We start from the raw sequence: 144,179 nt of genomic DNA, 5'->3' as shown, positions 1-144,179 counted from the left end.
CTCCAAAGAAACTGCACCCTCTGCTCTCCCCGCACCATGCTGGTGGTCACTCAGGCCCCTGCCATGATGCACACTGCTGCCCCACCCAGACCCCATCCCTATTTCCCAACGACCTTTTCAAAGCAGGCTCAGTCCAGATCACCTCCAAAAAGCTCCACCTGTCATCTGGACTCTTCCTGTTCAAATTATGTGCACCATACAACGTGGGACTTAATTATACACCATCTTGAATGTTCACCTTTGTTTCTTGTGTTATAGGCAACTCAAAGCAACTCACAGAGCAGTTATCATGTTCCAGGGGCTGAGCTGAACAGGAGAGGCAAAGATGAACCAAGCAACGCCTCTGTCCTGAAGGGGCTGGTGGTGAACCCACACACACCACAGTCATGCTCCCAAGCAGGCTGTCACTCTCTTCAGAAGAGACCACCCCTCCAATGCCTGGCCTGAGAGGCAGTGTGGACAGTGAATGCCTCAGCTTGGGAGCCCAGTCCATCTAGGGTACACCCGTTGTCCTTCCACCTGCCAGCCTCAAACTACTCACTGTCCAGCAAGCGTTATACAGATCTGCACGCCAAAAGGCAGCCACTTCCTCCACCTATGGATAAACTCACAGCTGAACACAGAGATAAATAATAAATATACTATGGGCCAGGCACTACGTTGAGAGCATTAAATGTATTAGGACTCTTAATCTTCTTAATTCTCTGAACTAGGTACATCTATTATCCTCATCTTATACATAAGGAGACTGAGCCTTGGGAGGTATCAACTAGCCCAAGGCCACACAACCAATAAACAGAAGAGCCAAGAGCCAACCGACTCAAGTGGTCTTATTCCAGAGACTCAGCTCTCAATAATAATTATTATCATACTTAAATAGTAGCTAATGTTTCTAAACATATAATATATGTGAGCACTGTGCCAAGTGTACTATGTGGATTATTTCATTAATTCCCCCAAAACCCTATGAGATAGGATTACTAACCCATTTTACAGATGAGAAATTGAGTCTTAGAGAGGTTACCTGGCTCAAGGTCTCACCTATCCAGAAATCAGACGCTGGCATAGCTGCCTCTTTTAGCCAACTCACCAGTAACCCAAGGGTCATGACCAGTGGCTGGGTCTGAATTGGCTTCCAGCCTTGTCCACATGCACCTTCTGTGTTCACAGGAAATGACTACCTTGCTCTGATGACAGTCAATGTCTGTGGCTGGTGGGCCACCTGGCTACACAACCCCAGACAGAGCCAAAGGATGGTTGTCCACAAAGTCCTGTACTATAGCCTGAATGTCTGCCTGTGTCCTCCCAAAATGCATATGTGGAAAACCAATGCCCAGTGCGAAGGTATTAGGAGTGTATCTGGAATGTGGTGAATTCATGAGGGTGGAACCCTCATGAATGGGATTAGTGCCCTTATAAAAGAGGCTCCAGAGAGCTCCCTTGCCCCCTCCACCATGTGAGGACACACAGAAAAGGCTGCAGCCTGGAAGATGCTGCACCTGACCATGCTCCACTCTGATCTCAGACTTTCAGCCTCCAGAACTGTGAGAAATAGACGTCTGTTGTTTATGGACCACCCAGTCTGTGATATTCTGTTAAAGCAGCCCAAACAGACTAAGATACCCTGGCTGGGAATTTGCAGGCTGCCCCACACATCCCAGGGCCATAGGCTCAGCAAGACCTCAGGGCCAGACACTAAGGCATCAGACTTCAGTCACGCAAACCTAGACTTAAAGTTCCTTCCCAGACAGAAGTGCTGTTTTGAGAGGCTGGGAGACCTTGGGACAATCCCTTCCTTCCCTGGCCCCTGTTCCTCTGTCACTGAAATGAGGATTAAGTGAGAATGTCCACAAAGGGCTTGTCCTCTCTAGAAGCTCAGCCAACAGTGCTATAATTATTTTAAATTGATGTTATTGGCTAAGTGCCAGGCTACCTGGAAAATTCCTTCAGTTTCCTCTGGGGTCCAGGGAACTGACATCAGGGAGGACCTGGATGGATCCAGTCCCTTCCACCCAACACTCAGCCCTTCCACACTGCCCTCTTCTTCACCGCCTGCAACCTCAGACTGAATTTCCATCTCGAAAGAATGCTCTCAGCCTCAGCCTGCCCCTCCCCTTCATCTCTGGGGTGGGCTCTGAAGATCTCATCTGGACAGAATCAATTTGCTAAGTGCAGGCAGAGACTAATGCTCTGTTACAATTTTTCTACGTACCTCATTTATCCTAATGAAAATATCCTAAATTTTAAATATCCTAATACGATATTTTTTAAAATTTATTTACTTTTTAAATTTATTTATTTATTTATTTGGCTGCATTGGGTCTTTGCTGCTGTGCGCGGGCTTTCTCTAGTTGCAGCGAGTGGGGGCTACTCTTTGTTGCAGTGTGCGGGCTTCTCATTATGGTGGCTTCTCTTGTTGCAGAGCACGGGCTCTAGGCACGCGGGCTTCAGTAGTTGTGGCATGCGGGCTCAGTAGTTGTGGCCCACGGGCTTAGTTGCTCCACTGCATGTGGGATCTTCCTGGAGCAGGGCTCAAACCTGTGTCCCCTGCATTGACAGGTGGATTCTTAACCACTGCACCACCAAGGAAGTCCCCTAAATAACGATATTTTAAAAGTTAATATTGTAATATGTATCTCAACTAGCTTAGCGCAGCCCCTCTCGAGCAGAGGCTGCAGGCTCCATGCCGAGGGACGGGACCCTGCAGACTTCATAGGAGGTGGGCCAGGGCCAGAAGGAAACCCAGCTCTGGCATGAAGTGTTGAGGAGAGCTGCTCGAGAACTTTCGCACTTAGAAGACCCCTGGGCTTCATTACGTTAACAACATGGCCTCAAGGTCCTTCCATCCATAGAAGAAATGCATTTCTCAGCAAATTATTCTACAGCCAGTATTTCTTGAAATTGCATTATAATATCAGAAATGTTGTGAACAGCACAGAGAACAGAGCGATGCATACTTGGGGTCCATGGTGGGTTCTGAGTGAGTTTCTGGTTTTGCATTAGGGAGATGGGAAAGGGAGCAGATTGCTTTGGGGGGGCATGAGGGTGTTTTTTGCCTCTTTAAATGCACACACATATTATTGGCTTTTCTTTTCCATCATCACTTTACTCTAAGCAAAGCCTCATTACTTTAAAAAAAAAAAAAAAAGCTGGAGCGTCCTAACAATAGTCCATAATTACTTTGCAAATGGTTCTGTGGAGTAATTATGCCATTAGTCCAAGTGCCTTCTACATCAAAGATTTCTCTCTCTCTGCAGTGCCTTATCTATTTGGGTTAGGGAATGAGAAGAAGCTCCCAGGAGCCTGAGTGATGGGGACCCAGGCTGTGGGCACGGGGATTTAGAGATGCCCATCTTAGCACGTCTATTGTCAAACCAACAAATCCTACAAATGACACCTCCCCGCGGGAAGGCAGGATGCTAAGGCAGAGTTCCCAAGGAAAAGAGATTAACAATCAGACTTCGGAGAAAGCGTATTCGGGCAGCTGCCTCTAAGGATTTCTGGTCACACTAGATAGAGAAGGGAACCTCAGAGCCATCTTTGGCTTTACTCACCAGTTTGTTACAACAGGCTGTGGCCATGTGAAGTTTGTCCATCCTGCAGTTAATAGATCCAAGTGGGAAAACCTTCTGTGGTTCCCATACATCCTAATGAGACAGGAAACAAAGCATAGACCACATTTAGTTGAGGTTCTGCTCCATGTCAGCTGCCGTACTTGGCATTTCATTCCTAGTATCTAGTCATTCACACTATATTTATTGCTTCTATTTTACAGATGAGAAACTGAAGCTCAAAAAAATCACCAATGCCCAGGCTTCTCCAATGTTTCTATCCCAGTATCCTAAGCGAAGTGGCTTTTATCCTCAAGGTCACTCCCATAGTCAGAAATGGCTGCAGGAGCTCCAGCCATCACATCCATATCTCAGACAGAAAGACAGAGAATGTGGGGTGGGGGAGAAGGCAACAGGGCACTTCAAGGATATTTTCCAAATCCCCACCCAATGGCTTCTGCTTCAATCTCATTGGTCATCCCATTGCAAAGGAGATTGAGAAAAAGAGTTTTTAGCCAAGCAAGAACTACCTTTAAAAATATAAGGCTCTGTTACTCAGAAAGCAGAAGAGATTGGGACAATGGGTAGGTAAGCCACAATCACTATTCTGCTTTACACACTTTATTTTGTTTAAACACTCACAGTAATCCTGCAAGGTGGATGCTGTTACACCCATTCTGTCAATGAGGCTCAAAATGTGTAAATCCCTTGCCCAGCACAGAGCAGTTAGTAAGTGGGCCTGACCCAAAGCAGGGTTCAACCACAGTGCCCACTGCCCATCACTGCAACTCCCTGGCAGAGGCCTGACAACAAAGGGCAGGGCAGCAAGTGGGACAAAGCAGGGCTGTACAGTGATGGGAAATGAATGCACACTGGTGGGGAGGCATCTCACCATGTGCACTGGTGCAGGTTCCTGTGGGGAAAGAGGGGACAGCATGGAGCTGGTGAGACACATGGAGAAGGGCAGGTGCTACACACCTTCTGCGCAGCCTACAGTCCTGGGAGCCCCACAGGAGTCACCTCCAAGAAGGGAAAGACTATAAGGGTCTGTCTGTTTCATTGCTCTATCCCTAGTTCTCAGTAGAATCATTAGATCAGTGAATGAAAGAACAAACAAATGATTAAATTAAGAAGATACTTTGCAGCCTACTGCCTTCTTCCGGTTTAGATGGATTTCAGAAAAAAAGCTATTCTGAAACAGACATTCCAGACTCAGATTCTGGTTGCCTCAGCACAGACCACACGTGTTATGATAAAATGTAGAGGCACACAGCAGATCTACCCACTCTGAACAACCAGTGATGCTTTTTGTAATTTTGGTAGCTATTTAAAACTGCATTGTGCCATACATAATTTTTTATTGATCTGTAATTATAAAGGTATCTGATCAATTAAATAAGATGAATCCATTCGCAGGCTTCTAAGGCAGGTGATTCATTTTGATTGATTGATGATTGATTGATTTTGGTTGGTTGCCCTCCCAGATTTGGGTAGGTAGGTAGGAGGTTCCCAAATGTCAGTAGAAAAGACCCCCTGAGTCTCCCAAAATCCTTGACCCTGGCTCCAAATATTCTACTTCCTTACGCCCTCCAACCACTACCGTTTTTTAGGAAGTCGCCAATTAAAGATTCACTTGACACAGACAGTCTGGGAAGGCTAACCCTTGAGCTCTCTGACATCCCCACCAAAGAGGAAGAATTCCTCAGATCTCCAGGGTCCTTTCCATCTTGTGAAAAGCCAGGGGCTCTCAAGCACTGAGGGACTGGGTGTTTCTGAGAGGGGCAGGAGGGGCGACCTCGGAGCCTGCAGGTCTCAAAGTAAAGCAACCTAAATGGTGAGCGACAAGTAGGACAGAGGGTGCCTAAGGGCACTAGGCAGGAGAGCAGCAATGCTTCCCTTTTTCCTCATCAATTACACCTTGACCTCGGGCTCAAATTCCAGGGTTAAACAACGCATCTGAATCAGCTCATTCATATTCAGATTTCTGTTACTCACCACCCCAGAGATTCTGATTCAGTGGGTCTGAAGGGTCCCCAATGTGCATTTTTAACAAGGAGGTGGTGACTCCATTGCAAATGAGAAAAACTGCCTTACTCTCTGGGCTACGCCTTGTGACTTGTTAACTTTTCAACGTTTCCACTACCTCTAAGAACAACTGAGTTCAAGGCCATTCAGAAAACATTTACTTATAGGAAGGCAGTGACATAGACATAGTCTGAGATTTACAGGCAGACGGAGGTAGGAGGTGGCATCACGGGCCCCCAGGACCCCAGCCCTAGAAGGAGGGGCAGGCCTGGAGCAAGTACCCCATGAGCACAGAGGAGGTGGCAGCCGCGCACTGCTGCCGAAGAAGGAAGTGCAGTTCCAGCGGGAAGAAGCAGGGGTGGCTTCACAGGAGACAGAATTTGAACTTGCGCCCGAAGGGTGCAGAGTTTTAAAATCAAGTGCAGGGGGGATGGGTCCTGGGGGAATTCCGCAGTGGCTGCTCTTGTGTTGAGTTGAAATCTACTTCTCTAAGTCCTTCCGACAGGTCCCAGCTCTACCCAGTTTTTCTCCTGCTGCAGCAACAGCTCTGCATCTCCACCCCAGGGCCACCCAGTCTGGCTTCCCTGCTCTACGCGAGGCTGGGAGCACAGCTGGAGAAACCCTCCCAGCTCCACGGACTGGGGCCCTTGGGGCTGCCCCCCACTGCTGGCTCTTGACCAGCTCCCTTTCCCCTTGGCAGCTGCTCAGCCTCCTGTCCTCTCTGCAACATCCCTACATCCATCCGGGTGCAGCCCCACCCGCAACTCCATATAGAAAGTGGGACGGCCACTTGGGCAGAGGGAACACCGGGGATTCACCTTCCAGCCTCGTTCCCACCTGCTTGTCCCCCAGCACCGGTACCCACAGCTCCACAGCTGGACTCTCACTTCTATTGGCGTCTGCAGGGCTAGGGAAGGCCTGGCTTATGATGGACATGGCAAACCAATAGGATTTAGTGAACTTCAATCAGAAAGAAGCCTCCATCACCCCCACCCCACCCCACCCCCAAGCCCACCTACCCTATCTGCACTCTTACCTGATCCCACTCATCACCATTTCCAGGGAAAACACAGTCCATTCCACATGGAAAATCCCTCCCTTCTGCCCTTGCCTCCCCAGCTCCCCTTCGTCCCCATGACCTGTCCCTGTGGATTTGTCTAAACCAGCAGCTGCCCTCACCTCCCATCTCCCAGAAAGAGGTGAGCAGCCTCCTTGGTAAAGCTCATCCCCACCCCAGGCTCCCTGCCTCTGGCTTTCCACCCTCTTATCCACCCTCCCTCCACACCGCTGCTTCTCAAAGTGTGGTCTGAGGACCGCCACACCTGAATCGGCAGGGATGCTTGTTAACCATGCAGATCCCAGGCCACCCACTAGATCTACTGAACTAAACTCTCTGCATCTGAGGTCCAGGAGTCTGGATTTTAACAAGCATCCCGGTAATATTTTTTCAAATCATAAACCTCCCCTCCATGACTCCCACACACATACACTTCCCATCCTCCTAGGGACAGCAGGGTAAAGACCAGCAATCGCAGCCTCATCACCGCCACGCCGCCACATCCCCCTGGAAGCCCTTAGAATCTGCGGTACTGAGCCCTGAGCGACCAGAGAGCTGCCAGCTTCCTAAACCCACACTGTTTGTCATACCCCGTGACTTCATCCCTCCTTTCCCCTCTCCAGAGCATTTTTCCCACCCACTCCCATACTCCAACTCGAAACTCCTGAGTCCCCAAACGTGCTAAGCCCCCATGCTTCCCACTTCAGTAAATGGCACCCCCATCCACCCAGTTGCTCAAGCCTCAAACCTAAAAGTCCTGTTTGGTTCCTCCCCGGCCCTACAGCCCAGTCTCAGCAAGTCATTTGGTCCTACCCTCGCGATGCAGCCCAAATCCACGCATCCTGGACCGCACCTACCATTACTCAGCTGGCCTGCGCTCAGCACATTCTAAGCCCACGACCTCCTCTTGACCAGTTCATCCCCATCTCTGGCAAAGAGCATCTCAGAGAGGCGTTCCCCAACCTCTTGTCCCAAAAGAACTATGTAAAATGAAATCACTTCCTCTTTCTGCACAGGAAGTAGCACTCCCTGAAGTTGTAAGAAATACCTGTGTTTACTTGTCCCTCTTCCAGCTCTTTCACTATAAGGTAAATAACACGAGGGCAGGGACCCACTTCAGGCAAGTCACCTCTCAGCCCAGCATCCCCTAAGTGCCCTACCATAGACACCCAGTAAATATTCATTGAATGTGAAATGAACTCTTTAAAGTCTTTACAAAAGTTAACTTAATCCACACAGGACCCGCATTATTGTTCCTTTTATTATAGAGGAAGAAACCAAAGTAAGGTGAATTGCAGAGACAGCACAGCAAGTGAAGGACATGGCTGGGATTCGAACCCAGGACAGCCAGAAGTCAGAGCCCAAGCTTCCTTAATCAAACTGCCTCTTCTCAAGGCGAGGACCTGGGGCTTAGGACAGTGTCCAGTCTACTCTACAGATGGTATCAGCTAGCTATGGCTGCATAACAAAATGCCCCACAGTGTATTAGCTTAAAACAACATTTATCATCTCAGTTTCTGTGAGTTAAGAATCCAGGCTGGTTCCTCTGGCTCTGGGTCCCTCAGAAGACTGTAGCCAAGCTGCCAGCTGGAAGGAATTTGCTTCCAAGCTCACTCCCATGGTTACTGGCAGAACTCAGTTCCTTAAAGGCTGTTGGGCGGAGGGCCTCAGTTTCTCCCTGGCTATTAGCCCAGAGGCCACCTGCAGGTCCTTGTCACATGAGCCCCACCGTGGCACAACTCACAACATGGCAGCTGGCTTCACTGGAGCAAGTGAGAAGGACCAGAAAGGGTGAGAGTGAGGCAGAAATCACAGTCTTTTTGTAACTAGATTAGACTGCTTGGGCTGCCAAAACAAATACCACAGACTTGGGGGAGACAACAGAAATGGACTGTCTCACAGTTCTGGAAGCTGGAAGGCCAAGTTCAAGGTGTTGGCAGGGTTGGTTTCTTCTGAGAGCAATGGGGGAGACTCTGTTCCATGCCTGTCCCCCGGCTTCTGGTGGTTTGCTGGTAATTTTTGGTATCCCTCAGCTCAGGGATACATCATCCTTCTCTTTGCCTTCCCCTTGGCATTCTCCCTGTGTGTGTGTCTGCCTCTGTGTTCATATTTCCCCTTTTTATAAGGACTCTAGTCACACTGGACTGGAGCTCACTTGACTGACCTCATCTTAACTTGACTGCATGTGCAAAGACCCTGTTTCCAAATGCAATCATATTCAGCAGTACTGGAGGTTAAGATATAATCTTTTGGGGGGAGGACATGATTCAACCCATCACAGTAACCTAATCTTAGATGTGACATCCTATCATTTTTCCAGAGCCTCTTGATTAGAAGTGAGTCTCCAGGTCCAGCCCACACCCAAGGGAGGGGATTATACATGAGCCTGGATGTCAGGAAGTAATCATCATTAGAGCCATTTTAGAAGCTGTCTCCCCTACATGTATCCATAAAAATTACTTGAATAAGTAATCTAGCATCTATCATACTTGTACTGTCATTGTTTATACATTTATTTCTCCCCCCACCTCGGGCTGTGGGCTTCCTGGAAGCAGGGACCATGTCAGATTCACCACTAGAACATTCCTGGCACCTAAAACTGGACCTGCCACATGACAAGATAGGTGCCCAGTCAATATTTATTGAATAAATGAATATATAAGTAAATGAATGAGAAACAGATAATGTTTCTCTCTGTCCAAGGGAGCAATTACTTCTAAACTCTATATTAGGAGAGCATCACAATAGAACATTGCCTTTATGTGTCTGGGATTAAACGGATTCTACTCCAGCCAGCCCAATCTTAACTATTGATCAGGAAACTAAACACTTGTTTATTTAAGGGGGAAAAGGCAGCATTGGCTGCCTACAAAGAATTTGTGAGACAAGTCAGATGTCTGATGAGTAATTTTCTCTGCCATTTTGATAAGACCCACGAGGTACATCTGTTTCATTCACTTTGATCAGAACTAAAAACAACCTCAAACATACTGCCTAATGCAGCATCTACCTGACAGGTGTGCAGGGAGTGATTATATTGTTTCTTTCCATCCCCGGAAGGTATTAATGAGAGCCAACATGACTGGCAGACACGAATTCTGGAAGGGGTGGGGAAAAGAGCCAATCAGAGCAAACAGACTCCACGGAGAAGCTATGAGGTGGAGAGCACAGAGCCCACATGGAGCTCTTGATAGGATGAGAAATGAGGGTCAAAGCCAGAGCCTTCACTGGAACCTTGTCCAAACCACAGGCCAGGTTCTCAGAACAGGAATCAGGCAGTTGGGTCTGCTCTTGACACTCACAGGAAATCTGGCGGATCAATTTTAGAGAGCCGATATGTCAAAATAAAATACATGCGTGGGAAGCGGTGTCGGTATTATTCTGGAAAGAAGTGGACCGGGACTCAGGAGGTGTGTGTTGGAACCCTGTCCCTGTCCCTTGCTAGCTCTGTGATCTGGAGAGATCTTCCTGAGCCTCAGTCTCTCCGGCTGTAAAATGGGGATAACAGTCCTCACAGAGTAAAGTATGTGAACGTTTGCATATTATAATATCTGTCAAACAGCCCAGATCCCAGGCGGTTCTCAGAACACACTTGGTCATCAGCTTCCTGTTACAGGACTCAAGCTTAGCATTGGTTTGGGAAGTAGCTCGGCAATGATTTCTAAAAACTAATTTTTTGGCTGAATGACTAGGGAGAAATCAGTGTGTCTGTTCTGCAGAGCTGTGTCACGAACCGTTGCTTCTGTGGCTTCTTGAGCTATGTCCTCTTGTCATGTGTGTGTGTGTGTGTGTGTGTGCATGTGAGTGTGTGTGTGTGTATATGCCTGTGTGCATGCATATGTGTCCGTGCACACACACCTGCACATATGCATGGATGTGCTCAGTTCCTGGGCCTCCAGAGATTTCTTGTGCTGTCAGACTTTGACAAAGTCCTAATAAAAGCAGGGTGATTGCTAATCAACTTCTAGGGGCTCCACTCAGTCCACTGGATGGAAAATCATCTATATTCATCCACCACCCTTGGGGGATATAGTGCAAGGCTTAGAAGCACAGACTGTTTCCAAATGGCCTGAGTTCTAATCTCTGCTCCGCCCCTCTCCTCGTATGACCTTGGGCAAGTTACTTGTCTGCTGTGCCTTCGTTTCCACATCTGCAAACTAGAGATAGTCGTGGGCCCACCTGATAGGGTTGTCATAAGGATTAAATGAATCAGGCTTTAGTGCAGAGTTACAGCCCGCAGGAGGCCTCCTGGTCCTAACACGGCCATGTTCTGCTTTGCTTGGATGACTCTGGGAGGTGGAACACTGTCAGTCCTTTCAACATGTCTTCCAGGGCAAGCAAATTCATCCAGCATCCAGTGCACAATCAATGCAAGCTTGGCAGATGAAAATGAATTCATGAGTAAATAATACGTGCTATAATAGAGTCCACTGAGAAAGAAAAACCAGTCTGTGTGTTCAATCTTTTAAAAGACACATGCTGGGCTTCCCTGGTGGCACAGTGGTTGAGAGACTGCCTGCCGATGCAGGGGACACAGGTTCGTGCCCCGGTCTGGGAAGATCCCACATGCCGTGGAGCCGCTGGGCCCATGAGCCATGGCCGCTGAGCCTGCGCGTCTGGAGCCTGTGCTCCACAACGGGAGAGGCCACAACAGTGAGAGGCCCGCGTACCGTAAAAAAAAAAAAAAAAAAAAGACACATGCCATCTAAGAGTATTTGGTATGGAGGAAACTACTGGAAATTAATCCCTTCTATCTTTTGGCTGGGGCTTTGGATGTTCTCATGCTGAGCAGGACTGAACATCGTATGGAGAAGGGAAAAGGGGTATCTTGGGCAGCCCCCCAGAAACCCAACCACAAGCCAGCTTCCCCATCACGGCCAAGACATGGCTACTCTCAACGGACACCGCAGGGCCCGAAGCCCTGGGGCAGCCATTCCCTTCTGGCCACCCCCAGCACAAAACTCTCTGAAAATGTCTCCTCTCTCATCTTGTCAAAATCCCCCTCCTGCATGACTGAGAAGCTGTCGGTGTGATCTACAACCCCCAGGCAGGCCTGGAAAATGAGCTAAATTACCTGAGTCACTAGCAATGACAGAATCATTCTACAGGAAATTGGAAATCAATTCTTGTCATCACTGTACGGAACTCCTTTATCAAGAGTTCCAGCTCACCCTGTAATGCAACCATGAAGGACTTGAAGGCCAATATGGTAACAACAGGAAGAGAAAGGGCCGTGTATGTGTGTGTGTGTGTGTGTGTGTGTGTGTGTGTGTGTGTGTTTATCCAAAAACACATCAACATCCAAAGACAGTGCCAAACTGCTCAGGCTGGCGGAAGACCTCGGCATCCAGCATATGGAGATATTGCATCCTAGGAAGCTGAGACCTGAGTTGTGCATCCGCTATGGAGTTTAATTGAAAATGAGATGCTCTTCCTGGAACCTGGTGCATGCCCTCCTCAGCAGAGCACCTCTGCCTGCGCTGGGCTAGTGCACAACGAAGAACAGTAATAGCCATGGTTCCCCCTTCACAGAGCACTTGGACATCCTCGAGGAATCTTCAGGTATGTTGTCCCAACCGACATCACAAAGAGTTTGGGTTTGCTTTTGATTTTCGATGGGCTTGGCTTGCATGGTTGGATTGTTTTGTATCTTGAGAAGCAGCAAAGGCATAAAAGTTATCCAAAAGATCTGTGTTCAAGTCCTGACTCTTTTACTTACATATACTGACATAGAGAGTATTAGAAAAAATGCCAAATTTCTCCAATCCCACTTTTCTACATTGTCCATAAAATATACAAAGTAGCACACATAGAGTTGTGATGAATGAAATAAATAAGTTTGTATATGGAGAAATGCCATGTAAATTTACAATGATACATAATGATGGGTTATAATACTGGTGTAGCCATTTACACATTAGGCCACTGGGCAAACTGAGACCCAAATACGTAGAATGACTTGCCTAAAACTCGTTCATATGAAAATAAGAGTAATCACTGGGACCTCCCTGGTGGTACAGCAGTTAAGACTCCAAGCTCCCGGTACAGGGCACCTGGATTCAATCCCTGGTCAGGGAACTAGATCCCACATGCATTCCGCAACTAAGAGTTCTCATGCCACAACTAAGGAGGCAATGAGCTGTAACTAAGGAACCTGCTGGCCACAACTAAGGAGCACACTGCCACAACAAAGAAGCAGGCCCACAACTAAGGATGCTGTGAGCCGCAACTAAGACCTGGCACAACCTAAATAAATAAATAAATAAATATTTTTTTTAAAGTGTAATCACCAAGATTTATGTTAGATTATAAAACGCTTGTTCATTGTGGATTTTGGAATAAGGATCTAATAGGGAGGATCATTCTCCTCCTTCTCGTAAGGAAGACACTTGAAGAGCATCAGGGAAGAGCTCACAGACTGAGGATTAGGGACCTTGGTTCTTTTCTCCACTGGACTCACTCTTGTTTTAGAGACCTCTGGGTACCCCAAACCTCACCCTTCTTAGTGGTTCTAATAAGCTCCCCCATAAGAATCATCATCCTAGAGAATTCTGAATATCATAGGCTCACACTATCAAATTCCCCTCAATGATCACTGACAGGAGAACATAGGTTGGAAGAGGGGCAGCAGATGGCCGCTCCCATACCTATGCTTATCACAGGCACCCTCCCATGGCTTGGCTCAAGTGCCCATCTCCCCCCGGAAGCCTCTCTGATTGCACCAACCCTCAATGAGCTCTTGAAATCATTGCCTCGTCTATCCCATTATTTGCACCTATTTCTTCTTTTTTCTTTCTTTCAATGTGTAAATCTTGCCTCCCAATCTGACTGCAAGTCCCTACAGGAAGGAGGCCACACCTCTATCCTTGAGTGTCCAAGTGCTATGCTATGGATTAGGGCCACCAGGAGATGCCCAAGAAATCTTTGATGAAGAGGAGGAGGATGAAGAATTTTCATTCCTCACTGGGTGCAAATAGTTATAGGTCTAGTGGAGAGGCCAGGGTTAAAAGTCACAAATTTGGCAGACTTCATGGCATGATTTTAGTAGGCCACATAGGTACTCACCCCAAAAGCTGTGACCACATGGTTCTGCGTAATACCTGGGTCTCAGCTGGCAGAAAAAGAGAAGAACCAAACCAACCAGCTGCAGACCAATTGGCCCTGGGAGGGTTAACCAGGGTCTAGTAGACGAAGTCCGGACTGTGGTGAACTAAAATGTGGCTCATGGGAATTCCCTGGCAGTCCACTGATTAGGACTCGGCGCTTTCACTGCTGAGGCCTGAGCTCAATCCCTGGTCAGGAGGCTAAGATCCCACAAGCTGAGTGGTGCGGCCAAAAAAAATTTTTAATAAATAAGTAAATAGAATGTGGATCAGGAGCACATGGAGATTCAAGGGAATGCATTCAGGGGGCAGGGTGCTGCTGAGGAAGTTCAGGCAGCAAGTGGTACCCAAAGTCAGGAGGAAGCATCTTCCCTGTCCCAGGCATCAGGTCACAGCCCAAGGACCATGTACATGAGGGAAGCCCAAGGGAGTCAATGTAATAAAGAATCTGACTCCATTTTGGATGTTTGACTGCTGCCAGCTTCCAAATCCCACCACTCTACTTCCTCACCTGCCCCACAGCTAGGCAAGATGATAGGAAAGCCAAGGCATAGGTAGAAAATCAAACCACATGTGCACGGGAACACTCACTTTGGCCCCACCCCCTGGCCACCTACTATGGACTGAATTGTTGTGTCCCCCCAAAATTCACATGCTAAAGCCCCAACCCCCAAAGTGATGGTATTGGGAGATGGGGCCTTAGGGAGGTGATTAGGTCATGAGGGTGGAGCCCTCAGGAATTAGATTAGTGCCCTTATAAAAGGGATCCCAGAGAGCTCCCTTGCCCCTTCTGCCATGTGAGGACACAGTGAAAAGATCACCACCTATGAACCAGGAAGCAGGTTCTCTCCAGACACTGAATCTGCCGGCACCTTGATCTTGGACTTCCCAGCCTCCAAAACCTTGAGAACAAATTTCTGTCGTTGAAGCCACCCAGTCTATGGTATTCTGTTATGGCTGCCCAAGCTCACTAAGACACCACCATAAAACCCCAAGCCAATCTCCTTTCCCTGTGTTCTCGTGTCATTGTCAGAGCAGCCTGGGGGCCTACCCTCCTCTCCTCAGAAAGCCTCATTATGTGAGTAATAAATCCTTTCCTATTCTCTTAGTGCATCTGTGGCATCATCAGCCTTGATATCTGAGCCACATTTTTTAGGAGGAGGGGTTGATCCCACCTTGGTGGGGTAACCGTAACATCCAGCAAGCCTCAGGGAGGATTTCCAACCCCCAACAGTCAAACAAGCTGGGGCTTGGGGCTTGGAGCAAGGAAACTGGAATTCAAGTCAGTGGTTCTAATTGGGCTGACATGGAGCAGACGTGAGGAAAGACTAAACTTGAGAAACCCTGGGATCCCACAAGACCAATGCCACACCCCACCCTCTGGTGCTGACTCGGGCAACTGCAGGGCTGAGCCTGCAAGTAGAGGCACGCACACTGCTACCCAGGCAGGACAAAGGAAAGCAAGGGCTGACTTGGCACAGCATGTTAATGTAAAGAAATTCTCACTCTAAGGAAAACATTGGCTCTGCCCCAGCCATGCCCACCAGTAACCTTTGGAGCAAAGCATTCAAGGTGTAAGCTGAGCAGAAACTATAGATTGGCTCCTTCTAACTACTCCCAGGCCTGTGTTTCTTGCCTTCCTTTATTTTAGAGGTGAGAAAGCTGAAATATTCCATCTTTAGTCTCCTTTTCAGCTAACGATGACACTGACATAGTTTTGGACAAGGAGATATAAAAGAAATTTTCTAAGGAAACCAGCTACCCCAAGTTAAAAAGATGAAACCCAACAAGGAAAAATCCTTTTGTCTCTTCCTACTTCCTTCTGCCTGGAATGCAGGTGTAAAGCAGCGAAGCGCAGCAGCCACACTGTGACCATGAGGGTGGAAGAGGCATGCGAAGGATGATGGGACAGAAAGATAGAAGGGCCTGAATCAGCCCTGAATTGCTCTCCTGTGAGCTTCTGATTATGTGGGGAAAATAAACTGTTGCTTGGTTAAGGCACTATAGTTGATTTTCTCCTACGCACAAGCAAACTGTGGGTAAAACAACTGGCACATCAGCAAAGCTAGAGGAGATACCCATTGATGGCTGATCAAGAGCATTTACTTTAGTGTCAGATCCGACAGACCTGAATCAGTGTCCCATCTCTGACTTCTTATAAGCTAGGTGAACTTGGGCAAGTTACTTAATCTCTCCAACCCTTAGTCTCTTCATCTGAAGAATGAATATGATAATAGTACCCACTTCAAAGAGTGACTTAAATGCAAACTTCAATGCAAAGCACTTAGCCCAGGGCCTGGCACAGAGTGAGTCCTCAGCAAATGCGGGTTATTTTGGTTAAACTGGTTCTTTCCACAAGGTCAATGCTCCATTTTCCTTGAAGGAACAATTATGAATAAGCTAATTATACCTTTTTTCTTTCTTTTACTTTTCAACCACTTAGGGGCATTTATACTGCCATGATATTCATGTTCGGAGGCCAGTGGGTCACATAAATGAGTCTCTAAAGACTCACTCAGAGAGACACTGGAGTTGTCGACTGTTGCCCCTTCCCTAACATGAAGAGTAGAGACAGGTCTTTAGAAGGGCTTTGAGTGTGTCCCAAGAGGAGTGTCAGGATCAAGCCCCTGTGTTCTTAGGGACAGTGGACTGGGCCAGTTTTCCAATTAGGAAGCAGAGAGGGAAATCTAGGGGGCAGAATATCAAAGAACCCCTTCCCTAACCCCTCTGTATGAAATCTTTCTAACAGATGATGGAAGCTTTCCTTCCATAACGAGCACTGATTCTCAAAAGCAAATCCACTGGGGACAGAGGACACATGAACCTCAATTCTCTTTAAAGTATGGATGACTGTCACTGGGGTCTTTCTGGAAAGCAGGGTTTCAATGCATTGAGGTCTTTGCAGAAATCAGTGGAGGAAGTGAGAAAACTCAAGTGCAGAAAGAGGAGGTCATTGCCCAGTGACGTACTTTGCAACGTTCACAGTTTTGCCAGAAGTCACTCTTCCCTGTTGGTCCAATAACAATCCCCGAGTAACGTGTTCTGTCCCTGTAGGGTTTTCCAGGCCTTAAACTCACCCCTTCCTCTCCTTCCAGAGATCCTCAGCCATTGGGAGCCAAACTAGCCGCTGGACTCATGCCGGGAAAGTGCCCAGTCACCACCAAAACATAGGGCACAGTGAAACTCCCACCTCCCACCTCAGGACCATCACAGTAAGGCTTGTCCAGGGATGTGCTATGACCTGCAGACCCTGCATCCAATGTTGCCCACAACCCGCTGAGTGATGAGGTCCACGGAGGCCAGCTGGCTCCATCAGGCCGTCAGGGCTGGAGCAGAACGGGCTTGCCGAGAACTTGGGGACTCAATAAACCTCAGCCAATGGATTCCAAATTCTGACCCATGAGACAAGCCTCTCCCCTCCCGTGGAAAAGGAGTAAAAACACAGGAAAAGCAGAAATCCTCTCTCTCAAGCAGGAATGGGGGTGTGTGCGCGCGCACACACATACACACACATTTAAACACAACCTCATTTGATCTTCTCAACAGGCCTGTGAAACAGTCTGGGCAGATATTATTATCTCAATTAATAGGTGATCAAATTGAGACTCAGCAAGTTTAAACGACTTGGCCAAACCCAATCCCACCAATAAACGCAGGCCCAGGCTCTGGGGCCGACCACTCTCTGCCTCTCTGCGTAATTGCCCTAAATAACTCCCATATGCTCCACAGGGAGGATCGGGAGGCCACCTTTCCCCTCAACGGCAGCGAGGAGGTTTTAAATTTTTATTTTTTGAAAGTGCAGAGATGTTTTCAATAGTTCCTGCCTCGGTAAGCCTTCTCCTCTGGATGAAAAAGAATCCGGTTGGCGAGCCTGCCCTACAGATGGCCGCAGCTAAATGCCTAACAGCTTGGGTCCTGCATCTGATTGCAAGCGATGAAGAAAAACAAAGGAGGTCTTAAACCGTGGCAAGGCCTGCCTGGCTTCGGCACATTCTTTTGCGGCGATATTCAAGATGTGTGCGATGGCCGCCTTTCAATAATTTTTAGTGTGTTATTCTCTCGAATCTTTGAAGTTTCTCTTATGGGGAAAACATTTTCTTTCTTGGCTTTTTTAAAAATGCAAAATATGGGAGCCTTACCATCTTAACTCTCACAGCTCATAAAGACTTGTGCAGAAGCGGTAGCCAGGCCCGTAAGGCCTATTTCCTGTTCTCCAGGAGAAATAAAATCCCTCTCCATGTGACCCAGCTACCACGGCCTCTTTGTCACAGGGAGAAGGAAACGCTTGCTGTCTACTGGCGCCTCCAGACCTCTCTTGGAGACAAGAAAGGGGCTGAGGATGAAGCCACTTTCCAGGAGGCAATAAAGTCTAGATTCATCTGAGAATCAAGGCAATGCACACAATTCCTCTTAACATGTCTCCCTAATTCCTCCTTTCCTTGAAATACTGCCTTGCACCCAATTACACCAACAATCTTTTTCAAATACCATTTCTGACCCCGCACTCCCTTTTCAGGAAACTTCTGAGGCTCTCTACGGCCCATTGTGTCAACACAAAACTCTCTGACCCCAGGCCCAAGCATCCTGCTATGTACGTGTCACCCACAGTGTCAGCTCTGCAAGGGTCCCTTCTCACGCAGCCTCTGCCCCTTTGCCTAAGCAGTCTCTGCCATCTGTTATCTGCTCTGTTACTGAATCCCCAGCCCACCTTGTCCCTGGGCCTTCAAGGGTTTCCTCCACCACTGTGTTTATCCAAATGACGCCTTTGGCCTGGGAGTCAGGCAAACCTGAGTTCAAATCCTCTGCCACTTAAAGACAGGTCATACCTTCTGGACAAGATTACGAGAGTTAAAACCAGTAGGATGATACAGGTATACCTTCATGCCTGGCACAGAAGAGGCATTTTACCACATCTGGGTGAAGACGCCCAAACAATTCCATCCATCCACGTGGAGAGAGGCATGGAAGTGTTGTATGGCATTTGTTGGCTCTTCTTTATAGTGAAGATGCTTCAATGCATATAATGTATGTAATTTTAAGATTCACAAGCAACGCTTTCCTCCAAGCAGCCTGTCCTAACTCACCTGACATTTGTCTACACCTCCTTCCTTTCTTCCTAATGAGACTAGCAACTTGGGGGTTGGGTATGCTTGCTAACCAGTCCTTCCCTAGGTAAGTCTTCACTCCTTTGCTTTGTGCTAATAACCCCTGCCCTACATCAGGGCAGTTCGACATCAGAGCGCATGGGACTGAGGCCACACTGATCAATGAGAGAAAGAGGAATGTTAGGGTGTGAGGAGGGGGCATTAGGGTGGGCCCCAGGTTCAGGAACCTCATCACAAAGGCTGGTCCCAGGGGTGGAGCAGCCCAGGAGCTAGGATCCAAAAGATCATGATGAAGTCTAGCATGTCCCCAGTGGGGACATGCCATCTGGCAGGCTGGTAGGGCCCATGGATAATCCCCACCTGGGAAAATAAATAAATGAATGAGAAAGAAATGGACTGCCAAAATCTGGATCTTCCAGATCAGAGTAGCCACTTTCTACTTCTAAGCAACACGGAGATATGTCCAACCAACCAGATATTACTCAGGTACCTGAAAATGTGAAGCCAAGTTCCTTCAACGACCTTCTCCCTAAGAATGTATGGCTGGAGGTGGTCTCACAGGGGATAGTGGGGTCTTGGGATGGCTACAGGGTGGAAGGAAGAGCCACTAAGGGCACCTTGAGGAGAAGCCAGGAAGCCAGAAGGTTAAGACACATGCCCCTGCCCCACCAGAAGCCAGCAGTCCATACGATCAGCTCTAAGGGGTACAGTGAGCTCAGATGCCACGGGTGAGGCAGGTGCTGGCATCCAGAGGATATATAATGTAGTTAGGAGGTTAAACGGGGAGCTGATATTCAAAAAAAACCATGCAGAATTGGAATAACACATACAGCAGCCTAATTCCAGGCCACTCAGTTAGCAGAGAAGGTGCCTTCAGTTTACGGTGTAGACCAAGTTAGCAGATGGCAGTAGTGGTAGGGTTTTTTTTTAATGCTTTCTCTGGTAACAGAATATATCCTACTTTCAAAGACACACACAGACAAGACAGATGCCATCTTCAGAAGTAGTTATAAGTCTCAGGTCTGTATAATTAGACTCCCGGATCCCCCTCACTGCAGTGATTGGTTAGTGAAGGGTCACATGACCAGAGCTGAACCAATGAGAGTCATCCCTGGAACTCTGGCTGGAGCTGTGGTTGGCGGGCGGTGCTTTCTTTTCACTGGGATTCCCCAGCTTTAAGGACAATGTGGATCTACAGCTGTTGAATGCCATCCTTGCCAGCACATGGGGAGAGCCTGCCTGAGAATGAAACTCGTCCAGAGAAAAAGAAGCAGGAAATGAAAAAGAGAGAGACTCCCAATGATTAATAGTTTAAAACCCTGGATCCAAATGTACCTGAAGACCATATTCTTCTCCCTTGAACACATCTTCCCTGGGACACAGCCAGTAACTCTCTTTTTTCTTTTAAGTCAGGTTTCTGTTACTTGTAACTAAAATCATTCTGACTTATACACCTGGCTCATTGGCTCAGGGCCAAGCTGATTCATTCTTCAGGTGTCTTGTCTTCACTCCTGGATGCTAAGAAAGATTGAGGCGGGCAAAAGCGGGACTGGGAGCTCATGGCACCTCTTAGGTTACCCCCCTTGGCACAATGAAAAGGACCCAGAATTTGGCATCAGGCCGACTGTATTCAAATCTTTATCCTTCCATTTACAAGCCGTGTGACCCAGGTTGGTTATTTAATCACTCTAGGCCTTCATTTTCCCAACTAAAAAATGGTAACAATAACATTTCCCTCGTAGGCTTTTTGTGAAGTTTTAATGAGATTGGGAATATAAAGGACTTGATCCCGCGTCTGGCTCACAGCGGGAGTTTGATAAATGGCAGCAATTTTATGTCACCGTGGTGGGTTTGTCCTAGCATGTTCAGCACTGGGAACAAGAACGGCAGAGATTATTGAAATTTATAAATAAGGTCCTCAAAATAGCATTGCCGCCAATGATTTCAATCTTCTCCCGTGTCTTTTTTTTCTCTCCTTTTTAACCAGAGCTGCTAAATACCAACCAAATTGCCCTGAGGGATATGAAAGAAGGAGAAAAATCACAGCGCTGTAGCCTCCGGGGGGTGACAACTGGAGCCAGGGGTGGCATCCCGAGCTGCCTCCTCTTTTCAGCTACAGAATGGAGCATGCGGGGCCCCATGTCACCCGCAGTCTGTGTCCCGGCCACTTTCCTCCTCCAGCTCGGGCACAGGGGCACATGGAGCAGAGGCACCCACTCTGGACTAAGAATCTGGAAACCTGGGTTCTATGCTTGGTGTCATGTGGCACCTTTCACAGCCAACTGTGCTTGGCTAGGCCTCAGTTTCCCCATCTGTAAACTGGGAGTGCAAATCAGATGATCTCTGAAGTCCCTCTCAGATAGGAACCTTTGAATTTGTAGAGGCCAGCCTTCACTAGGGATCCCCTCTGGGAGTTTCGAAAAAACACTCCCGCCTAAACTTCCCACAAGACCTCCCTCGATGGAATGCAGCTTGCATGCCATCAGGGGTAAGTTCAAATCAAATCATAACATTGGTGCGGCATATAGCCTTTTGTCCTACTGCAGGTGGCATCCAGAGGTGCTCAGGGATGGAGATTAGTGGGTGGCGTCATTCTCAGAGTGCTGTCCCCGACCCACAGCATCAGCATCATCTGGGAACCTGTGAGAGATGCAAATCCCGAGACCCCCAATCCACAGCAACAGCAGCGGGGGCGGGGGACAGCAATCTGTGCTCAAACAAGGCTTCTAGGGAATTCTGATACACACTACAGTACATTCTAGAGCTGTGCTGTCCAATATGATAGCCACTAACTATGTGCGCCTATTTAAATTTAAACTGGCAGAAATTAAATTTTATTTGAAAGTCAATTCCTCAATCACACTAGCCACATATCAAGAGCTCAAGAGCCACATGGCTAGTGGATACCATACTGGACAGTGCATAAATAGAATATCTCCATTATTGCAGGGAATTCTGTTGGATAGTGCTTCTCCGAGTGTGGTCTGTAGACCAGCAGCACTGCCTTTTGCTGGGAGCTTGTTAGATGCAGACTCTCTAGCCCTGCCCCAGATCTGCTGGATCAGAACCTGCTTCTTCACAAGTTCCCTGGGTAATTGGAAAGCACCTTAAAGTCTGAGAAGCACTGGGTTGAACCATCCAGAATAGAAGAACTGGGTGGCTGCCATACACTGCCAAGTAGAACAGCACAGAACCCACCAGCATTAGGACACGGCGACATCGCAGCCTCCGTGAACCAGCACGGCCATGACTGCACAGCCCAACAACACAGTGGCTTCCAAACAGCTCAACTTTGCAACTGACATGAGTCACAGTCATCGTGGCCTCCATAAATGACAACCACGATGCTGTTACTATACAAACAAGGTCATGGCTACATAAAATACCCCATCACAGCCAGAAGCTACATTATTGCCCTCTATATCATAGTATCCAATTGTCAGCTACCCCCCAATGGGGTTCCAAATTGGACTTGGGAAAGAGGGCTTCTCCAGAAACCTATGAGAGGCAGAGACCCTTCAGGACTTATTGCCACAAAGCTCTCAATGGCTGTGGGGTTTGCCAAGTCTGCCTGTGGTGTCTGATTCCCGCGGATGCTGAAGCTCACATTCAGCATCAAGCTTCCTGTGTTGCCATGGAAAGGCTCCTTATCAACAACCCCCAAGCCCAGAATGAGGCTTCGCTGCTCATCTCAGAGAAAGGAGCCCATCAGCTTGTTATCCAGACTCATTGATAGACTGTGGCCCCCCCACCAGGAAGAGCTGGTCATACCCAAATCTGGCTCTGATGAGAACATCCACTAACAAGACCATCTCAAGATTGCTTCACCACAAGATTATTAATTGATCTAAGGGAGATTCCTGAAAGGGGTGTTAATGGCCAAGACGAACGGATAGCAATTATGTCTTCATAGCGATGTTGTGGTTTGCTGGATTTTCCCTGCTCCCGTGGCCTCTTGGGTGCACCCTCAAATACGGCCCATTGTGCTAATAACATCAACTAACCCCTACATTGGAGTTGTGACTCTTCACGAGCCAACTGCTGATAGGTTTGCAGGGCTGTGTGGGCAGCAGCTTTTAAAGGGTCCCAACACTGGCCGATGTTCCTGAGGCCACTAGTCTCAAGACCAGTAACTGTAAGTTGCCCTGGACCAGAAACCCCAAACTGCAAGCTGCACTTTCATTCACTAGACCCCAGACAGATCTCAAACCCTGCATTCCCACTTTGCTGACCTATGAACAAGACCAAAGGCTTCCCCCAGCCTCAGGTGACCTTGAGCTGAGTCCATGACTCTTCTTCAGCTCCACCCTGGCCATGACAGCCGACATCAGGAAAGATGCTCTGGGGGCCAAGAGAGCAGGGTCCAAGTGCCAGCTCATCTGCTTGTTAGACTAAAGTTTTCTCGCCTGAAAAGGGAAGGAGGGTAGGAGACTGTTCTATCGCTATGGTTGTATTATGAATCAGTCCAAAACATTGCAGCATGAAACAGCCATTTGTTCCATTCATGGATTCAGTGGGTCAGGAATTAGGACAGAGTGTCATAGGATGCCTCATCTCTGCCCCATGGTGTCTGAGGCCTCAGCTGGAAGATTCAAACAGCTGGAGCTGGAACAGCTGAGGCTCCTCCAGCTGCTCTCTCTGTCTCTTTGTGTTCTCACCTTCTGATCTGTTCTGCGTGGAGGTTCCAGGGTAACTGGATTTCTTCCATGTCAGTTCAGGGTTCCCAAGACATGTCTTGATTGGTGGTGTGGTGGGAACCTTCCCCCTCCACACATTGGAATTGTGGGCAGAACCCCTTTTAATTGGTGTGGCCATCTTTAAAAATACAATCTGCCCCAATAATATCTTCCTTGAAGAGGTGATGAGAGGATTAAATGCCATGATGATCAAGATCGCCTGGAAAAAGTGCTTCACATGGGTTCATGCATCCCACAAACATTGACCAAGCACCTGCCTTGTCCTAGACACCACAGGATGCCCTCAAATACTTCCGTCCATTTGGGAGGTAGAGCATGTACCTCAATGGTTCTAAGTCAAGGGGGAATGACAGAGTGTTAGAGAGGAGACAGAAATAAGGAGCTAGAGGAAGCAGGATGGAGCAAGGGATGAACAGATGGACAGGCAGGTGGACAGATACGGATAACATGAGTGAAACCCCTCTGCAAAACCACAAAGGGCTGATATTTTGGTGGCAGCAGTAATGATGGCAGAAATCCTAGAAAGACTGGAAGATACTTGAAATCACTCTTTTTTTTTTTTTTTTGCTTGTTTCTCTCGAAGAGCCTTACTCTGTTCTTCCCCCAAGTCTAAGATTCATGCATTCAATCAGTCAATCATTTATTTCTAACAATCATATATGGTGTGTCTATTACATGCCAGGTATCATGGAAAACCCAAAGATGAAGGAGTCTTGGTCTGGGCCCACCAGGGGGACTGAACTCACACTTTGAATAACTGACACAAAATGGGCACGGAAGGAGGAAAGCAGGAAAGGCCCCACCACCACCCCTGCTGTCCCCTGCCATTTTTCTGCTGTTGAATCGGACTCTGGAAGACCAGATCCCACCCACTGGGGCTGCTGATGCCTGTCAAAAGCCCCGAAAAGCCCCGAAAAGCCCTGGGTCAGCAGAGCCCTCAGCCGCCAGCCAGGAGGACGCCAGCCCCCAGCAGCTTGGCCTTCTTGCAGCTCCCTTTCCTCACTCCATTCTGGTCCCTCTCCCGGCCCCTGCCTTCTTCCAGATCTGGTCTCCACTGTCAAGGTCCCCACGTCTACCTCCAGCCCAGCTTTCCCACCATTTGGGGGTTAACTTTTTCTGATGTTCCCTGCAGGGTTTGAAAGCACAGCTGTTATTGCCATTTGGAAATTGCTTTTTCAAATTGTTTGGCTCCCTCTTGGAAACAACCACAGTGCCATCCTCTGGCCAAAGTCTGGATTCTGCTTGCGGCGGGCTTCCCTATGTAGGTGGAGGATGGCTTTCAAATCACTCCTGGGGCTCCATCTGAAGAACACCCCTGCTCCCTGGGGGACATCCCTATCCTCCTGTAGCAGGAGTTCCTCAAGGAGAATTCTGGAATTGGAGAACAAGTCACCAGGAAAGTTGGGGTGACTCAAAGCAAAAAGAGAAAAAAAGAATTCTTGGGCAAGGGAATAAAACTCTGCGGCCACACTTTTGCTTGGCAGGAAACTTCCCTGCGGAGTGAAAGTGACATGGGCTGGAACTTCTCTCCTGAGACATGGGTTCACTGGCAGGGGAGCAATACTCGGAAGGGCAACAGGTAGTGTAGCCAGGGGTCCAGATTGGAAGCCAACAGTCTGCCCTCAAACTTCCTGCTGGGGAAAAAATTAAGATATCAACAGCTGTTTACCTATATATGTCACATATGTTTGTGTCTGGTATTTTGTCAACAAGTGAATGTTATTATTGTGTTAGACTATGAGGGTGATGAGTTTCTCGATTCATTTATTCATTTCTCTAGATTCATTCATCTGTTCATTCAATGCATCTTTTATAGTGCCGGGCACCGATCTAGGTGCTACAAATATAAAATCCACAAAAATTCCTGCCTTCGTGGGGTTTGCTTTCGAGCACGAAGAGACAGACAAATAAAATATGTAAGTAAAATGCATAGTGTATTAGAAGATGCTGAGGAAGATGATGACAGCCATGAAAGGTGATAAGGAGTGGTGGGGGCGATGTCATTGCAAAAAGGGGTTCAGGCAAGGCCTGAAGGTGATATATAAGGAAAGACCTAATGATGGAGAGAAAATAAACCACTGGCTTCTGGAGGAAGGGACTTCGAGGCAGAGGGAACAGCAAACGCTAAAGCCTGGAGATAAGAGTATGCCTCCCATGTTTAAGGACATTGAGGAGGCAATAGGGTGGGAAGAAAGCAAGTGAGGTGAAGCGAAGACAGAGAAGAAGAGGGGGTCAATGGGGCCCAAATTCTATAGCAACTTAAAGGCCATTGAGTAGCCCTTAGCTTTCACTCTGATGCAAGGAGAGGTCCTTGTAGGGCTTGAGGACGTGATCTCACTAATGTGAACCTCCGAGCACGTTCTGGATGCTTATTGAGGTTGGAAAGAAGGGGGACAATAGTAGAAAGAGGTGGAGTAGTTGGGAGGCTATTGCAATGATCTGAGCAAGAGAAGAACATGAATTGGAGCAAGGTGGTAGCAGGAAGGGGCATGGCCAGATTCAAGGTACAGAGGGGAGGGGTGGCCGAGCCACGTATTGATACTGCTGAGAGATTAGATATCATATGAAAAGAGAAAGAGCAAATAGGAGGACTCCAAGATGTTTAGACTGAGCAGTGACAAGGCTTGAGCCAGGTACCAATCAACTTCTTCCTCCCAAGAATCTGAACTAAGAGATAGAAACTTTTGACTATCAGTGGCAGGTGCTGGAATGGAAGGATTGGTCAAGCAGGGAGAGAGTGTGATGGGCAGTCATGTTGGGCCACAGGCAAGAGGAGTAAACAAAAGATAGATGAAAAAGAAGAATGAGGCAGACACATAAAGATGAGCAGGATTGAAAGGGATCACCTTAAACCTGATAGATGGAGAAAAAGGCCCCGCTCCCCGCTCAGATCTGCTCCAATGCAAGGCCACCATGTCATACAACTCCAAAGATTACCATGTACATCAGCGTCCATGCAAATCGTGCCTCTGGAATTGTGCAGTGCACAGCTTGTGCAACGCAACATGGTAGTCCTGCCCCCAGCTATATTTTATGCCTGTAAAAAGACATCCATGTCATTGCCTGTTGTACTGATATCGTCATCGTAATCCTTTCCCTTGAGCTAGCACAGTGAGTTTCTGTTTCTTTCCAGTAAAAGAGTTTGACAAAAAACAGGTTCAGGAGGCAAAGACCATTATGTTGACCCCTCACTCCCTTGACTCACTGACTCACTCCAAGCCCATCAGTATCTCTATGTTGCACGTCTCCAAGGAGCATCATTCATCCCGAGACGCTGGACCTAACTGTCTGAGGACCTGAAAAACAAATGCACATTATGTGCTGCTGTTGCGGGGACCGTTCATCCTCTTCTTCACTGGAATATATGATCATGGTCTGTCTCTTCTATATGTTTGCAGTGTTTTGGCGTTATAGACTTCTAAGGATAAGACCACGAAAGACAGTGCCCTAAGGCTCTCACTAGACAACTAGGAAACTGGTTTGGTTGGGGAGCTGAGTTCTCCCACACCAGGGATTTTGATTCAGCGCTGAGTGGCTGATGGGTTCCACACCTCGGATTATCTAAAGCCTGCATGAACTGCCCATCACTTTTCAGCAGACTCATCTGTATACATCTCACCATCTTTTCCCTGGTCCCTGCCATCTTTGCCTGGGAGAGGAGCAGTGTGACACAGAAGAAAAGCTATCACCAGGCAGTCATCTACAATTAGCACCTACACAGAGAGAGGTCGCTGGTCAAGGATATTGAAAAATCATTTCCCTTTTCCCATCCTCTTCCCTCTCCAGCTGCATAGAGCCTGAGGTCCCCCACATTTAAATCTCCAATTTATCTATGTTGAAGCTCATAAAAAAGGAATTTTTTAACAGCAATCTTACGTTTATTCACATTTTACGTACCTTCTGCATTTTGGATGAAATACATCCCCCCAGAGAAACCCCTCCATGTATTCTAAGCACATTGGAAAGCCCACTATTTGCATGCTTGCTGGTTTTCTGAACATCAGAGTGTCCTCCTCCTCTCTGGGCTGCCACTAACACATCAAATAATTTAATGCTGCTTTTAATAAATAGATCAGAGCACAATTCGAATGCCTGGTATTAGGCATTGGTTTGATCGAGGTACCATTTTTCACAACAAGACATTTCTCTTTCCTAGGGTTATTAAAAACAGAAATTGAGGGCTTCCCTGGTGGTGTGGTGGTTGAGAGTCCGCCTGCCGATGCAGGGGACAGGGGTTCGTGCCCCGGTCCGGGAAGATCCCACATGCCGCGGAGCGGCTGGGCCCGTGAGCCATGGCCGCTGAGCCTGTGCGTCCGGAGCCTGTGCTCCGCAACGGGAGAGGCCACAGCAGTGAGAGGCCCGCGTACCGCATTAAAAAAAAAAAAAAAAAAAAAAAACAGAAATTGAGCCATGCGTTGATGGAATCAAACTGCAGCACATACATTTTGTGTGGATTCTAAAAACAAAAGAAAAAATGAATACTCTCAAAGCCTGAGTGTTGCCCAGCTTCCTGGTACATGAAGTCTCAGGCAAAGGTTCTCAGGGAGGTCCCAGACCAGCCACAGCTACATCACCTGGAAACTTGTGGGAAATGAACATTCTCAAACCCTCTCCACGCCTCCTGACTCAGAAACACTGGGATCTGTGGTTCCACTAGCCCTCCATTCTGATGAACGCTCAAGTTGGAGAACCAAAGAGTTCTAGAGATTGGGACTCTTTAAAGAGTGGCAATAAATTATTACTTGAGGAAAGCATAACGAGTTGAGATTTTTAAAGTGTATAGTCACAGTCTCTGAAGAGAGGCGATGTCCCCAAGCAGGGGTATGTGATAGCAGGAAAATCCTAATTATATTGTGCTTTGGGGAGGGTCATTCATCTAAAAACATGGATGACGGTCCCACAGTGTGCCGGGAAGTGGGGATTTGGGCCAGAATGAGCAGTGGTCCCCATCGACAAGGGTGTCCAGTTTTGTGGGAGAACAAGAGCATCCTAAGGAGAGTTAGATGTTGTTTGTTAAGTGTTAACTCAAGAGATGTGGGCTAAACCATGGGGCCAGCACAGCAGGAGGCCTAGCTCTGGCTGGGGCAATACAAGAAGTATGCACAGGGAAGGGGACCCTTGGCTCAGCCTTGAAAGAGCAGGAGGGGTTGTCAAGGAAGAAGTGAGAATTACCTGTTACACAAGGAAAACTGAGACGTGATAAAAAGGACCTCCAGGACCTAAGGGAGCACTGAAAAGTTTGTGGTAGGTTTGGTTGCTTTAAAATCATGCTCTAGGCCCAGCAAAGGGTGCCATTTTATGTGGAAGAGGTATGTAGGGGGTTCAGAATCATGTCCCAGAAGCAGTACTCAGACCAGCTATAACCCTACTTTCTGCCCAGGCAGGATTTTAAAAAGTCACCTCCTCATCAGATGCCTGCACTTGCTTTTACAATATTCCTGCTAGTTATATGCCACCTTCAGGCTAACCCCTAGCACTTCTGAATTCAGAAGGCCAGATGCATGCTGAGCAGGACCCCTCGCAGGAGACAAAAGTACTAACACAAGGGAAAGAATGAAGATCAAAGACCATAGAGTCAACATGCTATACTGGTCAGGAAGTCTTCCTTGCACACCCACTAGATGGCCATCCAGCTCCACCATCTACTGGCTGATCAGCTTTGAGTCCATTATGTAACCTCTCTGCCTCAGTGTCTTCATCTGTAAAATGGGCCTAATAACAATCTCTACAGGATCATTAGGAGGATTAAATGGTTTAATATTATAAAGTACATAGGATAGTGCCACAAATAGTAAATGTTATACATGTGTCAGCTATTATCATCATCACCATCACCACCATCATGACCATCATCTTCATCATCATAATCATCACCATCACCACCACCATGATCATCATCACCATCATTATCACCACCATCATCATCATCACCATCACCATTAACACCATCATCACCATCATCATCACCATTACCATCATCAGCACACACATCATCAGCACTACTATCATCATCATCAAGTCTGCTCAATCCCAGAACCTGACGATGGGGCAGGGAACACCAGGCCAATAGTATGACAATAGCTGATCACACCAAACTGATAAATATAACTAAATATATTTCCTTCACCTAAACCCAATCCCATTCCTCAATGGCAGTTTGACTGCTCTCTACAACATCTCTCCAAAGCAGTTGCTGATCCATGTTTGAATTCCTCCCCTAGTAGAGAGCTGACTACCTTCCCAGGAAGCTCATCCAACTGCCAGATCCAGCAACCTGACTCTAGGGCTTTAATATTTCTGTAATTCCAAGAACGTCCATGCTATACCACTGTGGAATTACTTCTGCTGGTAGAATAAAACTAGAAAATAGGCCATTATTTGTGCCACCTCCATCCTTGTTTTTTTTTTAATTTTTATTGGAGTATAGTTGCTTTACAAGGTTTGTTAGTTTCTGCTGTACAGCAAAGTGAATCAGCTATGTGTATACATATAGCCCCTCTTTTTCCATACATTTTTATACCCAGGGAAAAATTTTTGGTACTCTCCCCAATGAGAGGTGGAGTCTAATTCCACCCCCACCTTTGGATCTGGGCTGGCCTTAATAACTTGCTTGATCAGTAAAATATAACAGAAGTGGCTTTCACCCAGGTCTCTTGAAACCTCCAGGAACCCAGCCATCACCTTGTGAGAAAGCCCAAGAGGCCACGTGGAGATGCCCATGTGGAAAGGAACTGAGGCCCCTGACCAACAGCACCAACTGAACTCTAGCTGGCAGCCAGCGCCAGCTTGCCAGCCATGTGAGTGCACCATCTTGGAAGTGAATCCTTCAGCTGGCCTACACAGTCCCTCCACCCAGCCAATGCCACTTGAAGCAGATGTAGCCATCTCCACCGAGTCCTGCTCAGATTTCAAATCAATGAGCCAAATGAATAATCATCGTTTTAAGCTTCTAAATCTGGAGGTGATCTGTTAAACTGCAATAAATAACTGAAACGTCCTGAAAGAACTGAAACATCTTATCCCTTACTGAGAAGCACCCTTAAACTCCTTCAGAATAAGTAAGGGAGCCACTTCCAGCTGATCTGAGTTGGCGCTGGGAATTAAATACCATAATCCTAGTACTGGGAGTAGCATTGACATATATACACTACCAAATGTAAAATAGATAGCTAGTGGGAAGCAGCTGCATAGCACAGGGAGATCAGCTTGGTGCTTTGTGACCACCTAGAGGGGTGGGATAGGGAGGGTGGGAGGGAGACGCAAGAGGGAGGGGATATGGGGATATATGTATACGTAGAGCTGATTCACTTTGTTGTACAGCAGAAACTAACACAACATTGTAAAGCAATTATACTCCAAAAAAAAAAAAGACTTCTTTATGATGAGGCACAAACGTGCTCTCCTTAACTTCATTCATCCATTCAAAAAACACTTATAAATACCCACCACCCACCAGGCACTATGCTCAAGACTATGGAAGAGAAGGATGGACCAGCCATTGTCTTAAGGACTTTATGCTCTAGTGGAGGAGGAGATCTGAACCCTCCCAAATGAGGCAATGTGTCAACTGAGAAGTATCACACAGTTCTAAGGAAACTCAGAGAAGGGAGAAATGTGTTCTGCCTGGTGGCGGATGACAGTGAACTGACTCCAGAGGGGTAAAAAGGATTTCCCAGATGGAGAAGAGAAGAAAGGGGTAGAAGGAATGAGGGTCCATGAAAGGACCTGGCACTTTCAGGGTCAGTTAGGAGGCTGAAGTGATGGGGGCAGCAAAGGGTGTGAAGCAAAAAATAGAAAGATGAGGCTGTGAAACTAGGCTGGGGTCACATCAAGGACTTTGTAAACGAAGAGTTTGGGTTTTATCTTGAACACAATAGAGAGCTATAGAGGGAGTTTAAGCAAGGGCACAGCAGACCCAGATTTGCATTTCCGAAAGAACAGTCTGGAAAGAGGGCAAGCTGGGAATCTTTCCAGGAGCCTGGTCGGGAGGTGAGGGGATCCTGAAATAGAGCAGTGGAGATGTGGAAGACAGTTCTTCGGAAAGTTTACAAAACCCAGCTGGAGATCAATTGGGTAGGGCAGAGAAATCTGCCAAGGATGATTTCAGATTTCTGGCTGGGGAGGTGCCACTCAACCAACTGCCAATGGCAGCAAGAGCAGCCATGATGGAGGGGCAGACAAAAGTCCCCTTTGGTTCTTTTTAGGCAGCTCTCACTTGGCCCTTGGGACATCCCAAGGCCTGATTCCATTTCAAATGCTTGAAGACAGTCATAACATCTCAAGCTTCTTGCGTGGGTATTTGCTTGAGCCTCTTCATTCCCATAATCCTCTGGTTTCCTCTTTTCCGATAGGATCAGAACGTACATCTGACCGATGGGGAGAGGCTGTTCTCCTAAACCCCATGCCAAGAAAAGATGGACCCTGTTAAGGTTTTTTCTATTTTTTAAATGTCTTCTTTAAGGATTACAACATCAGCATATCATGTACACATAAAAGTACAAAGAATAATACAGAATCACCCATAAGCCCATTTCTCAGAGAGATTATTAATATTTGGGGATATTCCTGTTCACTGTTTCTTCTATTTATACATATTTGTTTTATCTGATTAATTTGTAGCCTAAGTATTTGTCTAGGTCTCTCATATTTCCTGGAACATATGCTTTTTTAAGTGGCTGAAGAGAGCCCAACATGGGTACACCTAAATTAATTAATCTAATCCCTATCATTAGATATTTAAGCTGTTTTCATGCATGTGTATGTTTTGTTTTCTATTTGGTTGTGTTTCTGCTATTATAAAAACCTTATGTCAAGCATGTTTGTGTATACATCTTGGGTATTCTTTTATAATTATTTCTTTAAGACAAATTACTGGAATGGTCCAAGGATTAAAAGATTTGAACATGTCCAAGGTTTTTGGTGCTTATGACCAAGTTCCTCTCGAGAGAGAAAAGGGTGGTTTTGTCAGGTCCTCTTGCCGAATGTGGAGGAATACACGTGGCCACACTTTTTGGAGCCTAAAGTTTGTGGAAGACATTTACTGACTCTTTCTTGGTGGAAATTTGAAACTCTTTCCTCCCCCTACCCTGTGATTTACAACTGGCCTGAGCCAGCTCAGCTGCCATAAACACTGTCATCACACGCTGTCAACCAAATTGGAACAAAACCTCCAGGGTCATTGGACCTCTGAGCAAACACCGGGGAACAGTGGCTGGTCTCTTCTGCTTCCAAAGGAACATGATGTTTTAATAACGTCCGAGAATGCTTTTGTGGAGTCCTGCTCCCCAAAACTTTCCCATCAGACCCGGGGCCCATCCAGTTTATGGTCTGAGCCTGTCTTTCCTGAAATGTAATGACTGGCCAGCTAAGGCCCTGGCCACCTCCCCTGCAAGGCCCCCAAGCCCTGTGCAAGGACCATAGGGCATGCTAACCAACTGGCATCCAAGGAGCACTAAGAGCGTGCCTTGGCCCAGACCGTGGACTCCCTGTCCAAGGGCTGGATGAGTTTCAGCTGGCTGTGTGCAAACCAGCCCTTTCTAGTTCTTTCTACACAATGTATGGAATGTCCTCCTCGAAATCAGACTCACTGCTTAGTGGGGGCCCAGGAGGGAAGATGTAGGATGATTTCAATCCCAAGTGAGTACAAATCACAGCAGAAGAGTCTAGTCCAGACCTGGAGAGAAGGGCTCCACTCCAGGCATGCTCAGACTCTGCACCACGGCTCAGCCAGCAGGGGAAGGTGCTGGCATGGAGAGGGGCCACACATTCTCTGGAGAGGAACACCCACCACTTTTTAGAGGTAACCCCAGAAGGGGTGGCTGGTAGAAAATGGCACAACAAAGTGGAAGCAGGCAGTGCATTAGTAGCAGGCCACATGGCTGTGTTCAGGATAAAAGGAAAAAGACAAGGGAAAATACCTTCATCTCAAACTTCAGTCCAAGCCAGACAGACATAATAGTATTTGTTTTTAGGAAGATCACTCTGTGCACTGAGGAGACTTGCAGAAGGCAAAACCTTGAGGCTGTAGGATGTTAGGAAGATGCTGCAATTGTCAAGGAGAGAGATGCTGAAGGCCAAACGAGAGATGGGCGAGGAGGTGGAAGGAAAAAGAACTCAGGAGATATCAAGGGGACAAAACTTACAGAACTTGAATACTGTGGGACATTCTGGTGGGAGAGCTAATAGACTCCAATTTCCTCAACTGTCAGTGACAGTCACAGGACCTATTTCAAAGGGACTTTGTGGATCAAGCTAAATGACATGTGCAAAGCGCTTAGAAGAGTGTCTGGCTTAGTCTAATGCATTAAAGATTAGGTCCTAAATCACTATTCACAATAGCCACGAGATGGAAGCAACCTAAGTGCCCATCCACAGAGGAATGGATAAAGAAGATGTGGTACATATATATAATGGAATACTACTCAGCCATAAAAAAGAATGAAATAATGCCATTTGCAGCAACATGGATGGACCTAGAGATAATCATACTAAGCGCAGTAAATCAGACAGAGAAAGACAAATACTATATGATATCACTTGCATGTGGAATCTAAAAAAAATAGTGCAAATGAACTTATTTACAAAACAGAAACAGACTCACAGACATAGAAAACAAACTGATGGTTACAAAAGGAAAAGGCGGGGAGGGATAAATTGGGAGTATGGGATTAACAGATGCACACTAGTACTACATATAAAATAGATAAACGACAATGATTTACTGTGTAGCACAGGGAACTGTATTCAATACCTTGTAATAAACTATAATGGAAATGAATCAGAAAAAGAATATAGATACACACATATATATGTATAAGAGAATCCCTTTGCTGTACACCTAAAACTAACACAATATTGTAAATCAACTATACTTCGATTTAAAAGAAAAGATTAGGTCCTAAAAGAGGTATGATCTTGTAACAAGATCATTGTTTTATAAGTCTGCAGGTCAAGGCCAAACATACAGAGTCAGGAATCAACGTGTAGATGGCAGGTGAAGCCACAGGAATGGACAGACTACCCAAGGCAAACATACACAGGAAGGAAACAGAGGAACAGACACAAATGTTGGGGGCACCAATGCTAAGGAGCTGCTTGGGTGGTATTTGTGGAAAAAGAAGAGTGAGAAAGAGCAGCTCCAGTTGAACCAGGAGAGAATGTGTCACAGAGCCGAGTAGGAAAAAGCATGTTGAGAAGAAGTTGCCCAGTGCAGCTGATGGGTCAAGTAAGCCAAAGATGGATGAGGGTCCATTGGATTTGGCCACAAAGAGCTCACTGGGCAGGATGTTTTCAGTGGTGAAGGTGAGGTTTCAGTAAATGGAAAGAACAAGAGCGTGCATGGAAGATGTTCATCGCCATATTATATATCATGGAGAAAAGGGGGCACAACCTATGTGCCCAACAATAGGGGATTATGTATATCATGGTACATCTATTCTGTACTTTTCTTCCTAGCATTGTATAACAATCATAAAACAATTATTATTACCTAGCAAAGTTAATAGACACAGATTAACAGTGAACAAAAGAAGCCAAAAGACACAGGTGTCAAAGTAACACAGACTACATTTTTTTCAAAGTCCTATGATGATATAAGGAAAAAAACAGGCAAACAGAAAATGGTTACTTCATGCCCTAGCTTGAGAGACGTGTTGAGACTGGAGAGTTCAAGAAAGGCAACAAAGATGACTCAAGAACTGGCACATATAATGGAAAACAAGTATCAATAGAACATGGTCCAAAATATTACACGATGTAGAATGCAGTTTTGTGACTGTATCAAGGGTAATGGAAAAACCTAGGAAATGCAAAGTCTCATGAGGACTCTATACTATAAATGTGTGCAATTCTCCACTAGCCAGAAAGCTCCATGAGGACTGGGGCCTCACTCTCCTGTTCTCTTTGGGATTCCCGGTGCCTAGTACATTGCAGGGCAGACCTAAAGTAGGGTGTGAGAAATCATGGAAGATTATTACAACACAATGTGAAGTGAAAAAAATCAAGATACATAAATACAGCATCTAAGTTAGAACCACAATCATTAAAACATGTACACGAGGGAGAAAAAGACAAAAAATTTTTAAGTGTATTAGGGTGAGGGATTGTGAATGTGGACTTTTTTTCTTTTTATTTCCCTAATTTTCCATAGTGGGTTTATGCTACTTTTATAATGTTAAAGCATATGCAGTGAAAGAGAGAGAGAAGAAGGAGAAAGAAAGAAAGGAAGGAAGGAAGGAAAGAAGGAAGGAAGGAAGAAAGAGAAGAAAAAAGAAAGAAAGAAAGAAAGGGAAAGAAATAGAGAGAAAGAAAGAGAGAAGGAGAGAAGGAGCGAAGGAGAGAGGGAGGAAGGGAGGGAGGGCAGGAGGAGAGGACAGAGCCAGCAAGTGTGGACCTTGAAGCCAAAGACTTGGCTTAGACCCCAACCATGCCACCCACTAGCTGTATAACCTTGAGTGAGCTCCTTAACCACTCTGTGCCTCGGTTTCCTCGTCTACAAAATGGATATAAAATAGATCCACAGAGTTTTCTGAGGAAGAAAGCCAGCAAAATAGTGTTTTTCCATCCTTTCTCACTGTGGGTTCCTGGGCACCAGTCTGTGCCATCAGCACATTGATGCTGTGGGGGTCAAATGGTGCCAAACTCATCCTCAAGCTCTGAGAATGGGTTGGAGCTCTGCTTTTTTGTAGAAGTGTTCAGCCTGGGGAGTTTTTTTCCCCAAAGCTCCAGGAAGCCTTGCTCGGCTTCCTCAAGTCTGACCCAAAAGACCTGCTTTCTATATGTACAACTTCCCTATGGAATAAGAAAAGCCAGGGACAAACTGGGCCCCCAAGAGCAGCTCTTTTCTGGTAGAGGTTGGAGGTATGTAATCCTGCACCCGGCTGAGCTAGGTGTTCAGCTTTGACCTCCGGACGCTGTACACATTGGCAAACGGTGAACAGGTTTTTCTTCCTAACATCCCACAACAACACCGTTTTACTGCTAGAAAGCCTAAAAAATCCTGACAGAGTCAGCTCAGTTTTTCTCAGTCACCCCATAGAGAAAAGCATGACGGGATAATATGTCAAGGTCGAAAACAGCCCAAGAGGAAGTCTTATGGCATGATTCCCCTGCACCATGTGTGGGTATCAGAGGTCACCTCTTTCCCCTTTCGCAGTAGTGGGGATGCATGCTCCGTGACCCATGTTCCCCAGGCCCTCTAAAAGGGAGTGGATCCAGGCAGATTCTCCACCCCCGGACTCAATCCTGAATGCCTCTCCTCGACCCTCACACTTCACCCTGCTGAATCCCAAAAATCCCAGCCACCACCTCCAACTACTGCCCTTTCTTCTTGCTTCTCATCCTCCATCTACAGCACATGGGCTGCGCTCCCGGAGCCCTTGGCTCAAGTGATGTCTCTGCTCTTGTGGGATATGGGAACAGGCAGAGAGTTGATCCCACCCAGGCACCTTGTCCTTACAGAGCATGGAAACCCCCTGCTTGGGCACTACCAGCTCTGCCCCACCCCTGAGGCTTCCTTTTGCAGGGGTCTCTGCTGACCTTTCCCCCACTCCAGTCAGATCCCCCGGCTGACCTTCTCTCCGACTCTCCCTTTGGACTCCACTCCTACTGTACAGTGATCCCACATCACAGCCAGCAGCCTTGTTTCTGAATGTACAGTGGGACTTCCCATCAGATCCTCGCAACTCAGCGTCCTGGGTGCTCAGGTGTCCAAGGTACCAGGCTTTGCCTGTGGACTCTCTCTACGGGCTGCCTCAGACCAAGCCTCAGCTGGGAAGTAACAGTTGGTAATCTCCCTTATCTTCCATTTGGCTTTATCTTTAAAACTAACTTCTCACCTGACCTTGCTCCCCTTGGAGAGTCTATAAAAATAACCTGGGAAATGAGGTGCAGAGAATTTGATATATAATACCATGCCCTCTGGTCTCCAAACAAGTTTTTGAAACACTTTGACATCCATTTGGTCACTAAACCTTCAAAATCACCCTGTGAGGTGAGTATCATCCCCAGTTTTTGGATGAGGAAACTGAAACCCACAGAGGTGAAGTGTATTTCCCATAGGCACAGAGCCAGCACGTGGCAAAGTTGACATCCAGAGCTAAGTTTTCTGATTCAAAACTCAGTGTTTCTCTCCCACACCATACTCTCCCTTTGCAGGTAGCAGGGACCGAGCCCTGGGCTGTCCCCAAGACCTGAGGCCCCAACTTGGTGTTACTGGCTTCCAAGTGCAGATATCACAGGAGTGACAGTTCAGTGACCTTATTGTTTCTGTGGGGCACTGACTGCCCACCCTTCCAGACCTTCCTCCCCATCCTGGCATCTCACCTGGATGGAATGAATCATGTTGAGGCCCTACTGCCTGAAAACAGCTCCAAGGCCCTCCTTCTCGTGTTTGCATTTTACATGAGGGAGCTAGAAGACACCGTCTTAGCCTGGATCCCCGCAAAAGCAGAGTCTGAGACAAGGAGCTGGGTGCAGGGAGTTTGTCTGGAAGGTGATCCCAGGAAAAGAAGAAAAAGGCAGGGGGGAGAGTGAGAGCAGAAGGGAGGAAAAAATGATAAAGGATGAGTTACAGAGGTCACCACTATATATAGTACAGCAGTTAACACGTGTTCTGCTGTCCCTAGGAGAACTCAGTGATAAAACACAGCTGTCACCACACTCCAGCACAGCTGAAAACAGTCTGCCACATATAGACAGACTCTGTTCCACTCAACCTCTGATAGATATTTAGAATGTCCTCAGAATTACCGTTCAGGACAGGGGGCTGGGGCGTTTATCCACAAGTCCCTACATACCCCATTGGCCATATTACATCACCTAATCAAGAGAATGACATCCCATTATCTTTGCCACATGCTATTGGTTAGAAGCTAGTCACAGGTTTCATCTGCTCTCAGGGGAGGGGATGATACAGGGCATGACTCAAGCAGGTCACCTTAGGGTGTGTCTACCACACTAGGTCAGCAGTTCTCCACCTGACTGCACATTAGAATCACCTGGGAAGCATTTTCCAATAACCAGTATTTGGGCCATGCTCCAGAGATCCTGCTTTAATTGTCCTGAAATGGGCCTGGGCATCAGCATTTTTAAGGTCTCCAGATGATTCTAGTGGGCAGCCAGGGATGCACTGGCCTGGATGTGGGAGAGGAAATGGAATTCCCAGAAGTAAGCAGTCTCAGCCTTATCTAGGAGTCCCAGCCATGACCTTCACAGGTCAAAAGCAATCTATTATTCATCCCCAGTAAAACTAGCCACCCCCAACTGATTCTGCGCACAGTCTCTGCCTTTGCTGACAGAGCTGACTGCAGTCCAGCTCCTCACCTTTGTCCCTCCCAGTCCTTTTGCCCCTGCCCATACCTCTCAGTAGTTACACACCACCCTGGCTTCATACTCTTTTCTTCTACAATTATTCTCATTCCTGGCATTTTCTTTTCTTACTTTCTTTCCCTTTCACCTCCTGTATCAGTCAGGGTTTGCTCATAGAATCAGAACTACCAGGATAGTATATAGTATGGAATGTATTATGGGGATCTGACCTTGGGCACCTGTTGAAGCTGGTTTCACAGGCTATGTACGGCTGTTGTTTCCATATCTTGTGAAGGAGCCTGAAGTCCACAGGGTGAGTGGTGAGGAAGGAAAGATGGACGTGAAGCAAGGAAAAACAAAGACAACCTGCAAGCCGTAAGGATGGGCTGGAACTTGCACTGGTCTCTCACCACCTCTGAGCCTCCACCTTCGATGATGGGGCTGATCTGCAGGAAAAGCTGGTGGCCTTCCTTACAGAGCCAAACATACACCTGGCCCAGGAATCAGAGAAGCCGAAGCCAATTAGGTGAGCCAGAGACCAGCACATGGGAGCTGCAACAGGGCCCAGGGCCTACTCCCACCTCCCAAGTGAATAAAGAATGCGGCTGCTGTTCCACGCCCACCTTCCAAATATCATGCACTCTGTCCCTTGTGCCCTGGCTAACCCAGAACTAAGCAGGGAAGGGGACTGTGGGAAATGTAGTTCTGGCTCAGATAAGTTGATGTGGCACAAACCCACCATACTTCCCCTCTTTCTTTCTCTTTCTCATTCTCTCCTTCGCTCACTTGTCTTTTTTCCCTGCATGTATCCAAAGGCACTTTCAGTCATGAGAATTCACTCCTATGTGAACCTAAATATTTAATAAGAACCTATAGGGTTCAACTTTTTGCTAATACTATTGGCGGTGGTTATCTGGCAAAGGTAGCAGGAGAAACTATCTTCACCTTCTCACCCAGGCCAGAGGTGTTACAGGGACCCACACTGATCTAGCCCTGTTTGTTGCCTCCCTGGAACCCCTCAGGGTCAGGACCAGGGCCAGGACCCCTTACTTCCACTTATTATATCTAGGCCCATGCAGTTCCTTGGGTTTTGCAAAACTGAGACATTGTCCCTGGCCTGGGGCCTGAAGATATTTGCCACTGTATTTCTCTATGCTTATACCTTTTGCTAAAGAAGGTCAGGCTGGTGCCCACTGCTCTCAATCACTGAGAAAACTGTAAATTATGTATGCAATGAGCAGCAGACCTTGAAAAGATATGATCCTCAAAGGTTACAAAGGAGGAAACCTAAATGTCCATCGACAGAGGAATGGATAAAGAAGATGTGGTACATATATACAATGGAATACTACTCAGCCATAAAAAGGAACAAAATAGTGCCATTTGCAGAGATGTGGATGGACCTAGAGAATGCCATACAGAGTGAAGTAATTCAGAAAGAGAAAAAAATATATTGTATAATATCGCTTATATGTGGGATCTAGAAAAATGGTAGAACTGAACTTATTTGCAAAGCAGATGCAGAGTTACAGATGTAGAGAACAAACTTCTGGTTACCCAGGGGGTAAGTGGGGGTGGCATGAATTGGGAGATTGGGATGGACGTATATACACTACTATGTATACAATAGATAGCTAATGAGAACCTACTGTATAGCACAGGGAGCTCTATTCAGTGCTCTGTGGTGACCTAAATGGGAAGGAAATCTAAAAAAGGGTGGATATATGTATACATAGGACTGATTGACTTTGCTGTACAGCAAGAAACTAACACAACATTGTAAGGCAACTATACTCCAATAAAAATTAATTTTTAAAAAAAAGTTACAAAATGAGGAAATTGAGGTCTGGAGAATCAAATGAGTTGTCCAAGACCACTCAGCCAGGAAGCAATAGATTTCACGTTTCCAATTCAAGTGTCCCGACTCCTGGCCAGTGATCTTTCTCCTGTGCCAAGCTTCTCTGTGAAATAAAGACTCAGAGGTAATGCAGTTTGTTCCCCGAGGGGAGGGCCAAGCCAGGCAGCCCTCCTTCAGATCTAGGGCAGACATCTCTTTGAAATGAGGGTAACACCTCAGGGAATAAAAGTCTGTCTGCTCCGAAGCAATCATTTGGAACTTGGGGCCCTCCTGTAGCATCCGCTGGCCTCTTAGCTCAAGCAGTTAATACGTGCGCCGCTGTCTCTTAGAGGGCTCTGAAGTGAAACACAGACAGCTGCCACACTTCCCAGCACAGCTGAAAACAGTCTGCAGAGGCCTATCTGTAGCAAATCAGTCTCACTGGAGTGAAAAACAGCAGACGTCAGAGTTAGCCAGCAGCCCCGGGAAACCCAAGCCCGGCTGCCCTCAGCTCTGCCCTCAGAAATCATCCTCAGTCAAGTCGCTCACTCACACAAGGCAGCCTCTTGGCTCCCGCCTTCCCTTCTGCCCCCGAGGCCCATCTGTGGCTGCCAAACAAGTTGGAAAGCTGGAAAGGAGCCCTAGAATCTCCTCAGGGGGGCTGTAATCCAGGAGGTTTCCTGGCTCCAAGTCAAAGACTCATAGACTCATAGGACACTTAAGCTTGCAGGGACCATTGGGGGGCGTCTTACAGTTGAGGAGACTAAGACCCTGACTCAGGAAGTCAGCTCTGAGGCTTTGACAATGACCTTCACCAAAGCCAACCTTGGCAAAACTCAAACACCAGTGAGGTTTGTGTCAACTCTGAGTACTTTCTGCTAGGGCCAGGGATGCATGGATAGAAAGGATGGATGATGGCTGGATGGATGTTGTGATGGATGGATAGATGGATGAATGAATGGATAATTGGATGGGCAAATGGATGGGGGAGTGGATGGATGGATGGATGGATAGACCGACAGATGGATGGGCAGAAAGGGGGAGAGAGAGATAGAGGTAAACAGAGATAGATAGAAAGAAAGGAGGGAGAAAGGGACAGAGAAAGGAGGAGGAACAGACCAGGGCACTCACCTAGAATCTTTGACCCACGGGAGATAGCCTCAACTCCTGGGTGACCTCCACTGTGGGTCTTTTCACCTTGTCTCCCAGGCCAAATGTGTTACAGGGGCCTGGATTGACCTCTCCTCCTTGGTCGCCTCCCTGAGCCACCAATGTCAAAGCCCAGGACCCCTTACTACCTCTCACTGTCCCTAGGGATCGCCTAGGCAACAGCCCACACCAAAAAGTTTTCCTTGTGATTTCGCCTTGTCTTTGGAATTTGCCAGAGATTGCTTTCCAAACAGACGTACTCTTCTTCACTTACTTCCATGACAAATGACGCCAACTTGACGATGTCAGCCAAGGCCAGGCCTCTCTGAAGTTCTCCCCCAACCCCATTCACTGCCACCATCCCAGAGCATGGCTTATCAGAAAGCGCTCACTCCCAGTGCAGGTCAGAGTGGCAGCCTGCCAGCGGGACAGGTCCATGGGATCCCGCCCTGACTCTCTTATTCACCAGCAGGGTAATTTTAGGGGAGCCATGTGATTCCTCACCTATTAATGGGGGATATAACACCCAGTGTTTTGGGGAAGATAAAATGAGATTAAGCATTTAGCACAGAACTGGGCACATACAAAAAGGCCCATCAAACAGAAGACACTGTTACAAAAGCATCAGGCACAAAGCCCCACAGGGCAGATGCATGGCACCTATGAGTATTACGGGACACGGCAGACCCCTTCTGATGGATTGGCTATTGGCTGATTTGCTATTTTCTCCAGCAGGCACCAGCAAAGGAAAGGAAAAACTGGCTTTAATTTCTTTGCAGCAAAATGGCCAACTCTGCAAAGCCCATGGGCTATATATTTTTCCAAGGGGACATGGTATTTGTCTCAAGTCCAAATTCCTGCAAATCATTAAGTTCTCATCCACACTCCACTTCCTGTGACCCTTTAGCACAACTCCAAGAGCAGAATGTAGAGCAGGAGAAGCTGGGACATGTGACGTGGATGGCTGTGCCCTCTGCACTGGCGTCTGGGGCATGCGGGTAGTGGACACTTCATCAAAATGGTACCTAGGGTTGTGGTGGGCGGAGTAGTTTGTGTCCACCAAAATTTAGGTACTCCATCTTTAAGCCGGAGCTTTCAGGAATGGGGCGGGGAGAAGGCAATTGAGAAGAACTAAGAGAACCTCAAGTGGGAATGTGATTTCTTTCAACAAGTATGTCTTGAGCACCTACTGTATGCTGGGCCCAGTGACTCCCTGAAGGGTCCAGAGATACAGATGCGCCCAGATCATTTCTCTCTCTGGTCAGTTCTGAGAAAGGGGGCTGAGGAAGGAAAGGGAGGCAGGGGCACTTAGCACATCCTGGGATTCAGGTCCCTAAACAAATCACCTGGGCTGATGTGGAACCACCAGGTTAAGCCACAGGACACACAGGTGCAAGTAAGCACCAAGTACTTTTCCATAAGGAGCAGCCAAGTCTTCCAGCCAAAGTCTCTGTCCAGATTCTGGTCCCCGCATCCTCTTTGTAGCATCTTTTCCTCAGGGCCCCTGGACAACAAGGACCAGCACCTTCTCAAGGCAATCATGTCTCTGGAGGCAGAACCCCCAGATCCCCACACTCCCTTGGGCTCACTGTCTAAGGTGTAAGGGTTTCTGTGTGACCTGCTGCAGCTGCCCGTCACGGACACGTCTATGTCCACCTCTGCATTTTCACATCTGTGCTCTGCTTCAGGCTGCTGAGTGGGGGGTTATCCCTCATCAGGAAGTCCTGCTCTCCTTTTCTACTATTGCACTTGGCTTTGGGACCCCCTGTTATCTGTCCTTAGCTCCGTCTTCCTGGGATCCTTTAGATTCCACTTCTCAAAGCTACTCTTTTTCCATGGTCACCTGCCTTAAAGGGTAAATTTCAAAAAGATATCACGTAGACCTCAAGAGTGACCTCCCTGATGGCACCTGCCTGTAGACCCCCTCCATCCCTACTGGGGCCGTGTTGGTCCATGGTCAGTCCGGGGCTCACCCTGGCTGTCTCATCACTCTGAGTCCCCCAGCTCTGAGGTCTGCAGCAGGTTGGCCCTCAAGAAATTGTATCCCTATAGCCTTTCCTTGTTCACTTCATGCAGAAACACTCTCTTCCAGTCCCTCTGTTGCCCCAGTCATGTGAAGATTCTCTCTCTGCCTTTCTACTTCTCCTTCAAGAAGTGCTGAATTCTGACACGCCACTGAGGATAGGAACTTAGACACGAACATCCCAGATGGTCACCAAACCCATACCCGGCTTACTACCTACCTGCCTAGAGCTATGACTGGTCAGTTTCAGGCAGGTCAGGGAGGCAAGGGGCACAAGGGTGTGGGTGGTACCCATGAGGACTGGAAGGAGGCCACAGATTAACTTATTCAATAGCCATTTATTACACACTTTGTCTATACCAGGGGACCAGGCCAGACGCTGGGGGTTCCTGGTAATCAGGACAGATGGACTCTCTGCCATGGGAAATATTTTATTTAAGTAAAGGGAAACAAATATAAATAAATATAATTTCAGATCACAGCAAGGTTTATGAAGAAGAAACAGGATAGCAGACTGGAAAGTGATGGGGGCCAGGGAGATGTGCTACAAAGACAACATGACATAAGCCGAAGCCTAGGTGGTGAGAAGAAGGCAACTGGACAAAGATTTGAGGGCAGAGATTTCCTGGGGGTGGGAACAGCATGTGCAAAGGCCCTGGGGTTGAGGGGGTTCAGGGAGGAGAGATCAAGTTAAAGTGTAGCAGAAACAGAAATAAGGCCAGAGAACTGTAGCTAGAGAAGAGTAAAACAGGGAAAAGTGGAGAAAAGGCTTCAGTGGGAGGATGAGGGGCTCAGAGGGACTGGAATTGTATTGCCAGTGTTTGCACTTTGGGGTTGCTTCAGGCTCTGAGACGGATGCCTTGCAATCGGTGTGGTCCCTGGAGTGGGAGAACCTGCGTGGCTTCCTGTGGCCCTAATCGTTCACAAGTCAGTCCCACAGCTATAGATCTGCTCAGCCACCAAGGGGCCAGCCAGGTCAGATGGGAGTGCTGACCCCTGTAATGTCCCCTCCCAGGGGCTAGATGATGCTTAGCACTGACCCAAAACAAAAACAAACCAGCCTGCCAGGGCCCTGGGCATTCTTGTCACAGGCTCTGGTAGTAGATCCTTTGTCATATCCTTGGCAAGAGGGAAGGGGATCAGTGCACAGAGGCCTCACCCAAACACCCGCAACCTCAACCTGGCCAAGGTAATTAACGCATCTCATTGTGGAGGAACATTCTCCATTCCCATCCTCAGAAGAATTCCTATCTTATTTTGCCTTATTAGATGTTCTTGTTTCTGATATCACATCTAATATGCATTCATTGTAGAAGATGGAAACGTCAGAGAGTGTAACAAAGAAGATAGAAATTAGGCTCAAGTCTAATACCAAAAGAAGCCTCTAACCTTTAGCACAGTGGTCCTGAGTGTGGTCCTCCAACTGGCAGCATCAGCATAGCTTATCAGAAATGCAAATTCTCGGGCCCCCCCTCCACCCTAGTAACTCTGGGGTGACGCTCAGTCTCTCAGGTAATTCACACTCGAGTTTGAGAACCACTGCTTTAGAATACATCCTGTCTTTCTTCTATGCTTTTTTAACATAATTGAGTTCATTCTATGAATATAATTGCACATTCTGATTATTTTCTGCCACCATTATATCAAAGGATATAATGAACACTGAAAACTGTTCAAAAACTTTTAATGAACATCGTTCCCGATGTCTGTATGACAACGTGTCCCGTGGTTCTGCCATCACTGACTTCACAAGAATTCTTTTCTAAACACGTTCTAGGGAGTTTAATAAGTCCTACCTGTCCGGCTGGATCCTGGAAAGTCAGGACGATAAGGGACAGAAGTAGGAAAGAGCAGCTGCTGATGCTGAAGAGCCACACCTGGGTTTTGCTAGAGAGGAATCCTGACCAACACCAACACAGGTCCATGTGGTTCCAGAGAGGGTGCTGGCCAGGAGCTGGTAGGTGTGGGCTCCAGCAGGGCTCTGTGGCCTTGAACAAGCCCTGTGCCCTCCCTGAGCGCAGGTCTGACCGCCGAGAGGCTTGAGCTCCACACCACCAGAGTCTCCCAAAGGTCTCTTTCTATGGATTCTGGGCACTTCTAGCCGGCTGCCCTCCCAGACGGTCCCGTAGCTCTCAGCATCCCAGAAGCACAGCCACTGCTGGCAACAAGGCTATTGGGTGGTTCTCCCACCCAACCTCCCTCTGCTTTCCTGCCTACCTGCCACTTACTCTGGTCATCTCTGTCACCAACAAGACAGGTCTATGACCTGACTGTCAGACACCTATGACCTGTTCCAGGGTCTGCCCAAATCCCACCCACTACTGGCCGAGAGAGGATGATGACCAATGGCCAGGGCCACACCCTCAGGGTCAGCACTGGGTCGTGTTTCCTCCCCCCAAAAAGCCCAGCAGCGGTGGGGCAGTTGACTTTGTCTCAAAACGTTTGAACACTGAGACTCCATCCACACTTTACAATGCTGCCTAGTGGCCGTTGTCCACCAAACTGGGAAATAAGCTGCAGAGGCCCTGCTAGGCCTCTCCCAAAGGATAGTTTAGAAGAAGGTTGGATAATCCTTGCCCGATCCCCAGCCCCCCTCCTTCCATCTACAACCACCACCCTCCAGCCAGGACCCCTTCCCCCACTTCAACCTGTGCACCCAAGCTCTGACCCTTCCCTGACCCTCTCCCCCAGCAAGTCCCTTCAGCAGCCACTGCCCTTAATTAAGAAACTTCTTGGGACTTCCCTGGTGGTCCAGTGGTTAAGACTCCATGCTTCCACTGCAGGGGGCACGGGTTTGATCCTTGGCTGGGGAACTAAAGATCCCGCATGCCGCGCCACCAGAAAGATAAATAAATAAATAAAACTTCTTTATTTCCATAAACACTTCCTGGAATTCTCCCCCCCTCCTCAACTTCACTAAAACCCCAGATCCCACTTGCCTCAAGAGTCTTCCAAGTGGAGGCTACCCAACCTTCTGCCCTCCAGCCCCATGTATTTTGGGGCTATCAGCACATCACCAACTCACCAGTTCTGCATCAGGGCCACGGTTCCCACTCAACCCCTCGTACCAGCCGGCAACACCCACACCTCTCTATGGCCACAGACTCTGCATCCACCCCGGTCCTGCTCTCCTCCTGCACGAGGTCTACCAGGCCTTCTTCAGGTCAGTCACTGCCTTTTCTCTCTGCTCCCACCACCCACAGCCAAGGGCACTTTCCAAGCCTATCATTGGTCACCTCGGAAATCCTGAGCTCTGAAACTGCCTTCAGTCTGTCTTCTGTCCCTCCACCTCTGGCTGAATCCCCTCCTGTAACCTTCTCCTCGCCCAGTCTGACCGCCCCTCCAGGCTGGGCCTCCCCACATCACTCACTTCAGCTCTTCTTGAACCGACTCCACCAGTCTCCCCACCCCTGGTCTCCGGCTCCCCCCTAGTCACCCCTAACAGAGAATCAAACCCACTATCACCCATTCTCCGTGCACTCCGGGGCTGCAGTGCCTGGCCTAGGAGAAATGCCAAAAGTAGGCCAACTGGCTCCTTCAGACACTCGGATGTCCAGCTGCATCTGGAACATCAACCCCACCATTCTGAAAGCAGCTCTTTTGCCCCCTTTCCCGTTTGCCCATTTCTGTTCCCCTCTAACCTTAAAAGAACCTAATTACAGGAATGAGATCACTGAGCAATTGAAACTAACTCCTGACTCACGCTCCCTCTAATGCACACCATGTCTTGTCTAACCTGTTGATTCTTTTCCTAGAGAAAAAGGAGCAAGACTAGCTCTCTACCCCCAGTAGTCCCCTAAGCAATCCTGCAGGCAGAGCGCTGGGGCAAGATAACATCTGAAGAGACAGCCAGCCAGTCTGTGCGCAAGGAGAAGGATACAGAACCCAACCTCCTGCCTCGATGATTCACTGAGATTCTTCCCCACTCCATTCTTCCCTTTGAAAATGTCAGGGCTGAGCACAGTCTTTGGAGTTGGTCTCTGGACACGAGTCCACCATCTCCCCAGATTGCTGGCGTTTCTGATTAAAGAATCTCTCCTATCTACTGAAACTTGCCTCTCAAATTATTGGCTTATGAGTGGCTAGCAGCCGAACCTGGGTTCGGTTACAATTCCACAGGCTTTGTGAACCCTCATGAATTCCCTTGGCTCCATCCCTAATGCCACATCTGAAACTTCATTTCTCTACTAAATCCCAGCCCCATCCCAGCCCTCGCCTTCATGGAAGGGCCTGGCTCTGGTGGCCGTCCCTCCCCATCCCTCCCATTCAACTCCAGACACATCTATTTCCTCATCTGCTATCACCTCCTCTGTCCCCCTCGGGCAAGCAACCCTCCTTCTATGGGACAGAGACTCTCTCACCTGACCAGGAACCCACGCTGGCAGATCATATTTCCCAAAAGTGGCCACAATGATGTTTCTGCTCCACCACACTCTTCCAGACCTTTGCCAACCCCCCACTAGGAGGGAGCTCTACATAGCCCCCCCTTGAACTTGAGCAGGCCTGCATGACTCTCTCACTGCATGAGAGAACACAGAGGAATGTCCCTCAGTGACTTTTGAGGCGAGGCAGCTCTTGCCCGGCTCCCCGAGAGCATGCACTTTGGAGCCCGTGCTAATCCAGCTACCCTGAAGTCTCCAGGCTGAAGGGACCACGTGGAGACAGAGAGAGAGATGCCCAAGAAGCATGCCCAGCCCAGGGGTTAGATACAGGAGAGAGAAAGCCTTCGGGATGGCCTCAGCTCAGCTACTGCTGCTGATGATGAGAAATGCTGCGTGAGGACCACTGAGCTAAAGCCCATCCAGCCCCCAGGACTACAAGAGGAAACAGCAAAACGATTCTGGCATTTGGGGTAATTCGTTATGCAGCATTGCCAGCTGGACTCTCACCTGTGCATTCCCCACAGTCCCCATTTCGTCGCCAAATGTAGTGGCCCTTGTGGCTGCAGCCTCTCATTTTCCACTGGCTCCTGCCTCTCCCCAGCTTTCTAACGTTCTGTCCCCTGACCCCTCATGCCATCCAGCTGGGGCCCCTCCTCTCTTCTCACTGACATCACCAGGCACCTTGTAATGCACATCACAGCTTTTACATCTTCACTGCTTACTCAGTCTGACCTTGTGGTGTAAGTAGGACAGCATGCTGGGAGCTGGGCATTGGGGGTGGGGTGGGGGGGCATTAAAATGATGCTGCAATGGTCCAGGGGATAGAGGCGGGCATGTGGGGACAGAGAAGGGTGGAGGAGAGAAGTTCTATCAGAAGCCACTGATTACTGATAGGGATGGGGCCCAGGAGAGAGAGAGAGGAGCTCAGCATGGCTGCCAAGTCTGTGCCTCCAAGGATTAGTGTCATTTTTCAAGAGTATCAAGGAAGATGATCAGGCTCTGGGATGCAGAAGGAACATTCATTTGACCTTGCCGCAAGGCATCTGCCTCTTCTCGGACCCCTCCTTCAGGTCTGCTCCTGGTCTCCCCCCACCCTACCCCCAGCCACTCATTCTAGGGGTGCCTAGCTGACAACCAACACTTGCTCAGGGCTTCACATGCTCCTGCTCTACCAGGCTTCACAGAGGCCAATGAGGATTCAAGCACCCCGATTTTCAGGGTTGGGGACAGCTGGAAGAATGGGAAGGGGACAAGCCTTATGGAGCAGAGGCATGTGATCCAGGTAGCTCAGCTGCAGCCGCCGCCACTTTCCCTCCACACAAGAGGCCGGCTTCGGGGTCTGCATTTTAACCTGGAAGCTCCAGGACAGGACAGGAAGATGTAAGACACTGGTTCTCAAACTATAAAGGTGCACCAGCATCACCAGGAGGGCTCTTTTAACACAGATCGCCGCCCCCTCCTCAACCCCAGAGCTCCTGACTCAATAGGTCTGTGGGTGGAGCCTGAGAATTTGCATTTGTAACAAATTACAGCTGCTGCACTGCTCCCTGCACTTAAAGAAAGAGGGAGAGAAAGGATGGTTGCCCTGGGCAGGGAGTCCCTCTCCAATTTCAGGGAGAATGAATCCCATCTTGTTCATTGCTCTCTCCCCAGTGTCAGACGCAGAGTAAACCTTCAGTGAAGATCTGTTGAGCTGACAACCCTAAATCAGAAAATAATGGCCCCAAAGCCCAAGACCAACCTCCTCTCTTTTTGGGTGGAAAAGGCTGCTCTGAGACAGATGGCCAGTTCCTCCCTGCATCTGTACTGCTCAGCTCCCATCCCTGGTGATTCAGCTCAAAGAATATACATCCCCACCCCATCCCTTCCGCCTGCCTTTCCCCTGAGCTGGGAGCTGCCTCATTGACATGCAGCCCACACAACTGCAGGGCTCACTTCTGGATCACTGAGAAATGGGTCTGATTTGAAAATGTCAGGATCTCGTTAGCAATTCCAATGGCCACCGCGGTAATTATGCCCTTTCATGTTCCAGCGTGTTCCACCGCATCAGAACTGACACAAACACCTGGTTTTATAATATCACTGCCTGGAAATAAATGTCCAAAATGATATGAAAATGTACTAGGAAGAGATTAATAACTGTTCTTCCAGGAAGAAAGATAGCCCTTTTCAACCAGTATATTATATATTTTTTCCTCTTAAAAAAGCCTCTCTGATAGCATCTCCCCTTGAGGGAAACTGAATTATATTATCACTCACGGGCAGTAATCAGTTCTGTCAGCTGCAGGGCTGAGCTGCTGAAGGCAGGAGGGGGGCAGGAGACATAGGAGAGAGGCAGTTCCCAGGGGTGGGCCCTGGTAAGCGACACCCCAATGCCCTCACCCCCCTCCCAGTCCAGAGTTTTTCTTCTCAGAACAGATAGAACCTGGATCTGCTGATTGATGAGCATCTTGTTACAAAGCTGGGAGGCTGGGGCTTCCCTGGTGGTGCAGTGGTTGAGAGTCCGCCTGCCGATGCAGGGGACACGGGTTCGTGCCCGGGTCCGGGAAGATCCCACATGCCACGGTGCGGCTAGGCCCGTGAGCCATGGCCGCTGAGCCTGCACGTCCGGAGCCTGTGCTCCGCAACGGGAGAGGCCACAACAGTGAGAGGCCCGCGTGCCGGAAAAAAAAAAAAAGGCTGGGAGGGGCCTCCCTGGTGGCGCAAGTGGTTGAGAGTCCGCCTGCCGGTGCAGGGGATACGGGTTCGTGCCCTGGTCTGGGAGGATCCCATATGCCGCGGAGCGGCTGGGCCCGTGAGCCATGGCCGCTGAGCCTGCGCGTCCGGAGCCTGCGCGTCCGGAGCCTGTGCTCCGCAACGGGGGAGGCCACGACAGTGAGAGGCCCGCATACCGCAAAAAAAAAAAAAAAAAAAAAAAAAAAAAGGCTGGGAGGCTGGATAGGAGCAGAGTGGCATCTGTCCACCTAGAAAGACCCTGTCTGGCCACCTGGGAGAGCTTCCCTGTCCAGTCCCAGCAAGGACTGTCTCCTTTTTTTTTTGTGGCCTCTCCCGTTGTGGAGCACAGGCTCTGGATACGCAGGCTCAGCGGCCATGGCTCACGGGCCCAGTCGCTCCGCAGCACGTGGGATCTTCCCGGACCAGGGCACGAACCCATGTCTCCTGCATCGGCAGGTGGACTCTCAACAACTGCGCCACCAGGGAAGCCCAGGACTGTCTCCCTTAAGGCTCAGTTCACCAGCAGGAGCTAAGAGACACCCAAAGAGGAGCCCAAATACCATTTCCCGAGCCCCCTGCCAGAAGTTCTCACAGTCCAGCTGAGCAGTCAGAAAAGATGGGCCCACCACACGCCCAGGAGGGGCTGGGTGCTTTTTGTTTCAGGGGTCAGGCCAATTTTATTGGAATCCCCAAAAGATACTGAACCTCAGTTGACATCTGGGTTTCACAATAAATTCCACCTCCTTTGCCCCTCTCTTAAATTAGTAAGACTGACTTCTGTTTCAATAAAAGTAGGGTTTTGTCTAGAAGCGTAATTTGATTTTTTTTAATTGGAGTAAAATTGGTTTATAATGTTGTGTTAGTTTCTGCTGTACAACAAAGTGAATCAGCTATATGTATACATATAACCCCTCCCTCTTGGACCTCCCTCCCAGCCCCCATCCCACCCATCTAGGTCATCACAGATCTCCGAGCTGAGCTCCCTGTGCTATACAGCAGGTTCCCACTAGCTATTTTACACATGGTAGTGTATTTATGTCAAACCTAATCTCCCAATTCATCCCACCCTCCCCTTCACCCCCCCCCAACCACCTGTCCACATGTTTGTTCTCTACATCTGCATCTCTATTCCTGCCCTGGAACTAGGTTCATCTGTACCATTTTTCTAGATTCCACATATATGCATTAATATATGATATTTGCTTTTCTCCTTCTGGCTTACTTCATTGTGTATGACAGACTCTAGGTCCATCCACATCTCTACAGATGACCCAATTTCATTCCTTTTTATGGCTGAGTAATATTCCATTGTATATATGTACCACATCTTCTTTGAACAAATGGGACCTACTTAAACTTAGAAGTTTTTGCACAGCAAAGAAAACCATAAACAAGACGAAAAGATGACCCTCAGAATGAGAGAAAATATATGCAAATGAAACAACAGACAAAGGATTAAATACAAAATATAAAAACAGCTTGTGCAGCTTAATACCAAAAAAACAAACAACCCAACCAAAAAAAAAATGAGTGGAAGACCTAAATAGACATTTCTCCAAAGAAGACATACAGATGGCCAAGAGGCACATGAAAAGATGGTAAACATCACTAATTATTAGAGAAATGCAAATCAAAACTACAAATGAGGTATCACCTCACACTGGTCAGAATGGCCATCATCAAAAAATCTACAAACAATAAATGCAGGGGCTGGGTACTTTATGTGCATTTCCTCATTTAATTATCTCAATAGCCTTAGGAGGTTGGCATAATTATCCCCATTTTATTGATAAGGAAACTGAGGCACAGTGATGTAATAGTCACATTCCTAAGGCCACACAGGTAAAAGAGTTGCAGCACCTGGAATCTAAACAGGTCCCTCTGATTTTGAAGGCTTCTCTCTTCCAGTATTCCATGTTGCCTCCAAGACAGCAAATGCTAAAGGCCACACAGGGACCCAGACAGAGAGCTGATGTCTGAGCTGGAGGCGGCAAACTTCAAAGAGGCATCCCAGCTAGGGCTGGGCTAGGCAAAAGATCAAGATTAAAATGAAATGGGGGTGGGTGGGAGCTGGGGGTGGTTGTAAAAGGGCCACACGAGGGATCCTTGTGGTGATGGAACTCTTCTATATCTTAACTAAGGTGATGGATACTCGAACTTACCCATGATAACATTGCATAGAAGTAAACACACACACACCTGCACACACATGAGTACATGTAAAACTGGGAATAGTTAAATAAGGTCAATGTCAATTTCCTGGTTGGGAGACTGCACAACAGTTTTGTAAGATGTCACCTCTGGGGGAAATGTGGAAAAGGGTATACCAGATGTCCATGTTATTTCTTCCACTTGCATGTGAATCTACAATTATCTCCAAATAAAATGACTACTTTTTTAGAAATTAAATGAGGAAAGCATGCCAGGTAAGGGGTATCCCATGACCAAAAGGGCATGGGCTAGGAGTTGAGAATGGACACTGTCTGGATTGGGAACTGGTTTTTTTCTAATGGAAACAGAAACTTCACATGGTAATAGGTGATATGATTAGCCATCTGCGAAGGCAGGGACCATGCCTTCTTCCTATAACCCCTCCAGCTCCTGATACAAAGACAGGCAGGTTTGCTTATTTGTGGTTTACTTCCTGGTATATATCAGTGCCAAGCCAGCCATTTACTTGGTAGGTGGTATGACATAATGGAAAGGTAAAGCTTTAGTCACACAAACTTGGATTCAATTCTTGGCTCTGTCGGGACTTCCTTGGTGGTCCAGTGGTTAAGAATCCATCTTGCAGTGTAGGGGACATGTGTTCTATCCCTGGCCAGGGAACTAAGATCCCACATGTCTCCAGGCAACTGAACCCACACCACAACTAGAGAGTCCACGTGCTGCAACTACTGAGTCTGCTCGCTCTGGAGCCCACACGCCCACCACAACTAATGAGCCCACACACTCTGGAGCCCGCACGCCACAACTAGAGAGAAGCCTGCGTACCGCAACAAAAGATCCTGCGTGCCACAATTAAGACCTGACTCAGCCAAAAAATAAATAAATAAATAAAAAATTTTAATTCTTGCCTCTGTCACTTAATCGTGTTGGCCCTTAGATAAAATGTTTAACCTCTTTGAGACGTTACTCACCTGTAAAATGGAACTAGTACTGCCTACCCCATTGATTTGGAGGATTCAAGGAGAAAATATCTATAAAGTAAGATGCCCAGCACATGGTGGATACTCAGTAAATGGCAGCCATTGGTAGTACCACGTGGTGATTCACCTGTACAGGGGAAGGGAACACTGAAAGAAGCTTCTCACGCAACCCTTAGTGGGGACTTGGTCTGGAGCCCACCAGCAGCTGTCAAGACGGAACATCAAGAACTCACTTTGCATGAAGGGTTCTCAACCTCTTGAGATGGATCGTAAAAGAGATCTGAGACCAGGAGTTTATAACGTCAAATGGAAAAGGGGGAACGAAGGGGAGGCCCAACCTCTGCCAGGAGCAGCAAGGAGCTCTGCCTGGGACAATGGTTTGAGGTCCAGAAGGAAGGGTTGAGCACGATGATGACCAGTGTCAAATGTCAGCCCAGCCTCCGGGGAACATATTCTCGTGACAGCCTTGGATTTTTCACTGTCTCTGTGCATCTACCAGCCTCCACAGGAAAGAAACTCCAATGTTCCTTCACTCTTCCCAGCCCTGGTTCTGCACTCAGCTCTGTACAAATATATGCAAATGGGAATTCATATATATATATATATATATATATATATATATATACACATACAGACTCACACACATACACATGCAACCACTTACCCACATGCACATACATATGCACATGCATACATGCACACACATATGAATATACATAACACACATATACATGTGCAACCACATACACACACATGCCTCTGCATATACACATATACATACGTACATAAACATGCACACATTTACATACACATGTATGCATATATATACGCATACACACATGCTCACACACACTTCGTGCTGTTCCCAGTGTCCTTGCCCACACCATATTTCCAGTCTCAACTTATCCCACGGTGGACACTCAGCACCGAGTCTCCATCCATGACCGTAGCCTCCCTCATTTGTACACTGATTCTCACCCTCTCCTCTACGTTGCCTTAGTCTACCCTCAGTAAACACTACCCAAGTCATCCTGGTTCCAGGACTTGTTATCTTAGCACCTGAACCACATGGATGCACCCACTGGTCCCATTACCACAGACCCTATAGAGAGGAAGTCAAATCCTTGGAGCCCAAGTGGGAAGGAGATAGTGGACAGCTTGGAATCCCAGTTGCAAAATCCCCTAGTGGTTGGGAGAGCAGAGTGGAGAGAACACCCAACATTAAAGATTTCATTGATTGTACCTGCAGGGGCCTTGACTCTCTCCCTAGGTCGGGGGGAGACAAGATGCTCCAGGCAGACCTGGGTGACACCTTACGCCCCATCTTCATGTTCTGTGACCTCAGAGCGAGGCCTCCCAGCCACTCCCAGGGAGAGGCACCTGCCCCCACCCCAGACCTCGGATCAGGTGACAGGCACCAGGAGCGGGTGGGAGGTGCTGACGAGCTCCCAGGCGCTTGGCCGCATTTTCACTGCAGAACTGGGACAGGTGATGGAGAGGTGGGAAACAGCGCTGAACAGAGCATCGTTTCTAAAGCAAACCAGCAGTCTTCAAAAGATGGGAATCAGCAAGATTAATGAGGCCAATTACTGCCAGCTGCTTAAAGGAACTTGAAGGCTTTCGATGTCAGTACATTTATGATGACAGAGTAATTAGAGCTAATTAAGAAAAAATGAAGCTGAGAACACTGCAGTTGGTTCATACCGGCTGAGTCTCAAGGTGCCTCAGGCCCTCTCCCGAGTCTCCAGAAATGCTCTCAGGGGAGCAGCCTACAGCCAGTGGCCCCCTCTATTTGCCCTCTGGAAATACCAGGTCAACTGAGCAGGGACAGAGCTGTGGGTGAGGTCCCCTCAGGCTGGCTTGACCAACCCAACAAGTTTGACAGGACGCACTGAGGGGAAGGAGGTCCCGTTTAACCCAACATCAAGACTGTCTTGTCTAGGTGAAAACCAGTAACCATTTTAAAGAATGTCTCTTTCAACCAGACGTGTTGAGGACATACAAGGTTAGCTAAGAAAGAGAGCCCTCAGTCAGATTTTGTCCCACAAAGATTGACAGAAAAGTTGCATCCCCTTTGGACAGTGTATCCCAAGGCAAAAATGGATGCAGCAGCCTGCTACCGATTATGGTCACATGACAAGCAGCTTTTCTAATGGGAGGGTGGGCCGTCCCAAGCCACCAGCACCCCTTCACTCCAGCTTCCATCTCCAACCACAGACACAGATTTGAAAGGAGGCCAGTGGGACTGGGCTGAGCTGGGGGTCTGGACTGCTCTACCCCAAAATTCAAAATGCAGAAAAGCAGATGGATTGACAGCTCAGTGAGGCTCATGACCCTTGGTTTGTCTGATCTTCCCAGGGTCATTCGAGAAAGCTAGTCCCTCGCCCTTTTTCATAGACTGACATAGGGAACATTGACGTAAGAAGATCAGGGGAGCCCTGGAGAGCTCCCAGACACCCCGCCACCATTGGCTTTGTGATCCCCAAAACTTGCTACCAAGAACTGAACCCCTTACCCCAGCAGGGGAAACCCAGCCTCAATGCAAATCCCCCCAGGTATGGGGCATGAGAACCAAAATTCTAATTCAATTGGCTGCTACACCCCATCCAGCCAACGTGCAGTAAACCCAGTCCCTGGGTCCTGTCATGGCCTTCACCTCCCCACCACACAGGCTCGGGTGGACCAGGGGCAGGGTAGAGATCAACGGGGCTGAAAGTGGGGCAGACTTTCATCACAATCGAAATAAAAACAAAGAGTAAACTCCAAAGACCGATCTCACCAGATGGAAGTAATATGCGCCTCTCAACCATTTAGTTACGGTCCACCTTTGTGCTCAGAGCTCTTTATGGCAAGAGCAGAGTGAAAAATAAACACAAGCTCATAAACGTAAAAGGCAGATTATTTTCCAACAGGCTGAGGAAACCAAAGCACATGTGCTAATCCCCCTGCTTGCCCTTACAAGCTGCTTCCGCGGGTGGGTCCCTCTGCCTCCCTGGGCCACTCACTCATCTGTAAAGTGCCAGAGCACATGATTTTAAGTTCCACCCACCACCATGAGTCCACGGCTCTGCACCCATCTCTGATTCTTAAGGACTTTCACTTAAGTGGAGTCACAGGGGGGAAAAAAAACCCTGCAAGAACCAATGGATATATTTCTTGGCTAAAAAGAACCATTTATTCTGGAAAATGAACTACATCCCTGATGTGGGCATTAAATCAAGCAGCATCCTGAAAGCATATGTTCAGGGCCACAAGAGGCATGTGAGTCCAATTAAAATATTTAAGCTCGTTTTCCTTCTTCAGAGAATCACAAAGTCTAAACTACATACATATGTCTGGCATTTTCTGAAACTCATGATGAGGTCTTTGCATGAGTTGTTTGGAGTTTGAATTGTATTGGATCAATACCAGGTGCGGGTGGCGTAATGAAAAAAAAGTTTTTGGAAAAAAAAATCTGGTGTGCTATTCTTTCCTTATGGTTTCTATGCCTTCTTTTTATTCCTTGAGCAATTTAAAGCATGTAGGACTTGTTCTGTAGTTTCCTTCAGCCTATTGCTCTGTTACTTCAAGTGCTCTTATTCTCATGATCAGAGCTGGCTTTACTGGGTATCAAGTTTGATGCTTTATCTGCATGGTACCAGGGTAGGCAACCAGGAATGCTATTGTATAAGGGGCTGCTGGGCTATCCAGGAGAATCATGAAGAGGCCCATGCGTGAGGGTAACTACCTTAATGTTGATGATCCAGAGCATCCTATTTCTGAAGAGTGTCCTGAGTAAGGAGACCAAATTAATGTGTAAGAGAGTTAAAGACTAGATCTTCTGCCAGCTAACTAGTTCATCAGTGGCAGGAATATATCTGCTAAGGGACAGTCTGAGCTGCTGTAACAAAGAGACCCAAAGACACAATGGCCTCACCAACTTAGAATCATATTTATTTCTCACTTAACAATCCAGAGAAGTCATCCCAGGGCTAGGAGGGCAGCTCTGCCATCCCCAACATACCTTCCCAATCTGGGTCCAAAGTGGCTGCTTCAGCTCCTGCCATTACATCTGCCTCTTAGCCAGTAGGGTGGGAGAAGGAGCAAGGCAAGTTCATGCATATTTTTTTAAGATTATATGATAAAGACTGCTAACTATTCAAGAAAATCTGTGGTCCCTTCTTCGGTTGGTTATGGCCATGTGACCAAAAAAAAAAAAAATCTCTGATAGAATGTAAGTAGAAGGGAGGATTCAGAAAGAGGACCTTAAGGACCATGTATAGAAATGACCTGCATTAATTCTGCCCCATTCCATTGGTGGGATCTCAGTCACATGGCCCCACCTACCTGCAAGGTAGTGTGTCCTGCTTCTGTACCCTGCCACCCCCTTTGCCTCTGTCACTCAAATGTCCCCTATGCAAAAGAAAAAGAACCAATGCTTGGGGTGCACATGCCATGAGTCAGTAGCTGGGTTAGGTCATTTGTAGATATTAGCTTCATTAATTCTGTACAGTAAGAATAATAGTTTCCACCTTGTAAATGAGGCTCAGAGAGCTTGAGAAATGTGTCCGAAGTCACACAGCCAAGCAGGGCTGTGATACAGCCCTTGCAATGTCTTCCACACCAGGATGTCTCCAGGTTCTTCCTACGCAAAGCACCTTTTTCTGGCACCACAGAAGGGGCTGCTTTGACCCTCCACGTTGACTCACACACTGTCTTATGGGGACTGGGACCAATGCTGATAACATAAAAGTACTCCCTTGGGGCTTCCCTGGTGGCGCAGTGGTTGGGAGTCCGCCTGCCGATGCAGGGGACATGGGTTCGTGCCCCGGTCCGGGAAGATCCCACATGCCACGGAGCGGCTGGGCCCGTGAGCCATGGCCACTGAGCCTGTGCGTCCGGAGCCTGTGCTCTGCAAGGGGAGAGGCCACAGCAGTGAGAGGCCCGCGTACCGCAAAAAAAAAAAAAACACAAAATACTCAGCTCCACAACTTCCCAGATGTGAGACCTTAGGAAAACCAATTAACCTCACTGTGCCTTAGTTTCCTCATTGGTAAAACGCGGATAGTAGTCTCTACAAGTGCCAGGAGACACTTGGAAAATCCTGCATCTCATGCTTAGAGGTTTTTTGGCATGTGATACTTCTATTTTCTTCCTGGGAAGGCACAAACTTAAGGACATGCCCAGTGTCCCCAACCATGGTCCTCAAATCCTTGGACATTTTGCTCCAGAACATCATTTATCCTTGTTACACTGAGGAAAGGAAACGAAAGTACAAAATGCTTTGCATAATTCTTTCATCTTGCTCTTTAGCTTGAAAAATCACACACGCTTGCTACGTTGTTATATTCTTATTAGAGAATAGATGAAGTCTTCCTTCTAGAGTTCCAAATGAGCAAGGAAAAGCTGTGACTGGGTGTCACCACTGCCAGTCATCTCAGATCAAAAGGTCCTCCTCCAGGAAGGCCAAGTCATGCCCACAGAGCCCATTGACAAAACTCTCTTTGTCTTCATCTCCCTCCACTATTCAGACTTTTGGGGATAAATTTTTTCCCAGTAAAGGGCTGATAAACCAGACAGAGTATTACCACTGTTCATAATATTATCTTGAATTAAAAAATAAAATAGACTCTTAAAAATCCCTTTGGTCTCATAGCTATGTCTTAGTTCAGAATCTTTCACTCAGTGTGTTATTTTAAAAAAAAATCAAGACACTAGTTAGGGCCTGACAAAGTGGTGGGGCTTCCCATACCTTTGGCCAGAATGTCCCAAACCCACCCCCCAAAATGTGGTCATAGGGATGAGTGGTCCAGGTAAAATGCTTGGAAGAGGGCTCAACAGTCAAGTACAAGATTCAGGATAGCAAGTGTGTCATTCAGTAAGTGCATGCTGGGTGCTATGTGCCCAGAGTCCCTGCCCTCAGGAGGTCATAGTTCAGATACCCCAAGAGGTGGGGGCCACGGAAAGAGGTCAGAGAACATTCCCCAGGGCCATGCCCCTGACGAGGAGAGGGAACCAAGCAGACAGAAGGATGCCAGGAGAGGGCACCCCAGGCAGACTCAGAGTGACTGTGCACTTGGGGGCAAGCAGGTGTTTCCAAAGAGCTGGAGCAGAGAGCAATGGCGGAAGTGACAAGTGGGGATGGGCCTGAGATGAGGTCCCCAAGCAATAGAGGAGAAATAATGGGAGCTTTTCAAGAAAATGGATGGGTGGGAATATTGGTGAAATGGAAACTGGGACTGGGAAGAAAGAAGGGAGATACAGGAGCAGCAGAACTGGAGATGTTTTCTTTTAAGCAGCATTGGAAGAAGCCAAGGAACTTTCCTCCAAGCTGAGGTGGGGTGAGGGCAAAGGAAACATCCAGTGGGTCCTACTCTGTCCCACTGGGCTCAGAATGTAGCAGCAAACTTGATCAACAGCAATAAAGACATCAGTTCTCACAAATCAAAGATGCCTGGGAGTTAGCAGTGCTAGATTTGGTGCAGTGGCTCAACATATCACCAAAGACACAGTCTCCTTCTGTCTTCCTGCCCTGCCATCCCCAGGATGCTGTTGGCTTTGTGTCCTTGAGCTTGTCACCTCACGGTCACAAAAGAGCTACTGACACACCACACAACCTCATTTAAGGCAGAGAGATGAGAAAGGGCAGGAAAGGAGCCTGGCCCCTATAGAATCCTCTTTTACTAGAGGAAAACATCTTTCCCAGAAGCCCCAGCAACTTGCTTCATGTCTTATTGGCCAGAATTAGTCTCATGTCCACTCCTAGACCAATACTATGACTGATCTAGGGAAGTTGAGGTCCGTTCTCCGGGTTGGGGGAAGGTTTACCTTCCCTCGGCACATTGCTGCCTGCCTGAATGTGGAATAAAACTGGGACCTGTTAGCGCAAAAGGAGAGGGTAGGAATGGCTGCGGAGTGGGCCACATCCTGGCATGGATTGTGCCTGCCTGGAGCTAATGCTTCTACTCCCCAGTCAATGAGGGGATTAGAAGAGCCATCTCCAGGGAATCAGGAGGTGTCCCCCAAGAGATCGAAGGGGGCCAGAGTAGGGATGGGACTTGCCGGGGGTTATTCATCAAGAGCCTGGCAGAGAACTCCCAGCCAGCTCAACCTCCCAAGACTACATTTGGTTTGGGTTTTTTTTTAATTTTTAATTGTGGTAAAATACACATAAAGTAAAATTTACCATCTTAACTATTTCTAAGTGTACAGTTCAATAGGGTTAAGTACATTCTCAAAATGGTCTCAGTTTTTAAAAGGCCAAGAGGATTTTCTAGCAGATCCCAGCTAGACATGTAAGGAAAATGGTGGATAAAATCAAAAGGTTCTGCTTGGTGGTAGTTAAGATTGGTGCTAATTATGGTCTTAGGATGGGTGTTAATTATTCAGAAGGAGACAGCATGGTGCAGAGGCCAGAGCACGGCTTGGAGACAGACATCAAAAGGCCTGTGGTCTCTGGTCCCCATCTGGCCAATGCTCAGTTGCTCACAGCAGGGCAGGGGGAGAGAGACACGTTGCGAAAACACTGTCGTCTCTTCCCCTAGAGGTGGAACCAGCGTCTGGGCACAGCCAGACCCCTCCAGACATACTGTCTTTTTCACCAGTTGACAGCAATGCCTGAAACACCACCATTCAAGTTTCACGCATGGTGACACATTACACTGAGGCCAGCCATGTATGCCCTTATGTGTTCCTGAAGCAAAAACCTTCTCTCCCAGAGAGTTTATCCTGTAGTGGGCTGTTAAGGCATAACTTCTTTTCTTCTCACACCACTTTCTGTATAACGCACCACCTTTTGAGCTGAGCACACAGTAGGCACACAGGAGAGGCTGCGAGAATAGCAGAACACAAACAAAAGGCCTTTGCCATCATCTCTCCCAGCTCAGATAAGCCTAACAAGTCTTTTAGCTTCAGAAAAAGAAATCTGTAACCCAGTTATGTCAAACCCCACTGGATACATTTGATCCGGGAAAAATATCATCTCTGGCAATCATAAAGAATATTAAGGTATTAGCAGCCGTCATTTTAGAATTGCATTGGAAGGGGAGCTGGAAATAATTGCACATCAGTTGCTCAAAAATCAGCAGAAAAAGAAATTCACATTAGTGTATAAATTACCCCCCCTAGAAATATAAATTAGGATCTTATACCTCCTAATGACAACAGCACGGGCCCTGGCTGTGCTAAGTAGAGATTTCTTGAAGGAAAGAGCGGCTGTGCTCTGAATCTAGCGCCTGGGCCTCAGTGCTGAGCTGGGGAGCAAAAGTGATTTGAATCTGATGGTCACCCGACTGGAAGCCGGCCCTGCTGGAAGATTCTCCAGTCAGCAGAGCACCAGGGATGTGGGCAAACCCAGAAGAGGCTCTGCAGCGAACAAAAGTAATTTGTTCTCTCTCCCCAACAGCACATGTGGCCCTCCCCAATTATGCCTTGGAAACAGAAGGCTCTAGATTTACTTGGAAAGCTGTTATGTTATCAACACTTTTGTTAAGAACATTTGGTGGCTTGAGTTGCAATTCCTCAGCTTTGTGGCAGGAGAGACAAAGCAATTTAGAAGCATGGACCGTCTTTGCTGGAAGGACCAGCAGAAAACATCTAGAAACCCCTTATTTTCAGGAGGCCAAGGCCCAGGGCAGGGAGGGTGAGTGGATGGGGTACAGTGGGAAGAATGGAGGGCTTTTCCTGTGACAGGTGACAGAGCCAAAGCCAAGCTCACTTCACAGGGCAGATGGCCCAGAGCATGAAAGGCAGCCTCTGGCTTCAGGGACAGAAGACCCAGGAGCTCAAATAACGGGGCCAGAATTCTATCATCTATCATCTATTATCTTTTCTCTTTCAGGTGTGTACACCTCTGCGTGTTGCCTTCCTTCTCTCCTGTTATATAGTCTGACTTTTCCCATTCAGCCAAGCAAGATGATTGCCAAACAAAAAGAAAACCAAAACAAACACACAAACAGAGCTGTGGTCCCCTCTCTGCCTGAGGGAGGGACTCTGACTGGCTCTTCTTGGGGAAATGCCCAGCCCCTGGGCCAATCACTATGAAGAATGGTTGGAATATTATGATTGGCTAAGCTTGGGTCACAGGTTGGCCAGCGTTGTTTGGGTGGGCCTTGGTGGAGGTGGCAATGACGCATCTGTGATCCTACCAAGAACCACAGGGAAAGGGTGAGGAGCAGTTCTCCCAGAGGAAACAGGGGTGCTGGGCCCTCTAGAAAGTGGCTCTTTCAAAGGGCCTAAAGAAATCAGTGATGGAGCCAGAACCTGGCCCTCCATCCTCTCCCTGTGGTCCTGAGCATCTTCTCCCTGGCGGTATGCCCAGTGAGGGACCCTGGTTTGGGGCTGATCTAAGGAAGAGGAAGCCCCAGGATGCTCCACCTCTTGACTATTTAGACACCACAGTCCACGTACTACTCTGCAGGAGAGAGAAAAACGGGCCACGAAATACAGTCCCAGACTCAGGCAGACCTGTGTATCTATGCCCCAAGCACTCTGGATGCCCAGCCAGCATCAGAGGCTCTGGGCTAAGGCACTGGGGTCTCCTGAATGGCCCCATTCAAGTTTCAAACAGGGTGAAGGAACAGAGTGGGATGTCAAAGCCACATCACACAAGCACGGGACACAAACATGTCTAGAGATTGGGATTGTGTCATTTCTGATGAGGTCAGTATTACTAATGGGTTAAAATGAATCCCTAGAATAGCAGATTCCCAGCCTCTCCCAGGAAGAGGACGCTTGGTGGTGAATCGTTTCAGAGGCTCTGAGATGAGCAGGGGGCCCAGTCAAGGTCATACCAAGGTTATGAGAATAGAACCCACATCTCTAGCCTCCCTCCCCTGTGCCTCTCTAGACACTCATCTACAAAAAAAGAGTGGAAGCAAAGTAACATCTGACCCTCTGCCCTGCCCTCATTTCCTTCCTGATTTAACCTGCAGTTTCCCTGCCACTTCCCTGTGGGGCCTGAAGAACCTGGGGGAAGGGGTCCCTGAATCAGGGAATCAGAGCCAATAAAATCTGGGGCCATAACTGCTTGTTTCTGCTGCACTGGGGTCTTACATCCCCGGCTGGATCAGAAACCCTTTGAGGAACCCAGGGTGATGGTGATATTGTGGGTATTACAGGGAAATGTGCCCCCCTGGGAAGCAAGAAGAAGCAGGGTTGGTGCCTGCTTTGCTGTTTACAGGCTGTGTGTGAGTATTCTAATCACTGAGAATTCTGGAGCCTCAGTCTTCCCCTCTGCAAAATGGGGATACTGGTACCCTCCTCCCAGGGCAGAGGTGAGGCATAAGGAGACGTGTACAAGGATCTAGGCCCTGAGCACATGGGAAGCCTCTCGCTTCCTGCCCTCCTGGAGGCTCAGGCCAACTCTTGTCTTCTCTGTATCCCCCATGGGCCGAGAACCAGGTCCTGATTGACTGGTTGGTTAATTAATGTGGAGACCAGGTCTCTATGAGGACATTTTCTGATGGTAAAAGATCCCTGGAGAATGAAATGTTACATGTCACTTGTCAACAAGTCCCAGCACTTCTCAGTGAAATAAGCATCTGATTCTGGAAAAACTTAATTAAAACTGCTGTTGGCACTCAAGTGATTTACACCATAATTCCCAGCCTGCGCCTGGTGATTCCCTGGGGAGACACCAATTATCTCCTGGGGATGTTGTGAAATTCTCAAAATACTCTTCTAAACAATATGAATCTTTAATTCACTTTAACTATTTTTTAAAAAGTGAAAAGGAAAGGAAAGCAAATCATGCAGTACTTTTTCCAGAAAAAGCTCCAAAGTTTGGAGCCAAGTGAAACCTAAAAGAAATGGGAGGTTCTTGCAAACAGGCACAGGATAATGGGTCAAACTCCAGTGTTCCCTGTTTCAGTGCTGGCTGAAGGCCCACTATGTGCTGATCACTGGGCAAAATCTCAGGCCCACTCTTTTCCTCCCCTCTGACTTGAAAAGAAATGGACTTTGTAAACAGAGGTGGTCAGCCTCTTGGTTTCTCTGCCCCCAGCAGCAAAGCCTGGATTATCAGCTTCTTGCATGAACCCAGAACTGGCAAATATCCTCAGGGAAGTAGCAGCTAGAGATCATTAGCTCACCTCCCTGCCATCACCCCACTCCAAAGTCTTACCCCTCTGGTCCCTGTTGTTTCCACAGTTTTCTTGCCTTTAAACAGAAGCTTCTGTATTTTTTCTAATTTTTGTCATTGTTCTTAGCAAGACTGTTGACCTGCCCTTACTATTCCATCCTCCCCAGAAGTAAAGGTTCAAAATTATATATTTGTACCCATGAAATACAGGCCTGGGTTTGTTGGGAATAAATTCATTCATGCATTCATTCAACCAACATGTAGTATGTGAAAATTATGTCTCTGAGCCAATCACTTTGTGGGAAAGAGGATGCCTCCCCATCAGAGAGTGAATGTTGGTCCTGAGTTGTTACAAAAGGCTGAGCATCCACCACTCTGGGCTGCTGTAGAATCGGACGTTCCACCTTCTTTCAGCTGTTAGGGTAGTATTTGGCTCTTTGTGACCCTATTTCTTTTCTAATCTGCCTTCAAGGCTCTTTGTGACCTGTCTTCATCTGGAAAAATAAAGTGTTATGTAGGAATGGAAAATATCTGGCATATGTGTCACCTTACCCATTTCTGTACCCATGACAGGCATCACTAATCAATCATGTAAATTTTCTCTCTGAACTAAGATATGGCCTCAGAATCACATTCCTCACAGTGCTCCAGGTAGCCACTACCAATCGATTACAGAAAGCAAGCAAGACTAAATATTTTTGCCAGCCCTGGGTGAAAGAAATAGTCTTATCCCTCTCTACACCTTAAGGTTCTTCCCAGATTCCACACCTGACCTTGACTCCTGGCACCTGGTACTTGAACTTCAGTCCCCAGCTCAGTCTCCATCTGCTCTGACCTTCCACATGATTTACCCTACAGCTGCAGACAGCCCCCTGGATTTCAAACCTTCAGCTCACTTCAATCACTTGCTTCCCAGTCTTAGTCCATGTTCACCTGCCCTGGTGACAGTCTGCTTCTTGTAATCCTGGCCAAGCTCAGTGCCAGCTTCTCACCCTTTATCTAGAGCCCCTCCACTCTCTTCCTAACAGCCTGGGTACCACTCGACTCAATGCACTGCCTTGAAGATTATAAGCCAGGGCTTCAGACTGGCTGCATTTGAACCACGGATCAGGAGGCCTGACTTCTAGGCCCAGCTTTGCCTCTAGCCGGGGGACCTCAGATGAGTACTGTCCCTTTCCAAGCCTGCTTATCTTCATGGGGAAATTGAAAGGTTTGAACTACAGTCAGAATAACATGCTGCCCCCTTCTATTTCCAAGTCCATGGCAGACATTGCTAATCAGTCTTGAGACTCTTTCCCACTAAGTTCAGAGCCACTAACCCAGAGCTCCAGGAAACCACTCCAAACAGCTGGAGTAGGCCCACAGGAGAAAATTTATTTGCCATCCCTGTGCTATTAATACCCTAATTGTTTGTCCTGCAGCAGCCCTTTGAAACTTTCTCCAGCCTCTCTAAACTCTCAGTTCTAGACATTCCATGTGTGGGAGGCCGAATAATGGTCCTACAAAGATGCCCCACCCTAATCCCCAGAGCCTATGAAAATGTCACCTTACATGGCAAACGGGATTTTGCAGGCGTGATTAAGTTAAGGATCTTGCAATGGGGGATTATCCTGGATAATCCAGTGGGTCCAGTTTAATTACAGTGTCGTTATAAGAGGGAGGCAAGAAGAACAGAGTCACACAGAGAGAGAGAAGAGGTAAGGACAGAACAAAGATCAGAAAGGAGACAGAAAGATTCATGGCTGTGAAGACGGAAGAAGCAGCCACAAGCCAAGGAATGGAGGTGGCCTCTAGAAGCTAGAAAAGGCAAGAAAATTTCAGGGAAGCCTCCAAAAGGAATGCAGCCCTGCTCACAGCTTGACTTTAGACTTCTGACCTCCAGAATGGCAAGAGAACAAATCTGTGTTATTTTAAGCCACTAAGTTTGTGGCACTTTGTTACAGCAGCCACAGGAAACTAATCCAGCATCCCTACCGCCAGCTCCCCATCTCTAGATCTCTGGGCTGTGACCCTGCCTTCCCTCCACCAGGCCCCAGTGCATCTGTCTGGAGAGCACGTGTTCTCTTGCCTTGTTCCATAGTTATCCAGGTTTGTGCTTTGCCACGACTACTAGCAGACTGTAAACCCCACAAGGGAAGAGCTGTGTCTTACACCCTCGTGCATCCGCGGTGCCCGGCAGCGGAAGAAACCCACAGAGACCGGCTTTGAACATATCTGGGTTTGAGTCCTGGCTCTGCCCCTCACTAACTGTGTCACTTTGGAGATGCTGCCTCCTCATCTGTAAAATGGGTGAAGGAACAATATCCACTGGGATGCCACGAGGGTTTAGTGAATGATATTCAGCAGTAGTCCCAAGGATCAATAACGCAAGGAAAGCTGAAAATTTCCTGGCCCCCTGATCTGAATCATGATGATCAGAGGCCCAGGGTGCAGCCCAGCACTGCCTCAAAGCCTCACTACTCCATCTGGTTGCTCTTTTGATCCTTAATCCTCATGACAACCCTGTAAGGTAGACACTGGTAATTCCATTTGAAGGTGTAAAAACTGAGGAAATTATTCATGACCTTGAGTATGTAGTGTTGAAACTGTACAAGGAAGTGGTTACAACCCCAGATACTAAAGCCACACCATTTGAGTACAAATCCCAGCTGCTTATTAGTCATAGAACCTTGGGCAAATTAATAAACTCTCTGAGCCTCGGTTTCCCCTTCTGTAAAATAGGAATAAAAAGAGTGTCTACCTCATAGGATTGTAATGAGAATTTGGTGACCAATGACAGATAGGAGGCCCTCTTCCTTCTCTACTCCTACATAGGTTCTCAATTTTCTCAAAGTCTTAAAAAACTAAAAATAGAATTACCATACAACCCAGCAATCCCACTACTGGGCATATACCCTGAGAAAACCATAATTCAAAAAGACACATGCACCCCAACGTTCATTGCAGCACTATTTACAAAAGCCAGGTCATGGAAGCAATCTAAATGCCCATCGACAGACGAATGGATAAAGAAGATGTGTACATATTTACAATGCACTATTACTCAGCCATAAAAAGGAACGAAATTGGGCCATTTGTAGAGACGTGGATGGACCTAGAGACTGTCATACAGAGAGAAGTAAGCCAGAAAGAGAAAATCAAATACTGTGTAATAATGTATATATGTGGAATCTAGAAAAATGGTACAGATGAACCAGTTTGCAAGGCAGAAATAGAGACACAGGTGTAGAGAACAAATGTATGGACACCAAGTGGAGAAAGCAGGGGGTGGAGTGGTGGTGTGATGAATTGGGAGATTGGGATTGACATATATACACTAATATGTATAAAATAGATAACTAATAAGAACTTGCTGTATTAAAAAAATTAAATTTAACTTAAAAAAATTTTTTCCCAGAGTCAACTGATTCCTACAGGCCTCCTCCCGCCCTAAATCCTGGGGTTCTGTGCACATCCTGATCTCTTTAATGCCCAGCCACATTCTAACAGTGATGGACATGGGGTTAGCTGAGGTCCACAGACTCATCAAAGTCCACTCTGTACTCAGCTGCCAGGAAGACAAGAGGTCTGTGCCTCCTCTCCCTCCCCACCCTCCTTGGCCCCAGCTGCTATCCTCATCTGTTGGGCCATATTCCCTCCATTGTTCAAGGTGTCATCTTGGAGTCAGCTTCCAGGTCCAGAAAGCTAACAGAGTCCTCCCTGGTGTGCAGCAGCATCCCTTTGCTGAGGTTTCACATACCAGCTGAGGTCACAGCTCTCAGAACTGACCTCAGGGAGCTCCAGCCACCACTGTTCCTTGTCTGGCTCCCCTGGAGCCTGGAATCATTGGAGGCCAGAGCAAGCCTCTTCCACAGTTGCCTCCTGTGACCCCGGGTGTGATGGATAGGAACGGAGACCCAGGGACACATGGAGCAGTGGCACTTCATTGCAGGACCCAGAGGTCCCAAGTGTGAAACTGTGCAGCAGGGACCTGCAGTGAACTGATAATGTCTTACCTCCCCTCCTGAGCTTTGATCTCTGAGAAAGCAGGTACCCTTCTGCTGCTCCATGTCACCACAGACACGGGGCCTGCTGTGCACAAGAAGCCCAATAAATCCTAGTGGGATGACTGGCTGGGTGGATAGATAGATGATGAATGTGTGGATGGATGGATGGATGGATGGATGGATGGATGGATGGATGGATGAGTTTGTGAGTGAGTGAGCAAATAAATGAGGGAATGGATGAAACATCTGCTTCTAGGCAAGTGTCCTTGAGTACGATTGGGTTTCCTGCCCTCTTTCCACCTAAATTCCTAGGGAATAAAACATCTCATCCCCAGATAAAAGGTGTTTGAGGCTTCAAGGGACTGGTGTGTAAGATACTGGGACTTGGAGAGGGGGGACGCAAACCACATCGTGAGACCCACGCTGTCCCCGAAGATGATAAGGGACCTGGCTCTGACCCTGCCCAGCTGTTAACTCAGGTTAACCAGAGACCTCGTGGCTATCCCCCAGATCCTTAGGGGAAAAGGCCCGAGTCCCCAGAAACAGGGGCCTCAAAGCCATGACTCACTCAGAACCCTAGGCAGGCCCCAGAGAAGGGCTTCCTCATCCACCAAAACAACTTGAAGAGGCAGGAACGCTCTGTCCCACCACTTGAAGAGACATTCTAGGGCATCTCCAGGCCTGTCGTATCCATGGCTCAGCCAGCTCTGTGGGATTAAGGATGTGAATCCAGGAAAACTCATGTAAAGTGTCCTTTTAAAGGACTCCAATCACCCTTGAAAGGAAAAGATAAGAAGCAGGAATATACAGAGATGAAGAATTAAGGCTCTGGACTCAAAATGGTTTGGCCCAGCTCCACCGCTCACTGGCTGTATGACTTTGGAAGAGTCACTAAACTATAAATCAGTTTCCCTAACTACAACATGAGTGTAATTCTCATCTCATGAGGCCATTTCGGGAATTAAATGGCATAGGGTCTGGAAAGCCCCACATGGAAGCACCTGCATGTAGCCAGTCTCCAGCAGTGGCCGCGGTGACCATGGTGCTGGCGATGACAGTGTGGTTTCTGGCACTGACAACAAGCCTGAACCCAAACCACCAGAATGAAAGGAAGAATGTGATCTGTAACTGTGGCTTAATAAAAAATATCTTTGATCTTTTTTTTTTGTTCTTGGCTCCTTGCACAAACCTTCAAAAACTCTTGGAATTTCTTGCATAATTAAGAGTGTCTTTTATTATTTATAACAAGTCCCCTTTGACCCATGGCTGAGTCCCTTAGAAAGCTTCAGGATTGGGGGTTGAGCTCTAGAAAAACCTATTAGATTAGAGGGTTGGAACTTTCAGCCCCACTCCCTGACCTTTGGGGAGGGAAGAGGGGCTGAAGATTAAGCTCAATCCTGTGGTCAGTGATATAATGAATCGTGCCTAGAGGATGGAAACTCTGATAAAAACTCCGAGACAATGAAACTGAGCGAGATTTCAGAATGGTGAGTAGATCCCCAGGCTGGGGAGGTGGCACCGTAGGAGAGGGCAGCAAGGCTCTGGGCCCCTCCCACCCCCGGCCCTATGCATCTCTTCCATGTGGCTGTTCCTGAGCTGTATTCTTTCTAATAAAACTATCATCATAATTATAGGGCTTTCCTGAGTTCTGAGAGTTGTTCTAGCAAATTCTCAAACCTGACAGGAGCATGGGCACCCAAGAATTGTAGTCAGCCAGGCAGAAGGATGCGTGGCTTGGGGATACCTGCAGACTCGCAGGTGATGTCTGAAGTAGGGGGCAGTCTTTCAGGCGGAGCCCTTACTCTGAGGGGTCTGTGCTAACTGCAGGTAGCCAGTGTCAGAACTGAACTAACTTGCAGGACACCCAGTTAGTTTCAGAAAGCTGGCGTCGGAGCAGAGTGACATGAATGGGAAGCAGACGAAGAGTTTGGGGGCGGGGGACAGGTCCAGAGGAGGAACAAGGAGAGGAGAGCTCGTAGTTCAAGGTGTTCAAAGCCTCCTCCCCCTTCCCCTCCCCGCTGCTTCTCTCCTCCAGCCTCCCCTTGCCCCACCTTCCCTAAGTCCCAGGAGACAGAAAGATGGATGTGAAAAGAAGATGCGGCCAAAGCCAGGGCTGATGTGAGAGGAAGAACGTCAGGCCCCGTTTGCCCATCCCAAGCTGAAGACAAGTCCCCTGCCTCATTTTTCTGCACCATTCACAGTGGTCCTTTGTTCAATCTGCAGACTAGTGACTCCATGGAAAGAGGGGGTGGGGCCCCAGACAGATAAGGAGAGCCAGGCCCGGGAAGACAGATGCCCGAGGAATGGCAGGCATCCTCCCAGGACGTGACAGAGCTCAGAAAGAAGATCTATCCCAAGGAAGATCTGTTCCATGACAAACTCCCCCACAGAGTAAAACTCGTCTTAAGTGTTAACAGCAGAATCCATAAGAAAAAAGTTTCCTGTGAACAGAACATATTCCTGAGGGGCCACTTTGTTTCTTGCTGTGTAGTTACGACCCTCCAAGGAAGGTTGTCTTCCCATCAGTTGCTTTTTTTGCAGAGAGCAGAAGGCCCGAGTTTGACAGAACAGGACAAACATCTTTCAGCCAGGCAGGCAACAGGGAAAAGGGGCAGGGGAGTCGGGGGGAGCCAGTGGCCAAAACGGTGCAGTGAAAAGTGAGTCTGGGAGACCTGGGTGTAAAACACCAATCTGTCCTCTACCAGTGATGTGACCTTAGGCAAGTCAACCCTTCCCTCTGCCTTGGTCACCTGTTGGAGATAAAATGAAACGATGCATGGTAAGATTCCTGGCCCAGAGGAGATGTTCAGTCACGTGTGTTGACCCCATGCAGCATCCAGCTGGGTGCTGTCCCAACCACCCCCCACATCAGGAACATCAGGAAACACTCTAAAAATGCAGACGCCTGGGCCCCAGGATCACAGATTCTGAGATGGGCCCCAAGGATCTGTATTTCTAAAGGGCTCTGCAGGGAAAGCCCTGAGCCAGCTGATGAGCTGGTCCACAGCAAAAGGACACTGCTCGAAGATGACCAGAAATGGTTCACTGGGGGTATGGTGGCAGGGGCAGGAAGGGAGGTCTCTTCATATTGTTATTTACCTTTTGGTTTTCTAGAATCATCACATCTTCCTTTCACACCTGCCTTAGCCAAGCTGGCTAGTGTATCTGTCTCCATTCTCAAAGTGCTTTCTGCTGTATTCGCTCACTTATGCAAAGTCCTAGGCTGGTTCCCAAACTCAAGCACACATCAGCATCACCTGGGAAGGGGGAAAGGAGGCTTTTTAAAACACAGATCGCGAGGCCTCACCACCAGAGAGTCTGATGCGGCAGGACTGGCATTTCTGACAGGCTCCCGGGTGGTGCTGCTGGTCCACAGATGGCACTGCTCCACTTCCGCAGAGGAACAGCATCCTGCTTTGAGTTAAGCCCTTCTCAGAAAGCCATTCCACCAGAATATCCTTCCCTTGCAACCATCCCAAAGGCCCCTCTTTCTCCCATTCAAAATCTGTTTGGGTTGAAATCCGAATATTTGAAAAGGGTGTGGTACCCCCAATCCATCCTCTGCTCTTTTCTGACTGGCTCTTCTTCTGGGGGTGCTGCCACCATACACAGCATCTCTTAGACTTCTGTATCAGCCAGCTTTTTTTTTTTTTTTTTTTTTTTTTTTTTTTTTTTGCGGTACGCGGGCCTCTCACTGCTGTGGCCTCTCCCCTTGCGGAGCACAGGCTCCGGACGCGCAGGCTCAGCGGCCATGGCTCACGGGCCCAGCCGCTCTGCGGCATGTGGGATCCTCCCGGACCAGGGCACGAACCCGTCTCCCCTGCGTCGGCAGGTGGACCCTCAACCACTGCGCCACCAGGGAAGCCCATCAGCCAGCTTTGGGTGAACTGGAGGCACAGATGGTAAATCCAATAACTAGAGCAGAGAGAGGCTGGGGTGTAGTTCTGCTCCCTCCCTGCTTCCCAGCCATGTCTCTGGCACCACAAACACAGTCTCATCATAGCCCAGGAACCCCACTCCCATTCCCGCCCCGGCAGTCCTAGGGGTGGTAAGAGCTTTAAAATATCACCAGTCCCTGATGCCTCCCCATCCTTTGTGGGTTCCCTTGACTCTGCCCACTGTTCTGGAAGTGGCCCTTTCGTTGAAGTTTCTTATTGTGAACCATTTGCTGAGACCTAATGGGTACAAATGAATTACCAGTCAATCATTCACATCTCCCTATGAATTTCTTCCCTGATTTTCAAACTTAGCTGCACAGTAGAAACACCTGAGAGTTTTAAAAACAAAACTAGTGTCTGGGTCCCACCCTTAGAGATTCTGATTTAGTTGGTCTGGAGTACAGCCTGGATATTAGGATTTTTAAAAGCTCCCTAAGTACTTCTCATTCCTGATAATATGGACTAGACACACTTCTGCCTGTCCCTCCCATTAAGTACAGCTACATAGTACAAAAAGAGAAAACTACAGGCCAATATTCCTCAGCAGTAGAGATGCAAAAATTCTTAACAAAATATTAGCAAATAGAATTCAGCAATATATAAAAAGAATTATATATTGTGACCAAGTCAGGTTTTTCCAGGGATAAGTGGCTGGTTCAATATTTAAAAATCAATGTAGGGCTTCCCTGGTGGCACAGTGGTTGAGAGTCTGCCTGCCGATGCAGGGGACACGGGTTCATGCCCCGGTCCAGGAAGATCCCACATGCCGCGGAGCGGCTGGGCCCGTGAGCCATGGCCGCTGAACCTGCGCGTCCGGAGCCTGTGCTCTGCAACAGGAGAGGCCACAACAGTGAGAGGCCCACGTACCACAAAAAAAAAAAAAAAAAAAAAAAATCAATGTAATTCACTGTATTAATAGGCTAAAGAAGAAAAATCATATGATGATATAAATAAGTACAGAAGTCATTTGACAAAATCCAACACCCATTTGTGATAAAGACCCTCAGCAAACTAGGAATGGAGGGGAACTTCCTCAACTTGATAAAGAACATCTACGAAAAATCTACAGCTAGCATCTCACTTAATGGTAAAAGACTGAATGTTCCCTTCTAAAACCGAGAACAAAGAGAGGATGGTTACTCTCACCACTCTTATTCAACAAAGGGCTAGAAGAGTTAGCCAGTACAACAAGGCAAGAGAAGAAAATAAACAACATACTGATCAAGAAGGAAGAAATGCAACTGTCCCTATCTGGAGATGACAAGATTCTCTATGAAGAAAATCCCAGGGAATGTACCCAAAATATCCCTCCTAGAACTAGTAAGTGACCTCAGCAAGGACAGAGGATACAAGATCAGTGCACAAAAATCAATTGTTTTTCTATATACTAACAGCATATGGAAACCAAAATTAAACACACAATACCATTTACAATTGCTCCCCCAAAGTGGTATACTTACCTGTATATCTAACAAAAGATATATAGGACTTGCATGCTGAAAACTACAAAATGTTAATAGAAGAAATCAAAGAAGATATAAATAAACAGAAAGACTTGTGTTCACGGGCTGAAGACTCAACCTAGTAAAGATGTCAGTTCTTCCCAAATTGATCTAGTGGTTTAATGAAATGCCTATCAAAACCCAGCAAGACTTTTTGTAGACATAGACAAACTTATTCTAAAGTATATGGAAAGGCAAAGGAATTAGAATAAAGTCCTTTTGAAAAAGAAAAAGAAAGTGGAAGGAATCAGTCTATGCACACTTTCTTTCTCTATAGCTACAGCATTCAAGACTGTGTGACATTGGCAGAGGTACAGACGCATAAATCGATGGAACAGAATAGAGAATCCAGAAATAGACCCACAGAACTACTTGATTTTTTACAAAGGTGTAAAAGTAATTCAGTGGAAGAAAGATAATCTTTTCAACCAATGGTGCTAGAGCAACTGGATATCCGTAGGCAAAAAAATAAAACTCAACCTAAGACTCATATCTGATACAAAAAAATGACTCAAAATAGATCATAGACTTGAATGTAAAACATCAAGCTCTCCAACTTTTAGAAGAAAACATAGAAAATCTTCAGGACCTAGGGCTTGGTGAAAAGTTTTTGGACATGACATAAAAGCACAATCCACAAAAGAAAAAAAACTGATAAATTAGACCTCATCAAAATTAAAAACACTTGCTCTGTGAAAGACCCTGTCAAGAAGATGAAAACACAAGTTACAAATGGGGCCCTATGGAGAGTGGGGAGGACTTGGTGGGTCAGAGGGCAGGGGCAGGACCAGGACCTGAGTGGTGGGGAGAGGCACCCAGGAGGAAACAAGAGAACCCTAAAGACAAACCCCCACTATTGCAGCTTTGCCAGGTGTGAGTCCTGTGCTCCTAACAGGGTTTACGGTTGAGAAGGTGGCTTCTGCCCGCCTTGCCCTCTCTTCCATAGGTGTTGAAAACTTTGACATTTGTTCACTTGGAAGGACCTGCAACATGTAAAAACTTCAGCACCTACAAAAGATGCTTCTAGTCTACTGAGAGGCACAAGTGTCCTTATAAATACTTGAATTGATAAGGAAATCGTGGGGCAAGGTCTGGAGCATAGGCTTCCAGCTCAGCTCCCCTGCAAGGGTGGGGTCTAGGGCGAATCCATGAGCCTCTGTAAGCTTCAGTTCCACCAAATGAAAGATGGAGGTCAATATCTCTCCCACAAAGTTGTCATGAAGATTCAGGGACTTCAGAGATGAGGGTGTCAAGAGGGCTGTCCAAATCTGTCGTTATTATCCCCAGGAGCAGGATAATATTTATTACAACATTCAGGCAGGACTCACTTTTCTATACATTCTACACATAGTAACTCACTGAATTTTCACAAGCAAAGCACAAGGTAGAGACTATTCTTAATTCCATTTTACAGATGAGAAGGTAGAGACACTTCGCCAAGTTCACACAGGTGAGAAGGGGCAAGACCAGGACTGGAATCCAGTTAGTCTGGCTCCAAAAACCAGTGAGTTTTTGTGTTTTTCTTTGTGTTTTTTTGTTTGTTTGTTTTTTGCGGTTCACGGGCCCCTCACTGTTGTGGCCTCTCCCGTTGCGGAGCACAGGCTCCGGACGCGCAGGCTCAGCGGCCATGGCTCACAGGCCCAGCCGCTCCGTGGCATGTGGGATCTTCCCGGACCGGGGCACGAATCCGTGTCCCCTGCATCGGCAGGCGGACTCTCACCACTGCGCCACCAGGGAAGCCCAACCAGTGAGTTTTTAAAGCCACAGACTCAAGGCTGCTCCTTGCTTCACTGAACGCAGACCCACAGACACACATAAACAGTGTAGAAGTTGCTTTTCCATCTCAACTATCTGCAAGGCAGTAGACAGCAAAGCAGTAGCCTCTGATCTTACCTTCATCATCAAGTGACTGTGTGACCCTGAGGTCAAGGTCACCATGTGCAGTTGTGCAGGTTGTTCACTGCACAAAGTCAGCTATACCAGTGGGCAAGTAGGGCCTGAGAGCCAGCTTGCATTCTGCTCACCAACCGTTGCCCCCTAGCTTGGGGCTGTGTCTGCCTGGAGGGGGTACATTTTTCTAGCTCTCACAGATGATTGAATCAATTCTGCTTAAATCAGTTTGTCCTCCTTCCTAGATCTCAGTTTCCCACATACAAAGTGACAGCATTCTATTGAGATGGCCTCTAGGCCCCTTACAGCTATGAAATTCTCTGACCTGACAATGAATCACTCAGTGGGCTCACGAAGGGGCTGTTCCAAGCCCTCTTGGCCATAGGCAGCTTTTAAAAGCGCTCAAGCTGGCTTTCTTGGACTAAATCCCCAATGATTTGCTCCCTCTTACTCCTGAGAGCTCTGACTAAAGTCGTGGATTCTGATCACACAACTTCCTCCTAGCCATTCCTCCCTGGCATTCATTATAGTGCTCATCGCCGCAGACGTGCAGGGAGGAAAAGCACACCATATCTCCCACTGGCATAGAAAACAGAAGCATCTGCCAGTGTCTGTGGGCAGCTGGCTGTGGGTATCCAGTGGCAGAGATGTTTGCACTGAATCAGCTCCCACTCAGATCTGCACACAGCTCTGCAAGCAATAAACCTTCCAGATGGGATGGCTGCATACAGTAGGAGAGCATTGGCTGGGCTTCAAAGGACGCTGTGGAAAGTGTAGGAAAAAATGACATGAAGTGGGAACGCGCCAGGAAGCGTTTTCGTGATCCCTCCTCTGACCACTGCCAAATATCCCCAGTTTCTAGCTGTCACAGCTTCTTTTAGCCATTCCTTTTTCCCTCCTGCTCTTCCACAAACATTAACCCAGCACCTCCCCCATCCAGGCACTGTGTCAGGCTACATGTACCACTGGGAATCCGGGTCCCATTCTAGAGAGGCTCACACAGTAGTGGGGGATGGAGATATATAATCAAATAGCTGCCATGCCATGGGAGGGTTGCTGAGTTTTAGCAACCACCATGTGGTACCATTGTTGAACACACAGTCCCCAAGAGGCTGGATGGATGTATCAGGAAGAACGTGGGTCATGGAATCCAGCAAAACTGGCTTTAGACACCCACTCCATCATCACCATTTCTCATTTCTAAAATTACAAGGGCAAGTCAGGCCCCCTCCCAGGAACTTGCCCCACTGCCCTCTCCTTTCTCTGAGTACCACACAGGGGAGCCCTCATGTGGTCTCTTGCTTTGATGGTGTGCCCTCTCCCCTGCCGTCTGACAGGCCTCAGGAAGGCTGGCACATCCCCCTCTGCCCCTGGCGCAGGGCCTGGCATCAAGGACCCCTCATGAGCCTGCAAGGATCCAGCTCTGATCATACCACCTGCTCTACTGGGCCAAGCAAAGGGGCCCAGTCAAAACAGGGTCAGTGAGGAAGAAGTTGTGAGTCCCCATGGAGGCCTTCAACCCTCCTCAGGTGGCCCCAAGAAGACTAGGGGCCCCATAGCCACCAGGTGTGATGTCAGATCCTGGTCCACACCCTGCCAGGACAAGAAGTAGAGCTTCCATGAAATTGTCAGGGTCTGTGTCACTTCCTCTTGTGTTTTCTTTCCCAAGCTGGCTGTTATAGGCTGAAGAGTATCCCCCCAAAAGGCATATGTTAGAGTGCTAACACCCAGTAGCCCAGGATATGACTATATTTGGAGATAGGGTCTTTAAAGAGGTAATTAAGTTAAAATGAGGTCATTAGGGTGGGCCCTAACCCACTATGACTGGTGTCCCTATAAGAAGAGAAAATTTGAACACAGACACATACAGAAGGAAGACCATGTGGGGACACAGCAAGAAGGTGGTCACCTGCAAACCAAGGAGATCAGCCTCAGAACAAACCAACCCCGCCAACACCTTGATCTCAGACTTCCAGCCTCCAGAACCGGGAGAACAGAAATGTCATTTGTTTAAGCAGCCCGGGCTGTAGCGTTTGATTATGGTGGCTGAGCTGACTGATATGTCGGTTGTGTTGCCTTTGAGTGCCGTTTCCGTTCCAGGTCATAAATGAAAACAGCTGTTCACAAAATGCCTCTATCCCCTCTCCTGCTCTCGGTCCCAGAACAGGGGCATTGATTTCCCAGTTGGGATCTTTACTGTTGAAGGTATACAACATTCTCAGCCTCCCTGAATACCTGGGCTGAGAAAAGCAATGGTAAGACTGGGGATGTGAAACTGCAGGTCCCATCCCACCCTACCCCTGGGAGTCGTGCATCCAGCCAGCCGGCCTCTCCTGTCTGCTCCACCTGCTGTGGGCTCCACCTGGACCAGAGAACCTAAAATCACAAGCCTTCCTTCTTCCCACCTGCATCTCCCAGCCTCTCTCTGTCACATTTCAAATTCTCTCAGGGCTCCTGAGTACAATCAGAGGAAGGATCAAGGGCAATTCAGCAGGAAATCTACAAAGGGTTCTCTAAATGTTGATGAAGCTGCAGCTCATCCACAGTGCTGAATTTTGATTTATCATCACTTTAATATCTTAGCAAGTGAAGGGCACCCTCGTAAAGCATCATCGCTGCCTTTAAATAGAGAGAAATCATTTCCCCTGTGCCAGGGCAATGAAATTCCGCTCTCGTGAGCTGCAGTCCAAGAGGAAATCTTCAGCAGAGGTTAAGAGCGTTAATACAAATTAAGTAAGGTGCTTTCACATCCGAAGGAGCAAACCACTTCATGGCCATTAACGTGCTGATATTTAAACAAACTCACCTCCCATTAAGAGAGGTGGCTGGAGAGAGCGGCTGCTTTGCAGCAGGTGGGTAGAGGGGATTGTGGAATAAGGTAGCACCATCCAGGGCCTACTTCCAGAGAGCCCCTGATGCCTAGCTGAGGGGAGCATGGGCAGTGGGCAGCCTTCAGCTATTCAGTTCTTCAAGATCTGCCAACAATCAGGTAGCCCGTGCCCAGTGACCAAGTGAGGCGGAGATATAAAGATCCAGCCATTTGGGTCCAACATGGGACACCTCTGAAGGGTGATGCTTTCTCCAGAGCCCCCCACCAGGATGTCTGGAGCTTTGTCAGGCCTCCATCGCCATTCAACTTCTGCCTCTGCCCAAAGCTGCTTCTTTCCCCCTTCCTTCCATTGATATGAGCCCTAATAAACACCTTGAACCCCAAACTCCATCTCAGCATCTGCTTCTGCAGCATAAGACAGATTGGGGATACCAAATGGGAGCTGGAGCCACAGATGGAGCCACAACTGGCCCAGCCCAGCAAAGGCCTGGGTACAGGGGAGTGTGCAGGGATGGTGAACCTGATCTACCCTGGAGGTGATACCATCTTGCCTAAACTTTCATGACACTGAGAAATGCATGAGACATATAGGCAATACCAGAGGAGAGAAAGGAAGTCTGGAGCCCAGATGCTGTTGGCCATCTCCCATCCCATATTGGGAGAGAGAAGGAGGAACGACACATTGGAACTGCAAGAAGAGGAGCTGGTTGGGAGAGGAAGGAAGTGAATTCAGTTCTGATGAGATTGATTCTGGTGGGATCTGGAAGTGGAGGGGTCGGGGAGGAGGGAAGGTCTAGGAGGTAGAGGATAAAGGGGCCTGGAGCTCTGAGCAGCAACCTGCCCAGGAGGTATAGATCTGGGCGGTATCAGCATTCTGATGATTCAGCTGGGAGCATCTGAACATAGCAGCCTGCCCAGGGAGTGTGCAATGTGAAAGAAGGAGAGGCCCCGGGACAGCCACCAAGAACAAGGATAAATTGGTCCCAAGCATGAGGCTATGGGAATCTAGAGAAGAAAGAATTCCCGTAGGTGGACATGGTCATCCAAGAGTTCCCACAAAGAGAGGGGTCTTGAGCTGAGAGCCTGGAGGAACAAGTAGGAGGAGGCCATATTTAAATCCTAATGGAGAAGGTGTGATTAAGAGGTGACCTGGGGAGTTCTGGAGATGGAAGGTACTGATTGTAGCACGTTGTAAGTGTATTGAATATCTCTGAACTTTACATTCTAAAATGGTTGTGATGATACATTTTATGTTTGTATATGTGTATCACAATTTTAAAATTTGGGAAAAAATAATTGACAATACATGGCATGATACAATGAAACAGACATAAGCCAAAGGAGCTTTGAGACCTTATGTGGGGATGCTGGGAGGCAAGAAAAACAATAAATACCATAGCATCTTTTAAAATTGTGAATCCGTCAAAATTCCAAGCTGTAATTACTTACAGTGGACCCTTGAACAACACAGGTTTGAACTGCATGGGTCCACCTATATGGGGATTTTTTTTTTTTCACTAAATATATACCACGGTACTACACCACCCATGGTAGGTTGAACCTGGGGGTGCAGAGTTGCAGATATGGAGGGCTGTGAAGTTATATGTGGATTTTCCACTGCACGGAGAGTTGGCACCCCTAACCTCCACATTGTTCAGCTGCTACAACCTAGCTCTTGAGAGTAACAAAGATGAGCTAAGAAATACAGACCAATTTATTTCAAAATGGAGTTTCAAGAATTAGGAGATCAAATTCCCATCCTTAAGGGGATTCAACTTTTCCCAAATTAAGTCATGAATGGGAATCCAGGAGTTCCAAGAAAATTCTTGCAAAGCCCCTTATCTCTAGCTTATCACACACTCAGCAGGAAGCATGGATTGGTCTCTCTTCCTTTTTGTGAGCTACCCTGGCCCTTCATGGGAGACCTGGAAAATAAAGTCGAGAATCAGCCATATATGGCGGTAATTTAAAATCCTAGGAATTGGGACTTCCCTGGTGGCACAGTGCTTAAGAACCTGCCTGCCAATGCAGGGGACACAGGTTCAAGCCCTGTTCCGGGAAGATCCCACATGCCGTGGAGCAACTAAGCCCACATGCCACAACTACTGAGCCTGTGCTCTAGAGCCCACGAGCCACAACTACTGAGCCCGTGTGCCTAGAGCCCATGCTCCACAACAAAAGAAGCCACCACAATGAGAAACCCACGAACCAAAACGAAGAGTAGCCCCTGCTCGTCGCAACTAGAGAAACCCAACGCAGCCAAAAATTAATTAATAATTTTTTTTAAATCCTAGGACTTGTTTTTCCTATAAAGACAATCTTGCAGAAAATGTTTCCTTCCCTCTAAACAAAAATGCTAACCAATAGTTATTGTTTAAAAAACAAGAAGTTGAACCATATTAAACAATGGGTTTTTAACGCCAAAAAAAAAAAGAGGTGAGGATGGAAAACACAGGAGGGAACAGGATATTCAGTGATGTTAGCCACTCTCTGCTCAGTGTCTTTGGACCTTATATCACCAAGCCTCATTCTTCATCTATAAAATAAAGCCAAAAATGCCTGCCTTGCAAATTGTTGTAAGGATTCAAGAGGATACAAGGAAAGCACTTGACACAGTGCCTGTCACTTGGTAGGTTTCCAAACAAGTCGTAACAAGTTTTATGATGGGAGAAATTTCACTTTTTAACATGCAGCCGCAGACACGGGGGCTTCCTTTTAAAATCATTCTCCAGGAACAGAACTATTACTCCTCATATCAACAGAAACCTTTGGAGCTGGCAATCTATCAGATACACTTCAGCAGTTTGTGGGCCAATGATTTGATCCTGAGACACAGAGACAGATGTCCCGAGCAATGGCAGTGTAAAGGGACTGCTCCAGAGTGGCTGTCTCACAAACACCACCCTACCTGCAGTCCACAGAGGAAGCCCGACATCTCAGAAGGCAAATCACTATTCATAGTATGGAAGGGCATGAGGTGCCAGATGCCTCATTTTTGTGCTCCATTTTGTCCCCAAGATAACCTGGCTCAGTCACTGCTATCATCTTCCTTTTCACAGCATGAGGAAATTGAAGCTCAGAGGCATTAAGACCCTTGCCCGAGGTCACACAGCAGTAAGTGATGGGATTTGGTTTGAACTCATCCGCCTGAAGCTGGGATTCTGAGCACTCCGCTATACTACAGGGCTCTCCACGTTCTTTCCAGTTGTCCTGCAATGACCTCACTGCTCTGTATCCCTTCCCCTCTCTTGGTTTCCTTTCCAGAAACGCATCTTTATCATATCTCTCCTCCGTGAATCAGTCCTGGTGACGCTGAAGGTTAAGCCCAGGCCCCGGGGTCTCAGGCAACTCAGATGTGTCCATTTTCCAATCAAACTGTTGCCTTTTTTTTTTTTTTTTTAGATTGGCGTCGCCTTTATTTTTTTATTTTATTTTTTTACAACTTTATTGGAGTATAATTGCTTCACAATGGTGTGTTAGTTTCTGCTTTATAACAAAGTGAATCAGTTATACATATACATCTGTTCTGTTGCCTTTTTGAGTCATTTCTACTTAGCAACTGAAAACTTAATCTTGTTGCTTCTAGATATCCTGGTTATTTCTGATTTAAGCCAAGTCTTTGGGGCATAACTCTCCCATCAAAGACAAAGATCATCATCTTTGACACCATTCCCTACCTCTCTGAGTCTCCTCCCTTCTCATGGACCTTCCCCCACCTGTCCTGCTTCTGATTTCCCACAGCTTCCTGCGTGCATACACCCAGCAGTGCAGGGAGGGAGGGGACTCTGCTCTGAGGCAGAAGCAGAAGTCATTGGGCTTTCTGGGCTGGTCTACTTCTCGGGCAGAGGCAGGTGCTGTCCAGCTTCGGTCAGTGCCCAGGATCCTCATGAGTCATTCTCTTGGTGAAGGAGGGTCCAGAGTCCACTCTGTGAAGTAGCAGAGTCAGTGGGCAATGGATCCCCACTGGGCCACACTCACTGCCACCATGTGAGTGACCAGTAGAGCGTGGTAAAAGTTATATCCTCCTGTCCTCTCAGCACCAGCGAGTGTCTTCCACCCCGTCACCCCAGGGGTGAGGTCCTTTTGCCCCTCTGTGTAACTTCTTAGAGGGCTGGCAAGCCAGGTTATGCTCCTAGCCATCCTCTTGCTTCACTCCCTGCCCAGGGGTTGCTGTCTCCCGTTCTTTGGCCCCTCCCGCTTGACTGTGCTTTTTGGCTTCACCATCCTGAGTGTCTCTGTGACCAACAGTGCTGGATGTAGCTCTCGGTTCAATCATGTGGCACATTCCCTATTTGATGTGCACCCCAAGCCCCTGTGATCAGAGCCTCCCCAGAGATGAAAGAAGATTCTCTTGGGTGGCTCCTGCCCACCCGGCTTCTCTGCACGGAGTGGAAAGGAGTAGACCATCATTATGACTTTCCTTCTTGATCACTGCTCCCAGGTTCCCCCACCCCACCCACTGCCTTCCCGTGGGAGAGTGGGGCGATGGGGGAGTGGAGCCTGGGAAAACAGGTTCTACTGGCACGCATCACTTTCAAACTCTAGGGACTCTGAAGCCAGAACAAAGCCAAAGGTCAGCCCGACCTCCCTGCCACAGAGCCCCCGGTCACCTGTAGGTTGGGGTTATTTCCGCCCCCCACATGGCAGTGCTTCTCACACTCAGCACATACACATCACCGGGGGCTCTTGTCAAAATGCAGATTCTGAGTACGTAGGTGGGGCAGAGGGGAGCCTGAGGATCTGCATTTCTAACAAGTCCCTGGGTGATGCGCTGCTGTGGGTCCATAGGCCACACGGAGAACATCAGGGTGCTGCCAGGACAGGACCTCACACAGGATGCACACACTTGCCACCTGACTCCTGCCACTGGGCAGGAGGGGTGGGAGAGACTGTAGGGATGGTGGGGCAGATTGCCACCTTCAACTCCACAGACACTCACAGCCCTGCTACGGTGAAGCTTGGTGGGGCTTGTCCCCTCCCTCATACAGAGATCAGAGAGACGGACCCCCTAACACCAGTTGTTAGCAGCAGACATGAAATATGAGTCACACCAGCAAATGTGGGGTCCATCTCCCAGCTCTGCACCCTTTATCATCCACTCCTTCCTCCCATTGTGGTAGGGGGAGTGCTCTGACCCATTAAAACACACATACACACACACACACACACACACGCATGCATAAAGTACACACACGTGGGCCACATTTGCTGCATGTTTCCTCAGCCTTGCTCTTGGACTGCAGTCAACTCACCAATCGCCTGCTTGCTGTAAGGATGCACAGCCCCACTCGGCCCCGAGGCCTGACCAGACAATCCCAGATGGGCTCAAAGGGCAGCATCAAGCATGACAGTGACAAGGACAGGACCACAGCTCCCACTCCCCACCCTGGGCACCCACACTGGGGAATGAGGGATGACAGCAGCACCTGGGCTCAAAGGGCTTCATCAGCCCCTCTTCCCACACCCCATCCTTTAGAGGTTCCAGTCAGACACCCCCAAAACACCATCTCCAGAAAGGAAAGGTAAGATTTGGGGGAGGAGGTTAATCACGCTTAAAATCCTGAAGTGCTAGCCAGTCAAGGCAGAAAAACTAAGAAGGAAAAAATTAAACTTCGGGCTAGAAAAATATTCATCAGCACCAGAAAAAGAACTGCTTCTCTGAAGCCCCAGTTGGCAAGGAAATGGAGCAAAAGAGAGCCAGCCCACAGCTGCAGGGAGCACTGCATAAATCCCACATAGGAGCTGGCCAGCATGAAGGGTAAGACGCATTTATTGCCAGAGAATAAGAAAAACTCTTCCACTTTGGGAAATCAACTTCTCCCTGGAACATCTTGATGACGGGAACTCCGGGCAACTGGGTGCCCAGCCAGGCTCACCTAGCTGCTTTCTCATAGGTTGGCAGCTCAAAGAACCCTCCTCCATCTCCCTCTCTCTCAGGATAATGTCTTATTGGCCCATTCCCTCTGGCACCCCCAGACTCACACTTTGTGATTATTGAAAGGAGCTGAGGGGGCACCGTATTGAAAGGGGAGTGTGGACATGTAAATCTCTTTTGCAGAGTCATTCCCAAGGTTCTGGCGTGGAGAGTGTATTAGTCAGGGGAGGTTAGGTGATGCTGCGGTAACAAACAGCCTCAAAGTCTCCTTGGCATGGAACAGCAAATGTTTACTATCTTTCTCACTGCACGTCCAGCGTGGGTTGGCTGGAGGCTTTGCTCTGTGTCATGTTCATTCCAGGGCCCAGCTGATGGGGCAGCCAGCATCTCAAACGACACTAGTCACCACAATAGGGAAAGAGAACCAGGCAGCAAGGCACTGGCTCTTAAAGCTTCTGCCCTAAAGCAACACACACATGTTCACTCACACTTCACTGACCGGAGCAAGTCACGTAGCCAAACCTCACTTCGAATGAGAGGGGAAATGCAGTCTTGTCAGCCTCCCAGAGGAGAGAGTCAGAACGTTGGTGAACAGCCCGGATAACTACCATGGGAGGGGTGGGGAGTGGGGAGCATCAGAAAGAGACAGGAAGAAAAGGTAGAGGGAGATGAGGGGATGGGGGAGAGGAGGGGATGGAAAGAAACCGAAGGGGAGAGGAAAGGGATGTCCAGTTGACCGAGGCTAAGATGTCTCCTGAAAAAATTCCTGAATAATTGAGAACTTGCTTGGTTACATGGATCTGTAGGGAACCTGAGCATTTTGACCTTTTTCTGGCTCTGTGGTAAGAGGCCCAGGGCCCCAAGAAGGCTCTGCTGCTTCCCCCACTCCCGGCGGAGGGATGCCTGGCCACCGCAGGCTGCCGCCCAGATCATTCCGTCTGAGTTACCTTGCCTGTATCCTCCTCGGTCCCCAGAGGCCCCTTCAGCACACTGAACTCCTTCTGGGAAATCTCATTTCTCACCCTGGCAGCAATCTCAATTCCTCCTGTCAGATCCTCAAGGCTGCCCTATAAATAAGGCCCAAATTCTTTATCGCTGGAGTCAGCAGAGGCTTGCACATGGGATGTCCTGACTCACACTATAGTCATATTTTCATAAAACCTGTGCATAGAGCTTCATGTGAAAAGGAACATGGTGGGGGTGGGGGGTGGTGATGAACCAGGTCTCTCTCTGCAGCCAGGGTCCCTCCCCTTTTTGGGGAAGGTCTCAGGATAGCACTGAAGTCTGGAAATAAAAAACATTGTCAGTCACCTTGTCCACCTTCAGACAGAAGGCACGACTACTGATGATTCACAGGGACTGCCCTGACAACCTTGCCCTGTCTCTCGGAGAGCCAGGCCCTGCCACAGTGTTCTTGTTTAAGCTGGGCCACCTAAGCCCAGCCAAACTCATTCTCAACCCCCGACCTTCTCTGACCTGGGATTATCTCCCACCTACTTCCAAAGAGGCAGGCAAAGTACCAGTGAAGGCTTCATATATTCAAAGTCAAGGTCTCGGGAAAAGAATAGTACAGTCTCCTAGACTGGACTCTAACAGTGGAGCGAGAACTGGGCATCACAGACCAAGCAGAGCACAGAGCAGGGAGAGGAGCCTGCAGGCAGGTGGCTGCAGGCGGCAGGGACAGGAGGGAGGTCTGTGAGCTGGAGGATCTCCAGCACCTTCGCTGGGCCCCAAATACATCATCAGCTGTAACCCTCCCAGCAGCTCTTTGATGGGGTCTTGTCTTTCTCATTTTAAAGATGAAGAAACTGAGGCCCAGAAAGGTCATTTATCCCAGATCACACAAGCTGGGAGTGGCAGCGCTGGAATCTGAATCCTCTGTCTAGCTTTCCGCTGCCCTCGGGCCAACCTACGAGAGACTAATTTCCCTGATGCTCAGGCGTTCACAGGTTTGTTGCAATTTTATTTCTTACTCAATATCATGGACACTCTCAGGATCCTATAAATAAGAATAGCTCCTAGGCTCTCAGCTCTGCAGATAAACAGACTTTTGATAGCCTCTCCTTCACCATGGTAAAGAAGTTTATGAGACTAGGATAAAAATCCTTGGAAGAAAGCCACCACCTGCCTCCCAGCTACAGTCGTGATTCAGAGAAAAATGTCCCCATGCTCTCTTGAACCCCCCTGTGTGTGAAAATAAGAGGTGGCCCAGCAGGGAAGTAAACAAGAGAGACTACATGTGAAGCACAGAGAAAGAATGAAAAGAAGGTAAAAGAAAGAAAAGATAGTACAAGAAAAGACCCACAGGAAGTGGGTCAGCATCTTAGGGAAGGATTGTTATGTGGTGCTGGGTCCAGTGCAGGGATTTACCAAAAGGATGTGTTTCCCTGAGTAGGTTAACAATTTCCTTCAGTGCAAACCAGTATCATCTAATAAGTTTCAACCCCGTCTGTCTTTTTTTTTTTTTTTTTTAATTTGGCTGTGCCATGCAGCTTGCGGGATCTTAGTTCCCTGACCAGGGATTGAACCCACAATCTCAGCAGTGAAAGCATGGAGTCCTAACTACAGGAGCACCAGGGAATCCCCCCAGTCTGTCTTGTATGAGAAGACGTATGCTTAGTCAAAGAGGATTTGGATACAAGCCTCTTGTATGGGGTCCAGAATGTCTGGACAGAATCCATGGCACAGGCTGCCAAGAGCTGATGGGAATGCTGGCTCGGGGGTCACACAGGGGGAGAAGACCCCAGGAACGGAGCCCAACTGGAAAGTGTGTCAATCTTGGGGGCTTGGAATCAGAAGGAAACTATGAACCACAGTTGTCTTCGTGTGGGTCCTCCAGAAGCAGAGCCTGAGACAAGGTTTGCAAAGCAAATAGCTTATTGGGGACATGGTCCTAGGAAACTCTGATAGGAGGTGGGGAAGGCAGATGATAAAGGGTGAGCTATCAAGCAGGTTAGAGGTGAGCTAGACAGGCAGCTGCAAGAACAAAAGATTTGACCAAGAAGTTTGCAACAACCAACAACACTCCCTCCCCTTTTAGTAAAAAAGAAGCCTGGATTCTAACTCAGGGAAATGGTTCTTTGGGACACGAGTCCACCATCTTCTCCATCTGCTGGCTTGTGGAATAAAGTCACTATTCCTTGCCCCAGCACCTTGTCTCCCGATTTATTGGCCTGTCGTGCAGCAAGCAGTACGAGCTTGGACTCGGTAACAAGGGTGAGTACATATATATATTCATTATGTCGTATACCTAAAACTATACAATGTTATATGCCAGTTTTATCTAAATTTTTTAAATTTTTAAATAAAAAATAAGAAAGTCAGAGTGAGCATCAGATTTGAAAGTGAGCAGCTGACTTACTTCACTTAGTAAGATAATCCATCCATGTTGCCGCAAATGGCATTATTTCATTCTTTTTTATGGCTGAGTAATACAGAGAAAGACAAAATCATATGATATCACTTATATGTGGAATCTTAAAAAGGGATACAAATGAACTTATTTACTAAATAGAAACAGACTCACAGACTTAGAAAACAAACTTACAGTTACCAAAGCGGAAAGGTATGGGGGAGGGATAAATTAGGAGGTACGGGATATACAAAATAGATAATCAACAAGGACCCTCTGTATAGCCCAAGGAACTCTACTCAACACTCCGTAATAACCTATATGGGAAAAGAATCTGAAAAAGAATAGATATATGTATATGTATAACTGAATCACTTTGCTGTATGCCTGAAACTGATTCAACATTGTAAACCAACTATATTCCAATATAAAATAAAATAAAATTGTAAATAAAAATTTTTTTAAATGAAGAAAGTGAGCAGCTATAACAGAACATGACACAAGCCACAGTCGAGAGGGCAGGCTGGGATTCACTTCAGTTATGATAAGGTCTGTGGAGGATGAGATGGTGCTGGAGGGTTGCATGGTTAGGGCGCTGCTGTGTGCTCTCGGGGTCATCAGCATCTCTCTGACTCCTTGGGCTTCCAGGATGGCAAGTGGTGGATCCCAGGCCCCACTGGCCCCCTGCACTGCACAGGTTTATCAGCTAGTGAAGGGAGAGGTCACTTTATACTAATGATCTAATGGTACAGGAGGGTCCACAGAGCACAGACCCTAAGGTTAAGGCAGCCTGAGCTCAGATTTCCTCCTTGCCGTTTGTTCGCTCTGGGACATCAGACAGGTCAGATCCCTTCACCCAACTCAGCCTCTGTCCTCTGATGTGTAAAATGAGAAGAATGAAACCTGCAATGATCACAGAGTCCCCAGCCCAGTCCCCGGCACATGCTCAGCATCAATAAACGTGCGTTCCATCTCACACACTGCTGGTGGGAGTGAAAACTGGTTCAACCCCTTTTCAAAACTATTGGACATTACCAACCACAGCTAAAAATACTCCTACCCTATGACCCAGCACTACCACTCCTAGGTGTAGGACCCACAGAAATGACTGCACACATCCCCAAAAAAAGTTAGGCACCAACTGTATTCACCATAACCAAAAATGGGCAACAGCCAATGCCCATCCACAAGAGAACAGGAATATAAAGTGTGATATAACTATACACCAGAATACCGCCACCCATGGCTACATGGGTGAAGAGAGAGAGTTCATTACACATATGTTGAGATCCCTGAAGAATATGAAGCTTTCAAGTCCAGGGTCCAGGCACTTTTCCTCCCTATATCCCAGCACCCTGTACAGAATAGGTGCCCAAAAAGTAAATGGTTTTTTGAATCAACCTTTGTGTGTGTGTGTGTGTGTGTCTACATCCCCAGCCTTCTGATAATCAAGCAAGATGACTGCCAGCTGCCACCATGACCCACGTCCCAGGAAAGGGCCACAGGCTGTCCGTGCAACCAGTAAGCCAACATGAAGAGTTTGGGTTTTTTTAATCTTTCCTGTTTGACTTCTTTTTTTTTTTTTTTTTTTTTTTTGAGGTATAGTTGATGTAAAATACAAACATAAGGGGGTTTGAATGAGCTCATCCCATCTCAGCCTGCCTGCTGTAGCCGGTGAACCCTCATTAACCTCACACACCCAGGCGGCTAAGAGGCCCCAGAGGTGCAGTTGTCTGGGGTGGCAGCAAGAAGCTTCCGGGTCCCTTCACTTCTCCGTTAGGTTCACGACTCACCAAGCTCTAATTCACCCACCAATCGCTAGAGGTTGAACCAGCTTGTAACAGATTTGTTCACAGATCAAAGTCATCTGGCAGAGCATCTGGAGGCTGACCCCGAGCACAGCATGCGTGCTTCTGAGTCTCTGCACTCAGCCTGCATCCTGGCAGATGGATTAGCAGAGAGGAAGCACCCGTGAGAAAGCCTGATGACCCCACTCTCCCCGAGACCACCGAAGCACTGTGTTTGGACTTCTCGTATGTACGACCCTTTTCACACGTTGCCACAGATTACAGTGTGACAGGAGCAAGATTTATTAGCAGGTGAGATTTCCTCCACCTCCCCATGTCAATGCCTCTCTCCCTCATCCTGCTGGGAAAAAAAAAAAACTCTTTCCAACTGGTTCCAGGACAGTCGGTGATGCCAAACGAAAAGGAGCTACACTGATCCACAAAGTGAAAAGCTGTGAGAAGGAAAAGGGGCTTGGGGTGGGGGTGGGGGTGGGGACACATACACCAGGGCTAAGAAGGAGAGAGCTTGGATCTGGCAGGTGATGGTTCTGGAACTGCCGTGGAAAATGAAAACGGGGGCAGGAACGGCAATTCAGAAAGTATGACTAAAGATTATATAAATTGGGACCTCGCTGGTGTTCCTCAAGACACTTAAGTGGGAATTTTGTTTCATTGCCATGTAAGGGGCTGGATTCTACAAAAAGTCTGAGTCACGTGAACCCCTGCTTTCACTTCCGTTAGATGGTGTTGGTGTCACTGATTCTCACACTAGACAGTGAGTTCCCGCCCAAATGTAAACCAGTTCGCATCTGCTTCGTCTCTGAGGGCAGCCAGGTCAGGATGGTGTGTGCCCATGACTGAGTACAAGGGCAGGGCTCAAGACCTCCCTGACAACTTGTAGGCATCTACATGCAGCATAGGAGGCACCAGAAGGACAAAACAGCCCACTCCGTCCACCTCTCCTTGACGGCAGCCTACGGACACCTTAGGATTGTCAAATAAAAACAAATCCAGGCCTAGTAAGGAAAGATTTATTCAAAAGGATTATGGGGCATGGTGTGTGTGTGGGGGGGGGAAGTATTGCATCAGGAGGAGAGAGATCTGTTACAAAAGGGAGAAACTCTGACCATAAGGTCTGCAAGCTTCTCAAGAGTTAGGCAAAAAAAGTTTTCCTCCTATAATGAGGGCTTAGCAAGGCTAGAAAGAACTATATGTGGGGAAATAGGATGAAAGGGTGGAGCGATCGGAGAGTAGATCAGAGAATGTTTGACCCTGAAGCCACTCTACTCTCAGGAGGAGCTGTCTGCTGCCAAAGTTCAGGAGCCTTAGAGAAGAAAAGAAGCTTGACCAAAGTTTGGTTAACAAACAGTTTGTTCCAAATGATCAGTGGGGACAGCATTTCAGCTAATCATCTACGAAGAAAAAAATGGAAGTTTGGAGAGTCTGTGTGTGCTTATCATTGGTAAACAATGGGGGCATCTGTAAGTCTTATCTAACGCATACAAAGAAGAGTGGTTCTTTGCAGTAAGCCATCTTTCCAGAACACAAGGCGGGGATTTCTTAACCATCAGATAAAATTCAACATTGTCAGGATGGACTTGAGCTTTTGAGTCTGTGCTCTTTTCCTAAAGGAGGCCTGTTGTGGAACCAAATGTGTCCTGCTGGTGGAGGGACTCAGAGGAAGTCCTTCTCCAACAAGCATCCAGGAAACACATGCTACAGCAGAGCCTGCCCACCTGAAAGGGATGGCTGTGCTCAGGACATGCCCCCAGTCCAGTGCCCCACATGTGCTTAAGATGACAGATGAGCCCCATGTTAAGAAGAGCTCTCAGGCCAGACTTCAGCTTCCCAACAGCCTTCTCCAGCCACTCTCCAGCCCTCCATCCTGCTACCTGGTGATCCATGCTCTCTGCTTCACTTCTGTTGGCCTAAAACAGACTGCCAGTTATTTCTTCAGGAAAAAAAAAAAAAAAGGGTTAATTGGGATCAACAGAGAATTTCAGTTTGGGTTCCACAACCATGGTGAGTAACGTGCAAGTCCCCAGCAAAAGCAGAGAGGAGAACTCTTTTATAGAGGAGAAAAGGAAGTTGGGAGGCTTATAGTAAGCAGAGGCCATGGCTTTTCATTGGCTGAGTTGTGACTGTCTCTCATTGGCTGAGCTCTTTCTGGGCAAGAATAGGGAGTCTTTCTTCTTCCTGTTGGGCTCTGAGATCATCACAGGGTGTGAGAGCTCCACCTTCTGGTCTCCTGACTATTTAATTGAAGTTTCTGTTTATTAATTTTTTACGTTTTCCCCTTTTGTTCAAGATCTTTCTCTGAAACCATCTCTGAGCAAGAGTCAGGTTCTCTGGTTTCAATGGCTTTTTGTCTCTCAATGTCAGGAAGGACCCTCCTGGGTGTTGTGTCTTACAGTGGAGGGAAAATGCACAGATCAGAAACCTAATAAGCTCACATTTGCGTAACAAGGAGGGGTAGGAGGGAGAGTTCTCAGGCACTTTTTATCCAAAGGCCATTTTATCAAGACCATAGATATACATGGAGATCATCTAAAGCATTATGTCATCATCAAAGGTTTGGGGACAAAATTCCAACAGGACTGGTCCAGATATCTTGAGAAAGCTGTCTCATCGGATGTCATCTGCTTCAGTTCTGGGAAATCTTTACTTTCAGGTCACCAGATGATGTGAAATTCTGGTCAGGGCTTGGCACTCTCTTTAGGTGTGTCACATGAATCCAAGAGTCTATTCCCTAGAGTTTGATGGCACAAAGGTTGGCTAGCATTACCTGATAGGACCACTTCCAAAAAGGTTGAAAGAGCATCCTTCTGGAGATGTCTTTTCCAACAGACAAAAATCTCACATCACACATCACAAGGTGTGATGCTCAAGGTCTTTGTCTCCCAAGAGCACACTGTGAAAAAATTGCTCTACCAAAACGTGGTTATTTTTATTAGACCCATTTAGACCTTAGCAACACTGGAGTACTTCTCCTTTTATCAGCTGTGGATCAAGAGGGGCAGCAGCCAAGTGCATTGGGCATCCTGTGATTATCTTAGAGAGTAAGAGTTTATGAGTTCCAAAAGGGGTGGATCTGAAATTTAGAAGGACCAGTGACAATGCTTTTGGCCAAGGTATTTTGAGGACCTCTACAAATTTTTCCTGTTGAGTCTTAATAATGCTGTTGGTGCATTCGACTAACCCAGAGGATTGAAGGTGGTCAACCCAATGGAAGTGTTGTAAAACCAGCCAAACAGCACGGACTTGTCAAAGTATTTGACCAGTAAAATGGGTTCCTTGATCACTGTGAAGTTCGAGAGGAGTTCCCCAGGTAGGGATAATCTTTTTCCAAAAGGGCTTTAGCCACAGAAGAGGCAGGAGTCTGTCTGCAAGGGGAAGCTAAAGGAGTTTCCTGCAGATTTTCACAAGGAGTCAAGAGTGTTAAGCAGTCGAGAGGGACTTCATCAGAGACAGAGGGAAGAGTAGTAGCAGGGTTAAGGTTACTGCAGTGCAGAAAGAATTATGTGAGGAGCAACCAACAAAAGAACTTCGTCAGAGAGGAAGCAGCTGTCAGAAATGTTGAGCGTGATGAGAATTCAGGGGGTCTTCTACTGCATGAGGTACAAAACTGAGTCAAGAGAATCCCACAGTGATTTTCTTGGTGGTCTTAACCAAAAGAGCAGTGGCAATGATGCCTCTAAGGCAAGGGGATATCCCCATGCCACAGGGTCCAGTTCTAGCTATATGGCTCAATGGTGGTCCCTGTGTTTTTTGGGTGAGTACCCCAAGGGTATTCCCTTCATTTTCATATACAAAATGGAAAAAGGGAATCTGATCATTGAGATGCTCAAGGACAAATGTGTTCATCAAACTCTCCTTTAAGGCCTTAAAGGCTATGTTGTCTGGTTCTTCTCATAAAATTGGGTCAAGGTTGTTATTCTCCAGTAAAACATACAGAGGTTTGGCCATAAGAGAGAAATTTGCAATCCAATTTTAGCAATAACAAACTAGCCCAAGAAAACCTCACAGTTGGTGCTTAGTTTTGTGTTTCGGGAAATTTAAGACACCATGAAGCCTGTTTGAGTTGAGATGTAGCACTTATTCTGATATCAGATGCCTTAAATATAAAACCTGGGTTTGGGCAAACTGCAGTTTTTTTCTTGGTGACCTTAAGGCTAAAATCTTTAGCAGGTGGATGCTGTCCTCCTGTGAGGAGGTTTGAGAAGGAGAGCAAAGAAGCAAATCATCCACATATTGCAACAAAGTAGGACCTCTAGGGAACTTTATATCATCCAGATCAGCCTTCAGGATTTGTGAGAAGTAAGAAGGACTCTCAGTAAAACCCTGAGGCTTTACTGTCCAGGTGAATTGTTTTTCTTCCCAAGTGAAGGAAAAAAGGCATTTCTTAGCTTCAACAACCAGAATACTAAAGAATGGACAGTGTAAATCAATTACTACAGGCTGGTCTCCCGGTTGCAATTCTAGAGCCCTTTCAGAATTTTCCCAATTAGTGGTTTTCGTCCAATGCTGGGTCTTCACTGACAAGCATATAAACTAGCTGACATATGTGGGAGAAACCAGGTTGATAAGTCTGAATGACTATATTAAATTCCTCAGCAAATCTGTGAGGATCTTCGGTTACTTTGGGAAAATCTTTGACCACGGCTCACAGGTTAGCTTTAGTCCAGAGAGTATAGGAAATTAAGGGTTTAGCTTGTGGGTCCTCAAAAGGCTAAATTTTAAAGGGACAGCTCTGATAAGTTCAGAGGAAAGGGGAAGTTTGGAGAGAGAATTAGTAAGGGGGAACCGAGGATGTAGCAGAGGTGTAGGAGGCATAGAAGGGAAGGAGGAAGATGGTGCTGGAGGTGGGGCCTGACCATGAGCCAAGGGAGAGAGACAAGATGGTGCTAGAGGCAGAGCCTGAGACAAAGAAGCCGAGGAAGAAGAGCCTGAGGCTTCGGAAGCCATTTTTTCTTTCTTTAACCATTTGTTTGCCTGAGTTAATCTTAAATCTTATTTTGCAGAGAGGCAATTTCAGGCCCCTGATAACATCTGGAAGTTTCAAAACACCAATCAAAATAGGCATTCCACTCAATTTGGGAAATTTTAGAGCTGTGGTTGTCCAATTCAGTTTTAAGAAAAGTAAGTTTGGAGATTTCAAAAGTTCCCCATAATGACCATTGATGTTCTAAATTGCCTTTGGTCAGCTCAGTCCACTTAGTTAGAAATGCACATGAGGAAGGACTGTGGTTTTCAAACATAAGACCAGCCAGGGTTCCTATGGCGGGGGGCACCCTCAAAATATTTAGATAACTGGGATCCCATTTCTCAGAGGTTTTTCTCTAGAGTACAAGGACAATTTTCGAACAGGCTAAACAGCTCAAACAGCTCAAATAGCCTGCAGCTCAAATAGCTCAAATAGCCTGAAGGCCTAACACCAGCCAGTTCTAAAGGAACAGTCTGGCCCCAGAAGAGTCCGGCGGAAAACTGCTCAACACAGTTCCAATAGAACAGCCCCTATTCCGAACAAATTGGGCCAAGGCTGAACCGGCACAGTTCCAACAAAACAGCCCCTGTTCCCAAAGGAATGGGCCAAAGACTGGCCAGATCCAGTTAGGAGAGTCTGATTTCAAAATCAGGCCAAAACTTACATTCAGAACAAGCCCTTAACCAGAAGGGATGAAACCTTAAAATAGATCCCAAATAAAATCTGGAGAGCTTCAAAATGCAAGGAGGGCAGAAGCTCGGATCCGAAAGAAAAACTTACCCTCAAACTCCAGGGTCAGCGAGAAAAGCAGTGAGCAACAACAGGGTAAGTGTCGGTACTGCACCTGTTTGCTCGCTGGCCTCGGAATCCTGGGGGGTCTTGTCTGGATCCCTGTATGGGTCGCCAAAATGTTGATCTTAAACAAATAGACTGCCAGTTATTTCTCCAGAAAAAGAAAAAAAAAAACTTTATTTGGGATCAACAAAGAGTTGTAATTCAGGGTCTGCAGCCCTAGTGAGTCACATTCAAGGTCCCAGCAGAAAATGCAGAGGAGCGCTCTTTTATAAAGGGGAAGGGAAGCTGGCAGGGCTACAGTTAGCGAAGAGTCCACGGAATTTCCTTGGCTGAGTTGTGACCGTCTCTCATTGGCTGCACTCTTGCCAGGCAAGAAGAGGGAGTATTTCCTCTTCCTGTTGGGCTCTGCTATTGTCACGGTGTGAGAGCTCCCCCTTCTGGTCTCCTAACTCTATCTAATTAAGGTTCCTGTTAATTTTTTACACTTCCTGACTTCTGGGTTTCCTTCCCCCCTTTTATGACTCCTCGGAGAACCTCTAACAGCTCCCTCCAACCCATGGATGAGCCACTAGGCCACTTATTTCAAAAGTCTTTCATAGAGAAAGGCCTATTCTTGCTGTCCAAGTTTTGCCAAAGTTCAATCACAAGGTAATGGTATTAAGATGGTAAATTTTATGTTTTTAGCCCCATTAATTTTTTTTTAATTTTTAATTACCAGTATTTCATCCCCAAAGAACAGCATGACATACCAGAAAGCCAGAGACCCCAAAACAAGTTTGGTGGTCATTCAAGACAGCCATGATGCCGCCTTGGAAGAGGAGCATCATTGCTGTCTCAGGGGAGCAGCGCATCGTCTGGGTCCTGGGGTGTGGACTGTCTCACCCTTGTCTCCCAGTGTTCAAGTACTTTGGCCCACATGCCAGAACCCTACCAACCTATACAACATCCTTGTGCAAATTAGATACGCACACTCCTTCTTGTTAGAACCAGCACTCTCTACACATAGGCTGCTTGTAGAAGGAACCATCGTGCAAAGAAAAAGCTACCTTTCCTCTGGGTAGAAGGAGGCCTGTGTCAGGGTGCATGACTTGGCCAGCAAAATGCACACTGGAATTCACCCACCCCTCTGCCTGCTGCCTTTGTTCAACGCACAAACCTCATAACCATATTTGGCAGGGCTGCCCATGCCTTCCTCCAACCAGCACCTCCAAAATCTGATTTGACTCTCTAGGACCTATCCACCCAACAAGTAATTTCCTATTTGGCCTTTCTTGGGCCTCAGCTGGGCCTTACTCTATTTCTGGCATTTCCTCCTGCTAAATCCATTGGCTCAAATTGCCGGGACCCTCTAGGAGGAGCCATCACTACCATCAACACGATCCAAAATTCCCACCACTAACCCCACCACTACCATCATCACCATCCAAAATTCTTCCCCAGCTTATAGTGCATGAAAGAATCAACCAATGTGTTTACAGCCAAGCCTAACATACAGAAGTTCAAGTACATTTCCTTTCAGATCCAGGCCTTCTTTGTCTTCAGGGCTTTTCTTCCTTGTGGAACACCTGGCAAGGGGTGAAGTGATTTCCCTCTTTCCAGGTGGCCCTCCATCCACATAATCAGCCAGGTTTACTGGAAAATGCCTCATTCCCTAGGCCTTGTATATTACTTCTTATGTTGTATAAAGTGTTTAGAGCAACAAAAACTGAGACCCATTTCCCAGCCCAAAATAGAGGAGAGTCATTTTAGCTGAAGTTATTGAACTGTTATGAAGTGTCTATTCTGGCTGACCCCACCAGGGTCAGTCTCCTCTATCCATTTCTTATCTCAGTGGAAACATCATTTTCATGGAGCAAAATAAACACTTTCCCATTTCTTTTAAGAAAGGGAATAGAGAAAGAAAGTAAATAACTGCTGACATCCAACCTGTTAATGACTTTGTGGTTCCCCATAAAAGCTTCTTACAGAATTTTACTTTTCCTCTCTGGCTCTTAAAGATTAAACTAAAATTAGTCTGGTATGAAATGCTGTAGCCCTGTCATTGATTATGAAAGGGAAGCCATCTCCCTGCTCCCATGCTCCTTTCTCTGCTCTTGCAGAAATAGGATCAATGTCACCGCCAAGGCTGGCATGTCATCAGTGTTGGCAGGTACCACCGTGAGCGTGGCAGAGAGGCGGCTGTCCCACTGACAGCATCAGCTGTTGTTTCACGTGTTCCCAGTCGGGATGTCACATATAACAGAAGGAGACAGCAGGGAAGAGCCCCAATAAGGAATGAGTGTCACATGGAGAATTATCCCGAGCCATCCCCCTGGCCTCTCCCTCCTATTTACAATGGAGATGCCCAGACCCCCTTCACTTGGTCCCTCGGCACACAAAAATGAACATCTAAATCTGCCTATGACTCACCTCATTCATTCATTCACTATTTATTGAGCCCTACTGTTATGAGCTGAATTGTGTCCCCACCAAATTCATATGTTGAAGTTCTAACCCTCCAGTAACTCAGAATGTGATTGCATTTGGAGATAGGGTTTTAAAGAGTGATTAAGTTAAAATTAGGCTCTTAGGGTGGCCCCTAATCCAGTACTAATCCTCACCTGATAATATATTATACATTTCTTGGGCTTCCCTGGTGGCGCAGTGGTTGAGAGCCCGCCTGCCGATGCAGGGGACACAGGTTCATGCCCCGGTCTGGGAAGATCCCACATGCCATGGAGTGGCTGGACCCGTGAGCCATGGCCTCTGAGACTGCGCGTCTGGAGCCTGTGCTCCACAACGGGAGAGGCCACAGCAGTGAGAGGCCCGCGTACTGCAAAAAAAAAAAAAAATATATATATATATATATATATATATATATATATATATATATATATATATAATACATTTCTTGTTCAGCCTTCTGTTGTCTGTTTCCCTACTAGACAGTAATCTCCATAATGCAGGTACTTGGACCGTCTGGTCCATCGCTATATTCCTAGCACTTCAAACAGTGCTGGGCTCATATTAGGGCCAACAAATATCTGTAGAATGGTTGAATCATATCTGCAAACTAACCGTAAAAGGGGCTTAGTAAAGTTAGAGATGATGATGATAATGATGATGATGATGATGATGATGATGATGGTGATGATGATCAAAATTCAATGAAAACTAAATGATCTGGGCCATCCCCAAATGATGGTACCTTTCCTGCAGGTGCGTAAGGAGGAGGTCTTTAAATCCCACTCCTTAAACTAGCCCAACTGAGGCTCAGAGGAATCATTCCAAAGGTGTCCATGTTCAGGACTTAAGAGCAACATTGGGGAACAAACTGAATACTTAGAGGTGGAACCAGCAGAGAATACACACTGGGTTTGGCTAAATCTCAGGGTGACAAATCATCAAGCTGGAACCGTGTGGGGACACCCCAGCCAGCTTCCTTTCTCCCCTGGGTCTGGGCCTCCACCAGCCACCACTTCTGGTCCAGAGGCCAAACTTTCACCCTACTTCTGCTAAGTGTCCTTACACTGACGTCCTCTCAACCACCAGGCACACACACCTGGTGACTCTTCTTTTTTGCTTTGACCGCGAGGACACTTAGGGCCAATTAGCAGTGCCCTCCCCTTGGCTCCCACCTTAGTAAAATTATCAGACTTTATAGCTTGTATCCCTAAATATTATAATTTTCATTCTGGCCTCTCTTTCTCTTCTACTTTTATTCTCCCTTTATCCTGATGCATTCTTCTCTTTACTTCCTATTTTAATGTGTTGTTTTTGTTCGCTGAGCTGCCTCAGGTGTTTTTGGAACGAGATGGGAAATGAATAAATCAGTAAAAAAGTAAGAGCTAATAATAATAGCCAGCATTCACAGAGCCTTCACCATGGGATGACACTAAACTAAGCCATTCTCTTTTCATGCACTAACTCATTTACTCTTCACAAGGCCTATTCAACAAAAATAACAGAAGACTTGTGGTTAGATCCATTTTATAGATCAAAAAAACATAGAATAGTGAGACTACAGAATTTAACCAAGATCAGACAGTGCATGACAGGCCCTGGGCTTACCCCTGGGCAAACAGCTCCGAGTCGGGCTCTGTGCCATCAGGAGAAACTGCCAACTCCACCCTCCCGCAGACACGTGGAAACACCAGCAGCTTCTGAGTTCCTGCCTCTTGACTCCACTGTTTATTGAGACTACTTCTGAGAAACCATTTTGCAAGTTCTCAGAGCAGATAGTTGGGAGAAGTGGTCACTAATGAAAGTATGCAGCTCGCAAATGTCACATTAGCCATAGATGGAAGTACATTGGTGAGATTCAGCCGTTGCAAAATTAATCACCCCGAGTGAGCGCATTAACATTTACTATCACAAGCATCTTGCATTTAGCTGTATCCTGTTTTCCACGCCATCATGTTTGCATCATCCCAGCTGCACGCTACGGCCTTGCCTCTGGCAGGCCAAGCTCTCCTAGTCTTGCGATGTGAAATGCCTCTAGCTGCCTCCAGAAGCCCCTTTGGCAGCAACCTCTGCACTTACGGGCCCCTGCCCTCCACATACCGTGCCAGCCAGGGCCTCAACGCCTGCAGAGCAGGCTCTGAACAGGGATGGGGGCTACTGAGAAAGAGCCGGAACCCAGGCCTTCTGCACTTCCTAACTGGAAGCCTGGAGGTCATGTTCCACTCATCCCAGACACACAAAACCTCCTGAATCCCTAAGAAAATGTCAAGTGCCTCCCAAGTGTCTGATTTCAAGGGCCAAGCTCTATGTTTCCCACAGAGCCAGCTTCCCTTCCACCCAAACATGAAGCCCGCTAGGGGCTGGTTGCAAGTACTAACATCAATAGAATCTGCCTAGAGACAGTCAAGGGAGGCATACTGAGTTTGCAGGTGCCCTCCCCCTGCCCTCCCAGGAGGCCCACCCCACCTCCATCTCACATGCACGTATGCCCGTGCATGTGTACACACACGCACAGAGCACACACACACACATGCCTGCACACACCATGCCCCACACGCACACATGCCTGCACACACCATTCACACACATATTCCCTTAGATTCCCTCCCAGGAGCTGAAGCATCAGTCCACAAAGACCCTGGAAAATACAAGATACTAACTGATCTGCCCAAATTCGCATGAAGAGCTTAGGCCACATGGAAGTCAGATGTGCGGAAGACGTACGTCAGCCTTGGAAGACGTGCGTGGAAAATACACATAGGTCCTGTCTACACAGTACCGGAAACCACTCTCACTGGCACATGGAATCCTTAGCTGGAAATAGATCAGAAAATAAACAGTGCTGGTGGGAGAGAGTTCCAGATAGGCTCAAATTTCTTCCGGCTGGTATGCAGACATGAGTAGTAGACAAGCCAACAGAAAAGTGGGGTTCCTTTACTCCAGAGTGGATGGTGATTCTGGACCAAAGAAGCACAGGGAGTGAAACAGAGGGAGGAGGGCCTCCACTATTTTCCAGGCCAACTGGCTTCTTTTACAGACAAGGAAACTGAGGCTCGGAGGCCTGTCATCTGCTGACTGCCAGCTTGGCAGGCTGCCGTCTCCCTGCAGTCCAGCCAGCCTGGAGCCTTCCCCACACCCAGAATGCCATACTCGGAGGGCTTCCAGAAGCTTCTTTCAGTCTGAGGGATCCTAGGTTCCCTCCTTACCCTGCTTCCCAGTATATCCAGACACAGAGCCTGATAGCCCCATAGGAGTAGGGAAGAGGCACAGCTCAAGGGAGAAGAGTCCTGACCTAAGCAATTTGCACCCATCTCTGGTCCTTGGTGTCTCATCTGTAAAATGGGAGGATTGGATAAGCTCCCTTCCGGCTCTGCTGCTCCCTGACCCAATACCATTCCAGGGAGCCAGCAAAACTGGGATGCTCATGAACTCTGCCCTCTGCTTGCCATGAAGTATCCTCTTTCCAGGACAGGCTTCCCTCTTTTGCTCCTGCCCCTGGAGAAAAGCCCAAAGTTCTCTTACTATCCCAGTTTCTTGGGTCATGGAGAAAATATCATTAGGAAGAATAATTTACAATGAAGGATAAAAAAAAAAACAGATTCTGAAGAGGGCAGTGCTGAACCCAACAGAGTGGCAAGAAAGGTGAGCCCAAGCCTAAAACTGGGTCATCTGACCCCCAGCTCGGCGCCCTCCCGGGGTCACCTTGGCTGCCTCTGGAGTGCATCCCTCAGGGCTGGGATGACCCCACACTCAGCTTGTCCTGCCCATGTCTCAGCATCCTGGGACCATGTCTCTGGCACACACGCACAGTCCTGAATGTTCACTAAATGAAGATAAGTTGCCTTGTGTGGGAGACACCCACTGTGTGCAGAATCTTTGCCAAGCCTCGGCCAACCCTCGGTGCCATTCCTGCCCCAGCAGTGACCCTCACATGGGGACTGAGATCACCTTCAAGGGGCCCCATCCACTGTGTCTCAGCTCATGGCACCACACTCCTCTCACCTCCTCACTGGGGCTGCCCTCTTGCTATGTGGCATAAGATTCTTGAGAACCAGACCTGCTCCAGGCACACGCATGTGTCCCCTGGAAGGAGGGTAGTGAGTGCCCCCCTTGCTCACGGCTTTCCAGGGAAAGGGCAGAATCGCCAATCTGGCACACAGAGCCCTTCACTACGGGGGCCCGGGTCACCCCTTCAGAGCGTCTCCCCATGTCCCCACTGGCGATCGACGCCCCACTGTCCTGAATTACTGCTCCCACCACCAGGCCTTTGCACAGGCGGTGCCCTCTGCCAGGAATGCCCTCTCCCTGCTTCTAGAAAGCCTCCCCCACCCCCAGTATGAGCTGGTTGCTCTCCCCCTCAGCCCCCGTAGCACTCGGCATGTGTTGTCTCAGAGGGTTGTTTGGTAACCCCCGGCTTCTCTGGGTCCCTGCAGGACCCTGAGATCCTCTTCTGGGCTAAGTGAGACCCCTGCCTCGGCCCCCACAGCAGCCTGGGACGCCCTCCATGCCAGCCCTGTCCTCATCGATTTACTTCTCAGTGTCCCCCGCTCCACCCTGAGACCCCGAGGCCAGGGACGTCTCCCCAGTGCCCAGCACAGAGCCTGACCAAATGTTGCCAATAGATCATGTCCTTTATTTTGATTAGGATCATTATTGTCTCATCTCGAGAAAAGGGGAAGAACTCAGCACTTCCTCCGGCAGAACATGTTTTGCTCATTTTTCTCCCGTCTGTCTCGAGGCTAAGGGAAGGCATCTGCCAACCATCCCCCAGGGATAAACGGAAGGTTCTGACCTCAGAAAGAAAGAGTCATCCAAGTCAAACATTGCATAGAAGAGGGTGGCGACTGAACTTCTCAACCAAACGGGGACTGAAAGGGAAGGGGACACTGTGAATAAGTAACTCCACAGGGACAGCAGTTGTACACAGGGTCTGGCCTGTGCAAACCTGCCTATGCGGACATCCCACCTCAAAACCAGCTGAGGGGGCGCATTCCCCCACTGAGGACGAGCAGGTCACCCAGAGCTAACCTGGCCACCAGGGCCCTTGTCTCAGAGGAAATGACACAGATCAGAGCCCAAGCCCTGTTCTCACGGCATCTCCACGTTGCAGCTCAGAAGGGACGGGTCCCGCCCACAGAGCTGCTTTCTAGAAAGAAAAGAGACCATCCAGGAGCATTGAGGCCTCCCTGTGGGAGGCAAAGGATTTCGAGAGGCCAGCGGTCTCCCCAAAACGATGCTCAGAAGTCCTACAGGCGTGAGCCAACCTGGTTCTCTGCAGGTGGGGATCTCTGTCCTGGAAGCCTATCCGCGGGGAGCCCTGGTGTCCTCAGGCTGGAATGGTGGCCCTGCAGGATCCCGCTAGGAATATCTATTCACACACAGTGTGAGGCCTATGACCATGAGACCCTTATTATCATCAACAGTTTAGAAGGAACATGCTGTCACCATCTGAAAAACACTGGTCCATTTATTGGTCTACTGGTTTAATCTCAGCTACAAACTCTGTGTGAGCTGATCCTGTGTCTGTCTGGTTTACTGCTGGGTTCCCAACACTTAGAAGGGTGCCTGGCACACAGTAGGCCCTCAGTGAATGTCAGCTGAATACACAGACAGACAAAGTGCTGCTGGGCTATTCTGTCTTGCATAGTGGGGCAGACTAATAGTGAGTCTTTCTAGAACAGAAAGGAATAGACACCGCCTCCCTGTCTGCCCTCCTAAGCTGACCTGCTGGGGTAGGGGGAGGAGACACGAGGGGAAATGGGAAGGGCCTGGGTCTCCGACATTCTCCCCACTCGTTTCCTGAGGCCTGGAATCCGGACCTAGGAGCTGAGCCTTCCTGATGAGGGCAGGCAGGGGGAGAAGGGCTCTGGAGGGGCCATCCCAGCCCCTGCCAGGAGGATATAGACTGAAAAACCGCTGACCCACCCTCTGCCCGGCTGCACCGCAACGCTCCTGCAGAGTTGGTCACTTATTCTCTTAACCGTGGACGTACCAGAAAGATCCGCACCTTCCAAAGCTCATGTTCCCAGCTGAGACCAGATGTGTCACTCTGGCCCTCTCTGCTTTAGGATCCACTGATGCTCACTGTTACCCGGATGACCACGACCTGAGCCTTGACCTGTCCCAGCCCCGGGCTCCGCAGTCTGCATGTGCAATCCCCTTTAATCCTCCCCACACTGCAGGCACCAAAGCAAGGGATGCAGTGCCAGCCGCCCAGACTACCAGCCAAAACCGGGCCAGGCGGGAAACAATGACGCTGATGGGGGCCGCCCTGCTCAGGGTCCTGAGTGATGGGGTGTGGCGGGGAGGAGCCCCATCAGGCGTGGCTGTCCAGCTAAACAGAGAGCCGAGCTCTCATTCCCACCCCACCACCAAGGCGCCAAAGACCATGCATTCTGAGGCCTCCCCCAGCTGCAGACAGGCTGAGCACAGGGAGCCTGCAAACGTCTTCCACGAATCAAGAGAGACACCTGGTGGCTGTCATGAGCGCTCCCACTCAGGCCACCAGTGCCTGTCCAGCCTGGACCCCCAGCTCTGCCGCCCGGCTCAGCCTGTGCGCGCCCCCTGAGGCCAGCGGTCCTCCCAGAGGATTTCAGGCGTCCCACCATGCAGGGGGATCTCAGCCCTGGATCCCCACTCTTGTGGAGCCCTGGGGTCCTCCAGCTGAAATCGTGGCACTTGCCCCCGGAAGGAACTCTTTCTAGTCAAATGAGATAAATAAACCTCTTGTTGGTAGAATTTCCCCTGTCAGGGACCCCTCAGAATCCCTGCCCGCGGCCCAGGAGGCCCTGCACACCCCTCTGTCCAGCCTTCAACCACCTCCTCTTCAAGGTGCAGCTACAGGGCCACCTCCCCTGAAGCCTTCTAAGGTCCCCCACGTCCCAGAAATGCATCTCCCTGCAGGGATCACACCCTCCAACTGAATCTCGGGACTCCAGGTCTGATAAGGCACTTGGTTCTTCATCTCTAACTGGACTGGAACTTTCTTAATTTTCTCCCAGCATCATCCGAAACTGTAAATTTCTTTTCAGTGAATGATTTTGAATGCATCGATGTGAATGGTGGGTTCTGTGGAGGCAGTTTTATTTAGATACAGGGTATTTTTTTTACTTGTGGCAAAATACACATAACATAAAATTTACCATCTTAACCATTTATTTATTTATTTTTGCCTGCGTTGGGTCTTCATTGCTGCGCGTGGACTTTCTCTAGTTGCGGCAAGTGGGGGCTACTCCTCGCTGTGGTGCACAGGTTTCTCATTGCGGTGGCTTATCTTGTTGCGGAGCACAGGCTCTAGGTGCGCGGGCTTCAGTAGTTGTGGCACGTGGGCTCAGTAGCTGTGGCTTGCGGGCTCTAGAGCACAGGCTCAGTAGCTGTGGCGCACAGGCTTAGTTGCTCCGCGGCATGTGGGATCTTCCCAGACCAGGGCTCAAACCCACGTCCCCTGCATTGGCAGGCGGACTCCCAATCACTCTGACACCAGGGAAGCCCCTACTGTCTTAATCTTTTTTTTTTTTTTTTTTTTTTTGCGGTACGCGGGCCTCTCACTGTTGTGGCCTCTCCCGTTGCGGAGCACAGGCTCCGGACGCGCAGGCTCAGCGGCCATGGCTCACGGGCCCAGCCGCTCCGCGGCATGTGGGATCTTCCCGGACCGGGACACGAACCCATGTCCCCTGCATCGGCAGGCGGACTCTCAACCACTGCGCCACCAGGGAAGCCCCATCTTAATCATTTTTAAGTGCACAGTTCAGTGGCATTAAGTACAGTCACGTTGTTGTATGACCATCTCCATCATCCATCTCCAGAACTTTGTCATCATCCCAAACTGAAACTCTGTCCCCATTAAACACAAACTCCTCCTTCCCCTCCCCCAGCCCCTGGCACCCACCACTCCACTTTTTGTCTCTGTGGATTTGACTACTGAAACTGTGAATTAACAGTTTTCTGTATTTTATGTTATTCTCCCCCTTCCACTACGAGTGGGAAGGGGGGCATGTCTGGGTGATCCCCTCACACAGATACGCTTCATTTTCAGCCGGCAAGGCCTGGCCCACAGTAAGAGTAGATACAGTGGAAGTTAGTTTATTTCTGCATTTCACAAACATTCTCTGAGCCTCTGTGGAGTCCAGCTGATGTGTTCAGTGCTGAGACCCATCTGTGAAGAAGACAGTCATGACCCCTTGGAGCTAAGACTGGAACCAGTGAGAAAACATTAACCAGTCTTGACGCAAAGGTTTACGTAATTTTACAACTGTGACATTGCTCTTTGAAATCATCCACGGAGCTACGAGGGGTATCTGGTGGGGGAGATCAGAGAGGCTTCCCTGAGGAAGTGACATTTCAACAGAGACTTCCAGAAAGAGAATGAACATTAGATGAAGGTGGGAGAACAGAGGGAATGAGAGGTTTCCCTTTCTGCTGTTGCTGTAACAAATAACCACCGAGGGAGTGTAAACCAATACAAAGCTGTTCTCTGACAGTTCTGGCCAGACACCAAGACATCAGCAGGGCTGGTTCCTTCTGGAGGCTCTAGAAGAGAACTTGTCTCCTTGGTTTTACAACTTCTAGAAGCCACCTGCATTCCTGGGCTCATGGCCCCCTCCTCCATCTTCAAAGCCAGCAGCGTAGCCTCTTCAAATCCCGCCCCACCCATCCCTCTCTCTGGCTCTGAATCTGCTTCTGTCATCACACCTCTTTCTCTGTCTCCAATTCCTCTGCCTCCTTCTTTCCGTTATAAGAGATGTATGACTACATTGAGCCCACATGAATAATTCAAGACAATCTCTCCATCTACAGAAGGTAACGGCGCAGAGTTAGACACCTCCTTTCTCGGGGGGAAGGAAACTCTTAGGAATGGCCTGTGCCCCCATGATGCCACGGTTCCTGTTTGTTGTTCATTCTGCCATTTGTTAAGTATATTATCCTAGCTGCAGAGTCACACTTAATCCTCCTGGGGACCCTGGGAGGTAAGCAGTGCAATGACCACCACCCCCAGTTTTCAAATGGGTGCACAGGAGCCCCACAGGTCTCATCAAGGGTGCGCTTAGCACCATGCCTGGCCAATGGCAAGACCTCAGCAGATGGCAATGGTCATGGCGATGCTGGCAGCCGTGCTGGTCACCTGTTGTAGGTGCCCCGCCCCTTCCATACACTGGCCCCCACAGACAGCAATGGGATATGACCATGTTGCCCACCATCCCTGCCCCGACCCTCACCCTTCCTTTCTCCCCAACCCCAGCCCAGCCCACTTCGGAGCCTCCAGCCTCCAGATCGTCTAATCCAGGGGCCCTCAAATGTGCTCCTCAGCCCAGCAGCACCAGCCCCAGCTGGAAACATACTGAAAATTTAATCAATTCCTGGGACCCCACCCAAGACCCACTGAATCAGAAACTCTGGGGTGGGACCAGCATTCCTAGTTTTAACAAGGTCTCCGGGTGATTCTGAAGCGGCTCAAACGTTAGGCTGCTTCCTCGTCGGGCCCTCTTCTCACTAAAACTAAAACAGAATAATTTATAGTGCGCAAAGATACTTTGTAACCTCCACCATTCAACCTAGAGACAGGTATGTACAGTGAAATACAGGTAGACTAAAGTGAGTTTCACTTTGTAGTTGACGCTACTTGTACCAGTTCTATCATTAGTAAGTCACTGTTTAAATTCTGCCAAAGTCAGACAAGGCTCTCTGGTTAGTGCACACAAGGGTCTCCATCCCGGGCTGCAGTCTGACCCGCCGGTGCTCAGGAGGCACGCTCGTGACAAACTCGCACACTTTCCAGCTCCCCACCTCCAACGGCGGCCAGGGTCTCCAGCCTGCTTAAGCGCTCCAGGTTTCTGGAGCTCAGCTGGGCTCCTTCAGAGTCGACTGTGTTTCTGTGCTTGACCAGAGTCAGGATTCTCCCCCTACCTGGCCTGCAGGGACCCCCACCACCCCACCTCACAGGGACTGGGTGCAGGCCTCATACAGGGTGGGTGATGTCTCCCCAGGGCCTCTCTAGCCCAGGAGTGGGACCTAGACCCCGGCCTAGCACTTTACTCACCACTCTGTGTGTGTCCCTTTGTGTGCGTGTGTGTGTGTGTGTGTGTGTGCAAGTTTCTCTACCTTCACTGTCCCAAGCTCTAAATTCCTCTGGGGCAGGGACTGAGTCTTAGCAGAAGATCCAAGAAACAGACAGAAAGCAGATGTTAGTCATCCAGATGTTAAGTGCAGGCGACTCGACCTATGTGGCTTGGATGTCACTGATTCGCTAATGGTGTGATTCCAGCATCAGCTCTAGGGATGGAGGGAGGCATTGACCTCGGTCACAGCCATCCTGACACCTTCCTCTGTGGCTTTGGAGGACACGGCACAGCTGGCGGGTGGAGAGAGAGGCTTGGCTTCATCCATCCTCGGCACCTGGATCCCCGAGGCCATTGGGCACCATCTGACGCAGAAGCCGTGATGCTGCCTTGGTGTGAGCCTCCTGGACAGTGAGGGAGGTGGGTTTCTTCAGCGCTTTTCAAACCATGCTCCACAGAGTCCGAGAGAACCCGCAGAGGGGCCTCAGGCCACAGCATGTGAGGCAAGGAGAGGGCCACAGACAGGGGGCTCCACACCTCCACGCCACCCCGGCCTTGCTCCCTCCAGATCCTTTTCGTGTGGCCTGGGAGCCTGTCTAAGAAATACAAGGAGTGTCCCATCGAGGAGGGGCAACAAACATGGAACAGCCTCATTTGTCTCCAGTTGCCACCCTGGCCATGCTCCATGGAATAATCTCCCTTTCCTGCCCTTCAAGGACTTCCCGGAGGATCCCAGAGTGTTCCAGGCACTTCCGGTTACTAGAAACCCAGTTCAGTCCAAAGTTCACTCACATATCACAGTTAATATGTCTTTTCTGCTTCCCCGGGTGAGAACAGGCTTCCTCCCAAGGGTCTTGAAGTGGGGAGAGAAGGTGGTCTTCCAGGCCCTGGGGCTCTGCCCCTCGGCTGTGTTGGAGATGGGGAGGAGAGACAATGAGAGGAAGAAGGGGGGTGTTGTCTTGGAAACGGGCTACCCCAGGTGGTGGATCCTGCTCTGACCTGGGCTTGGGTCCACCGTGGGGGGCCCTGCATAGATGCTGGGGATATTGGTCAGGGTAAGGAGTGACCGCAGCCACAGGAAGCCAGCCCCACCATCGGAGATGGCACCCAGCAAGGAGCACTTCCCCTCACATCACAGGCCGAAGGGCTGGGGCCATCCTCCTCCGATGGGGAGCTGCCCAGTCTGGATGTTGCTCAAGCAGAAGAGAGACAGAGAGAGCAAGCACCCCCGTCTTCACTGCCTTGGCCCAGAAGTGGCCATCACTTGGCCAGAACTAGTCAATGCCCCAACTAAGCTCAGAGAGAACGCTGGAACCAGCGCATGAACTGTTGAGTGAACGCTAACTGCATTTGTCCGGCGTGCATGGTTTGCTTGGGGTGGTATAAACCTTCACCCAGTCTCCTCCATCCTTGGAGATTACCTCTTAGAGAGGGGCAGCCAATGGGCTATGCTGCCAGCCCCTCTCTGACCATGACGGCCTTTGGCCTGCTTGCTCTGGGTCCAACTTCTCCTCTGCGCCCAGAACTTCTCCCTCATGGAGCTACAGAAACCCTGAGGTCTCCTCCCAGAGCTGCAGAGAACTGGGGGGAAGGGGGGCAGAGTGGAGAGGAGAGGGGGTGTCTCCAGCCAGGCTGGCACCTGCGGAATTCTCCAGACCACAAACAGACAACAGTCATGCCAGGCTCTCCCAACAAGCCCACCGGCCCCTTGCACCCCGACCCGATGGCAAGGCCAGAGCGCAAGTGCTGACTTGGCCTAGCAAGGGTCGGGGCAGGGAGTAAACCAGAAAACCCTACCAACCTCCTCCAGAGATTCTTTCTCGCTCTCTCACTTGCTCTGGGCGCAGAGGGAGGAAATGCCACAGGGAGATGCTGGAGAAAGCCCTTCACCTCAAGTTCCCCTCCTTCCCCTCCATCATCAGATGCCAGAAACCCGGGGAGGGGTGGAGAGCAAATACCGTTTGGCTCCAAGGGGCAGACTGGCCCCAGAATTCACAGCTCTCTGTGCCAGGCGGGCTATACAATAGCTTTTTGCCCCAGTCAAAGCCTTCCATATACTATCTCATCAGAATGAAAATGTCTGGAATTCAATAATGGTGATGGTTTCACAACCTTATGAATATACTAAAAACCACTGAGTTATACACTTAAAAGAGGGGAATTTTATGGTATGTGAATTCTATCCCAATTTTTTTTAAGTGTGTGTGGGGCGTGGAGGGGACATCTCATCACAAGAAAGGATTCCAAGGCTGAAAAGAGCAATACAACCGCTGGGCTCGCTGATATCCAGGTCTTTGCCGCCTGGGCAGCCTGTGCTCCTGGGGGCGGGTGGTCAGTGTCGTGAGTGCTGGGATTCTCTGGGTTATTAATGGGGGACAACTGCCACCTAGCGTTCACCTAGTGGGATAAACAGCAAGAAAACGAGAAGGCCGGGGGCAGGAGAAGCCGCATAGGGAGAGAGGTGGGCTGGAAAGAGACTGAGACACCCCATCCTACCCAGGGACATTCTCACATTCCCCCCTCCCAGAATTACACACCAGCAGGGTGCAGTTCAAAAAGAGTCAATGCCGCATTCCTGTGTTAGTAAAACTTGGTAAGTAAAATCTGAACCCACCCGCTTGTCATTACACTAACAAAATGGGGGCCGCTGAAGGCCCAGAAGGCCCCTGGACCAGCTGTGAGACCATAGGTCACTCACTGGCCCTCTACAGGCCTCTACAGTGTCCCATCAGGAGTTACACACAGGGCCTACCTGGCCAGGTGGGCTCACCCAGGTGAGGGGGACAAGCCAGGTGAGGGGCTGACACCCTAGTGCTCCTGCCCCATCTAGGGCACCCACCAAACCAGCTCCAGTAGGATCCCAGGCCCAGGGGACCAGAATATAGCTATTTGTCCATAAGAGGATCCAGAAATGGAGACAATATATCTAAAATCTCTCAGGTTTTTATTTGCAACTGGTTCCATTGTTTTCAAAGACTATGGGCAGAAGACAAAATATCAGTTACTAATCACTCCTGCCAGAGACACAATAACCTACCTGGAGAACATCAGACGACCCCAAATTAAGGGATATTCTACAAAACAACTGGCTTGTGCTTCTCAAAAATATCAAGATGAATAAAGACAAAGACTGTGTTCCAGATGAAAGGAAAGTAAAGAGACAGGACAACTCAATGCAGCACATGGTCTTGGATTAAATACTCGGCAAAATTTAAATATGTCTGTATATTAGATAATAGGATTGTATCAGAGTGGAATTGGATAAGGGTACTTTGGTAGGGGATGTCTGAAATATTTAGGGGTGAAGAGTATGATGTCTACAACTAACTCTCAATTGGTTAAGGAAAAAAATATGTACATATTGAAAGTAAAATGTAGCAAAATGTTAATAGCTGGCCTTTATATGATTGTTGCAACTCTTGGTCTTTGTACAATCGTATACTTTGTACTACTGTTGTTATACTATTGTTTGTACTACCCGTTGCAACAAGTTTGAAATTATCTCAATTTTTTAAAAAGACAGCAAGAGCTAGCCTAGGACCACCAGTTTCCACCCTCAGAGTTGGGTGCCTCCCAGGGGCTTGTAGGTCTGACCCATGTGGAAGGGGCCAGCTGGCAAAGCCGGGGTGCAGGGAAAGCCCCGGCCCCCAGCTCAGCTCAGCCTTCTCTCTGCTCATTGCTGTCCCTTCCCCTCTCTCATGGGGAGGGTGGCCTCCTCCTGACGCTCCCCAACTCACTGGCATGTCCTGTGTGGCGGCCAAGAGCGGTGTCAAGGACAGTCCCAGACCACGATCAGGTGTGGTTCTGGTTGTATCCCAGTCCCAGCAGTGCCTCCAAGTCCCCGGGTGACCTTGGGTAAGTGGCTCAGCCTCCCTGAGCTCTCGTTTGCTTAGTGATAAGATACAGCAGCTATGACAAGATGCTATCCAGGGATGGGCAGGGGACCAGGCCGGGGCAGGCAGAACCTTGGAGGAGCCGGTGGCCCAGGAGCCAACATGGAGAGCGGGGGTAACTGGAGAGGGGCACCTTGGTCACCTGGGCAGGGTGTGCTGACTCAGAAGATAATGTTGATTAAGCTCCCACCTTACTCCATCCCCAGGTCATCTCCTCACTATCTGCCATGCTGTAGTCACCCCACATCTCCTCTGCTTCCAAGACCCCAAAATCTGCAGGCTCAACTCCTTGAGTTTTCTTTGGCTGCACTGAGTTTCGAAAGCATCTGAACGTGACCAGTTCCTCATGGGCCCGCCCCTCCCTCACATCCTGTACCAGCCACTTGTTCACACTTCCTGCTGGTGCTGAGGCCGCTGGAGTTGGGAGTCCTTGCACTTCGGTTTTTAGTGCCCGAGCTAGGAACCAGGTCAGCCCAAGAACCTCTCCCTCGTGCCGCCCCACACCCCATCAGTCTCTCCAGTTCTTCTCCAGTCCCGCTCTCTTCTGCATCCCTGCTGCACTGTCCTCGTGCAAATCTTTCACAGCCATTTCAGCATCACCCTTCTGCTCACTGGACTCCTGGCCCCAGCTGCCTTCCACAATGCATCACCATCCATTTAAAAGCACGTGTTTGACCCTGTCATTCTTTTCCTTAGATACGTTCAACATTGCTCCCAGCCCTGGCCTCCCCCACGCCACCCGGAGTGCTTCAGATGGTCTCATAGGAGGAGAGAAAAGACTACAAATTCTATCTATGTTTAGTTTATGTCTCACTCCTTATTAATTGCTTTTGGGGGTATTTTATCTTGAGGGATACGTGTATCACTTATAAGTCACCAATATACCTACTATGGGGGAGCCTGCTCAAAGTTTTTTACCCATCGGGATGCACCATCAGAAAAATCAATTGATCACAGCCACGGGGTGAAGGCAAGGGTCCTCAGCCAGCAGGAAGGGCGCCCCCTGCCAGACCCAAGCCCACTCTTCAGCGCTTTTGCCTCATTTCTCTACCCCGCCCCCCTCCTCACTCTTGATGCTCCCTCTTTCCCAAATAGTGCTGAGTCTGCCTGAAATTTTGCTGATTCTGCCTAATTTAGCATCTCAGCAGCTCACAGAGCTGTAGCACCTCCACCCATTGGTAAAGCATCCTCACCCTCGTTAGCTTATCTCACAGTCCTACAGCTAGACCACTCAGGAGTTATTGTCTCCATTCTCCAGAGGAAGAAACTAAGAGTAGAAGAAAACAGATGGTTGGGGCTTCCCTGGTGGCGCAGTGATTGAGAGTCCGCCTGCCGATGCAGGGGACACGGGTTCGTGCCCTGGTCCGGGAAGATCCCACAGGCCGCGGAGCGGCTGGGCCCGTGAGCCATGGCCGCTGAGCCTGCGTGTCTGGAGCCTGTGCTCCGCAACGGGAGAGGTCACAACAGTGAGAGGCCCGCGTACCGCAAAAAAAAAAAAGAAAAGAAAAGAAAAGAAAACAGAGGGTAAGCCCCTTGACATCGGTCTTGGTGATGATTTTTTGGATTTGATGCCAAAAGCAAAGGCAACAGCAACAACAAGAATAACAACAAAAATAAACAAGTGGGACTACACCAAACTAAAAAGCAAAGGAAACCATCAACACAATGAAAAGGCAACCTACAGAATGGGAGAAAATATTTACAAATCAAACATCTGATAAGCGGTTCATATCAAAAAATATATAAAGAACCCATATGACTCAGTAGCAAAAAAACCCAGACAATTTGATTGAAAAACAGGCAGAGGATCTGAATAGACATCTTTCCAAAGAAGACATACAGATGGCCAACAGGCACATGGAAAGGTGCTCAACATCACTAATCATCAGGGATAGGCAAATTAAAACCACAATGAGATATCACCTCACACCTTTTAGAATGGCTATTATCAAAAAATAAATAAATAAATGAGATAACAAGCGTTGGGGAGGGTGTGGAGAAAAGGGAAACCTCATGCACTGTTGGTGGGAATGTAAATGGTGCAGCCACTGTGGAGAACAGTATGGAGGTTCCTCAAAAACTAAAAATTGAAATATCATATGACCCAGCAGTCCCACTTCTAAGTATTTAACCAAAGGAAACAAAAACACTAAATTGAAAAGATATCTGCATCCCCATATTCATTGCAGCATCATTTACAATAGCCAAGATATGGAAACAATCTAATGGATGTCTCCACAATGGATGAAAAGATAAAGAAACTGTGGCATAAATACACAAGGGAATATTTTTCAGCCGTAAGAAAAGGAGGAAATCTTGCTATTGGCAATAATATGGATGGACCTTGAAGGCATTATGCTAAGTGAAATTAGTCAAACAGAGAAATACTAATACTGTACGATCTCACTTATTGGTGAATCCTTAAAAAAAATAAATAAATAAGAGTGTAAGATATTGTCCAAGGTCACACCCACATTGGCAATAGAGCCAGAATGAGAACTCTTATCTCCTGACGGGTGATCCCAGCTTTTCCCATGAACTATGATGTCCCTTAAGGACCTCTGGAATGTCTCCAAAGAGAGAAGAGTGGGTGTGTCTAGCGTGATGGTGAACTTTGGGGAGGAGGGCTGGCTTCACCCTCAAGGAACTTTTCCTTTCTTGCCACAGGGAGCCTCCCGAGGCAGCCCTGCAGCTGGCCGCTGCCCCTGGAGACCATGAGGGAAAGAAGGATCATGCCTGAGCAGTCTCTCCAGGCCAGGCCAAGTGCTAGGTGAGGGACTGAGGCAGCGTGGAGGTGTGCTGCTCAGACCTTCCTGTGCAGAAGGGCTTGCCGGCTGCCCAAGGAGAGCAGGCAGCTGACAGCCTCCAGCTGCAACCCCCTTGGGATCTACTATGTATGGCATTCAAGTCAAGGCCACTCTCTTCCCAGGCAGCACCCATCATGTGCCCAGCCATTTCTGCCCACATGGGGCTCCTCTATGGGGAATGTTTACTCCAGAGCATCCCATTGGGGTGGCCAAGACTGTACCTGTGTCTCGTCAGAGGCACTCCCTGCCCCCTTCTGCTTTCTTCCATCTTTCCTTTTACACGTGTCAGACCCTCATTTGGCCAGAAGGTGTTCCTTACCCAATGCTGCTTTCCCTACCCCTCTGTCTTTCCCAGCCATCCTCCCCCTGTGAAACTCTTGTACATCTAACTCCATCTCAGTGTCTGCCTCCTGGAAATCCCGACCCAGCACTGGGAAGCGTGATCATTGTCTCCTTAGAGATGGAAACACCAAGATGCCGCTTTGCCCAAAGTCATCCAGTGATGGAGCCAGATGTCAAACTCAGGACTGTCTGACTCCAGTGTCAGCAGGTGATTCAGGAACAACCTGAATGCTTAACGGATTCAGATAATGCCCATTGTGAAGGGGGCACCACAGTCTAGAGGAGGGGCTCTCATGTCACCAGTCTGCCTCCACCAAGGACAGGGTGTAACTCAGGCCTCTGACCTCACTCTGGCTAAAATCCACACCACCTAGGTTCACCACGGCCAGCCACTGCCCCCAGCCCATTAGCGCCACTCCCCGGGGCCACCAGGAAGAGGAAGGAGAGAAAATAGGGCTGGAAGTCAGGAAAGCTGGGTTTGAGTCCCAACATAGCCACCAATTTTCTGTGTGATCCTGGGCCTCCCTTTTCCCATTGACATGAGAGGAGATTGGTTAGGAGGTGCTGTGTCCATTTCCAGCTCTCAAATGCTAACTCTCCCTGGATGGTTGATCAGCTTCATCCCTCCTGCCCTGCCCTGACTCTCCTCCCAGTGTGACAGCAAAAATATGTGATCAGACCCTTCACCCATGTCACCTCATCTTCCATATGGCAGCAACTATTTCTAAAATCAAGACAGTTTTATTTTCAAATGCCTGTATTTATTTCTATGAGGGAAAGTAATAATAATAAAGTCCATGGAGCTGTGTATTATCATCTATTATTCTTTGTTGAAAGAATAAAGTCATCTAAATTTTGGCCTTTCTAGAAAATCCTAGGTCTACCCACCATCTTCAGCCTTTAAACAAGCATAAGTCCTATGGACCTTTTAGCTCCATCCATCCCCCCAAAACATCAGAAATTAAAACCAAGAATATTTTTTAATGTATGTATGTGTATAACTGAGTCACTTTGCTGTACAGCAGTGATTGACACAACATTGTAAATCAACTGTACTTCAATAAAAGATATATATAATAAAAAACAAAAACAAAAAACACACCTGAGAGGGCTCTGGATAGGCACAGTTGTGAATGCATTGGGAGTACTTTTTAAAGTGGTTTCAATCTGCCATGGAAAGTAGTTTATTACGTCACTGATGTCTGTTTACACACACTGACATTTGCATGCAGATGAGCTGCGCACATCATTTCAGCTTGGCTTCCATTTTGTACCTTAATTCATGGGCCATGTGGAACAAACCAAAAAGAAAAAATAAAGATAATTTTAAAATTTAATTTTAAATGATTTATTAATTTTTCCTTCCCAGAGACAACACACAAATATAGCCTGATTGAAAAACCCAGCACAGGGCCACACCTGGTGCTGCCTTGAGGGGAACAGAGTAAGCTGGGGCCTGGGAGCCATTCCAGGAGGGCTATCATGTCCGGCTCTTATTCACCCCCACCTGGCCTTCCTTAGTTCAGAACTCCAGCCTGGGGGCTTCCATGCCCTGTTCTAACAGGTAGGGGTGCTGCCCAGATGAAGGCCAGAGGCCTGGAGTAGCATAAAAGCCTGTGTCAATTTTTTTCTGCAGCATATACTGTTCGTGGCCACTACACCCTGGGTCTGTGCAGTCTCTGATGGTTAGAGCTCTGTGCAGGTGTTGGGACTTGGGCGGGGAGGTATGACACCAGTGCCTATGGGTGGGTCTCTCAGGACAGAAAGGACAAGGCCCCGCCTTCTCTCATCACATCAGCCCTGTGGCCAACCTCGGAAGAGCTGTTTGAGTAAGGTGGGTCCCTTTGCCCCCACAGACCTGTATCCCAGCGCTCAGAGACTCCGAGGCAGATGGGCAGACAGATATATGCATGCACACATGACTCCTACCCAGCCAACGTCCATCCTGGGAGGGAGGTTCTATTTATTCCCATCTTACAGATGAGGCAAGTGGGGGCACAGAGGGGTTGAATAACTGGCCCGAGTTCACACAGGTAGAAGTAAAAGGTCCAGTTCAACAAGCCTGCTTATCAGCTCCCAACTGATCCCCCCTACTTCGGCAGGCAGGAGGCCATTGACCCCTCCCACCTCCTTCCTCACTTGGTCAAGGATCTGGGCAGCCCTATTCTTCCCGAGAGGAGCCAACAGCGTGGGATGGTCCTCAAAGATCTCATAAGGTATTTTATGGCCAGATGAGACTGTTCTACCTTACCTGGGGCACAGTGTTTACACATGAACCTAAGCCCTTGATTTCTGGAGCTCAGTGGAAAATATCTCCCAGTCCAGCCCGGAAATCAATCTGAGCCCAGAAGTCATCTCTGCTCAGGAAAGAGATCACAACGGTGCAGCCAGCACTAGCCAAGCCCCACTCCCTGCCCAACCCAGCCCAAGACCAGATCAGGAGGCCAGCTCATCCACAGACATGCAGGAGTAGTCCGCCCAGCCCTGCCAGGCCAGAGCCATCCAGGGTAGCCCACACAAAGCCCAGAGCTTAGCCTGGCCCATCAACCAGCCCATCCCAACAGCTACAGAAGTTTGGTATGGAGCCTTCCAGAGCCCAGCCCTATGCTTAGCAAAGCCCAAGGAAGGGTTCAGCCAAGAGTCAGAGCCCACGACCAGGCCAGCCAGCCATAAAACCGGAGCTCAGCGCTTGATCTTAGCCACTGCCCAGCAGACAGCACATTCACCCCAGCCTGGGGCCACCACCTCCTCCCAGGACTCCAAGCAGTTCAAATCCTCACCAAGGTCCCTCACTGTGTAGCCCAGCCCAGAGGCTCCCACCCGGACAACCTAACAAAATACCCCGGCAGAATGCAGCACCCCTCCGCCCAGCCAGCCTGGCCGACAGAGCACATGGAACTTCCTCAGGGGACAAGCAGGAGGCCTGGGCCCTGGAGGGAGAGTCAGCTGAGCAAAGCTCCCCCCAGGCTTCCACCACAGCCCCCAGCAGGCCGTGCCACACTGGCACCACATTCCCATCAAAGCAGAGAGGGTGTCCCCACTTCCTCCCCACATTTGTGCAGGTTCCCAAGAGGGAGCTAAGAATGTCAGAGACATCAAGAAGACCAAATCTTAGACTCTGGACATCAAGGTTTTCTGAGTAAGGACTGAGTGTCCAGTGGCTTCTCTGGGTGGGGAACAGCCAGTGGGGTGGCAGTCCAGCAACTCAGAAACATAGCAAGATCCTGCCTCAAGATACTTAGCTCATCCCTGCTCTAACTAAAGCTATGAGACCCCAATTCCAGAACAACCCGAGGTGGCTGAAAGCCCAGCCAAGTGGATTCAAGAAACACCACCAGTGACCATGCTGCTGAGTCCCTCCTCCTGAGTCTGGGGAGTGGACGGTTAACAGAACTGCCTCTGGAGCCAGATTACCTGAATGTGAATCCTGGACCTTCTGCGTCTACCTGTGTGACCTTGGACCAGTGTCCCAAACTCTCTGTGCCCTCACTTCTCTCCGCTGTAAGGTGGGAATAAATAGTGTCTCCATCCAAGGGAGCAATTCAAGGTATTTAACCACCAGTGTTGCCCAGCCACCGACCATGCGAGACAAACCCATGCTGGGACAGGGTCCCCTGAAGGGCTCTTGTGGGCCAGGAGCTGACCAATCTGGTGGTGGACTGTGGGAAAGTCCAGTGGCCAGGAGGGCTGCGGCCACACAACCCCAGTGTGAATGGAGCTATATGATACAGAGGCCTGGTCAGCTAGGACTATTGTATACCAAGGAATCTACCAAATTTATCTCTAATCCAAAATTAGGTGTTCTCTCTGATGCATAGAGAAGTATTATTAGCATGAGTTTACAGTTGAGCAAAATCAAGGCTCGGAGAGGACAAAGGCTCCAGGAAGAGCTGAAGTCACAATTTGAACACAGAACTACCCAAGGCCATGTTGACTGTGGAAGGTCAGACTTGAGCCCAGACTGGGTGCTGGAAAAGGGGGGTTTTCTCTTGCTGTAAGGTGGGAGATGCTCTGGGGAAGGCGCAAAGAGGCAGGTACTGACCTATATAAAGAGGACTCACCCAGGAAGAGCCAGGTCCCTCTGAGGTAGAATACCTTGATTTTAGTCTGATGAGACCCATTCAAAACTCCCGACCCATATAACTGTGAGATAATAAATTTGTGTTGTTTAAGCCACTAAATTTGGGGGTGATCTATGGTAGCATCAATTGAGAGCTAATATAGTAGAGATGATGGAGACAGAGATGATGCAGTGGGGATGCTAAGACAGGTGATAGAGACGGAGGCTAGAAACGTTACAGATACACCCACAACCTGAGATTTATCCTTCGAGTGTCCTGAGGACTTGTTCAGACTTCCTTGAAAGCTATGGTCACAAAAATGCCAGAACAAGATTCGTCCTAAGTAGGGGAAAGGACAATTCCTACAACTTCCTAAATTCCCACTTTAGAAATACCCAGCAGGGAAAGAATAGAAAGATAAATCATATATGGTAGGTGCCGATTATATGCCAGGCACTGTGATGGGTTCTTTACCCACGTTCTCTCATTTTATATACAGGAACCCTACGGGATAGGCATTCTTATATGCATTTTATAAATGAAGAAAGATAAAGCCACTTGCCCCAGTTTACAGAGAAGGGCTTGAGTCCAGAGCCCACTGGGACTTTCCGTGGCCTAAGAAAACAGGTCCCCATGGCAGGGCCTGGGGAACTACAGAGAGGGACAGTGCTGCTGCCTGCACTGACAGAAGCAATGGAAGCAGCATGACTGTTGCCTGAAGCCCAGGTGGTGGGACAGAAACACTGGGGATAGAAAAGCTGTGGATCCCCTAGGCTGGAGGACACACAGGCTGGAGGCCAGGCAGCATCACAGGGTGAGTGTTATGGGCTGAACTCTGTCCCCACAAAAAACTCATGTTGAAGTCCTAACCTCCAGTACCTCAGAATGTGACTGTATTTGGAGATAAGTTCTTTAAAGAAATAAAATGAGCTTGTCAATGTGGGTCTAATCCAGTATGACTGGTGCCCTTATAAGAAAAGGAAATTTGGACATAGATACACACAGGGGGATGAACATGTGAAGCCACAGGGAGAAGGAGGCCATCTGCAAGCCAAAGAGAGAGGCTTCAAAAGAAACCAACCCTGCCCACACCTTGATCTCAGACTTCTAGCCTCCGGAACCATGAGAAAATAAATTCCTGTGGCTTGAGTCCCCCAGTCTATGGTATTTGTAAGGCAGCCCCAGTAGACTAATGCAATGGGGATAGCTTAGGGTCAATGACCACTGATTTTGCTGCCCACATCCACAGAGAGAATGGGCTGGTGTAGCCTGAGGAACAAGGCACATATTTTAAGAGGCTTGTCTGGAATTACCATGTCCCTAAACAAATATGCCTCCCTCATGTCAGGACCGTCACGGGGGCCAAGATGGAGAAACAAGAAGAAAGCTGGTATTTGGGGGCAGGAGGGGTGCTTGATATAGTTAATTTGCACTCAGCATCCACTTGCAATACCTTTTATATTTCTACATCCCCCAACGCAAAGGGAGAGAAAGCTAAAATTTACATTTCCAAGACCCCCCTGCTGCAAAGGTTCTGCATGCAATTGAGGTTCAGTTAATGAGACACAAATGCATGAGATTTGGAAGGGAGGCAAGAGGAAGTTTCAACAACCTGACACACAAGCTCCAACAGATAGGGGTTTGTGCCATGTCTGGACCCCAAGCATCACTGTCTCCCCAGCTTCCTGACCCTGAAGACAGAAGCTGCCTGACCTCTGAGAGATCACAGTTGCAGTGGCAGCCCCTCAGTCTCATTCCTTCAGCGCTTCCAACAATTTTGTAAGCACTTAATAACTGTATTAAATGCCTTTCTGCTTGTAATACTGAGAGTGTGGAGATACCAGTCAACCATACTGAGAAAAATGGCTGTGAGGACCCTCAGCTTGAGTGAAATACTTGGGGTAATGTTCAGGCCAGAAATAAACGTGATTTTGGATTTGATGCCATTTTTCTGAACAAATAGACTCCTCCAGAGCTCCTTGGAAAATACCAGGGGAGGAAAAAAGGTGCACAGAAAATAATTTTTAATTGCCTTTTCTGGAGGGACATAAAATGCTTCAAAAGGTTAAACCTTTTCCTAAAGAGGAAAGGAGAAAAAACTCTAATGCTCGTCCAAAACACATTTATTGAGTGCTTACTGGTCATGCCATAAATATTTATTAAGTATCTATTTTGTGCTAAATGTTGTACTAGGAAAATTACAAAAAATATGTTAGTGATAAAAGAACCCTAATACTCATTTTAGAGTTTTTCCTTCGGATATTTTTTGTTATAGGGCATAAATATGTACCTAATATTTTTCCAAAATGGTAATCAGCTCTTCAATACTATAAATTATGTAGTCCTTTTCTCATTATTTGTGATGTCTGCTTTCGCATACAGTATATTCTACTAATTGGCTGTAATCTGAGTTCAACTATTGGGTCTAATATGTTCAACAGCTTCCAATGCTCTTCTTTTCTTATGTGGGAGGAAAATAAAAATGAAGTCAGTATTGATGAGAGCTCTCCAAAACGAAGCCAGGAGGCCACTGAGGAAGTGTGACATATGCATGTCTCAGCCTGGATGGATTCTGACCTTCTGACCACTTATTGTCCTAAGAAAGCATCCAGAAGATCTTCCAGAAACTGAAGATACTTATCAGACCCTTATCCTAAAATTACTCATGATAGCCTACCTTCTTATCAGACCCCTGTCCTAAAATAAGCCTTGATTCCTTAATGACAAATATTTCCTGACTTATGTGAAAGTCGATCACAATTCTAACTGGGCAACTTTAACAACCTGGTGCCTTTATGTCTTTATAAGCCCCGGACTCTTTCTCTTCTCTGGAACACTCTGTTTTACCCAAATCTGGATCTCCTGAATTGCAATTCTTAAGACCCCATATTAAGCTCTTTGCTCTTTGCAGCCTCAAGATTGCTTATTGTTCGACACTTAAAATATTATTTTATATTCTAGCCTTTTTGTTCATTGTATTAGTCAGCTTTTGCTAGACGGCGCTACAATAACAAACAGGCCCCACATCTCAGTGGCTTACAATTGCAAAGGTCAGCTGTGATGGTTCTTGTGGCATTGCTCCATGAGTCTTCTCAGTCCGGGACCCAGACTGAAGAAGGAGCCCCCATCATGCTCTGCTCGCAGCAGAGGGAAAGGAGCAAGAGGATATTAGGGACTCACAACTCCTTGTAAAGCTTCTGCTCACATGCCATTGGCCAAAGCTAGTCACATGACCAGGCCCAATGCGAATGGATATGGGATGTATATTCCTCCCACAGGAAGGTAGGCAAGCCCCATGGCAATGGACAGGATGTATGGTTCTCTCACAGAAAGAGGGAATGCTTTGCTGGGAACAAAATTATAATCTACCACATTCCTCCAGGTGAACTGTAGCATCCTTTTGACACAAATCCACTAAAAATGCCTTTGGGACTTTTAAAATTTACATGATATTGGGGATGAAATGGACAGCTTGGTGACTCTAGATAATAATGCTGTATTGTATACTTGAAAGTTGTTGAGAGAGAAGATCTCAAAAGTTCTCATCACAAGAAAAAAATGTATGTGTTTTGATGGATGTTAACTAGACTCACTGTGGTGATTATTTTGCAATATATGCAAATATCAAACCATTATGCTTATACCTGAAACTAATATAATGTATGTCAATTATATCTCTATTTAAAAATTGCATTTAGATTTTTTTTAATTCACATGATATTAAGTATTTACACTAACTTGGAAATAATATACTTCTTACAGTCTTTAATCTCCCAACCAGAAACATGGCATTTCCCCCATTCATTCAAGACCTGTGGTCTTTTCATAAATGTCCTGCCTCTCATTCTGTGTGTGTGTGTGTGTGTGTGTGTGTGAGTGAGAGAGAGAGAGAGAGAGAGAGAGAGACTACCAGAAATACTGTCATTTTTCCCATGTAGATTAAAGAGCTAAATATTAAAATATCATATAATAGAACTTAAAAAAAATAAAACTGGCTAATTATCACTTCTTTGATGGCATTATTACTTTCCAAGCTCTGAAGCAATAGAAGAAATCACAGATGAAGAGAACATTGGTGTAAAACACATAAAAGGCCTGAAAGTAGTATAATTAAAATTAAAAGGGAACTACTGGAGTACATAATTGCTTGAAATACAACCAAAAAAGTATTAATTTCCAAGTTTTGGGTATATGTTTGTTGGTGGGCAGTGCACCGGGGAAAGGAGTGCTCCTCAAAAGAGGAAACTCAATTCGCAGAAAAGGGAATGCCTGTTTTTAAATGGGTCAACCTCATGGCAATCAAAGAAATGCGAATTAAACTACCATAAAAAATCACGTATACATTGCAAATGAGCTCAGAATCCTTTTCATTGTAATATCCAATGTGAGTGAGGAGGCAGTAAAAAAAAAAAAAAAGAATCTCACATAGGTTCCTGGAACAAGGTACAGGAGAACTGCTTGAAACCCCTTTACAAAACATTTTGACAATGCACAGGGAGAACCTCAAAAGACGTTCATACCCTTTGACCCAGCAATCCCACTTCTAGGAACTTGACCTCAGGAAATTATTCGAAAGAAGAGAAAAGCCTATTTTAAAATATTCTCTGCAGCTTTATTTGTAAAATCTGAAAAAGCAATATAGTATTGTGGACAGAGTAAAGAGTTTGGTTTCCAAAAAAAATGGACTCAAATTCTGTTTGGCCTCCTTCCTTCCTTTGTCTCCCACAGTCTCATAAGCTGTTGGAAGGATTGAATGAGATGTATGTGCCTGTTTTGTAACTGAATATAAAAGACAGTTTTAGGGACTTCCCTGGTGGTCCAGTGGTAAAGAATCCACCTTACAAGGCAGGGGACATGGGTTCGATCAACCAGGGGAACTAGGATACCACATGCCACGGGGCAGCTAAGCCCACAGGCCACAACTGCTGAGCTTGCGTGCCTCAACTGGAGCCTGCCTGCCACAAACTACAGAGCCCACGTGCTCTGGAACCCCCGCGCCACAACTACAGAGCTCACATGCCCTGGAGTCGGCACGCCACAACTAGAGAGAAGCCTGCACGCTTCAACGAAGATCCCATGTGCCACAACTAAGACCTGATGCAGCCAAAAAATAAATATAAATAAATAAATAAATAAATCTTTTTAAAAAAATTGTAATATGCCAATGTCCAATCTTTTTTAAAAAACACAGTTTTATTATTTCTAATCGTCAAAATGAAGACTTGGAAACAGCCTACGCTGACAACTATAGGGAAAATGTTAAGTAAATTAGGATACCTCCAGCCCATGGAGAATGGTGCAACCATTACAGACTGTAACTATGAAGATAATGGAGCAAACTGAAAAAACACTCCTGATTTTTTTCAAAAAAAAAAAAGACCAGGCCTCTGGTCCCCGTTCCTTGTTCCTGGAAAGTGTGCTAGAAAAAGGTCCTACCGGTCCCCTAAAGTCCTCCAGGTCTTTGATATTCAATAGATGAAAATTCTAGACCTGGGGAATACTGACAAAGAACACTCGCTGATTTGCAGTCATTTGTTGAAAAAAAGGGGGAAAAGAATTCCTGCAGAGAAACGAGAAATGATCACATTTGAGTTTAGATTTAATGAACCACTTTTATTGAAAGGACAAAACTACACATGTAGAGAAGACTCTAAAATTCCAGGGAATAAACAGCAATTGTGTCTGCCTAGTATCCTTTGTCACCTGTCCTCTGCAGAAGCTGAAGATGCATCATCCCCCACCTGTTTGTGTGAAGGGCCCATTGAGATCAATAATCGCTTATTCCTCTTAATGTTTTCAAGTAGTACCTCTTGAGAAGCCACCTAACAATTCATTTGGCCAATCAGTGGACATTTTCCAGCCTGCTCTGGGGAGCAACGCTATCCCACTATCACACTCTATGGAAACGTTTGCCTGGGGGTGGTCACCTTTCTTTAAAAAACAAAATTCCTCTTGCACAGCTAGACTGGCAATAGGTTTCTTCTCCCTGACCTTGTTATTCATTTTTATGCTGAAATAAAATTTTATAGCAATTTCAAACACACTTCAAGCCATGTCATATCACCAGGTAAAGTCAGGGAACAACCCAATGGGAAGATGGACCATAGGGGTCCCTCTCAAACTTGGTGGCCACAAGCCCTATTCCTCAATTGTCGGTGTTTTTAATAGCAGAGCCGAGTTCCTGACTTTCCTCCTCAAAAATGCACCCTGTGTGCTCACATCCAGGGGTGGGCCTCTGGGAGTCATTGATGTGTGAGTCTATATTTTACTTATAATGCTTTATTCATTGAGGTATGTGTTCTCCAAAGCATTAGAACTTCTGGGGCATGTTGATGGTGTTGCAAAGCCGAGAGAGAACATGTGAAATCAGGAAGACTGTTCAAAAGACTCGGTGTATAGGGAGTTGTAAACACAGTGTCCTTGCTCTCATCTTGGGCACGAGGGACACCTGGGGACAAAATGGTACCTGGAACTGAAGTCCATCCACCCATTTCTACATTAAGGGAGAGGCATTGGTTGGAAGAGTAAAATAAGATTCCATAGAACTGGACCCTTCTTTGCTCTCTCCTGGGGTTTAAAATGATTCCACAGGGTTAAAGGGGAAAGCCCCCATAAGAACAAAGCTGGGGGTCAGAGAGAGACCCAGGAGAGGGGATCAGAGAAAAGCTGGCTCCTCAGGGCTTGTTTCAGCTGGCTACTGCTGCATAACAAACCACCCCCAAACTTAGCGGCTTAAAACAATTTCTTTTTCCGAATGAACCTGCAGTTTGGGCAGGGCTTGGCCAGGGTACCTCATCTCTGCTTCATGCGGTGTAGAGAAAGGACTAAGACCAGTACTGCCCAGATCCTGGTTCCAGTCTCTTCCGGATGCCCAGTTAGTCACTTTTCTGGCCTTCTGGGTTCTGGGAGATACTTCCATAATTTTAGAACAAATTCCAGTTTTCCAGTGTGAGAGGGCTATGCATTGCCCAGCTCCAGGGGAGACCACTCACATAGTGTTTCAGTGCAAATGCTGTTCATATGTAATGCAAAATGAAGAGCGCCCCTGGAGTTGTGCAATGGAGATGTGCATAAGAGCATCCCTAGAGATGGCTGGACCTAACATTTGGCCTGATCATCCCTCTTGACAAATAGTGGAAGCCGGCATTGTCAGGGAAACAGAGACTGGGTCTCCAGTCCCCCCAGTGACCTCGGGCATCACTGAGATCCCCTCTCTAGGACTCAGTCTCCATCTGTCAAAAGAGGAGCTGCAAGGGATGGCCCTTCCAGCCCTGACACTCATGATCCTCGTGCCTGTTTTGAGAGTGTGTCCTGGTAGAAACACCATGCGCCCTTATCTCAGGACAGATTCCATTTAGATTCCTTGTTAGAAAACCTGTTGGCCTTCTTGTGGAAAATTTGTGCTGAAAGTCGCCTCTGCAGCAGGATGCTGCGGTTTCCTCTCTGCTCTGTTTTTTCCAACTCCTCTGGGCTCATTTGGCCTGGGACCAACAGAATGGAATGGGGATGTTTAATATCAGCCTCCCCAGGCTCATTTTTCAATCCCCACTTAGAGTTAGCCTTAGGGTTGGGCCAGGGTTAGGGTTAAGGTTACTTTTAGGATTGAGGTTAGGGTTAAGTTTAGGGTTAAGGATAGGCCTAGGCTAGGGGTAGGCTAGAATCAGGTTAGAGCTAAGGCCAGGACTCAGGCTAGGTTTAGGGTTACGATTAGGGTTAGTCTTAGGGTTCGGGTTCGGGTTAGGGTAGGACTAGTGCTAGGTTTAGGGTTATGTATAGGTTTACTCTTAGGGTTATGCTCAGGCTCTGTGACCTTGCCTTTATTTCTACCTATCTATCTCACTACTTGCCCAGTCTCCTTTGCCTGTCTCTTCTTCTTCCCAGTCTTGAAATACTGGTGTTCCTGGAGTCTCCATCCACCCTGATTGCTTTTTTAAAAGCCTCTAGCCTGTATCATGCCTTTGCACAAATTAGAAATAGTGGCTATCATTCAAGTTCCTTCACTTCCTTCCATCTTCCAGAAAAGTATCTTAGTATACTGACAATTCTCTTTAGAAGTTACTTACTTTCAGCTAAATACACAGATCTTAAATTTACAACCTAATCATCTTCGACAAATGCACATTCCCAGGTAACCTGCACCTTTATCAAGACCCAGGACATTCCATCACCCCAGAAAGTTGTCTGTATTGCTTACCCCAGAAGCAACCATTCATCTGATTCCTATCACTATCTATTTATTTCACCTGTTCTAGAACTTCATATAAATGAAATTATACATTGTATACTCTTTGGTGTAAGTCTTGTTTCAAACAACAACTGTTTTTCAGATTTACTCATGTTGTACTATACTGACTTTTTTAGGACAAGACTTATATTCTGAGTTTTTAGCATGAAGCAATTTATCACTATCTGGCTAAGGCTTGTCACAGTAAATGAACAGATCTATCCTGCCTACAGGGTTTGCTCTGACCTCAGCTCTTAGGCAAAGTGCTCTGCTGAAGAATCTCAAGTCTTAGATGATGCCTGCCCTTAAATTTACTTTGACTGAATACAAGGGGGACTCATCATTTATTCCAACCATGGTTTGTAAGAAGAGACCAGATGTCAACTCCTTCTGCATCAGCCGGTTCAAGAGAAATTGGAATAGGATGTGACAGGGAAGGGTGGGGAGAAAGCTCTTCTGCAGGAAGGGTGGGGTGCAGTATCTTTCTGGAAGCAGAGAATCTAATCAGAGATGGCTTGGCATGGTGGAGAGATTAGCCGATATGAAGCTGGGAAAAACAAGTTTTAGACCCAGCTTGATCACTTGGCTTCACAATTTTAGGCTAATCACTTAACCTCGCCTCATTCATAAAATATGGAGAACACACTTGTCATAATAATAATAACTGGTGCTTGGCTATTGCCACAGAGAGCAGATGAGACTCTGGAAAACTGTAGGTACCTGGTAAAAGTGAAATGAATGTAATCAGAAGTGCGTTGTAAACTGTAAAGTGCTTGTTGAAGCATCTGCCCATGGTCTGCAGGGACCCGGACAGGTTACACTGTCACTTCTGAGGAATCCTGCAAGGTGGCCCCGCAGAATGATTCACCCACAGGCCTTCCCTTGTCTGCACTGTCAGCCCGAGAGTGTTTCCCAAACCTGGCCCCACTGCAGACCCGCCCACTAGAATCTCCAGGCCAGGGCTCCACAGCCTACTGTTTTTCAGTTTCCCAAGTGATTCTCGTGACCCATCTTGGGACAGTACCGGGGAGCCACTGCTCCTTTGGGGAGGATGGATTTTATGTAGTCAGTAGGAGACAGAAGCCCCTCGGTCTGCACATGGATTAGTGCATCTCATTACCTTCCACAGGCGGGCTGACTCCTAGAGGCCAGATGGTGGCTACCACCCCACAGTGAGGTGTCAATGGAGAGGGTCCCACCATTGCCAAGGAGAACTGCTGTGACAAAGACATAAGGGCTCACCAAATATGCCATGTGTGCCCCTGTGTTTCCCAGCCTCACTTCCAAATAGTTTGGGAGCGTGTAAATGGCTTTGACCAATGGCCTGTGAGTAAAAATGACACGTATCACTTCCAAGCCAAGGCAGCTAAAGCCAGCGTGCCTCATCCACCTCTCCCTTCTCCTTCTATAGAAACCTCAGGGATGACAGGACCTCAAAGACATCTCTTTTCAGCCTGGGTCCCTGAGTGGCTGTATGGAGCTCAGGCTCCTGTCAGCTCTCAGTAGAGATGTAACAGGAGTCAGGAATGAACCTTTGCTGTCCAAACCACTGAGATTCAAGTTTCTTTTGTGGCAGCAGTTAGCAATAATTATCCTGACCAATGCAATTACATGTCAAATGGCAAGCCCCCCTGGTATCCATGGGGAAACGTTCCAAGACCCCCAGTGGACCCTGAAACAGCAGATAATACCAAACCCTATGTATAATATGTTTTTCCTACACGCACATACCTATGATAAAGTTCAATTTATAAATCAGGCACAGTGAGAGAATATCTGAATTGCCAGCATCACTACTCTCGCTCTTTGGGACCACCATTAAGTACAATAAGGGTCACTTGAACACAAGCACTGTGATACTGCAACAGTCGATCTGATAACTCAGACGGCTACTAAATGACTAATGGGCAGGATACGCTGGACAAAGGGATGATTCACGTCCCAGGCAGGGCAGAGCAGATGGCGTAAGATTTCATCACGCTACTCAGAATGGGATGCAATTAAAAACTTATGAATTGTTTATTTCTGGAATTTTCCATTTAATACTTTCATGCTGCAGCCGACTGTCAGTAACTGAAGCCGCAGACAGTGAAACCATAGACAACAAAACCACGGACAAGGAGGGAAAGACTGTATTTCCAAATATCTCTCAGAAACTGAAATGCTCTGCCCCAAAAAAGCTAAAAATAGAACTACCATACGATCCAGCAATTCCACTCCTGGGTATTTATCCAAAGAAAATGAAAACACCAATTCAAAAAGATACATGCACCCTAACGTTCATAGCAGCATTACTTACAGTAGCCAAGATATGGAGCAACCTAAGTGTCCACCAACAAATGAATGGGTAAAGATGTGGTACATATATACAATGGAATACTACTCAGCCATAAAAAAGAATAAAATTCTGCCACTTGCAACAACGTGGATGGACCTAGAGGGTATTATGCTTAGTGAAATAAGTCAGAGAGAGAAAGACAAATACTGTATATTATCACTTATATGTGGAATCTAAAAACACAACAAACTACTGTATATAACAAAATAGAAACAGACTCACAGATATAGAGAACAAACTAGTGGTTGCCAGTGGGGAGAGGGAAGAGGGGAGGGGCAAGATAGGGGTAGGGGACTAAGCAATACAAACTACTATGTATAAAATAAATAAGCTACAAGGACGTATTATACAGCACAAGGAATATAGCCAATATTTTATAATAACTTTAAATGGAGTATAATCTACAAAAATATTGAATCACTATGTTGTACCCCTGAAATTAATATCATATTATAAATCAACTACACTTCCATTTTTAAAATACAGCCCCAAAATAAAGAAAGCAAGAAACTGAAATGCTCTGAATGTTAGCAGAAGAAACTGAGGACTTTTAGCAGCCTCGATAACCACCAAAAAGAATTCCCTAGTAAATAACCAAGTCTATCTCCTAAAAGCTTTGGAACAGTTCCCCAAAAAAAGGCCATCAGAATGCTCAATGTCAGCAATGTTTAAGACACCTCCCTGCCTAGGACCCACCGCCCCACACAGATGTGAACCACAGCCCAAAACCAAGAGACTGGCCGCCCATTCAGACCCAGCGATTGCACCTAATAAACATTTTATGGACCTGTTCAATTGCAGAGCGATGCAGGCAATTAACTTCCATCATGATTTTATTGTGGAAAGATGTTACAAGCTTGGGCCATGAAAGTGGAGCCATGCATCAGTTCAGGAAACACGGCTGCCAAAGCCCAGAGGGGTCCATCGTCAGAGCAGGTGCAGAGATCAGAGGGCCTGCTGGTGGCTAACAGGCTGCTCCCGATCTTGCCCACAGTCGGCTGGCACTGAGCCTGAGGCTTCATTCTCCCAGCAAACTCCTGGAAAATGCCGGACCAAACCAGCTCCCCATATAGTATGGGGTGATGTTGAATTCACCCCAGAGGGCTGCGTGGGTCATAAAAATCTGATATGTCAGTCTTGCTGGCCTATTCCTGTGCCTACTACAGACTCACTTCCTATGACTACTGATGCAATGTCACAGCAGACATCTGTGGGGTAACATCTATTAAAGAATGGCAGAGAGAGAGAGAGAGACAGAAACAGGACTTGGGCCACTGAGAGGCCAAGAAGAGGGGTAAGAAGAGGGCAGGCTGACTGATGACCCCTCCCCAGTCCAGAGGAATGTGCATAGAGCAGTGTTTCCCTAGCAACAGTCTCTGATTGGTCCCCATCTGTCCACCAGCTGAGTTGGGTCCTGACCAGTCTGTTCTCAGTCCCCTTGCTGGGCAGAAACATGCAGAAGAGGATGGGAGATCCAGCTCAGGCTCTCTCTGGCCCCTTGAGTCCCCAGGACCAGATTAGATCTTTAGAGGCTCTAAACACTGAAGATGGTAATGCCCTATCCACTCCACAATTCACGACAATATGGTACTTCTCGGAATGACACGAACTTACATTACTATTGGAATTAAAATAGGTTTTTTCTTGATTTTCTGATTGCAAAACTCTAGATAAGCTTGTCAAAAGTGAAGTCTTCTCTGCCTCTTCATGTGTGTGCTTTTATGAGTGGATATGTCTGCGTCTGGGTGTGAGTGCGAGTGAATGTATATGTGTGTGTGTATGTGTGTGTGTGACTGTGTGCTTTTGCTTTGCTGGGCTCCTAAATCTGTTGCCTCATCCCTCCTGCAGGCTTCCTCTCCATCAAAGTGTCCTCTCTAAGGAGGGCCCCAGACAGGCTCTGCCTCCCCAGGGAAACCAGGTAAAGCCATTTGGTTTGAGGATGTGGCCGGAGGGCCAGGAAAACCCGCAGGGCAGGTGCATGCCAGGGGGAGAGAGTGGAAGGGTGGGGCATGGAGGCAGGATGCTCGCAGGAGCTGGTCATGAGGAAGGAGGTCCTGATGTCTGTCGTGTGATGGCACTTTCCTGGATGCCTGCCCACCCCCATCAGCTCCCACTAGACAGGTAGGCTGAGACCAAGGGCCTGGAGCCACCATAACTGTTACTCCACCACCCCCATCACCATGACGAGCTCCTACTATGTGCCTGATGGTTTGCATACATTGTCCTTTTAATCCACACAATTCCTATGTACTTTTTTTTTTTTTTTTTTTTTTTTTTTTTTGCGGTACGCAGGCCTCTCACTGTTGTGGCCTCTCCCGTTGCGGAGCACAGGCTCCAGACGCGCAGGCTCAGCGGCCATGGCTCACGGGCCCAGCCGCTCCACGGCATGTGGGATCTTCCCGGACCGGGGCACGAACCCATGTCCCCTGCATCGGCAGGCAGACTCTCAACCACTGCACCACCAGGGAAGCCCTCCTATGTACTCTTGTCCCCGATTTTACAGATGAGGACTGAAAGCTCAGAGAGGTTAAGTGACTTTCCAGGAGTCACACAGCTAGTAAGTGGGGGAGCCAGGATTCCAACCTAGTCCACCTTACTCTGAAGGTGCTCCTTCCACTAAGTCATGCTCCCTCCAGGGAGTAACAAATCAGGGGTCAGAGTGGCAGGACTGAGCAGAGGCCAGTGCCAAGGAATTCACATGGGTGGACAATGAAGATGCAGGGAAGCAGGAAAGTTCAGGATAAAGACCCTACAGGCTCTTCCCAGGTCAGACCAAGGAGCATCTTGGAAGAAATGCTGGGACTCAAGCCACAGACCCCTGTCCCTGGGCTCTGCTATGAGGTAGGGTGGGCAACTGGACCACCATCTCTAGTTTGAAAAACTAAATTCCAGCAAAACAGGATTCTCTTTTAACTGTGTGCCGGGAAGCAAACAGTTGACATTGATGATCATCCATTTTCTCCATCGGCAAAATGGCGGCAATGGTCAACCCACCCCAGAGACGGAGATCTGCGGCAAGAGAGTGATGTATTTCCAAAGTCCTTGGAGCTCCTTGGGTGCTCTGAAAATACAGCTGCTGAAATGGCCAGAGCAGTGAAAGTCTTGCATGTGTCCCAGGTTTCCATTCAAATCCACACTTGGGGAAAAAAAAAACATGGAGAACAAGGCCAGAGTGCGGGATTGATGCTATGTCAGCTGTGGGTGGATTGTCTCTCCTGCAGCTCATCCTAAGCAAACTTTACATTCTCTTTTATTAACAGTTTTCAGTCATTCTGCTTTACTTACCTGTCGTGCTGACATTTGGCACTGCCTTGATTTACTTTGCTTTCAAACCCTTCACTCCTCTCCCTGTCCTGACCACCCCTGTCCCAGGAGGGAAGGACATTTGTTGATGGGCTCCTCTACCATGGTCAGAGTTAGCTCATTCAATTCTCAGAGTAATGCTATGATGTAGGTAGAGAATATCTCTATCTAACAAAGGAAGTTGCGGCCCACAGAGGTTAAGGTAATTTACCTAGGTCCCAAAATGAAGGCGAGCTGAGAACCCAAATCTGTGTGCCTGGTTATGTGATTTTTCCACCCCACAGAACAAAATTTGCTTAGGTGAGTTGCAGGGTGGACAATCCAACCACAGAGATTTTTCCTCTCTACTTTTCCTCTCAAAAGTAGAGGAGAGGGCTTCCCTGGTGGCGCAGTGGTTGAGAGTCCACCTGCCGATGCAGGGGACACAGGTTTGTGCTCTGGTCCGGGAGGATCCCACATGCCGCGGAGCGGCTGGGCCCATGAGCCATGGCCACTGAACCTTCGCGTCTGGAGCCTGTGCTCCGCAACGGGAGAGGCCACAACAGTGAGATGCCCTCGTACTGCAAAAAAAAAAAAAAAAAAAAAATGTAGAGGAGAATCTGGTCATGAGGAGCAACTGGGAAAGGGCCATTTGCTCACCCCTCCCGAGTCGGGCCTCACAGTGTGGCTTCATTTGGGGTGTGAAGTTCTCATGGTCTCTGACCCATTCAGACTCAAATATATACATGGTGATCTCAACTATCAGAGGTTTGTGGAGAAGCAGTTCAGGGTGGGACAAGAGCACTGATGATCTGGATTCCTCCATTAATCATCTGTGAGCAAGCCCCCTCCCTGCTCCTGGTTTCAGTTTTCCCAGGTATAAAATGAAGGTGCTGGGCTTCCCTGGTGGCGCAGTAGTTGAGAGTCCGCCTACCGATGCGGGGAACGTGGGTTCGTGCCCCGGTCCGGGAGGATCCCCCATGTCGCGGAGCGGCTGGGTCCGTGAGCCATGGCCGCTGGGCCTGCATGTCCGGAGCCTGTGCTCCGCGGCGGGAGAGGCCCGTGTACCGCAAAAAAAAAAAAAATGAAGGTGCTGCGCTAGGTCAATGGTTCTCAAACTCTAGCAGGCATCAGAATCCCCTGGAGAACTTGTAAAAACACAGATCTACCCCCAGAGAGCTGGGCTTCAGGGGAAGGGATGACAGGACATTCCTGATGAGTTCCCAGGTGGCTCTGCTGTCACCGGTCCTGGTACAGGCTTTGAGAACCACTGTCCTAGACCGTCCCTAAGTGCCCTTTCATGTGGTCTCCTCCTCCATATGGGACCACCACCCCCCTTCTTTCCAAACATGAGGGATTGGTCATGATGAGGGTGGGTAGGCTAGAGCTTGGAAACTAAGATGACTACCCATTGACAGCCCTCCCTGGTGCTCTCTGCCTGACTGTGTGTGGCTCTGCCATTTCCTAGCTCTGTGATGTGGCCAAGTTCTTCTCTGCAAATGCCAGCTTCCTCTTCTGCAATATGGGTCTCATGTGAAGATTAAAGGAGCTACACATGGAAAGCACTTAACACCTGTTACATGCTACGCCTTAGTAAGTGTTAGCAATTATTAGAGTTTCGGGTGCCTAAACACTAATCCACCCACCTGGGAGGCCAACCAAAAGAGAGTGTCCCCACATTCCCTGCATGTTATGGAGTAGAAAGCTTCATATGAGTCTCAAATTGGAGTATGTGAACCCCAAGGACCTGGTACCAACAGGGTAAAGAGAGTACCTCTTCCAGGATCACACTCAGTGATAAGCCATTTCAAAGTGCTTCTCAAACTTTAATTCACAGGGACATTTGGTAAACCAAAAGGATGGGCCACAAGAGCCCTTGTAGGAGACAACTCCTCCCAAGGGGAAAGGAACCAGTGTGACCCAGGAACTAAGCCTGCTGCACTTCTGATTCAGTAGGTTGGGTGTAGGGCCCAAAGTTTTGCATTTCTGGCCGCTGAGCCTGCGTATCCGGAGCCTGTGCTCCGCAACGGGAGAAGCCACAGCACGGAGAGGCCCACGTACCGCAAAAAAAAAAAAAAAAAAAGTTCTGCATTTCTAACAAGCTCCCGAGTATGACCAAGTTCCTGGTCCATAGGTCATACTTTCAGTAGTACAGTTCAAATAGTATTTTCTTATAAAGCAAGTGTAAATATATTATAAAATGAAATACAACATGTTCGTGGATTTTTAGCATTGTTTTAAAACTAAATTCAACTGAGTACATTTTAAAGGTATTAATGGCTTTATTCAACTTCATGAATCAGTCAGCATGCAATCTAGCAGACAGAAAAGAGCTCCAAAGAGCTGCACCAGAAAAGAGATTTTGTAGGCAGAAGGGCGTAGGAACAAGGAAATTGTGCTAGGCAAAAAAAAAAAAAAAAAAAAAAAAGCAGGTTGGTTATTGCAAGGTTTACTTTCCTTACAGGGGATGGAGGGATCTATCGGGCAGATTACCTAACTAATGCTGATCAGGAGATTCCTGGTTGGCTAGTTTAAGATTCCATTTCCAGGAGAGCTGAAACTGTAATTAAGTTAAATCTCGGTTTGGTGTCATGGGGGTCAGCATAAATGATTCCATTTGGGGCCTGTTGTCTTGTTTTTAACAGTATCAAACACCAAACACCCAGTAAATATCACTGTGATGGCCCATTTCAGATTATACCACCACCATCACCCCCAGTCCTCTCAGGATACAAATTCTCTGCCCTAAGGTCTGCTTTGGGGAAAAAACCTAATGGGCCCCTCTGAAGCCACAGTGCTCTACAAACTCACATGGGTAGACTGAAAGGATGGGCCAAAAGAGCCCTCCCAGAGGACAACTCATCCTAAGAGGAAAGAAACCTGGTTGCTTGTTTGTCCCAGCAGCAACGCTTTAAATGACGGAGAGTGTGTGGATCCCAAGGACACTGCAGTATCTGCTGGTTAAATCTGTCCCTCACCAGCCCCCAGACTCATACCAGTGTCCAAGAGAGAGGAAAGGCTACAGGTTAAAAGTAAACTAGTTCGGGCTTCCCTGGTGGCGCAGTGGTTGAGAGTCCGCCTGCCGATGCAGGGGACACGGGTTCGTGCCCCGGTCCAGGATGATCCCACGTGCCGCGGAACAGCTGGGCCCGTGAGCCATGGCCACTGAGCCTGCGCGTCCAGAGCCTGTGCTCCGCAACGGGAGAGGCCACAGCAGTGAGACGCCCACGTACCGCAAAAAAAAAAAAGTAAACTAGCTCTTTCAAAGAATTCAGCATCACATAAGGGCCCAGGTCATACTGCAGTGGGACCCTCTCAAGAAGAGGAATCCAAGTGAAGGGAGCCTTTCTCCCTAACCGCATCATTGGCCTTGGATGGCCTGGAGTCCTGGAGTGGCCACCAGCAGAGCAGGGCTAGAGCAAATGTGGAGCACTTTTGGTGGCCCCAGGAAAGGACCAAACATCCACTCATTAAAACCCTTCAAAGAGAATGCACCTAGAATGTACTGGGCACATAGAGATAGAGGAATCAGTGACCTCATGGGGGTCCTCAGGCAAGGATATACTTGATACAGAAAACCACAGGGTCCTAGAACAAGAGCGTCTACCCCAAGGGGGTCTGGAGGGCATCCCATCCTGAGGATGCAGCACCAAGAGTAAATGCTACAGAACTAAGGAGAACTCTGCAGCCCCATAAGAGGAGAGAAGAGCAGCAGGGGGAAGAGATGTGTGGCGAGAAAGAGGGGCTTTAAGAGGCTGACACCCCACAAAGCCAGCGAGTACTCAGTGAGACTATGGCTTGGGGAGGAACTGGAGAAAGATGGAGCCAAGTTCGGAGAAGGGATCCAAAGCCCAGTCATGATAGACTTTCACATCATGAGACAGAGTTTGGACTGCATCCTGGGGACAATGGGGAGCCATGCAAGGTTTTAAGAAGTGACATGGTCAGTCTCATGGTTTAGACAGATCACTCTAGAGTCTAGGTAAAGACTCAGGGAGGGAGTCGTCATGGCAAAGTCAAGGAGTCCAGGTGGGAAATGAGGGCCTGAACTAAAGCAGTAACATTAGAAGTTTGAAGAGAGATTGTTTGATCCACTGGTTCTCAAAGTGTGCTCCCCAGAGCAGCAGCAGCACTTAGGAACTTGTTGGAAATGCAAATTCTCAGGTCCCACCCCAGACCTACTGGAGTGGAGTGCTGCTATCAGGGTTTTAATAAGCCCTCCATAGGATGCTAGTGCATGCTGAAGTTTGAGAACCACTGGCTTAGAAGGAAGAGCAACTCAGTTAAACTTGGAGATCAGTGACCCGTGAGAGAGATGCAAGGGTCAAGGCTGACTCCCAGGTGTCTGGTTTAAGGAACTCAGTGAAAAGTGGTACCATTGGGCTTCCCTGGTGGCGCAGTGGTTGAGAGACCGCCTGCCGATGCAGGGGACACGGGTTTGTGCCCCGTTCCAGGAAGATCCCATGTGCCGCGGAGCGGCTGGGCCCGTGAGTCATGGCCGCTGAGCCTGCGTGTCCAGAGCCTGTGCTCCGCAACGGGAGAGGCCACAACAGTGAGAGGCCCGCGTACCACAAAAAAAAAAAAAAAAAAAAAAAAAGTGGTACAGTTCTCTGAGAGATGAAACACAGGTTAAAATGCAGGTTTATCGGGGAGGGAAGGAGATCAATACAGGATATGTCGAGTTGGAAAAACCAATAAATTATCACATTGAGACACCTAGTAAGTAGATGCTATGTAGCTCCAGAGACAAAGCTGGGGTCATCAATCTGGGGATGAATCATTTACAATGCTTGTGCTACAAATATTTAAAAAAAAAATAAAAACAGCAAAGCATGGTTTTAACAATAAAGACATTTAGAGTGACTTCACCTCCAGATGTCTGGAGGTAGGTAATCCCAGGGCTAGTGCAGCAGCTGGGCAATATCACCAAGGATTCAGGCTCTTTCTCTCTTTTAACTCCACTGCGTAGTAAAGAATCTAACCTTGTCAAAAAAGAGGTCTTGACACTGTCCTCAGTTTCTGGCAGGTAGTCTCTAAACTCTTAGAATGTCTTGCCTAATAAGAGAGTATTCATTTATCTGGGAGCCTCAGGCCATCCAGATAGTTACAGTAGGATTTAGGGTGGGGAGTTTGGGTCACAGAGTATCAGTTGACCTCCAGAGGGACTGGAGACTGGAGACTGTGATCACAAGCAATCAATTATGCCTACGTGATGGAGCCTCAACAAAAACTCTTGGACACCAAGACTTGGGTGAGCTTCCCAGGTTGGCAATACTCCATGTGTATTGTCCCTCATCAATTCTGGGAGAATAATGTTGTCCTGACTCCACAAGGAGAGGACTACTGGATGCTCCACGTGTGAAACACTTTTGGACTCTGCCCCATTCATCTCTTTCATTGGCTGATGTTAATCTGTATCTATTCTTTTTTTTTTTTTTTTTTTTTTGATGTGGACCTTTTTTTTTTTTTTTTTTTTGCGGTACATGGGCCTCTCACTGTTGTGGCCTCTCCCGTTGCGGAGCACAGGCTCTGGACGCGCAGGCTCAGCGGCCATGGTTCATGGGCCTAGCCGCTCCGCGGCATGTGGGATCTTCCCAGACTGGGGCACAAACCCGTGTCCCCAGCATCGGCAGGCAGACCCTCAACCACTGTGCCACCAGGGAAGCCCCTTGATGTGGACCATTTTTAAAGTTACTGAATTTGTTACAGTATTGCTTCTGTTTTAGGTTTTGGTTTTTTTGGCCACGAGGCATGTGGGATCTCAGATCCCCAACCAGGGATTAAACTCACACCCCCTGCATTGGAAGGCAAAGTCTTAACCACTGGACCTCCAGGGAAGTCCCTGCGTTGTTATTTTAATCTGTATCATTTCACTGTAATAAACCACAATTGTGAGTACAACAGCTTTCAGTGAGTTCTGCTGAATTATCAAAGCTGAGAGTGATTTTGCGGACCCCCTCAAATGTGCAATTAGTGTCAAAAGTGAGGGCACTAATGTGTGAACTCTTCCCTCTAACTTTACAGTTAGCCAGACTTGCATATCCACCATCCTCATTAATTGGCTTTTAATCCCAGGCTAGTTACCTCATGGTCACAAGATGGCTGCTACTGCAGTTGATATCACATCTTTACACAACCAGATCTGATGGGTGGGGCAGGAAAAAAAGGTCTCACAAACATCTCTCTTTTACCAGGGAGGAAAATCTCTCCTCGAAGCCCCAGTAGATCTCCCTTTACTTAACACTACACTGAACTGGATCACATGGCACCCTGAGCTGCATGGGAGGCTGGAGCAGCAAATGTCTGCAATTTTTATCTTTTATTATAGAATAGAGGCAAGGAGAGAAGCAGAGGGAAGGTGATGGATGTTGGTAAGCAACCAACAGCATCTGCCATCAGGAGTCACTAGTGTTTGATGCCGCTTGTAGCCAGGGAAGGAGGAGGTCACCAAGGGAGAGAGTACACAGCAGGAAGTGGAGAGAGCTGAGGACTAAGACTTAACGACAAATGTGTGAGAATCAACAGAAAAGGAATTTCACAAGAGATGAAAAGAACCATCAGAGGGCTTCCCTGGTGGCGCAGTGGTTGAGAGTCCGCCTGCCGATACAGGGGACGCGGGTTCGTGCCCCAGTCCGGGAAGATCACACGTGCCGCGGAGTGGCTGGGCCCGTGAGTCATGGCCTCTGAGCCTGCGTGTCCAGAGCCTGTGCTCCGCAACGGGAGAGGCCACTGCAGTGAGAGGCCCAAGTACCGGAAAAAAAAAAAAAAAGAACCATCAGAAAAGTAGGAGGAAGTTATTAATGAGTGGTGAGCATATGCTGAGAGAGGAGAATTTCTAGGAGGATAGAATGGCCCTCAGGATGAAATGCTGCTGAGAGGTCTTAAACTGGAAAGGCTCAGGTGGTTCAGCAAAAAGGAGGCCTTTCATGACATCCATGGGGATGCTCTCAGGGCAGAGAGGGAGCAAATGCCAGACCTCAACGGGCTGAGGAGTGGCTGGGTGGCAAGCCGCAGCGGGGGCCTTGCACAGAGACACCTCTCCCAAGTCCATGGTTAGGGAAGAAAGAAAAAGAGGCAGTAAGGGAGTCTCTCCTCTCTCGAGGGAGACCTGGGAGTGAGGGGAGTAATTTTATTTTTTAATACAGGAATCATTTGAGACTGTTTAAATGATGAGAGGAAGGGTGAGTCGAGTATGAGAAGTTGCCAGAACAGGAGGGAAACCACATATACATCTAAAACCCACTCCAAGAAAACCTTGAAATATTCAGGAATCCACTTGATTATTTATCAGAAAAAAAGTATTATTTACTTTTCATAAATGCTGCCTTTGCCTAGTTATAGAGCAGTTCCTGGGGGCCAAGAAATATTGTTTGTGTGCCTTGTAAGGGCTTTCTGGCTTCTCACAGAGCAAGCCGTTCCAAGATTCTAGACGAATGTACGCATACTCAGATGGTATCAGCACAGAGGGCGTGTTCTATCAGGAGGCTGAGCAAACGGCTGCTAGGAATGCGATGTTAGAGACTGGAGGAGCCGCTTTCCTCTCTCCTCTAGCCAGAAAACTCTCGGGGCACCTGGAGCCCCACTCAGCTCTTTTTTTATTGTTATGTTCAAACAGCTTCATTGAGGTATAATTAATGTACCATAAACTGCACATATTTAAGGTATATTATTTGGCTGGTTTTGACACATGCAGGCACCCGTGAAACCATCATCACAATCAAGATCATGCATTTATCCACCAACCCCAAAGGCTTCCTCAAGTCCTTTGCAATCCTTCCTTCCTGTCCCTCCCTGCCCTCCATCCCTGTCTCCTGACAACCACGGCTGTTTTCTGATGCTGTATGAGTTTGTAATTTCTAGAGTTTTATGTTAAAGGACATTTACTGTATTACTCTCCTTCATGTGGCTTCTTTCACTCAGCATCATCATTTTAGGATTCATCCATGTTGTTGCCTGTATCACTACTTCATTTCTTTTTACTCCTCCGTAGTATTCCTTTGTATGATTATACTACAATGTGTTTACCAATTCACCAGCTGCTGAACATTTGAGTTGTTTCTAGTTGTGGGCTATTACAAATAAAGCTGCTGTAAACATCTGCATACAGGTTATCGTATGGACACATATTTCTCTTTCTCTTGGGTAAATGCCTAGGAGTGAGATGGCTGGCTTCAATGGTAGGAATGTGTTTATGTTTTAAGACACTGCTAACCTGATTGCCAGAGTAGTTATACCAATTCACATTCCCACCTGGAGTTCCGGTTTCTCCATATCTCAACAACATGTATTTTATCCGTTAGCTCTTAACCACTCTGCAGCTAGATGCTTGTCTGTCTCCAAGAGAAATCTAGAAATACCTTAGTAGTTTTTCACAAGCGCTGAGGGTGAAGCCCCAGGGTTGAAAGGTTCTGGAAAGGTGTTTAGAATTCGGAGGATGGGGATGGGGGTGCCTATGTCACAGGATTCTTAAACCAGCAGAACCCACCCCTCATATCACATACACACAGTCAAGCACAGCTGAGCCTCGGATACGTAAGACAGTTCAGCCAAGACTCTCCCCGATCTCTCCTTTCCTGCTCCAGCTCAGCCCATGTCCTCCCAGCTTTGACGCCTCATCCACAACCCCAACGTGCCCATCTCAGACCCATTGGACTTGATCTCTGCAGGCTCCCACCCACCCCCAGGACTCCCCCTCTCTCCCTTCTGGTTTTGTTCTCACTGGGGTCCTTGCTGACCTGTGCTACCTCGAAAGGACCAGCTCTACCTCAGCCTGTCAGCACCCCAAGTGGACACGGTCCCTGGTCAGTGCCAGCTGGTCCAGAGCTGCCTGCCCTGTGCCCCTGGACCTACCTGGAAGAGAGAGACAGAGAAAGGCAAAGGGGGATAACAGAAGCCCACCTTCATGCAGCTCTGAGGTGGGCCCAGAAAAAGCTCCTTTCAGGCAGAGCTAATCCCTTGCCTCTTGCATAATGAAATGATTTGGGAAGCACATGCCAACCAGGGAGGTAGCAGCAGGTTTGACCAACCTTCCCAACAGCTTGGGGATGTGGTCAAGTGCAGCAGGGGTCCTCCGGGACCCGCAGCCTGGGTCAAACCCAGACTCCCCTACCTAGTACTTAGTGAAGCTACTTAACCTCTATGTGCCTTCGTTTTCTTATCTATTAGAAGGGGATAATAATAGAACTTACCTCCCAAACTTGCCTCAGTGATCAAATGACACATATCTATAATATATTTTACTTCAATGAAGTGAGATTAAGTTAATTTCATTAAATGATATATATTTTAATAACAATGCCAGTTACATAGCAACAAGAGCTCAGTAAAAGTGAACCATTATTACTGAGCAGAGACCTTGCTGAGCATTAACGTGTTTCACTTCATTTAATCCTCATAATAACCCTATGAGAGGATCACCATTATTATCCCCATTTCACAGAGAGGATGCTGGGGCATAGAGAAGTTCAATGCTTTGCCCAAAGTCACACAGCTAGCAGATAGAGGTGCAGGGTCTCAACCAGGTAACCTGACTTCAGACTACACTGCTAACCCCTTCATCATTCCACCTGTCACCAAGCACCAGTCAAGATGACAGGTCCTCACATGCAGAAGGCCAACGCCTCTCCTCCAGTGATGCCCTGGACCGACACAACTCATAAATTCACCAAGCATGGGAGCATCTCAGAAACCTTCCACTTTAAAGGCTTTGAGGAAGGGAGTTGGTGACATTTTAGCTGGGTCTTGAAGGATTAGTCGGCATTTTCTGATCAGACAGGTGAGAAAACATTCCAAGCCGAGTGAATCCCATACGCAAAGGTTCAGAGATGTGGAATCCATGAGAAAGAGTTGGCTGTGAGGTGCAAGAATCCCTTAAGGTTAAGCAGCAGGGACATAATTTAAGAAGTCTAGAGGTAAGTGATTTCAGACTAAGAGGAGCCAATGGGTGATGTCACCAATGCCCTAGGATCTTTCTCTCTGCCCTCTCAGCTTGGGACCTTTTGTCTTTCAACTCTTGACCTCATGGTTCCGAGATGGCTGCCACAGCTCCAAACATCATGTCCTCACACAACTGTGTTAGAAATACGAAGCAGGAAGCAGCCAGAGCCTAAGAGAGATCTCCTTACATGACTTTCTCCTTTTATTAGGAAAGAAAATCCTTTTCCAGACGCCCCAGCCAACTTTCTCTGACATTGGCCAGCACTGTATTAAAATCCAACCTTAGACCAATCACTGGCAAAGAGAAATGAGATGGCCATGGTTCATTCAGATCAATTACAAACCATCGTTTGGGCCCGGAGGGGACTCCCAAGTTCCCTGAGCACATTGTGCTCCCTTGATTCTGGGGTAACCTTAGTAATAGGATGGTCAGTTGAGCAGGGCAGAGGTGATGAACATTCAAGCTGCAGCCCTGAGCTGCCATGTAAACAGTCTGAGTGCCCTGAGGCCACCAGGCTGTAAGGAAGCTCAGACTAACCCTGTGATGTGCCTACATGAAGCGGCATCCCCAGACGGCCCCCAGGGACCCCATCCCCCCTCCTTCCTGCCCCTCCCACCCCTCAAACTCTCCTGCCTCCCCACCTGCCTAAAACAGCATGAGAGACTTTTCCTGCCCAGCACAGCACAGCCAAGCACTTCCAG

Source organism: Mesoplodon densirostris, chromosome 16 (genome assembly GCF_025265405.1).
Source record: "Mesoplodon densirostris isolate mMesDen1 chromosome 16, mMesDen1 primary haplotype, whole genome shotgun sequence".
Taxonomy (NCBI): Eukaryota; Metazoa; Chordata; class Mammalia; order Artiodactyla; family Ziphiidae; genus Mesoplodon; species Mesoplodon densirostris.
Note: the sequence above shows the minus strand (reverse complement) of the source record.